This window comes from Osmerus eperlanus, chromosome 4 (assembly GCF_963692335.1).
Source record: "Osmerus eperlanus chromosome 4, fOsmEpe2.1, whole genome shotgun sequence".
Taxonomy (NCBI): Eukaryota; Metazoa; Chordata; class Actinopteri; order Osmeriformes; family Osmeridae; genus Osmerus; species Osmerus eperlanus.
The window spans coordinates 23,362,215-23,487,214 of NC_085021.1; the positions used below are offsets into that span (position 1 = coordinate 23,362,215).

Consider the following 125,000-nt stretch of genomic DNA (forward strand, 5'->3'; position numbering starts at 1 on the left):
TGGACTTTCAGGTACGATCCTCCACACCAGGGGGAATATGGGGGGAGAGAAAGGAGGAGGTGAAGAGAGAAAGAGGGGGATAGGGGAGAGAGGAGAGACCTCACCAACTCCTTTCTCTCCTCTCTATTCCCAATCCCCCTCTCTCTCCTCACCTCCCCCTTTCTCTCCTCTCTCTCTCCTCACCTCCCCCTTTCTCTCCTCTCTCTCTCCTCACCTCCCCCTTTCTCTCCTCTCTCTCTCCTCACCTCCCCCTCTCTCTCCTCTCTCTCCCCTATCCCCCTCTCTCTCTCCTCACCTCCCCCTTTCTCTCCTCTCTCCCCTATCCCCCTCTCTCTCCTCACCTCCTTTCTCTCCTCTCTCTCCCCTATTTCTCTCTCCTCACCTCCTCCTTTCTCTCCTCTCTCTCCCCTATCTCTCCTCACCTCCTCCGTTCACTCCTCTCTCTCCCCTATCCCCCTCTCTCCCATCTCCCATACTCCCCTCACATCTATGATGTCACTCCCTCACATCTGTGATGTCACTTCCTCCAGGGCCTGCTCATGCTGCTCCAGAACCTACCCACGATACACTGGGGCAACGAGGAAGTTGGCCTCCTCCTGGCTGAGGCGTACAGACTCAAGTACATGTTCGCCGACGCTCCCAGCCACTACCGGAGATAGGAGAGAGGAGGCTGTGAGAGGGGAGGCTGTGAGAGGGGAGGCTGTGAGAGGGGAGGCTGGGAGAGAGGAGGCTGGGAGAGGGGAGGCTGGGAGAGGGGAGGCTGGGAGAGGGGAGGCTGGGAGAGAGGAGGCTGGGAGAGGGGAGGCTGGGAGAGAGGAGGCTGGGAGAGAGGAGGCTGAGAGAGAGGAGGCTGGGAGAGAGGAGGCTGTGAGAGAGGAGGCTGTGAGAGAGGAGGCTGTGAGAGAGGAGGCTGTGAGAGAGGAGGCTGTGAGAGAGGAGGCTGTGAGAGGGGAGGCTGTGAGAGGGGAGGCTGGGAGAGGGGAGGCTGGGAGAGGGGAGGCTGGGAGAGGGGAGGCTGGGAGAGGGGAGGCTGGGAGAGGGGAGGCTGGGAGAGGGGAGGCTGGGAGAGGGGAGGCTGGGAGAGGGGAGGCGAGGCTGGGAGAGAGGAGGCTGTGAGAGAGGAGGCTGTGAGAGAGGAGGCTGGGAGAGGGGAGGCTGGGAGAGGGGAGGCTGGGAGAGGGGAGGCTGGGAGAGAGGAGGCTGGGAGAGAGGAGGCTGTGAGAGAGGAGGCTGTGAGAGAGGAGGCTGTGAGAGAGGAGGCTGTGAGAGAGGAGGCTGTGAGAGAGGAGGCTGTGAGAGAGGAGGCTGGGAGAGGGGAGGCTGTGAGAGAGGAGGCTGGGAGAGGGGAGGCTGGGAGAGGGGAGGCTGGGAGAGGGGAGGCTGTGAGAGGGGAGGCTGGGAGAGAGGAGGCTGTGAGAGAGGAGGCTGTGAGAGAGGAGGCTGGGAGAGAGGAGGCTGGGAGAGAGGAGGCTGGGAGAGAGGAGGCTGGGAGAGAGGAGGCTGTGAGAGAGGAGGCTGGGAGAGAGGAGGCTGTGAGAGAGGAGGCTGTGAGAGAGGAGGCTGTGAGAGAGGAGGCTGTGAGAGAGGAGGCTGTGAGAGAGGAGGCTGGGAGAGGGGAGGCTGTGAGAGAGGAGGCTGGGAGAGGGGAGGCTGGGAGAGGGGAGGCTGGGAGAGGGGAGGCTGTGAGAGGGGAGGCTGGGAGAGAGGAGGCTGTGAGAGAGGAGGCTGTGAGAGAGGAGGCTGGGAGAGAGGAGGCTGGGAGAGAGGAGGCTGGGAGAGAGGAGGCTGTGAGAGAGGAGGCTGGGAGAGAGGAGGCTGGGAGAGAGGAGGCTGGGAGAGAGGAGGCTGGGAGGCTGGCAGCTGCGGAGGACAGAGAACGGACGACTCCCAACATGGCAGATCTCCTCCTCCAGGGGCAACCTTGGTTTGCATGTTCTCCTGTAACATTCCAACCTTCTATGAGGTCCTGAACCCAACACTGCCTCATACAGACTGCTGGGACATGGTACACCTGGTCTGTAAATAGACCTGGTCTGTAGATACACCTGGTCTACAGATACACCTGGTCATGTGACTGTACAGGATGACGTTTCAATCCATTGAACATGCAGGGAGTTTCAGGCTCCTACAACTCTGTCTGTTAGACCTGCTAGCAAGCCTATCATGTCCTGCTGGGAAACTGTCTCTGTTAGACCTGCTAGCTAGCCTAGCATGTCCTGCTGGGAAACTGTCTCTACTGTGAAACCCTCTGCTGGCAATCTGGCTTCACTGCAGACTGGGGAACTGGAACCCTCTGAACTAGCTACGGGATTGGCTAGTCTCCACACTGCTTTGGATGGATGAACTATGTGATTGGCTATTCTCCTGACTGCTCTGGACAGATGAGCTACGGGATTGGCTATTCTCTGCACTGTGCTGGACAGATGAGCTATGTGATTGGTTGTCAGATTATGGCCTTCTTAAGCAGTGATGCCTCTTATTCACGTAAAAAGTACTTCAGTGAGAGGATTGTGGACGATTGTAAAACGTCTTCTGTTTAGGGCATTATTATTTGGGCATTTTGGACAGATTTATGTATTATTTGTGTTTGTATCCATGGGTCAAGCAAACATACAATAGGTTTGTTATTTTCCTCATGCAAGTGTATAACTCTATAATTTCTACCTGTCTGTCTGCATATCTCTCTCCTACCTGTATGTCTGCATATCCCTCTATCCTACCTGTCTGTCTGCATCTCTCTCTCCTACCTGTCTGTCTGCATCTCTCTCTCTCCTATCTGTCTGTCTGCATTTCTCTCTCTCCTACCTGTCTGTCTGCATTTATCTCTCTCCTACCTGTCTGTCTGCATTTATCTCTCTCCTACCTGTCTGTCTGCATTTATCTCTCTCCTACCTGTCTGGCTGCCCCAGTCAGAGCATCACCTCCTCCTCCCTGGCGACCTATTTGTGCTGCCCCTACTTCCTACCACCTGACCCAACAATCAACCAATCAGGGCCTTCTGCCCTCAATCAGTGGAGTTGATCAGGTGTGTTCGGGTTGAACAAACCCCTGCTCTGACAGTATCTCTGCTAGGACAGGACTGGGAACCAGGGTCTAGGACAGGGACTAGAACAGGACAGACTAGGACAGGGACTAGGACTAGAGCCTGAGGTACCTGTACTGACCCTAACCTGACCAGTATAGAGGGGAGGGTTGACTGAACTGGTGCTGTGCTGAACCCCAGGTCTGGTCTCCACTGTAGTAACGACATAAGAATCCCACTGCCTCCATGTGAACACAGTTACCATGGCTACCTTGCGTTGTGTTATGGTGTGTCCAGATTGGGCACACGTGCACTAGATGTAACTTACTGGTTGAGCTAGGTCAAGGTTATGAATGTCATGTCTGAAATACTTATTTGAAATCTTGATTGGATATTATATTATTATGATAATAAATATGAATATTATGTTAAGATTGGGGTTTTGTGTTGGTGGACCTATAATTTTTGCCAAATTTAAAACAGGCACAAAAAATCTTCAAAGTAATGAAGTTGATGTTTTCAGCTGATGCAACGTTGTCAGACTTTGTGTGTTTCTAGTCAAACAGAGAGTGGCTTTCTATCTCTGCTTGATAAATCACCAAAATCACTCAAATAACTTAACCAGTAAACACACACAGGCAGACACGCACAAGAAAACACACACATGCTAACAAATACAGTTCTTAAGAGGACTAACCCTAATACAGTTCTTAAGATGACTTCATGATTGTTGTAATTTCCTGCCTGTTTTAAAAGGAGATATTTTTACTTGTCATGTTTATTTAAGCTCAGCTGTGTTCAACTGTTTAGTCATTATGGGGTTAGGGTTAGTGTGCGTATGTGTCTGTGAAGAAGGTGCCTTTGTCAACAAGCCTTTATGAACTCTTGACATTTTCACTTGAGAAACTGGAATATGTTAAGTTGTTTAATTTCATTTTTGGGGGATTCGGAGCCTACAGTTCCTGTGGTTGATGCAAATCAGTAGACTTGTTGTATGTGAGGACAGTGACATCCTATGTTGGGATGTGATGGTGTTCTTCTACATCTCTGTGGTCCCCTGAGTGTGCCAGTGACATCCTATGTTGGGATGTGATGGTGTTCTTCTACATCTCTGTGGTCCCCTGAGTGTGCACCTCTTCACAACCTGTACACCTGACACTTCAATATGGAGTGACATGATATGTCAACACTAGTTGAAGGACCAAGGTGACAGGTTAGTACAGGGGTGGGCACTCCTGGGTTAGTAGGTGTTTTAGAGCCATGCTGGTTGCCTTGTCAGTCTTACCTGGTCAACATTTCAGCAGTAACATTGTTCAAGCTAAAGCACAGGGAGGCGTGGTCCTCTTCATCCCCTGTGTTAGTCGCTGGAGAGGTTTGTTACAACCTTATGATCCCAACATACATTAATGTTATGTATGAATATTTAGTATTGGCCTCTCTGCCTTAAAGTAGTGTTAAGTTGCAGACAACAGTGATAATATGTAAAACGTAATTCTATGATTGTATTATTCACTCCGTATAGTTAATAGTCCATTTGAAATGGGAGTCAGGTGGCTGAGCGGTGAGGGTATTGGGCTAGTAGGTTGCCAGTTCGATTCCCGGCCGTGCCAAATGACGTTGTGTCCTTGGGCAAGGCACTTCACCCTACTTGCCTCAGGGGGAATGTCCCTGTACTTACTGTAAGTCGCTCTGGATAAGAGCTCTGCTAAAATGACTAAATGTAACATGTTGGTCTTTTATGAAATCTTCATCAATTTGTTTTTGGTTTCTTTGCCAAACTCTTGGACAAAAATGTTTTCTCTCCAATACCAATACCAATGCTTCTGTAGTAAATTCTGATTTTAGCCTTAAAATAATTGATATTACAGTAACATGCTGTATGTCGACGTTTTGTTTATATTAAACGATTGTTACTCCTTGTTTTGGCTTGCCGTGCAGTGCTTGAGCGAGACAGCAGGTGTGTTCGACCAGAAAATGTCTAATAGTGATGTGTCGTTTGTGACACTGACTGTCTCCCCACCTTCAAGAAAAGGCTCAAGACGCACTTGTTCCGGGAGTACAACGGCACTTAGGAATGCTTGGCTGGACCTGATGTTAGTTTCCTCCAGGATCACAATGACTCGTATTGAGGGACTTTTTGCTCTTGTTGGTTAGTTGTAACGGTTTCAAATTCTTGTACTCGCTGTGAAATATTTTTACTGTTGATTGTTTTTTCTACAGGTACACTCTTGCACTCTTGTGGGGAGTTTCATGTTGTTCAATTGTAACTTGTTTAAATGCATGCTCTTATGGTTCTTCCTTTTGGCACTTATTTGGTTTTCCACAATGTATGCTTCATGTTTTGGCAGCTCGCAATGTTTGGGGCTATCTCGTTGTTATGATCAGTGACCTATGCTCTTTTGTAAAGCTCTCTCTTGGAAGTCGCTTTGAATAAAAGCGTCTGCTAAATGCATAAATGTAAAATGTTAGAATATTTGTCCGACTTGAGACGGCGCCAACAAGCCTGGCTCTGCCCTCCTACGTACTTCCGCTCAATTTTCATTTTGCTTCTATACTAGGTCTGGCCATGAGGTACGTAAGTCAGATTTTTCAGGTTGATTTTTGTACCGGCGAATCAGCAAACAGAGGGAGTGGCTGAGAACGATGACGTTGATGTTGTGCGCTAGTTTGTGTTGTAGTTCCGTAATGGCGGCGGAGAAAGATGCGAGCAAAGCCATTCGGTCCGTTGTGGCAACGCTGCCGAATATCCAACAGCTAAAGCCGGAGCAAGAACAAGTTTTTCTGAGCTTTGTTGGTGGCCATTATGTTGTGGCCCTCCTCCCCACGGGGTTCGGGAACAGTTTGATTTTCCAGCTACGGCAGCTAGCTCTGTTACAGTTGTGGTGAAGGAATTGGCTAAGGCGAACGCTAGCCATTGGTTATGGCAGATCTGAGTGGCTCTGGGCAGATCCAATAGTTTTAAACTTCAACAGAGTACCCGCCTACAAGGAAGTTAACGCTTATCAATGGAGCGATCCCAGACCCTCTGTACAAATGAATGTAGTGAAGAGGCGGACTAAAACCCTTTCTTCAACACATTTTTCAATGTTGTCGTGTGTGAGTCTGGCCAATCATGAAATAGCTGTGTCATCATTAGAACCCTTGCAGTTGCTCTTGAGAAAATGCGCTCGGCTACACAGCCGGCAGTTCTCGAATCAATCTCACGGTACTTTGATGGCTACGTCTCAGTGACCTAGCCTCGGTGCCGTCTCAAATCGGACAAAAAGTTTAACCAGAATTCACTGTTTCAAGTCAGCCGGCTGCAGCGCTGCATAAAGTCAGTTCATGTCGAACGCACCTATAGATATATATAAAGACTAGATGTCTTACGGCGGAGTCTAGAACGTCCGCACATCGGCCATCTTGCTACAGTCAACTCGCTCACCCATAACATTGTGTTGATGCTACATGTACTTTTTAAATGACCATAACTTGCTCAATTTTCAACCAATTTTGAAACGGTTTGTTATCAACGTGTCCAGCTTCTTCATCAGCAGAGGGATGGCCTCTCCCAGCATCCCCACTGAACACACACCAGGAAGGGGTGGACATCTCTGACGTTGATAACAAACCAAACCGTTTCAAAATCGGTTGAAAATTGAGCAAGTTATGGTCATTTAAAAATGACCATAACCTTTATCTATGATACCAGCCCCTTATCCCGACTCGCTAGGAATTCTGGGGCTTGTAGTCGTCAAAGTACTACACACACTGGCTTTACTTTGCCAAACGCTGGTCACGTTACGGGAGTATGAAACCAAACTTTCCGTAACCAGGTACGGTGTCGCTGGATTTTTGCCGTGCACGTTTCCGTCGTGTGTGATTGAGTGTTAAGGTAGGCTGCGATGCAAGACTACGTAGCAGTAAACGTGTAGCAATGATGTACAGTAGGTTAGTGCTACAACTAATATCAATATAGCCTAGCCAGCTAACATGCGCTAACTAGACTAGACCCAATGCCCATCACGACGAGACTGTGAACGATAAACAAGGAAATGTACTGACTAACATGGACTTGATCGCAAGCAGACGTCAAACATATCTGGTGTGATGCTAGCTAGAGCGTAATTTAGCGTCGACCTTTCTAAGCAAGCTAGCCAAACTTTAAGCTGTCATATTTAGTTTGGATTCGGAAGTAAATTGATGTTCAGGCATCTGCTTTATCAACAACTAAATCAGTTGGTAACTATGGCTAGCTACTGTATTGTAGCCTAGCTACAAGGCTCTGACGGTTAGCAGAACTTGGCTAGCGCTAGCTATCATATCTGGTTGCATGAAGAAGGTACGTCACTACTATCCTAGTGATACATGCTAACTGACGTAACCGACAAACTATATAGCAGTAGCAAAGTGAATTAGCCTAGCTGAATACAACTATCTAGCAGCGGGGTAGGAAACTGAGTTAGCTGACTAAAGCCCAGGGTAAGAGCGCTAGCAGATAGCTCTTTCAACTGTTGTTTAAACCTTGTCCCGGTGTGATAATGCATAGGACGTTGACTAGCAACACTACAAGCTAGCTTTCCCCAGTCACATTTTAATAATTTTCAACTCGAGATGAGAGGAAGTAGGGCTGCCAAGTTTCACCAGAGTGAGATTATGTGGTTTCATTATGTATCTGTATGTACATACTGTAGTACACTAATTTAGTATCCCTCTTCCCTGTGTCAGAGTGGGGTAGTATGGATGCAGTTCCCTACAGCTGGACCAGAACCAGGGCCCAGGAATCGTTCCGTGGCTCTCTGCCCACGGGGGGGACTCTGACCAGGCTTGCCCAGCTGGTGGCCCAGGCGGAGCACGACAGCTCCCTCTCCGCCTCCCGCACCAGTGCCGAATGCAGCCAGGGCTTCCCTGACATGGCAGAGCTGTGCCAGCACCAGCAGGAGGGCCACCCCCTGCCCAAGCCCCACCAGTGTGTGTCCTGCGGCAGGGGCTTTTCTCTGCTGTCGTCCCTACAGCTCCACATCTGCCTGGAGGAACAGACAGGTCTCCCTCACTCCCCTCCCCCTAGCTCTGCTCTCCCTCACTCCCCTCCCCCTCTCCCCATCTCCTCTCTCCTACAGTCTCCTGCCCCTGCCTCCGCCCCTGACTCCAATACAGGTCCCCCTGACTCTCCTGACCCTGACTCCGATGCAGGGCCCCCTGACTCTCCTGACCCTGACTCTCCTGACCCTGACTCTCCTGACCCTGACTCTCCTGACCCTGACTCTCCTGACCCTGACTCTCCTGCCTCGGTCCAGTGCCCCCACTGTGAAAGGAGTATCCGCTCCTCGGCAGGCCTGTCTTCCCACCTGAGGAGCAACCATGCCAGCGAGTGGATCCTGGAGAAGAAGAGGAAGAGCAGGGGCCCTGGCGGGCGGGGGGGGCGAGGAGGCAGGAGGGGGAGGGGGAGGGGGGCAGGGAGGGGGGGCGGTAGGCTGCCAGGAGTCTCTCTGGACAGACAGAAGGTGCTGTCGTGCCGGTCGTGTGACATGGTGTTTGTGAGCACAGCCAAGCTGTACCTGCACAGAAAGGAGAAGCACAGCCGGGAGCCAGCCCTACGCTGGGACGCACGGCCGCTGGCCAGCAAGCGCAGGAAGGGGGAGACCTACGCCTGTTCCACCTGTGGGAAGGTCTTCCTGCACCACCTCTCTCTTCGGGCTCATGCCAAGCAGCACAGCAGCCAGGCCCATGACAGCCCCAGGCTGGCAGAGAGGAAACCCGGCCCTTGTAGAGACCCCCCGCTGGGGGAGGGGAGGCGGAGGGGCCGAAGGCCAAGGGGCCGGAGGCCGGGCGGGAGCGGGGCAGGGAGGCCCAAGAGAGAGCAGGTCCGGGAGGAGGAAGAGGAGGAAGGAGAGTTCCCCTGCCCGTCGTGTGCGGAGGTGTTCTCCCAGAGGGCGTTGCTGCGGGAGCACGCGGAGCTCCACCAGGCGTCTGTGCGGCGCAGGTGCTGCTGTGTGTGCAGCCAGGACATGGAGGTGTGCAGGGGCCCCGGGGCCCGCAGGCAAAGGCTGTACCACTGCATGCCCTGTCAGCAGCCCTTCTGCTCCCTGGATGCCTTCCTGCTGCACTGCCAGGTCCACCTGCTGGCCAGGGTGGAGGAGGAGGAGCACGCCACACCCACACACACACACCTCAACAAGGCCTGACTGGACACACACACACACCTCTACAAGGCCTGACTGGACACACACACACACACACCTCTACAAGGCCTGACCGGACACACACACCTCTACAAGGCTTGACTGGACACACCTCCACAAGGCCTGACTGGACACACACCTCCACAAGGCCTGACTGGACACACACACCTCTACAAGGCCTGACTGGACACACACACCTCTACAAGGCCTGACTGGACACACACACACACCTCTACAAGGCCTGACTGGACACACACACACACCTCTACAAGGCCTGACTGGACACACACACACACCTCTACAAGGCCTGACTGGACACACACACACCTCTACAAGGCCTGACTGGACACACACACACACCTCCACAAGGCCTGACAAGTCTGTCATATCTTCACTCTGATTGCCTTATTCCAGAACAGAGATGAGGGTAGCTTTGGGGGGAGGTTTGGGGGGGAGGAGGGTGTCAAGGATCATGTTCTGGTTTGTTACTTCTTATAGTTCCCTACCCAGACTACTCCCTCTCCCCATAGGTGCAGTTTGAATGTAGTGTATCTCTATATGGTTAGAGACATGGCAGTATCTCTATGGTTGGAGACATGCAGGGATGCAGATGAAGCTGCTGATTGTAGTGTTGCTCTAGTTCAGCTGTCTCCTTCCTGCTGTTGTGGTGCTGTTGAATATAACTTAGATTCAGCAACACTGCCTCTCATTCCGCTCTAGATAGACCCTGGAATCCCATCTAGCTATGCAATAACAAGCAGGAGTTGCTTGATAATCCTTTTAGATCCTTCTCCATGGTTTCCTGCTATGGTCTCTTACTATTACCGTGAAAATGTAGTGAGGATTGAGTAGAAAATCTAATGAACAATTTCCACTTTGGAAGGCGCTTTTGTATATGAGTTTTGTGGTGGTGGTGTTTTTTTTAAATTTTGTTTGTTTTTTTAAGAATATACCTCAATAAAACATTCTCTCAGTAAATATACTTTTGTTTACTTTCATGTGACAATTCAGTAGGCCGACACTCCACACATCAACTGTGTTTCCTCCGGCTTAAGACGGTTTTATACAGAGATACCATAATACCAGCAGAGATGGGAAGTAACCCGTAATACCAGCAGAGATGGGAAGTAACCAAGTTCAAATACGTGGTTACTGTACTTAAGTAGATTTTTCTGGTATCAGTACTTTACTATTTATTTTTCAGACAACTTTTTACTTTAACTCCTTAAATTCTTTACACATCTGTACTTTCTATTTCTCACATTTTAAAGCCAGGCTCGGTTCTTTAGTTTTACATTTATGCATTTAGCAGATGCTTTTATCCAAAGCTACTTCCAAGAGAGAGCTTTACAAAAGAGCATAGGTCACTGATCATAACAACGAGATAGCCCCAAACATTGCGAGCAGCCAAAACATGAAGCATACATTCTGAAAAACCAAATAATCTGTATTTGGTGGCATGATCAATATTATTATATAGTGAAATATAAAGTTTAACAAAAAAGTTTTAAAAGATTTTACAAATATTTTTCAAGAACGTTTTGAAAAAGAATTGAAAAAATCTATACGTTTTTTTTTTAAGGTTGCATAATTAATGAGTAGTGGAAGAGGAATACTCTACTGTACTCTAATGTACTCTGATCTGCTCTACTTTACTCTGTTTTGGGCTTTTCTGTTTTCATCTCCTCTCCTTTCACTGTATGTGAAAAAAGTTTTGAAAAGTAAAAAAAACATTTTCGAAAAAAACGTAAACTTTTTGGTGTCGTGTTGTGTGTGGAAAAAAAGTTTAAAAAGGTTGAACAAATATTTTCAAAAAACGTTTTAGGAAAAAAAGGTTTTGACAGGTTGAAAAAAAAGGTTTTGGGATTATTTCTTTTGAAAGGTTTCGTAGATATTTTCGACCAGCCTGTTAGATCTGATCTGAGACTGGCCTGTTAGATCTGACCTGAGACCAGCCTGTTTGTCCAGTCTGTTAGATCTGATCTTAGACCAGCCTGTTAGATCTGGAGCAGGCAGAGACTGAGAGGATACTAACAGGACCACTACTGCAGGACACTATTTGGCCTGACACAGCCTCTCAGTACTGCTCACTCGAAGAAAAACGCACAAAAGGTTTGGACAAGTTGAAAAAAGATTTTCGAAAAAACAAGTTTGCATCATTGATGAGTACTTGATCACAGGCTTCTCTGTTCTCCTACTCTCCTCTCCTTTTACAAAACACGTTTTGAAAGGTTGATTTGTTTTACTTTTTACTGAAGTATATATGTCAGAGCCCGTACTTCGTTACTTTAACTTGAGTGAAAAAGTGTAGTCAGCACTAACCCTAACCATTTTACCAGTCTTTTTAAACATGAGTATCTGTACTTCTACTGAGTGAAAGATGTGTGTACTTTTGCCATCTCTGAATGCCAGTTGGTCAAATTTGGACCGAGCCGCTGCTTGGACATCGGTCTCCTATGACGGACCACGCAGAGTTCCCGGTCCATCTACCAGGACGCCCTGGGACGCTTCTCTTTTACAAAGACGTCGATTCAGCTCTACCTCCGCTGACAACAATGACCCCCCGTTCGGTGTCCGAACTGCGAGGCGGCATAAAGCAGCAACCTTTAACTGTATAAGCTTTTACAGGCTGTCTTAAAGGAACCAATTTCGTTTGTCGTTTTATATTTGGTATGAATTAGGTTTTATTGAACTGTAATTTGCTACATGTTTGATCAAAGGATCAATGAACGTTTGATTGTATTGCATTCTATTTTGTAGAGTTGGGAGAACAGCTGGTCTCGCTATTTTAATATTATCTTCTTCGTCCACACAGTGGCGATCTACCGGAAACTGCAGGAAAGTCATTCTAGCTAACTTCCGGTGGTGCACAAACGCATGCTTTCCGCCGCGTCTTTCTCAAACGTAAACCATACGAAGAGACGTTGCTGTCGTCGTTATTAAGCTGAATTAAAGGAATAAATCATGAGCAAAGCACATCCACCAGAGCTTAAAAAGTAAGATGCCGTTTTGTGTTGTGGTTTTAGTAGAAAACGCTGCTTTAAATATAGCTCAGAACTTCATATATCAGATACGCTAGCTAACTCTAGCTACCAAAATGAGTAAACTAGGCTAGCTGTAACAGATATTATGACATGTTTGATATACTGGCTCAATGGTGGTGGGTAGGTCCAAATGCAAACTAAAGTTTGATTACTGTAGCAAACAAAACCGAGATGTGGCATAGTTGGCTTGGAACTAAGAAAGCTAGGTAGCTAACTAGTTAGCAATTCGATGATGGCCAGGTTTTGCTAGCCGACGTAGCTAACGTTAGGCAACAAGACATCTATTTTGATATAATGTCTTACTATCCGTTTGTTCATTCCAGGTTCATGGACAAGAAGCTTTCATGTGAGTATACTAAAGGTCATCTAGATTCTAGAAGATCGACTGGATTTTAGTGTAATGCTTACATCCTAAGGTCACGTGTTTATATTCACTTCACTAGCTACATCTGTTTAGAGTGAGAGTACCTATGGTTAATACTCAAACATGGCTCAACTCATCATTCCTTGTCTTGATTGCCACGAATCCAAAATTCTTAGATGTGGTAAATCCTCCTGTCTCATTTTGCCACTCTTGGTAAAAATAATAATAATTCAAGAACCCTAAAGAGCTTCGTGATGTATTAGTGCTTTTTTGCGGTGCAGTAGCTTGTCACGAGTGTTTTGGGTAGTGTATATGCTCCTGGTAGCGGGTCATCAGGTGTTTGTGGTCGTGTATATGCTCCTGGTAGCATGTGGTCTCACCCTCCTCCCCTCTGCAGTGAAGCTGAATGGGGGCAGACATGTGCAGGGTATCCTGAGAGGGTTCGACCCCTTCATGAACTTGGTCATGGACGACTGCCTGGAGATGGCACCCGGGGGACAGCAGAACGGCATCGGCATGGTGGTCAGTACTTCTTCCCCTGCTACCTCCACAACCCCATAACACCTAGTTTAGTTGAGGCAATAGGCACAAAAAATTGTGCCTGTTGTAACTTTACAACTTGTCTTTGTTAGTGTGATAAGTCTTCAGTGCGATCTGTGTACGTCTCTCTGCAGGTGATCAGTAAACTTAAATTAAAACATTGTTGTTGTTCCTGCAGGTGATCAGAGGCAACAGCATCATCATGCTTGAGGCCCTGGAGAGGGTTTGAGGACGACCCAGATGCCCCGCCCCAGACGCCCCACCTGCTGACCTGCAGCTTTACTCCTCCTCTCCCCCTCCCCCTCCTCTCCCCATCCCCTCCTGTCCCCCTCCTCCCTTTTTCATTCTTAGGAAGGTTGTTTAGTTATCTGATGGTAGTTGTTTTTTTTTTGTTTTTTTTATAAGAATCTTACTTTTTGAAAGCTTGGAATTTGTGATATCTCTTGTGAATAAAGTTGAAGGTTGGTTTTTCTCACTTTGTTGCTCATTGACCATCAGTGCTTGAATGTGCTGTGTGTGATCCGCACACACACTGGAACCACTCACCTAGGCATGTATTGTAAATTGTATTCATTTAGTATGTACTTTTAGCTGAAGTGTGATACAAGTAGTGCATGCTGAAAGTACATAAGAAGCTCGTGGTCAGATTCAAGGAGGTCTGAGGCCTATTTACCAGATACGGTCTGAGGCCTATTTACCAGTGAACAACATTTACTACAGTAACATTTACAATACTACAGTGCTGCAATAGCGACGTCCTGTCAATGGTCACGGTAGAAATGGTCACCTGAGTAAACAGGCCACATGTCAGTTCTCGTGGACTATTGGGCATCTGTAGTCTTGCTAATTATTGTCAGGTACAATATGCAGAGGTCCTGATCTTAAAAGTTTATTGTTGTGTAAAATCCAATGGTTATAATGATGGTAATAAACACAAGTTGTGAACAGAATACTAAAAGTTATTCACTCGCCTTACCGTCTTTTTGAGGACTTTTATTTTGACAGGGTCTGCTGGTGGCTCTCACGTCCCGCAGCTACGTATAGTCGGTTGCTACCATTGGTTTGACGGTATGTGGAAAGTAGGAATGTCGGAGGAGGTTGGAAAGGCGTTACAAGCGGTGGTGGACAGGGTCAACCAGGCAGCGGCACGTCGCCCCAAGGTAACTGGGTTAGCTCACACTAGGGCGAATTCGTGCTTTGCTGTAGATCAGTGAAAATATCTCCTTTTCAGAAGTCGTGCCTCTTGCACGCGGCCGAGGATCAGTTATGTAAGGCAAGCGCCTCAACCTTTGCATGTAGACGGAGCCCAACATGATACGATGCACGTTATATCAGCACCCTTACTCAAGTTGGAACTGAAAGGTTTGCACCCCATTTGTTCACGTGAGCTGTTTTGTTAACAAGTGGAAGCTGGTGATCTACATCCGGTCATCAGAGTATTGTTTTGATAGTTGCTGATAACACGTTGGAGGTGGCTTTACGCCGGACTAGTCAGCGTCCATGTATTAGTGTCCACAGAAACACCACGATGTTCCTCTGCGCTCGATATCGTCTTGATTGTCTGATAATATCGTTTTCTAGGTCCATGGTAAGCAACTCTGAATGATAGGTCAACAAAACATGACCTTTCATAGACCTACCTGCGATCCGCTGTGGAAGGACGCAGCAGGCGGTGGTTAGGATGTTCGCGCAGATAGAAATGTGTGACCTAGATGTGCTCCTATAACAAGTTGTTCATCTCCCATCTATGCCTCCATTATTGGACTAAGATCTTATTTCTGATACCCCTGCCCCGTGTGTGTGTGCCTGTTTGTGTCTGTATGCGCTACGTGTGTCTATGCACTGTGTGTGTATGCGGTGTGTGTGTGTCCAGACGCTGCCGGCTGTGGCTCCACGCCTGGTGGCCGTCAGTAAGACCAAGCCTCCAGAGATGGTGATTGAGGCGTACCGACAGGGACAGCGCAACTTCGGGGAAAACTATGTGAGTCCCACTTCCTTGTCTGTGCAAACTTTCATGGCGATTAAAACCCTTTCTTCTGCTTCTCTTCTTCTTCCTGTCCTGAGCAAACAGGCTCGAGGGTACAGTAGTGGCAGACGAGTGTGTTGTGTGTGACTGTGTGTGTTGGTGTGTTGTGTGTGACTGTGTGTGTGTATTAAACTGTGATCTCTGTCCACCAGGTAAATGAGCTGGTGGATAAAGCTTCCAATGCTCAGGTTTGTTCTTCAGTGTGATGAGTAGCGATCAGGGTGCAGATCAAGGGTATATTGTGTATATGTTGATGTGGTGTTCTGGAGTGAGATAACATGCACTTCTCTCATTTTTAGATATTAGAGTCGTGCCCAGAAATTAAGTGGCATTTTATCGGACATTTACAGAAGAATAATGTCAACAAACTTCTGGGTGAGTTGCAGCCACAGTGGGTTTGTAGTCTGTAGTTAGTGTTCCCAACCTGCCACCCCCCCCACCCCACCCCAGGTTTTCCTAACCTACCCCACCCCCCTCCTACCCCAGGTGTTCCTAACCTGCCCCCTCCCCCAGATGTTCCTAACCTGCCCCACCCCCCTCCTACCCCAGGTGTTCCTAACCTGCCCCCTCCCCCAGATGTTCCTAACCTGCCCCACCCCCCTCCTACCCCAGGTGTTCCTAACCTGCCCCACCCCCCTCCTACCCCAGGTGTTCCTAACCTGCCCCACCCCCCTCCTACCCCAGGTGTTACTAACCTGCCCCACCCCCCTCCTACCCCAGGTGTTCCTAACCTGCCCCACCCCCCTCCTACCCCAGGTGTTACTAACCTGCCCCCTCCTACCCCAGGTGTTACTAACCTGCCCCCTCCTACCCCAGGTGTTCCTAACCTGCCCCACCCCCCTCCTACCCCAGGTGTTACTAACCTGCCCCCTCCTACCCCAGGTGTTACTAACCTGCCCCCTCCTACCCCAGGTGTTCCTAACCTGTTCATGGTGGAGACGGTGGACTCGGCCCGGTTAGCAGACAGGGTGAACAGCTCGTGGCTGCGGCTCAGAGCAGGAGGCAGCACACTCAACATCATGGTGCAGATCAACACCAGCGGGGAGGACAGTGAGTGCTGCCTCTCTCACATACACACACATACCAGATTACGCCATCCTGACCAGCACTCTCCCCAGGTAAGCACGGGTTACCCCAAGAGCAGACCCCCGACACAGTGAGACACGTCCTGACCCGCTGCTCTGGCTTGCACTTTTCTGGCCTCATGACCATCGGTCGCTACGGATATGACCTCACAGAGGGGCCCAACCCAGACTTCCAGGTAGGAGGTCACGTGACCCCGCCCCCCGTCCAGGTGAACTATAATGTAGGACTACGAAATAGTACGTGGTACAGGACTATAATGTAGTATGTGGTACAGGACTATAATGTAGTATGTGGTACAGGACTATGATATAGTACAGGACTGTTATATAGTACATGGTACTGGACTATAGTACATGGTACTGGACAGTAATATAGTACGGAGTACAGGGGTGTAATATAGTAATACAGGACAATCATGTAGTGCATAGTACAGGACTATAATGAAACCACATCCTGTCTGTTAATGTAGATGCTGTTGAGTCGGCGACAGGAAGTGTGCGACAGTCTAAAGCTTCCCCTGGAGGAGGTGGAGCTCAGCATGGGCATGTCCACAGACTTTGAGCATGCGGTGAGTTTCCTCAGAATCTGCTCTGCCTGAGTTACAGGGTTAGGCTGTACTGCAAGATTAGGGAGTCAGGTGGCTGAGCGGTGAGGGAAGCGGGCTAGTAATCTGAAGGTTGCCAGTTCGATTCCCGGCCGTGCAAAATGACGTTGTGTCCTTGGGCAAGGCACTTCACCCTACTTGCCTCGGGGAGAATGTCCCTGTACTTACTGTAAGTCGCTCTGGATAAGAGCGTCTGCTAAATGACTAAATGTAAATGTAAGATTAGCTACGTTTTGGAGGATTGATGTCTATATAGTTGTTTGTCGTCCTGTATAATTTACTATATTAAAAATATGTTATTATGAACTGTGTGATAATTTTGTTTTAGGAGTGACAGTTAGCAACTGTTAACTTTTAGCTAATTCAGGGTTTGTAGCTTTAAGTGACGAGTCACAGCTGATCCAATGAAATCCCTGATTTTGCGTTGTGTCTTTGTTGTCCTATCAAGCTTGATATATTTAATCTATAACTCAATCAGGAAGTGTCTGTCTAAACCAGGAAGTGTCTGTCTAAACCAGGAAGTCTCTGGCTGTGTCTACTACCGAGCACTTGTGCACTTCGAGCACTGACTTTCAGTGCTTAGAGCGCTTACATTGACAGAACCAGCAGAATTCAGGGCACTGAAAGTACCCGGATGGCGCACTGCAAACGGTCAAAAAATGCAGTGTACAACGATGGACACTACTCGCCCTAAACGGGCGCCATATTGGCTACGTAGCGGAAGAGGAGGATCCCTTTCGGCAGCTTTTCATTTAATTTCTAAAATAATGGCGGACGAAATGACTCTGACTCTGATTTGAGTCCGTCACTTCCGCCTTAGATTCGCGGGTGCCACGAGCAGATTTGCGCCCGTCACTTCTGCCAAGTGGTTAACGTAAGTGTTCCATTTGAGACAGCACTAATCATCGACGGAGTGCACTACAGATGTAAGTGCACTGTATTGCAGTGCACTGTATTGCAGTGTACTTCGTAAAGTGTTCGGTGATAGACACACCCTCTGTCTGAACCAGGAAGTGCTGTCAGGTGTATTGACCCATGCTCCTGTGCTGCAGATCGAGGTGGGGGCCACCAACGTGCGTGTGGGCAGCACCATCTTTGGTAACCGGGAGTACCCCAGCACGCCCAGCCCTGAAAGGAGGCCCAAGCCTCTGACGGAGGAGGCCGCTCGGAGACTGGAGAGTCTGACAGTGACCGGGAAGTGACCCTCCCCCGGCTCTCCTCCCCCTCTCCCTGCCTTCCCCCCCTCCCTTCTCTTGTCGCCCCCCCCCATCCTCCACCACCTCCCCCCCACCCTCTCTCCCCCCCTCCCTCCCATACAGAAACACCCACACAGCGACTGGGCCAGAGTAGTACATAATGACTATGACTAATGTTATAATAACAGGGGGTTTTGGACAGCAAATCTATAATTTATGTCTTAAAATATTTTTTTTCTTCCAAATTGATTTATTTCTAGATTTCCCCTTCTTAAACTTAGATTAGACAGTCAGTATACAGATGTGTCCTCCTTTTAAAGCAGTATCTCTAACAATGATCACATCACTAACATGCCAACGCTTTAGCTACTTGGGACAGACTTATTTGCAACTGAATAGGTTTGGTTAGAAGTCTGACTTATTCTGTGCCAACAGCTCCCTCAACTCATGATGTTATTTAGGGATGTTGACAGATTGAGTGAAATTTGCGAATGAGATTTCATTTTAGATGTGATATTTTGTATCTCAACTCCTCCTTTGCAACCTTGTTCTGTCAGACAAGAAGGGTTCTGCCTCCTGAGAGGGAATTCTACCTGGTTAGATGTCACCAGATGTCACTTAATTTCTGGTCAAATTTAATTGAATAAAAACCTGTTTCTCCCTTTACTATGATGTACAATACTGTGAAATTGTTTTGTATGGTGCAAGATTTTATTCTTGATACGTGTATATATATGATCACAAAAGATCAGCGTGAAGAGATCAGCATTGTTTTTCCATCGTTATTTTGTTGTGTTGTTTTGATGTGACCTCTTGAGATGGTGATGAGGACAGGTGTACAGGTGCACGTTTTAGATGGTAACATACGATTCATCCATCTAATGTGCAGTAGCCACTGTAACGCACAAAGGAAAGGTTCATAACTGCATCTAGACATGCTGGATAAGTCCTACATAGGGTTAGGGTTAACCCTACATCATCAGGTGTTCCACACAGCCACTAACCACTGTCTAATTCTGAGAATAAAGGAGGCCAGGCAATAAAGTGTTTCCAGCAGCTGTTGTTTTCTTTGGTCCTTAAGGTGTTTACGGTTAGGGTTAGCTCTTCACAGCTGGGTTAGGGTGAGGCCAAGGGTCATGGTGAGGTCAGGGTCGTGGTGGGCTGGGGTTAGGGTGAGGCCAAGGGTCATGGTGAGGTCAGGGTCGTGGTGGGCTGGGGTTAGGGTGAGGCCAAGGGTCATGGTGAGGTCAGGGTCGTGGTGGGCTGGGGTTAGGGTGAGGCCAAGGGTCATGGTGAGGTCAGGGTCGTGGTGGGCTGGGGTTAGGTTTGAAGTCAGGGTAGGGTTGAGGTTTGGGGCAGGAACAGAAAGCATCAAGATGATTTTCAGTGTTTTACTGAGGACATGGAAATCCGACACAATTTAAAACTGTCAAAGAAACAAATCACACCTTACATGGTCTAAAATTCACAGTAAAACAAAATGATAATAAATAGCTCAGGTTTGTCCAATCATAGCACAGAACCCACTTGTGGTCCGACGGGAGTGTCCACCTGCATCTAACTCTACCTGGTGCTAACTAGCGTCCAACACTAACTCGCATCTAACTCTACCTGGTGCTAACTAGCATCTAACTGTACTTCATGCTAACTAGAATCTAACTCAACTTTATGCTAATTGGCAGCTATCCCTACCGAATGCTACCATGCTAACTAGCATCTAATCCTACCTCCTGCTAACTAGCATCTAACCCTACTTCATGCTAGCTAGCATCCACCCTCCTCCGTGCTATGTGACCTGTGTAAGTTGCTTCTGTGCTAGAAGGTTCTGCAGCAAGATGAAGGTTTGAGACAGAGCTCGGTGACTGGGATGAGTAACAACAGGACTGTTAGCCACACACCAGTAGCAGGTAATAGAACAGTCACAGGTGATGTAAAAGCATTTAATATGCATCATCAAATTATACTGCTATGCCGATGGAATGAAGCTGGTTATGTGGCACTTGTACTCCATCTATTCAGTCATTGTAACGTCTCTTTAGCAGTACACACACAGGAAACCATTAAAATGACCAAACGTGAAAAATGATGATAGACAATACACATATTGGTGATTATCTATAAATAGTCAGAAGGTTACCAAGGTTCCCTCTGCATTCCTGACAGCCAAGGCAGGTTCTCCATCTGCTCTCCATGTGTCTGGGGTGGGCTGGGGTTAAGGTGTGTCTGGGGTGTGTCTCCAGGTTTGGCTTTTCTTCTCAGGGCTACACCAGCTTCTTGGCTTCGAAGAAGCTCTTGAGGTGTTTGAGCTGCCAGATGCCGGTGATGATGAGGATGAGCGTCTGGGCGATGGACCACCACAGCACACGCTGGTTGGTGCTCTCGCTGGTCATGCGGAAGCGCTCTTCACGGTACTGCAGGGCACAGACAGACTTGTTACAACACAGCCCTCGTTACAACATTCCTTGTTAGAACACACCCCTCGTTACAACATCCTTCATTAGAACACGCCCCTCGTTACAAAAACCCTCATTAGAACACGCCCCTCGTTACAAAAACCCTTGTTAGAACACGCCCCTCGTTACAAAAACCCTTGTTAGAACACGCCCCTCGTTACAACATCCCTCGTTAGAACACGCCCCTTGTTACAACATCCCTCGTTAGAACACGACCCACCCGCTGGTAGTTCTGCTCTTTCTGGATCTGCTCCGCCTGGTCCAGCAGCTGTCTGGCCCGGAGCTGCAGCTCCGTCAGCTTGTCCTTGGCAGCGATCTCTGGGTAGTTGTTAGTGTGCTCACCCACCTGCACCTCCAGGTGCACCCTCTACAACACACACACACACATGTTACACAACAACCCTCTACAACACACACACACACGTTACACAACAACCCTCTACAACACACACACACACGTTACACAACAACCCTCTACAACACACACACACACGTTACACAACAACCCTCTACAACACACACACGTTACACAACAACCCTCTACAACACACACACACACGTTACACAACAACCCTCTACAACACACACACACACGTTACACAACAACCCTCTACAACACACACACACACGTTACACAACAACCCTCTACAACACACACACGTTACACAACAACCCTCTACAACACACACACACACGTTACACAACAACCCTCTACAACACACACACACACACGTTACACAACAACCCTCTACAACACACACACACACGTTACACAACAACCCTCTACAACACACACACACACACACGTTACACAACAACCCTCTACAACACACACACACACACACGTTACACAACAACCCTCTACAACACACACACACACGTTACACAACAACCCTCTACAACACACACACACACGTTACACAACAACCCTCTACAACACACACACACACGTTACACAACAACCCTCTACAACACACACACGTTACACAACAACCCTCTACAACACACACACACACGTTACACAACAACCCTCTACAACACACACACACACGTTACACAACAACCCTCTACAACACACACACACACGTTACACAACAACCCTCTACAACACACACACACACACACGTTACACAACAACCCTCTACAACACACACACACACACACGTTACACAACAACCCTCTACAACACACACACACACGTTACACAACAACCCTCTACAACACACACACACACGTTACACAACAACCCTCTACAACACACACACACACGTTACACAACAACCCTCTACAACACACACACACGTTACACAACAACCCTCTACAACACACACGTTACACAACAACCCTCTACAACACACACACGTTACACAACAACCCTCTACAACACACACACACACACACACGTTACACAACAACCCTCTACAACACACACACGTTATGAACCAACAACAACCCTCTACAACACACACACACGTTACACAACAATAACCCACTAGAACACAGACACACGTTATACAACAACAACCCACTAGAACACACACACACGTGTTACACAACAACAACCCACTAGAACACACACACACACACATTATACAACAACCCTATGGGACACACACAATGTTATACAACAACAACCTTCTGGAACAAACATTACATAATCAAACATCTACGGTGTAGAGACAGGAACACAGAGAGACAGGCAGACAGAGAGACAGGTACCAGTTTGCCACCAGCAAAGAGAGCCATCTTGGTGGAGTTGGAGTGCAGACAGATCTGGTGCTCCCCTGGGGTGTGGGAGGTGAAGGTGAAGCGACCATCAGAACCATACTGACGGGACAGGATGATCTGGGAGGGGGGGAGAGAGAGTGGAGGGGGGAGAGAGAGTGTGGAGGGGGGAGGGAGAGTGGAGGGGGGAGAGAGAGTGTGGAGGGGGGAGGGAGAGTGGAGGGGGGAGAGAGGGGGGAGGGGAGAGTGTGGAGGGGGGAGAGAGTGTGGAGGGGGGAGAGAGTGTGGAGGGGGGAGAGAGAGTGTGGAGGGGGGAGAGAGTGTGGAGGGGGGAGAGAGAGTGGAGGGGGGAGAGAGTGTGGAGGGGGGAGGGAGAGTGGAGGGGGGAGAGAGAGTGGAGGGGGGAGAGAGTGTGGAGGGGGGAGGGAGAGTGGAGGGGAGAGAGAGTGTGGAGGGGGGAGGGAGAGTGGAGGGGGGAGAGAGGGGGGAGGGGAGAGTGTGGAGGGGGGAGAGAGTGTGGAGGGGGGAGGGAGAGTGGAGGGGGGAGAGAGGGGGGAGGGGAGAGTGTGGAGGGGGGAGAGAGTGTGGAGGGGGGAGAGAGAGTGGAGGGGGGAGAGAGAGTGGAGGGGGGAGAGAGAGTGGAGGGGGGAGAGAGTGTGGAGGGGGGAGAGAGAGTGGAGGGGGGAGAGAGAGTGTGGAGGGGGGAGGGAGAGTGGAGGGGGGAGAGAGTGTGGAGGGGGGAGGGAGAGTGGAGGGGGGAGAGAGTGTGGAGGGGGGAGGGAGAGTGGAGGGGGGAGAGAGTGTGGAGGGGGGAGGGAGAGTGGAGGGGGGAGAGAGAGTGGAGGGGGGAGAGAGTGTGGAGGGGGGAGGGAGAGTGGAGGGGAGAGAGAGTGTGGAGGGGGGAGGGAGAGTGGAGGGGGGAGAGAGGGGGGAGGGGAGAGTGTGGAGGGGGGAGAGAGTGTGGAGGGGGGAGAGAGTGTGGAGGGGCGAGAGAGTGTGGAGGGGGGAGGGAGAGTGGAGGGGGGAGAGAGTGTGGAGGGGGGAGAGAGAGTGGAGGGGGGAGAGAGAGTGGAGGAAGGAGAGGGGGAGGGGGGAGAGAGAGTGGAGGGGGGAGAGAGAGTGGAAGGAGGAAGGAGAGGAGGAGGGGTGTAACACATTAACGTTAAAGCATTCTACAAAAGCCGTTCATGCTTGGCATGATCTGGTAGATGAGAAAACATACAGTAGAGGAGGGACCCCTACGTGCTTGTTGTTTAACCCTCGTGCTGCCTTCGGGTCACATGACCCAAAGGTTCATAACGAACCATCGTTGTGTTTACCCAATTTTACCCAATACAAAAACAAATTAAAATAATTTTCTTTTAACCTTTGCAATGTGGGGGGTCTGAGACAGCCCAACGGTTAAAAGAAAATGCTTCACTTTGTCTTTGTATGCGGTAAATCTGTCGCAATACGACGGTGGGTCACAATGACTGATGGGTCAGAATGACCCGAAGATAACACAAGGGTTAAACCGTTTTCTCTCGTGTAAGTCATCTTACCTTAGTGTCCGGATCCTTGATCTCCACGTGCATCCCGAGACCCGGGGTGGCGGGTAGAAAGGACCCGGTCTGCTTATCCCACAACTGAGTCCGGTACTTTCCTAGAAACAATTGAGGACCCCACCCCAGAACATTATAGGCGAGAACTAATTTTTGAAGGAAGGGTTCAGAGCGTTTATAGGTTATAGATTTGCCAGCACACATTCTAGGAGAATAGCGGCATAAAGCTTCTCATTGTATCATTATTATTCGGATCTAATCCAAGAAACATATTCAAGGAAGTTGCAGGGCTGCACCTGCGGGGCACAACAAGATGAGGGCAGCGTCACGGGCGAGCTGGAGACAGCTGGTTAGCTTAGCCTAGCATTACAGTATGACACAATAAACGTACCTATAACCATTGTTTCATCTGGAATTTCTTCTATGAAACATTTCTTTTCTGTCTCCCCTATGTGAAAATAGAGAGCGTAACCTGGGGGAACCCACGCCATTAGCGTGATAACTGCAGCGGCACACGTAGAGAGCATCATGTTGAATCTCCTGGCTGGTCAGATTTCCCCTTCAGTCACCTAAGCTTCGCTTTAACTGCTTCTGAACGCGTCACAACATTTAAAGAGAAGGATCCGTAGGAGGGAGAGCTACTCAAAACAATCAGTTATTAGTGTCAGCAAAACCTTTATTTTGAAAGTGAGTTACACAGGAAGTGGCTTTGAAAAAGACCCATAATGCTTTTCACTGATGCCATTTTCGTGGCGTTGTGATGCGATCTCTGGCCCTCCGTCCACAATAATAACATCACTTCAGAGTTAGTTTACCTGCGGGCCACACGGAGTGTTTGTACGACACATTCTGTTGTATTGTGATATTGGTGTGTTGCCCCACAAGCCTCCAACATGGCGCAGTACAAAGGTGCCGCTAGCGAGGCTGGAAGAGCCATGCAGCTGATGAAAAAGCGTGAGCAGCAGCGAGAACAACTAGAACAGCTCAAACAGAAAATCGCCGAGGTACGTTGAATATATTTTTATCCAGTAACGTACAAATGTCCCCACGCCTACTAAGCCATCCCAGGGTATGCAGGTAACCTCTCCTGTTGACTAATGCGATGCGATCCGTGTCTCCAGGACAACATGGTGAAGTCCAACATCGACAAGAAGTTCTCAGCCCACTACGATGCCGTAGAGGCCGAACTGAAGTCCAGCACCGTGGGTGAGTAACTCAGATATACCCCGCATCTATGGGATGGGTATAGCTCAGTGGTAGAGCATGGGGATGGATGTAGCTCAGTGGTAGAGCATGGGGATGGGTGTAGCTCAGTGGTAGAGCATGGGGATGGGTGTAGCTCAGTGGTAGAGCATAGGGATGGATGTAGCTCAGTGGTAGAGCATGGGGATGTGTGTAGCTCAGTGGTAGAGCATGGGGATGGGTGTAGCTCAGTGGTAGAACATGGGGATGGGTGTAGCTCAGTGGTAGAGCATGGGAATGGGTGTAGCTCAGTGGTAGAACATGGGGATGGGTGTAGCTCAGTGGTAGAGCATGGGAATGGGTGTAGCTCAGTGGTAGAACATGGGGATGGGTGTAGCTCAGTGGTAGAGCATGGGGATGGGTGTAGCTCAGTGGTAGAACATGGGGATGGGTATAGCTCAGTGGTAGAGCATGGGGATGGGTATAGCTCAGTGGTAGAGCATGGGGATGGGTATAGCTCAGTGCTAGAGCATGGGGATGGGTGTAGCTCAGTGGTAGAGCATGGGGATGGGTGTAGCTCAGTGGTAGAACATGGGGATGGGTGTAGCTCAGTGGTAGAACATGGGGATGGGTGTAGCTCAGTGGTAGAACATGGGGATGGGTGTAGCTCAGTGGTAGAACATGGGGATGGGTGTAGCTCAGTGGTAGAACATGGGGATGGGTGTAGCTCAGTGGTAGAACATGGGGATGGGTGTAGCTCAGTGGTAGAACATGGGGATGGGTGTAGCTCAGTGGTAGAACATGGGGATGGGTGTAGCTCAGTGGTAGAACATGGGGATGGGTGTAGCTCAGTGGTAGAACATGGGGATGGGTGTAGCTCAGTGGTAGAACATGGGGATGGGTGTAGCTCAGTGGTAGAACATGGGGATGGGTGTAGCTCAGTGGTGGAGGTTGGATGGGTGTAGCTCACTGTTGGAGGTTGGATGGGTGTAGCTCAGTGGTAGAACATGGGGATGGGTGTAGCTCAGTGGTAGAACATGGGGATGGGTGTAGCTCAGTGGTAGAACATGGGGATGGGTGTAGCTCAGTGGTAGAACATGGGGATGGGTGTAGCTCAGTGTTGGAGGTTGGATGGGTGTAGCTCAGTGGTGGAGGGTTAGTGTTGGAGAACAGACATGTGACCCGTGTGTCCTCAGGTCTGGTCACCCTGAACGACATGAAGGCCAAGCAGGAAGCCCTGGTGAAGGAGAGGGAGAAACAGCTGGCGAAGAAGGAGCAGTCTAAAGAGCTGCAGCTGTGAGTCGCACTGCTCTGCTGGTCATGAGTCTGTCTGTCTGTCTCACTGCTCTGCTGGTCATGTCTCTGTCTGTCTGTCTCACTGCTCTGCTGGTCATGAGTCTGTCTGTCTCACTGCTCTGCTGGTCATGTCTCCTTCTCACTGCTCTGCTGGTCATGTCTCTGTCTGTCTGTCTGTCTCACTGCTCTGCTGGTCATGAGTCTGTCTGTCTGTCTCACTGCTCTGCTGGTCATGTCTCTGTCTGTCTGTCTCACTGCTCTGCTGGTCATGTCTCTGTCTGTCCCACTGTTCTGCTGGTCATGTCTCTGTCTGTCCCACTGCTCTGCTAGTCATGTCTCTGTCTGTCTGTCTGTTTGTCTCACTGCTCTGCTGGTCATGTCTCTGTGTGTCTGTCTCACTGCTCTGCTGGTCATGTTTGTGTGTAAGGGTGTACCTTAATGCCTGTCTCCCCCCCCCCCCGTGTGTGTGTGATGTCTTTCTCCTATGTGTGTGTGTGTGTGTGTGTGTGTGTGTGTGTGTGTGTAGGAAGCTTGAGAAGCAGAAGGAGAGGAAGAGGAAGGAGGAGCAGAAGAGGAAGATTGCCAGTTTATCCTTCAATCCTGATGAGGAGGAAGATGATAATGAAGACGCAGAGGAGGAGGAGGAGGAAGAGGAGGAGGAGGAAGAGGAAGAGGAGTTCTGTGAGTTTCCCAGTTATTATGTTATCAATAGGATGTTATCAATGTGATGTTATGTAGCTTCCCTTCTGTCAACATGGGCCAGCCACCAAATACATAGATGTATAATTTAACACATTATACCTGTCTTCCATAGATGTATAACAGATTATACCATTCCTCCATAGATATATGGTATAACAGATTATACCTGTTCTCTATAGATGTATGGTATAACAGATTACAGTACCCCATGTCTGTTTCTAGATTTCCCAGTAAAGAAGAGGAAGTTGGGGAAGAACCCAGATGTGGACACCAGCTTCCTGCCTGACCGGGACCGAGAGGTGAGGACGAGGATAACCCTCAGGGTTAGGGTTATCACTGATGATAACCCTAACAGATCTAACCCATACAGTGTGTAGAACACAAGGTGAGGACGTCAGTAAGGGTTACTGGACAGATCTAACCAATAGTGTGTAGAACGCACTCACACAACCACAACAGAGTTAGTTAACAGAGTTAGTTTTAAAGATTGAGTAAAGAGACACAATGCTTGGTACCTGAATGTTGGTCTCCCTCTCCTCCTCCTCTCTCCCTCCCCCTCTCCTCCTCCTCTCTCCCTCCCCCTCCCCTCTCCTCCCCCTCTCTCCCTCCCTCTCCTCCCCCTCTCTCCCTCCCTCTCCTCCCCCTCCCCTCTCTCCCTCCCTCTCCTCCCCCTCCCCTCTCTCCCTCCCTCTCCTCCCCCTCCTCCCTCTCCTCCCCCTCCCCTCTCTCCCTCCCTCTCCTCCCCCTCCCCTCTCTCCCTCCCTCTCCTCCCCCTCCCCTCTCTCCCTCCCTCTCCTCCCCCTCCCCTCCCCCCAGGAGGAAGAGAACCGGCTGAGAGAGGAGCTGAGGCAGGAGTGGGAGAGGAAGCAGGAGAAGATCAAAGGTGAGTCTGCCAGCAACACACACTCAGATACACACTCATACACACTCTCTCACACACACACATTGAGTCTCTGGAGTCAGGTGGCTGAGCGGTGGAGTCAGGTGGCTGAGCGGTGAGGGAATCGGGCTAGTAATCCGAAGGTTGCCAGTTCGATTCCCGGTCATGCCAACTGACGTTGTGTCCTTGGGCAAGGCACTTCACCCTACTTGCCTCGGGGGAATGTCCCTGTACTTACTGTAAGTCGCTCTGGATAAGAGCGTCTGCTAAATGTAAATGTAAAATGTAAATGTCTCTGTCAGGATGTATTGTTCAGGTGTGTGTGTCGTCCAGGTGAGGAGATTGAGATCACGTTCAGCTACTGGGATGGATCTGGACATCGGAAGACAGTCAAGGTAGGCTGGCCCTCCTGGTGCTGGGGAGGATGGTGGTGCTGGGGGAGGATGGTGCTGGGGAGGATGGTGGTGCTGGGGGAGGATGGTGCTGGGGAGGATGGTGGTGCTGGGGGAGCTAGCTCATGTTCATGATATTTCTGCGTGTGTGTCGCTACAGATGAAGAAAGGCAACACCATCCAACAGTTCCTGCAGAAAGCTCTGGAAGTTCTTAGGAAGGACTTCAGTGAACTCAGGTGAGGAGGAGAAGGGGGACAGAGGGAGGTGAGGAGAGGAGGTGGGAAGGGGCAGGATGAGGGGAAGGAGAGGGTAGAGGAAAACATTTGAATGCTTCTTGATTTTGCCTCAGCTGACTCGAACCCTTGACTCTGACTCGAACCTCTGACCTCTAACCCCTGACTGCTCTCTGCAGGGCAGCTGGTGTTGAGCAGCTGATGTACATCAAAGAGGATTTGATCATTCCTCATGTGAGTTCTGACACACAGACACACACACAACCTCCAAGTAGACTGAACTTAACATATTATACTATCTAACAAAGAGGAAACTGTTTATATAGTATCTACTATAGAGGATTGTATTTCTATAATATTACTGGTGTTCTCTTCCAGCACCACAGCTTCTATGACTTCATCGTAACTAAAGCCAGAGGCAAATCAGGTGAGTCTCACCTGGACCACCCAGGCAGGCCAGGTGGGCGTAACCATGCCAAAGGCCCTGCAGCCCTCAACCTGAAAGGAGGAAAACTCCCTGATTGGCTCCCTACTCTTCTAGAAAATCTATAATTTGCTCCCAAATATGTGGAAAACATAAATAAATACCAAACGAATAATTAAGTTATTGTTGAAAAGGAATGGTTCCTGAAGGGTGTGTGTGGTTCCTGAAGGATGTGTGTGGTTCCTGAAGGGTGTGTGTGGTTCCTGAAGGGTGTGTGTGGTTTCTGAAGGGTGTGTGTGGTTGTTGCCCCCTGCTGATTGTGTCCTGCTCTGGTCCAGGTCCTCTCTTCAGCTTTGACGTCCACGATGACATACGCCTGGTGAACGACGCCACTGTGGAGAAAGATGAGGTGGGGTTTACTGCTTGACCTTTAACCCACATCCACACATGTAACACACCCACGCCTGTAACACACCCACGCCTGTAACACACACCCACACCTGTAACACACACCCACACCTGTAACACACACCCACACCTGTAACACACCCACACCTGTAACACACCCACGCCTGTAACACACCCACACCTGTAACACACCCACACACATATGTAACACACCCACACCTGTAACACACCCACACACACATGTAACACACCCACACCTGTAACACACACCCACACCTGTAACACACCCACACCTGTAACACACACCCACACAAACAAAAAACAAAAAACGTACAAACATTTTCCCGATCTGACTCAATGGCTGCTGGACATTGCAGATTCAGCCGCTAATAGCCTAATAATAATAAGACTCGTATCACCAGTCCTGTTGTAACCGAATGCCGATGGTATTTAGTATCTCTTACAATGTACTACAAATTAAAAATATTGTTTGTTTAACATGCAAATCATCAGAGCGCGCTTATCACTGCCTTAAAACTTGCAGCATGCGAACTTACGTAGAAGCTGAGTGGGGAACGGTGCAACAGAGAAAGATTTTGTTGTCTTGGCCAGAGAAGATAATGGCCGGGTTTCCCAGATTCGTTAAGAAGCTCTTAACGCTAAGAGCTTCTTAAGAGCGTTCTAAGAACGCTCTAGAACGCTCTTAGAACGCTCCTAAGAAGCTCTTAGCGTTAAGAGCTTCTTAACGAATCTGGGAAACCCGGCCAATGTCATTCGATTTGGATGTGATTCTTATAATAGGCATATACATTTTTCAAACCAGCGCGTTAGCATCAGCGAAGTAGGGCTAGGCCAACTTACGTTTTTCAGGTGGTAGGCTACATCATATTCGACGTCGAACTATGAAAAATAAACCGTTGTTGGCAGAGTTTGCATTCAACGTTTTTCGAGTCACCCGGTACTTTGTAAATGTACTTTAATGAAATGCTGCCATACCACAGATTTCTTTGCCATTTTGACTAATAACACCGACAAAGTAGGCTATGACAGAGTTTGTAGTTCGGCAGCCAATTGTGCTCGTGCCGTGTGCAAAATACCAAAACAAAACAAAGCGCAGATTAACGAAAGGGAAAACAGTAACACCTTTTCTTTTAAATTATATATTTTTAGAGTTGCTTTATTTGTCTTAAATAATATAATCTACAATTTCTGTAGAACATTTGTTAATTCAGCAATGATGACACAAGCAGGAATCAGATCTCCCACTGCCATACGGCAGCTCGACTAAAAAAATCTTAGTCGACCAAGAGCATATCGACCAGAAAATCGACTAGGCGACTGAGTGGGGACAGCCGTAGTGCAGAGCCAGTCTGACCAGGCCTCTGTCCCAGTCTCACGCAGGCAAGGTGGTTCTGAGGAGCTGGTACGAGAAGAACAAGCACATCTTCCCTGCCAGTCGCTGGGAGCCGTATGACCCCGAGAAGAAATGGGACAAGTACACGGTGAGTAGTCCACAACCACAAACTCTATGGTTAGTATCCTACTATGTCATGTTGTTTAATTGTAACTTGTTTAACTACATGCTCTTATGGTTCTTGCCTTTGGCACTTATTTGGTTTTTCACAATGTATGCTTCATGTTTTGGCTACCCGCAATGTTTGGGGCTATCTCGTTGTTATGATCAGTAACCTAGGCACTTTTGTAAAGCTCTCTCTTGGAAGTCGCTTTGGATACAAGCGTCTGCTAAATGAATAAATGTAAATGTACTCGAACCACAACCACACCCTCTATGATTAGTATCCTACCAGAACTAGAATCACACCCTCTATGATTAGTATCCTACCAGAACCAGAATCACACCCTCTATGATTAGTATCCTACCAGAACCACAACCACACCCTCTATGATTAGTATCCTACCAGAACCACAACCACACCCTCTATGATTAGTATCCTACCAGAACCACAACCACACCCTCTATGGTTAGTATCCTACCAGAACCACAACCACACCCTCTATGATTAGTATCCTACCAGAACCACAACCACACCCTCTATGGTTAGTATCCTACCAGCATGCTGTGCTCCCAGCATGCTGGGACACATTCTCTCTCCTGAGTGTTATGCTGCATTTTTATATGGTGACAACATGCAGCCTTGGAGAATGGATTTCTGCCAGATTATGAAACTGGGTCTTGGGGGGGTTAGGGGGGTAGAAGGTGTGATGTGGCAGTGGAACCAGGAAGGAGTGTGGTGTGGCAGTGGAACCAGGAAGGAGTGTGGTGTGGCAGTGGAACCAGGAAGGAGTGTGATGTGGCAGTGGAACCAGGAAGGAGTGTGGTGTGGCAGTGGAACCAGGAAGGAGTGTGGTGTGGCAGTGGAACCAGGAAGGAGTGTGGTGTGGCAGTGGAACCAGGAAGGAGTGTGATGTGGCAGTGGAACCAGGAAGGAGTGTTCACTGTTGGTTTTGTTTTTCAGATTCGGTGAAACGTCCGCAGTGGTCTGGGCCTCTGCTGTCTGGGCCTGTGCTTGTTTCTCTGATTTAGTGTCCTGTTTACTTTGTAATTAATAAACTATTCACTCACAACCATCTAGCTCTGGCCTCTCTCATGCCATAGAAATCTTTCTTTGTTTACACATTCAGAGATTTTGTTGTTCTCAGAAATGTTTTTAATAGCTTCTTGGAAGAACTGGAAAACCACTGTTATGCAACCGAGGGCCACTGAATAAGGACAGCTTTTTACATGGACGTTTAATCATTAGTTGTTTTATGAAATCAACGATTTGCTTGGAAATAAAAATGACTATTGAAATTAGTGTCACCAGTGGCGGCTGCTGAAAATTATTCTAGGTGGGGCTGTGAAATATTCAGTCAATTCAGTAACCATCCTAATACAATTCAACACAAACTGCATGATAAAAGTTCTCTGTTTAATTAATGCACACAGTTATAGGCAAATGTCCACATTTGTGGACTATAAATATCATTACACTCAGATCAGAAATATTGAAAACCAGACATCTGGGCACTTGAGCCACTCCCTGGTATTATTAGGAAACATAACTATTACTGTAAGACTAAATATTAAGGATTTATAGATGAATTTAACACAATCAATTAACTTTGATAGAACGTGCCTGTCCTTATCCACTTCTTCGTTGTGTGACATTCGTCCCGTTGCGTAGCGATAGTCTCTGCCTAGCATGGCAAGCTTGATTGTATTGTAGCGCCGGCTAGAGTTCAAGAATTGAGAAGGAATGTTGCTCATCACTCTTTATTATCACCCCCCTTTTACATCGGACAGTTCGAATAGCCCTCAAACTAGGCAACATTCACAAACGGTGAACACTCAACCTATCCCAAAACACAGATCATCACATTATACACATCAAAACAGAACGAACACAACAATAGAACTGTAAACAATGCTTATGTAACTACGCTACAACCTTATAATTCTTAGCGTTTCTGCCTGCCGCGGTGCATTCTGGGCGCCAAGAGCATGGTCGCTACATGGCCCCCTCTAGCGTGTTGCCTGTCCACAGCAACTAAACGCTAACTTAGAACAAAGTCAGTAAAGCGACGGGGAAGCTGTGCCCTCCATCTTGGTGCCCGTGGAGTCACAGTCTGTTGGCCACCACCAACAATTGCCAAGTCAGGTAGGATGGGCAGGGTGTTAGGTGGTGGTGAAGCTGCGTCGGGTGAGCAGGGCTGGTCCCCAACAGTATGTTGTTCAGTCAGGGGGCGGTAAGGTGCCAACCGATCCCGATGCAACACCACTATCCGCTTCCTGTGTTGAAGTGCCGAGACCACCGCCAGAAGTTCTCTCCGGGTAACACAGTAGTTACGTTCAGGGCGGCTCAACGTTCGACTGTAGTAAGCCACGGCTCTCTCTCCACCATCTCCCTCCTGGGACAGCACTGCCCCAATCCCCACATCACTTGCGTCGGTATCGACGATGAATCGACGTTTGGGATCTGGCAGCGCTAAGACAGGGGCCTCCGTCAAGGCGGCGCGAAGTTGAGCGAATGCCAGCGCACAATCATCGTCCCAGATGAATTCCCGCCTCTTGTCGGTGAGGCGGTGGAGGGGACTGGCGATGGATGCGAACCCCTGGACAAAGCGTCTGTAGTACGAGGCGAGCCCCAGGAAGCTGCGCACCTCTCCGACGTGTCGAGGTACCGGCCAGTTTCTCACTGTTTCCACCTTTGCTGGGTTGGTGGCCACACCCTCCTCCTTGACTACATGGCCCAAAAACTTGACCTCCCGCTGCAAGAGGTCACATTTCTTTGGGCTGAGGCGCAGTCCGGCTCTCCGGATGTCATTGAAGACTTGAATTGACATTGACATGAATTGAGAAGGAATGTTGCTCATCACTCTTTATTATCACCTCCCTTTTACATTGGACAGTTCGAATAGCCCTCAAACTAGGCAACATTCACAAACAGGGTGAACACTCAACCCAAGACACAGATCATCACATTATACACATCAAAACAGAACGAACACAACAATAGAACTGTAAACAATGCTTATGTAACTACGCTATAACCTTATAATTCTTAGCGTTTCTGCCTGCCGCGGTGCATTCTGGGCGCCAAGAGCATACACTCATGTTTTTTTTTTTTTCTTAGATAAATGTTTAATGTCCTTAACTCCTGTAACAGTCCATGCTGTATCTGTTACGAATGTTTTAACCCTTGTGTTATCTTCGGGTCGTTCGGACCCATCAGCCGTGTGACCCACCGTCGTATTGCGACAACTTTACCGCATACAAAAACAAAGTGAAGCATTTTCTTTTAACCGTTGGGCTGTCTCAGACCCCCCACATTGCGAAGGTTAAAAGAAAATTATTTTTATTTGTTTTTGTATTGGGTAAAATTGGGTAAACACAACGATGGTTCGTTATGAACCTTTGGGTCATGTGACCCGAAGGCAGCACGAGGGTTAAAAAGCAAGCACGGGGAGCAAAATAAGGCATTGACATGACTGCATCCAGCTAGCCAGGCCTTTCTGTTGGCACTTCACCCTACTTGCTCACTACCCGTAAGCAAGTAGGGTGAAGTGCCTTGCCCAAGGACACAACATCATTTGGCACGGCTGGGAATCGAACTGGCAACCTTCAGATTACAAGCCCGACTCCCTCACCACTCAGGCATCTGACTCCCACACGTTCTTGTGTCAGATGCAGTGGCTCAGAGCCAAAAATCTGTGGATTAGGATGGAGAAACAAATGCGCAAGGGCAAGGGGGTGCGGAGAAGTTGGGGACCAAAAAAAGTACAAGTCTAGAGGTTGATGCCTCAACATGTTTAGTGCTGTAGCTTCAGTTTCTAAGCCTACAGTACCTGACATTTTGCAAAAACAGGTGAACATAGAACATGGAGGAGAGGTGACTGGCCATGACACTTACTACTCAGCTTTGTAGGGGTTTTGGGGAATGAAACAGTAGGTCTGCATATTTACAGGGACCGCAAAGATGGTGTACTGGTGGGTGGTGTCCGACCGATTGTGTTGGGCCGGTCTGAGCAAAAATGCCAGGGGCATTCCAGTCCTGCTGAGGAACATTATGTTATCATTCATGTTATCATTCATGTTATCAAAACAGTCGATATGGGAGCAGCAAAGATCGGACAAAGCTGTATTGAAATGTATGTTTGTAAATGTCTTAAAAAGCAATATACTGCACGTTTTCAGCTGGATACGCCCTCTGTGGAGAGGGGGATGCAGAGCTGAAGAAGAGTATGGAGGGGAGCAGAAGGGGGAGTGATGAGGGGGGATGCTGGGGTATTTAATATGGGAGAAAGTCTATGTATATTTAAATGATTAAGCTCATGACTGGTGAGTGATACCTGTGTCATCATGTGACTGTTAAGTGTGTATCTGTCTGTTTTAGACCCAAGACTTGGGTTTATACTTCCGGTTATTCTCTGGTTGTAACAATAACTTTTGATGAACATCACATGACTCGTGATGTTGCGCCCGCAAGAACACACAAGACACTCGATGAACACAACGTTTTCTACCAGGCATTTGCAGTATTGTGACAAGCCTTGTAGACAAGCCTAAACTGTCGAACGTCTGTTGAATGACAACTGCGTCACACCAGGTATATCCTACCATCCATAAGGAATATTTTGTAATGTTAGAAAGTTTTATACGTTTCATACTTATTGGGAATAATAACGAGCAAGAACAGTCCCTCTTTGCCGGAGGCTGAACGGCGTTCCGTTGAACTTAATATTTACCGCTGCTGGAAGCACCAGGATACACATTTATTGCAGTTGCAGTTCAAGACTAGCTGGACAGTGACAACATTTTATTAATTTAGCAGACACCTTTATCCAAACATACAAGAGTTATACTGTAGATATAGGGCCTATAGGCTACCAAAAATCAAGGATCAGAAGTGCATAGTTGTAATAGTATTTCGGCGACATTATTAACAAGTTTTAAATGCTAATCAAGCCAAGCTTCTACCTTCTGACCAGTGTTTTGTAGGTGTTTTCCTTTGTCGGCTTTAAAGGGGTGATTGACTGTTTTTGGGGGTATTTCACACTGTTCCTTAAGGTCTCCGAATAGGGTATGTAACATTGGTTGGGCTGAAAATGGCCCGGGTGCAGTTGTATGCCCCCTTATACATCAAGTGAAATTTTCCCGGGAAAAAACGCTAGGTTTTCTCCTTTTATGGTATGCTCATGAATATATACATGAGCTGCGCACTGATTGGTTGGTTTACAACGAATGAAGCTGCGGAGCAAAGAGCAACACTACCAACACTGCGCTAATACAGCTAGTCTAGCTAGAGTCATTTGCTAAGTAAGGTATGTTGATGTGTTTAGAAACGTATTTAGCATTCTACCTATGCTTGATACAGGAGACGTTAGCATTGCTAACTGTTATCGACAAAATCATACTTACAGCTTGCGTTTGTGATGAGCATACGGTTGGAGCACACGGTTCAGCAACAGCGGCTTAGCAAATCCTTTAAAGATCCTGTAAAGTGGAATTAAAAACGAGTTTCAAGTTCACCACACCACAGAATAATGTGTTCGAATGAAAAAAAACACAGACAAGTATGTTAAATTAGGCTTTGAAATTGTAAGAAAATCAGCAGTCTTCTCTGTTTGAGACTGGGGGGGCGTGTCGCCTGAAGGAGCTGAAGCTCGGCCCCCTCGCTGGAAGGCGCCGCCTCTCTCAAGTAAGCTACCTACGACCCAGATAATGGACGCTACGTCAAGAAAACAGTATAGAATTAGAATGTATTTGTTCAATGAGTGAAACATACAGATGCATATAAATGAAATATTCCCCTGAGCTGTAACACAGGAGTAAACATTTACAGCAGAGACAGCAGACAGTGAGCTCTCCAACTAGGCCTACTTCTAGCACATTAGCTACCATTTCACCAAAATACATTCTACACCGAGTAGCCTAATATCAAGTTAGCGGTTTGCACTAATTATAGCAGAGATACCTCTGGAAAAGTTATCTAGTATAATTATAACAAGCACACAGAACTGAGTGATGAACTGCTGGTGGCGGTGGATGGTCCAGGTGCGACCGGAGGATGAACGGCCGGGGGGGCGATGCTCGGTACGGCTCCGCGCTACAAGAGAAGCCGTGTGTTGGTGAACCCCGTCTGTCTCTGGTCCATGTTAAAACTGTCCGCCGTGAAATGGTCAGTGGCGCAGAGGCGGCTATTGGAGTTTATCCGAAGCTTTCCATGAGCGTGGCTCTTCACAAAATCTATCCACCTATTTTTCCTTTCATTATCAACAGGGAACTTAAATGGCGTTGCAGCGCAGCCGGAGTTCTTGCATCCAGGGAAGATGCAGTTGCGGGTGGTGGGAGACATCCTGAAGCTAGCTAGCTAGCTGATGTAAGCTACAATAACAGTACAGCAGGAGGAGCCATTCAGTGATCTGACGTAGATGGGGCGAAATGACGTAGATAGGGCATTTTTTGGCTCTGCCCATTAAAACCTGATCTGAAAACGGAAGAGAAACTGTTCTTCGATATAACCAGTGGTGGAACTAGAGTTTTATACATGGGGTGACCAAAGGGTGGCCAAGGCTACTTCAGGGGGTCCAGAGTCTTGGGTCACTGTTTTCATTAATATATACAGTATAATCTGGGTCTATAAGTGCTGGAACATCCAAAATATTTTTCGGAAAAAAAGCTCAAGCACCAGAGACTTAGAATAACATTTCTGTGTTACAGAAATAACACAGTGCATAGTTTATTTACATAATAAAGTGAAATTACACACCCAAATAAACCCACTGCAATTTGACTTGACAGGTAGCAGAAATCAAGCAGAAATGGACTTGAAAAATATAAATAACTTGGTGCCCAACCACATTACAAATTTACAGTATAATATTTATGTTCATACAGCAAAATAAATGCTTCTTTCAACAAGAGGTCAAATGAGATGTCAATCAGCATCAAATTTCCAGTAGCAAATTAAATTTTGGGGTGGCACCCGGGGTGGCCAATCAGATGTCAGGGGTGTCCAGTGCCACCCCGGACACCCCTGTGGCTCCGCTACTGGATCTAACTCCACATTTCAATGCTACAAAGTTTTAGCGCTTTGCACATGCTTTCAGGAACTCATTTCACACGTATATAATGTACTTAGAAGTAAAACATGGAATTTACTTTACAGGATCTTTAAATTGTCCAAGGTTTTCATTCAAAACTGTCCTCGGTGAAATGGTTTGAGCAAATGTGTAATTGAGGGTCGAACTGCACAGGGATCTTCTCATAGACAAACATCACAGCCCGCCCCGTCGAGTGTTTGGTTCCTTAGGAAGACTCTGAAAAGTGTCAGCATTCCCTGTCCAGCCTGGAACACTGCATTTACCACCGTAGTCCATTTTCAATATGCTAGAAAAACGTTCTTCTGTAATTCTGTGGAAGTACACAGAGCAGCGCAAATCACATTTTGGGGCCTGACCAAGGTAAAGACCAGAGCAAAAAAAGGTGGAGCCACCAAACTCGGTGGCTTTTCTAAACCTACCGTTTTACAGCTACATTTTTTAATTGTGAGATTTACATAGGAAAGAGGTGTCAATGGACTTTGAGGTTCACTGTTTGTCCATTTTACCCACTGAACTGTCGTTATTCAACTGTGACCAGGTAAATTCGGTTCTGCAATCAATGACCCCTTTAATGCTGAACGTCATCACGAGCCTTCGCCGTGACAGTTCTACCGGATGGCCATTGCTGTTAACTGGCAGGTTTAACTGCCTCAGTGGAGTGCTCATTTAGCCTGGAGTCACCACTCCCTCACCTCCCCTCTGCTATTTCTCCTGATCTCCCTCCCTCCTCCTCCCTCTTGCTCTCACGCACCCCCTGAGCAGTGAATCGTCTGAATTCTGAATAGTATCAGCTGTCAGATCCCGAGCTCTTACCTCCCGGGTCAGGAGCGGAAGCGTCCAGCGCAGTGAGGATCGGTACAAGTTCACTTTCTGAGCAATGTCATGTTGACTCGGCCAGCATGTGGAGAACCACGATAATCTACTGCCACGTTCTCACTCTCACGAGCCAGCTAGTGCGGCCACAGGTGAACATGCCTGCGCTCGCACCGGGAAACTGCAGCTTGGAGTGCGTTCGGCAGGTACGTCCTTGTGAACCCTTCTTGGTCTGACGTTTATTATAAATATTCCTTGGCGTATCTGTAACGCCTCTGTCATTGGGTATTATAGAATGTAAGATAGTATTTCTTATCCTTAATCTCCTGCTGTACTTTCTCGATGGACTATTAATGCTTTGCTTGGGATAAAAACGCTTGCTAAATGATGAAATATAAAATATAGTAGAATGATATGACATAGACTTGGCTATAATACCTCTACAGCTGTGGTTGCAAGTTTAGTTCCCAGAACTACTTTTCAAAGAACTAGAACGAATGTAAATGAGTGGCTGAAGTGATCAGTGACTTGTTTTCCTACCCGAGGATCGGTAAGTGGCCTGTTTTCTCTTAACGTTCTACCAGAGTGGGAGCACGTGATTTTTGAGCTCTCCTGTTCTGCAGGCTCAGAAGCACGTTTATAGACGGGTTCCGCACTGGAGACAATGAGAGAGTAGACAACAGAAACAGCCCAAGGCTGAGAGAGAGAGGGGGGGGGGTGGAAAGTGAGAGAGTGAGGGAAGAAAGATTAAACAGCTGGATAATGTCCTTCAGGCATGTGTTGTGCGTTGATGTGTGTGTTGATGTGTGTGTTGGTTCTGCAGGGGTCCCCAGGGTGTGAGTACTGTGTTGGTGTGTGTGTTGATGTGTGTGTTGGTTCTGCAGGGGTCCCCAGGGTGTGAGTACTGTGTTGGTGTGTGTGTTGATGTGAGTGTTGGTTCTGCAGGGGTCCCCAGGGTGTGAGTACTGTGTTGGTGTGTGTGTTGATGTGAGTGTTGGTTCTGCAGGGGTCCCCAGGGTGTGAGTACTGTGTTGGTGTGTGTGTTGATGTGTGTGTTGGTTCTGCAGGGGTCCCCAGGGTGTGAGTACTGCAGGATCAGCAGACAAGATGTGGAGACGAGTCTGGGGATGAGGTCTCTGGAGCAGTTAGGGAGTAAGTCTGGTCTCCTTGACACCATGGTTACACCATCACCATGGTTACATCATGGTTTAGTCATTACACAATCTAATCACATTTAATTTCTGTAGCTCTGGTTACAAGCAATGTGCTTCATATGATCTATTACCAGACCTATAACCAACCGAAACCCTAACCCTAAACCCTCAGATCAGCCCCTAGAACCAACCTAGACCCTCAGATCAGCAGCTAGAACCAACCTAAACCCTCAGATCAGCACCTAGAACCAACCTAAACCCTCAGATCCGCACCTAGAATCAACCTAAACCCTCAGATCAGCACCTAGAACTGACCTAAACCCTCAGATCAGCACCTAGAACCAACCTAAACCGTCTGATCAGTCCCTAAAACCTGGGGCGTCGCTAGACCCTTTAAAAATAAGTTTTTGTTTTAAAAATGTACTTTATTAGTCAGTGCCTTCATTTATATTGATAATCCCGGAAAAAGAAATGCAGAATCCCAATTAAGGCTTGTTAAATCAACGCAGTTGAAAACACAAACTGATGCTTGCAAACTGATGCTTGCAAACTGATGCTTGCAAACTGATGCTGCAAACTGATGCTTGCAAACTGATGCTGCAAACTGATGCTGCAAATGTCCGCGTGCTCCTCTGTACTTGATAATAGCCAATGCAGCGCGTCCTGTTGTTATAACTGCTGAGGTCTGTGTTGTTATAACTACTGAGGTCTGTGTTGTTATAACTACTGAGGTCTGTGTTGTTATAACTACTGAGGTCTGTGTTGTTATAACTACTGAGGTCTGTGTTGTTATAACTGCTGAGGTCTGTGTTGTTATAACTACTGAGGTCTCTGTTGTTATAACTACTGAGGTCTGTGTTTTGTTGTTATAACTACTGAGGTCTGTGTTGTTATAACTACTGAGGTCTGTGTTGTTGTTGTTATAACTACTGAGGCCTGTTGTCAGATAAGTCCTCATTTTTCCCAGCATGCATCACTGCATCTCATGACCCCGCTTTCCAGGTTGTGTCCCGTGGCCATGCAAGTCGTTGCTAGGTGACGAGGATGACGCGTGTCAGCATTACGTTGAGGCCCCGCGTGACTTGACGGTCGACTTCCTTCCCGACCAGGACCCCAAACACGACACCATCATGGTCTCCTGGAGACCCAGCCCCTATGGTGAGTACCTCACCCTCTCTCTCTCTCACCCTCTTATGGTGAGTACCTCACCCTCTCTCTCTCACCCTCACCTTCTCAGACCTTCATTCCTTCACCCCTCTCATCCTCTCCCTCACACAGCCATGTTGTGTGGCTGTGTGGAGAGTGTCAGTCATGTTGTGTGGCTGTGTGGAGAGTGTCAGTCATGTTGTGTGGCTGTGTGGAGAGTGTCAGTCATGTTGTGTGGCTGTGTGGAGAGTGTCAGTCATGTTGTGTGGCTGTGTGGAGAGTGTCAGTCATGTTGTGTGGCTGTGTGGAGAGTGTCAGTCATGTTGTGTGGCTGTGTGGAGAGTGTCAGTCATGTTGTGTGGCTGTGTGGAGAGTGTCAGTCATGTTGTGTGGCTGTGTGGAGAGTGTCAGCCATGTTGTGTGGCTGTGTGGAGAGTGTCAGTCATGTTGTGTGGCTGTGTGGAGAGTGTCAGTCATGTTGTGTGGCTGTGTGGAGAGTGTCAGTCATGTTGTGTGGCTGTGTGGAGAGTGTCAGTCATGTTGTGTGGCTGTGTGGAGAGTGTCAGCCATGTTGTGTGGCTGTGTGGAGAGTGTCAGTCATGTTGTGTGGCTGTGTGGAGAGTGTCAGCCATGTTGTGTGGCTGTGTGGAGAGTGTCAGTCATGTTGTGTGGCTGTGTGGAGAGTGTCAGTCATGTTGTGTGGCTGTGTGGAGAGTGTCAGCCATGTTGTGTGGCTGTGTGGAGAGTGTCAGTGTGTCACTGTGTTGTTGTCCTGCAGGCATCTCCTTCCTGAGGGGCTTCCAGGTGCTGCTGCAGGTCCTGGGAGGAACCCGCTCCTCCTGCCAGCTGCTGCTGCTTTCTAGCCGCACCTCCCTCTCCCCCTCCCATGCACACAGGGTACGCCCTCTTCCTCTCCTGCTCTCTCCCCCTCCCTCCCCCTTCCCTCCCTCTCTCTCCCCCTCCCATGCACACAGGGTACGCCCTCTTCCTCTCCTGCTCTCTCCCCCTCCCTCCCCCTTCCTTCCCTCTCTCTCCCCCTCCCATGCACACATTGTACAGCCTCACCTGCTCTCTCCCCCTTCCCTCCCCCTCTCTCCCCCTCCCATGCACACAGTGTACAGCCTCACCTGCTCTCTCCCCCTTCCCTCCCCCTCTCTCCCCCTCCCATGCACACAGTGTACAGCCTCACCTGCTCTCTCCCCCTTCCCTCCCCCTCTCTCCCCCTCCCATGCACACAGTGTACAGCCTCTCCTGCTCTCTCCCCCTCCCTCCCCCTTCCCTCCCCCTCCCATGCACACAGGGTGCACCCTCTCCTGCTCCCCCTCTCTCCCCTTCCCTCCCCCTTCCCATGCACACAGGGTACGATCTCCCCCTCCCTCCCCCTATCTCCCCCTTCCACACACACAGGGTACCCTCTCTTTCACAATGTAATGGACTGGCTGGTTGGTGTGCAGGTGTTCAGGTGTAACCAGTTGTGTTGTGATGGCTGGTGTGCAGGTGTAACCATGTGTGTGTGTGCAGGTGTACAGGTCTGACCCCTTCCCAGGGCTGGTTCTGGGGGCTCAGTATGTGGTGACAGTCCTGGCCCTGCCTGTGCCTGAACAGTGGGACCGATTCTACCAGAGCAAGACCTTCTCTACACGCTGTGAGGCCACCTACACTCACACACACTCACACATATATATACACACTCACACACACAACCTTCTAGAACACACAACCTTCTCATAGAATACATTTACAATGACTGCTGAATTCTCATGATTAATCAAAAAGAAAATGAGAGGACAAATTACTACAGACTTACAGTGTACTTAGCTGAACATTCACTGGATGCAAAGCTGTCTAACAACAGACTGGTTGTTCTACAGCGTGCCCAGAGAAGATGGGTCTGGACCAGTGCAGGAGAGGTGAGGAACACGGCTAGCGTCACAGCTGTTCTACTGGTGGTCTAGCATGTTGTACTGGTGGTCTAGCATGTTGAACTGGGTAATTTTCTCCTAATGTTCTTGTTCCAGACTGGTACCCCAGACACATTGAGGTGCTGCAACAGGGGTGTGATGTCACCGTGACCTTTAACCTCGCCCCTCCCAACCTGGACATCCACCACTACTTCTCCCTGTGCTACGGAGAAGGCCTGAACAGATACACAGCCATCATCCCTGTGAGATGATGCTCTGTGTGTGTGTCTGTGTGTGTCTGTTTGTCTGTGTGTGTGATGTGTGTATGTGTGTGTGTGGAATGTGTGTGTGTGTGGAATGTGTGTGTGTGTGTACCTGGTCAAAGTATACAGTTCATCTGGAAAGTATTCACAGCGCTTCGCTTTTTCCACATTTTGTTATGTTACAGCCTTATTCCAAGTCGTTATGTTACAGCCTTATTCCAAGTTGGAATTAATTTATTTTTTTCTCAACATTCTACACACATTACCCCATAAGGCCAAAATGAAAAAAGTTTGATTAATATTTTTGATAGATTTGTAAAAAAAATAACTGAACTGGTTGCAGCTCCACTTGAGGGCACTAACAGAATGCTGCCTCCTGGAAATGAGTCTCTGCAGGTTGCAATGTCTGCGTGGCACTAACAGAATGCTGCCTCCTGGAAATGAGTCTCTGCAGGTTGCAATGTCTGCGTACATTGCTTGGTATCATTGTTCCTGTATCAAGTGCGGCATATATTTCAGTGCGGGTTAAAATCCAATTTACAAACACAAAGCTCCCATTCTGGTGGGGTGCTGGTTATAGAAAATGCGGCTTGTTTTCCGAAAAATACGGTAGCTGCTTGATGAGACCAGGTGGGTTTGGGGCAGCTGGTGGTGCTTGATGAGACCAGGTGGGTTTGGGGCAGCTGGTGGTGCTTGATGAGACCAGGTGGGTTTGGGGCAGCTGGTGGTGCTTGATGAGACCAGGTGGGTTTGGGGCAGCTGGTGGTGCTTGATGAGACCAGGTGGGTTTGGGGCAGCTGGTGGTGCTTGATGAGACCAGGTGGGTTTGGGGCAGCTGGTGGTGCTTGATGAGACCAGGTGGGTTTGGGGCAGCTGGTGTTGCACCTGTCACTCTCCAGGAACAGGCTTTGTGAGCACTGTCTACAGGAGGTTCACTGTCTGATGTTGTTGTTGTGGCAGAGCCCCGGGAACAGGACTCACCACAGCTACCTGATCCAGGGCCTGCAGGGGGGACACAACTACACCTGTGAGGTCAGGGCGTGTTCTGCATGCTCGTGTGTACTTAGCATGTGTGTGTACCTGTGTGTACACTGTGTGTGTTCAGCATGTGTGTGTGTGTCATCTTCCACCTTCTCTGCCCACAGATAGCAGCAGATGAAGTGGACTCGGTCAGAAAGGCCTTCAGCATTGAGGTGCTGCACATTCAGACAGGTAGGGCACTGGCTGCTGGGACAGACTGTATCAGTGACGAAAGAGGACTTATGATCATAGAGGAGCTTAAGCAGTATTCACCTGTTTTAATAGTATATCTTCTGACATGCAGTTGAACCTCTCCTCTTCCTCCTCACCCTCCTTCCTCCCTCCTCCTCCTAACCCTCCCTCCTTCTCACCCTCCTTCCTCCTCCTCACCCTCCTTCCTCCCTCCTCCTCCTAACCCTCCTTCCTCACCCTCCTTCCTCCTCCTCACCCTCCTTCCTCCCTCCTCCTCCTCCTCCTAACCCTCCCTCCTCCTCACCCTCCTTCCTCCCTCCTCCTCCTCACCCTCCCTCCTTCTCACCCTCCTTCGTCCTCCTCACCCTCCTTCCTCCCTCCTCCTCCTCCTAACCCTCCCTCCTTCTCACCCTCCTTCCTCCCTCCTCCTCCTAACCCTCCCTCCTCCTCACCCTCCTTCCTCCCTCCTCCTCCTCCTAACCCTCCCTCCTCCTAAACCTCCCCCCTCTCCTCACCCTCCTTCCTCCATCCTCCTCCTCCTAACCCTCCCTCCTCCTCACCCTCCTTCCTCCCTCCTCCTCCTCCTAACCCTCCCTCATCCTCACCCTCCTTCCTCCCTCCTCCCTCCTCCTAACCCTCCCTCCTCCTCACCCTCCTTTCTCCCTCCTCCTCCTCCTAACCATCCCTCCTCCTCACCCTACTTCCTCCCTCCTCCTCCTCCTCCTCCTCCTAACCCTCCCTCCTCCTCACCCTCCTTCCTCCCTCCTCCTCCTAACCCTCCCTCCTCCTAACCCTCCCTCCTTCTCACCCTCCTTCCTCCCTCCTCCTCCTCCTCCTCCTCCTAACCCTCCCTCCTCCTCACCCTCCTTCCTCCCTCCTCCTCCTCCTCCTCCTCCTAACCCTCCCTCCTCCTCACCCTCCTTCCTCCCTCCTCCTCCTAACCCTCCCTCCTCCTCCTCCTAACCCTCCCTCCTTCTCACCCTCCTTCCTCCCTCCTCCTCCTCCTCCTCCTCCTAACCCTCCCTCCTCCTCACCCTCCTTCCTCCCTCCTTCTCCTCCTTCTCCTCCTAACCCTTCCTCCTCCTCACCCTCCTTCCTCCCTCCTCCTCCTAACCCTCCCTCCTCCTCCTCCTAACCCTCCCTCCTTCTCACCCTCCTTCCTCCTCCTCACCCTCCTTCCTCCCTCCTCTTCCTAACCCTCCTTCCTCACCCTCCTTCCTCCTCCTCACCCTCCTTCCTCCCTCCTCCTCCTAACCCTCCTTCCTCACCCTCCTTCCTCCTCCTCACCCTCCTTCCTCCCTCCTCCTCCTCCTCCTAACCCTCCCTCCTCCTCACCCTCCTTCCTCCCTCCTCCTCCTCACCCTCCCTCCTTCTCACCCTCCTTCGTCCTCCTCACCCTCCTTCCTCCCTCCTCCTCCTCCTAACCCTCCCTCCTTCTCACCCTCCTTCCTCCCTCCTCCTCCTAACCCTCCCTCCTCCTCACCCTCCTTCCTCCCTCCTCCTCCTCCTAACCCTCCCTCCTCCTAAACCTCCCCCCTCTCCTCACCCTCCTTCCTCCATCCTCCTCCTCCTAACCCTCCCTCCTCCTCACCCTCCTTCCTCCCTCCTCCTCCTCCTAACCCTCCCTCATCCTCACCCTCCTTCCTCCCTCCTCCCTCCTCCTAACCCTCCCTCCTCCTCACCCTCCTTTCTCCCTCCTCCTCCTCCTAACCATCCCTCCTCCTCACCCTCCTTCCTCCCTCCTCCTCCTCCTCCTCCTCCTAACCCTCCCTCCTCCTCACCCTCCTTCCTCCCTCCTCCTCCTAACCTTCCCTCCTCCTAACCCTCCCTCCTTCTCACCCTCCTTCCTCCCTCCTCCTCCTCCTCCTCCTCCTCCTCCTAACCCTCCCTCCTCCTCACCCTCCTTCCTCCCTCCTCCTCTTCCTCCTCCTCCTCCTAACCCTCCCTCCTCCTCACCCTCCTTCCTCCCTCCTCCTCCTAACCCTCCCTCCTCCTCCTCCTAACCCTCCCTCCTTCTCACCCTCCTTCCTCCCTCCTCCTCCTCCTCCTCCTCCTAACCCTCCCTCCTCCTCACCCTCCTTCCTCCCTCCTCCTCCTCCTCCTCCTTCTAACCCTCCCTCCTCCTCCTCCTAACCCTCCCTCCTTCTCACCCTCCTTCCTTCTCTTCACCCTCCCTCCTCAGACCCCTCCTCCCTGGCAACGGGTTCAGGGTCTCCGGCCCTGCTGCTTCCTGTAGGCCTGGCTCTGTCCGCCATATTTGTAGTCCTGCTGTCGGTGCTGATCAGGAGACGATCTCGTCTGTGGATGAAGGCTCTGGACATGGCGAGGCCAGGTGTGTGTTTCACCACAGCTTCTCACAGCAGGTTTGGTGTTTTGTACAGATACGCTACTGTGCATGAGAAATGTCTGCTCTGATTGGTCTCACATATCTGTCCACATTCAAAAGCTAAGCTTGGTGTGTACCAAGATGCAATTTTGAAGATGGAGTCAATCGCCTTTATAAGGTTGCATTGTAAACTGAAAACCAACATTGCCATGGTTACTTGTTCTGTTTTGCTTGTTGTTCAAGAGGTTCACCTGAACGTCTTCCTGTCATGTGACCCCAGACACCACACAGCAGCATCCTGACCAGAGTGGCTCACCAGAGGAAATTATATCACCAGAGGAAGTGACATCATTGACCAGCAGCAGGTCGACGCCTCCTCGGCTTCTGATTTGCTACAGCAGTCGGGATGGCCCCGCCCACGTCAGGGCTGTCATGCACCTGGGAGCCTTCCTTCAGCAACACATGGCCACTCAGGTACCAGAGTCTGGGAGAGGGTGTGTGTGTGTGTGTGTGTGTGCACCTGGGAGCCTTCCTTCAGCAACACATGGCCACTCAGGTACAGGAGTCTGGGAGAGGGTGTGTGTGTGTGTGTGTGTGTGAGTATTTTTTGGAGTGAGTGAGAGAGTGTGTGTGTGTGTTTGTTGGAGTGAGTGAGAGAGTGTGTGTGTGTGTTTGTAACAAGGAGAAAATGTTTCCAAAAGATTTTTGTTCTGATTGGTCATATGCATCCTAATGGACCCAAATGTTGTGTATGTGTATGGTGTGTGTGTATATGGTGTGTCTGTGTGTTTATGTATGTATGGTATGTGTGTGTATGTATGGTGTGTGTGTGTGTGTGTATGTATGTATGGTGTGTGTGTGCGTGCAGGTGTGTCTGGACCTGTGGGACTCTCTGAGCGTGGCGGAGGAGGGCAGGGTGGGATGGCTCAGCCGGCGGCTGCAGGAGAGCGACTACGTCCTGGTGCTGTGCTCCCGAGGGATGAAGACACACACCCCCCCGTGGGAGGAGGGGGAGGAGAGCAGCTCCTCCTTAGCCGTGGCCCTGATTGCAGAGGAGCTGGGTCGCACCAGGGCCAAAGGTCATGACCTCTCCAAGTACATGACGGCCATGTTTGAGTACAGTGCTGAGCGTGACGTCCCGGGAGCTCTGGGGCTGCTGAGTGCGTACCGGCTGCCCCGCGACCTGCCGCTGCTCTTCTCCCGCCTGCACCGCCTCGCCCTGCACCGGCCCGGAGCCGCCCTGATGCTGCCCGGCCTGTCAGAAGAGGGCTATGCCTTGCTGCCTGCAGGGGCCGCCCTGAGGAACACCATCCTGGAGGCGGGGCTAGAAAGTAACGACTTCCTGGAGGTGGGGCTAGAGCAGTGGGCTGACAGAGGGGGCGGAGCTACAGCACCACATACAGAGACTGTGTGATTAACTAGCAACATACAGATATACACTAGAGATGCTAGGCCTATTTCACTTCCAGTCTCTACTCCAACAATGGCCCCAACTGCAGTGACAATTACAGTCATTCTACCAGGTAGTGTTTGGAGAAACATAACTACCAAGGACTCTGGGATACATAACACAGTCTAATCAACCTAAATGTGAAAGTGATTGTATGTACATAATATATACAGTGTATATATATGAACCACATTTACAGTTCATCCCAAATATTGTACTCATACTTAGCTCTGAAATAAAATCTTACACTGTGACTTTATATACATGCATAATTTAATATATGAAACAGATCAGGCACTTGGAGACTGATCAATATAAGCTCTGCAGATTCAGATCTCTGTGATGTGTAGGGTGATCGCAGAGCTGTTTTTTAGCATGTATAACAACTGATCTGTTACATGTTAAAAAGTATATTTGTGTTTATATTTGGGAAACACATACTTCAATAATGTGGTGGGTGTGTTGGATAGGTGACCATGCCTTATCTTTAATCAAGTAAAATAATAAAGCTACTAATTTAGAGGCACATTGTGTCTTGATATGTCTTGTTACCAGTGACTAGACAACCTCTCTCGGCTGTCGTCTCAGATTAAATTATAAATAGTGCAGTGCTTGTGATGTTTGTGCTTGTGATGTTTGTGCCTGTGATGTTTGTGCCTGTGATGCAGTGTCTGTGATGCAGTGCCTGTGATGCAGTGTCTGTGATGCAGTGCCTGTGATGCAGTGTCTGTGATGCAGTGCCTGTGATGCAGTGCCTGTGATGCAGTGCTTGTGATGCAGTGCCTGTGATGCAGTGTCTGTGATGCAGTGCCTGTGATGCAGTGCTTGTGATGCAGTGCCTGTGATGCAGTGTCTGTGATGCAGTGCCTGTGATGCAGTGCTTGTGTTGCAGTGCTTGTGCTGCAGTGCTTGTGCTGCAGCTGCAGTGTTTCTCGGTTGGTGTTGGTCTACATTTCACAATTTACATAATAATAATAATAAGACTTATTTATATAGCACATGTCATACAAGAATTGCAGCTCAATGTGCTTTACATAAAATCAATAAAAACAATAATACAAGTGATAAATGTAATACAAATATATAAAAAATAAGAATAAAAATGTAACTCAACAAAATACAAGCCGTAGTCTTTGCGGGAATCAAAACACATAAGCCGCAGTCTTTGCGGTATCTCGAATCCGTCTTAGACTCCCTCAAACTACTTGTTCATCCTCCACATCATCTAGTCATTTATGCATTTCATTAAAGCAATTAGGCCTACTCATGAACAAATTGCCGATGCTTTTGAACATGCATCCAACTGTCTGCTGTTTCCCAAATTATCAATTGACATGGAACTGAATACATGGCTTTCGTCCTCTTCCAATCAGTATCCTTCTTTGTCTCATCATCCAATCAATATCCTTATTTTGCATGAAGTAGGCCTACATTTCATTAAAGCAATTAGGCCTACTCATGAACAAATTGCCGATGCTTTTGAACATGCATCCAACTGTCTGCTGTTTCCCAAATTATCAATTGACATGGAACTGAATACATGGCTTTCGTCCTCTTCCAATCAGTATCCTTCTTTGTCTCATCATCCAATCAATATCCTTATTTTGCATGAAGTAGGCCTACTCATGGTGCAACATGGTAATCTTTTAACCATATTTATTTTTCGGAAACGCAAAGCGCTCCTCCAAACAACTTCAACCGCACGTCCTTGGGTTCTGGACAACTGCAAAATTCCAACTTTGCACAGAGCCCGGTTCTCAAGCTAATAGTAACACTAAAAACCCACACTGTACTTTCATACCAACAGCCACACACTCACAAACAGCGATTCCTTGCATTATAGTATAGATTATACAGTTTATATATATATTTAAAAAAATACTTGTAAAGAAAGAGTCTTCCGCCGGCACTAAAGCAGCCTTTCTGAACAAGTGTTTATTATAAAATCCTGTCTGTAGTAGTAGGCAACCCGAAAATAAAATTCCGTAAGTCAAGACAAAACATTTTGATTGGCTTGCCAGAAGGACTACGTTTCTCACCGGCTCCTCTCTTTCCGCTCTCGGTTCTCTCGTGAGCAGACGCACCAGCGTGCAATCATGGTGCTCGACTTGGACCTGTTTCGGACCGACAAAGGCGGCGATCCTGAAGTGGTCAGAGAGACGCAAAGAAAGAGATTCAAAGATGTGACGCTTGTGGATAAACTTATTGAAGCAGATACAGAATGGAGAAAATGTAAGTTCCACCATCAAGCTGGCTAACGTTCGGTGTAGGTAGCGTGTTAGCTAGCTAACAAACCACCATTCATTGAATATGAGTCCGCATGGCATGGAAGTTGTATCTGCCTAGCGACGCTAGTTTATGATGGCCACATGTGATGTGCCTAAAAATGAGAACAACGTTATATCCTGATCGTATACCGGGGTGTTTCTGCAATTGGCCGTGAGCTTGGTAGTGACTTAGCCAACTAGCTAACCATCTAGCTACTATGGTCGGTGTGTGAACAACCATACGGTACGTCATCCAATTCACAATCTGATGCAATCCCTTCCTGCCTTGTCGCTGTCAAACCTCGCCCCGTAGCGCCGTGGAGCCGTCTAACAACGGCAATATTGTCATCAAGTACACGACACTATAGTTAATCTACACCTGTATTTGTTTATGAAGCTAGCATGGTGTCCGTTTCCCATCATTAGTATGAAGCTAAATTAATGAGAACGCATTGGGCTGTTTTCAAGATGCTGAGTGATCACTTCCCCCCCACCCCTTCCATCTGCTCCCACCCCCCACCCCCAGGTCGCTTCACTGCAGACAACCTGAACAAGGCAAAAAACCTGTGCAGCAAAAGCATCGGAGAGAAGATGAAGGTAGGGCCTCACCTCCCCTTAGTTTAACATGCTGGCTCTTGGAACCCATCATCTCCCCACTGCGAGGGGAGCAGGAGTGTGTGTTAATACTGTGTATGTGTGTGTCTGTGCGTGTGTGTATCTATGTGTGTGTGTGTGTGTGTGTGTGTAGAAGAAGGAGCCAGTGGGGGAGGATGATGATTCTGTTCCTGAAGATGCCCAAAACCTGGAGGCCCTGAATGCTGAAACACTCTCAGTATGTACACACACATATATATGAATACATATACGCATATACACACATAGAAACATACACACTTACCCCCCCCCCCCCCCCAAGGCCCTGACTGTGTCTCAGATCAAGCGTGTTCGTGCGCTGGTGGACGAGGCTGTGCAGCGCAGTGACAGCGAGCGGTTGAGGCTGGAGGCCGAGCGCTTTGAGTACCTGAGAGAGATCGGTAACCTGCTGCACCCCTCCGTACCCATCAGCAATGACGAGGTCTGACTCTGCTGCCTTACAAACTCCCCTCACCCTCCTCCATCTCCTCTTCCTTCCCCTCTCTCCTCTTCTCTTCCTCACCCTCCTCACCCTCCCTCCTCCATCTCCTCTTCCTCACCCTCCCTCCTCCATCTCCTCTTCCTCACCCTCTCTCCTCCATCTCCTCTTCCTTCCCCTCTCTCCTCTTCTCTTCCTCCCCCTCCTCACCCTCCCTCCTCCATCTCCTCTTCCTTCCCCTCTCTCCTCTTCTCTTCCTCCCCCTCCTCACCCTCCCTCCTCCATCTCCTCTTCCTCACCCTCCCTCCTCCATCTCCTCTTCCTTCCCCTCTCTCCTCTTCTCTTCCTCCCCCCCTCCTCCATCTCCTCTTCCTCCCCCTCCCTCCCTTCTCTTTTCTTCCTCCCCCTCCCTCCTCTTCTCTTCCTCCCCCTGCGCCTCCTCCATCTCCTCCCCCTCACCCTCCCTCATCTCCTCTTCCTCCCCCTCTCATGTCCTTTTCTCTTCCTCCCCCTCCCTCCCTCCTCTTCTCTTCCTCCCCTCACCCTCCTCCATCTCCTCTTCCTCCCCCTCCCTCCTCCATCTCCTCCCCCTCACCCTCCCTCCCTCATCTCCTCTTCCTCCCCCTCTCATCTCCTTTTCTCTTCCTCCCCCTCCCTCCTCTTCTCTTCCTTCCCTCCCCCTCTTCCATCTCCTCCTCCTCCCCCTCCGTCCCTCATCTCCTCTTCCTCCCCCTCTCTCATCTCCTTTTCTCTTCCTCTCCCTCCCTCCTCTTCTCTTCCTCCCCTCACCCTCCTCCATCTCCTCCCCCTCCTCTTCCTCCATCTCCTCCCCCTCCCCCTCCTCCATCTCCTCCCCCTCACCCCCCTCCCTCCTCCATCTCCTCCCCCTCACCCCCCTCCCTCCTCCATCTCCTCCCCCTCACCCCCCTCCCTCCTCCATCTCCTCCCCCTCACCCCCCTCCCTCCTCCATCTCCTCCCTCACCCCCCTCCCTCCATCTCCTCTTCCTCCCCCTCACCGTCCCTCCTCCATCTCCTCTTCCTCCCCCTCCCTCCTCCATCTCCTCTTCCTCCCCCTCCCTCCTCCATTTCCTCCCCCTCCCTTATCTCCTCTTCCTCACCCTCCCTCCTCCATCTTCTCTTCCTCCCCCTCCCTCCTCCATCTTCTCTTCCTCCCCCTCCCTCCATCTCCTCTTCCTCCCCCTCCCTCCTCCATCTCCTCTTCCTCCCCCTCCCTTATCTCCTCTTCCTCACCCTCCCTCCTCCATCTTCTCTTCCTCCCCCTCCCTCCTCCATCTTCTCTTCCTCCCTCCTCCATCTTCTCTTCCTCCCCCTCCCTCCTCCATCTCCTCTTCCTCCTCCTCCATCTCCTCTTCCTCCTCCTCCATCTCCTCTTCCTCCTCCTCCATCTCCTCTTCCTCCCCCTCCCTCCTCCATCTCCTCTTCCTCCCCCTCCCTTATCTCCTCTTCCTCACCCTCCCTCCTCCATCTTCTCTTCCTCCCCCTCCCTCCTCCATCTTCTTTTCCTCCCCCTCCCTCCTCCATCTCCTCTTCCTCCTCCTCCATCTCTTCTTCCTCCCCCTCCCTCCTCCATCTCCTCTTCCTCCCCCTCCCTCCTCCATCTCCTCTTCCTCCCCCTCCCTCCTCCATCTTCTCTTCCTCCCCCTCCCTCCTCCATCTCCTCTTCCTCCCCCTCCCTCCTCCATCTCCTCTTCCTCCCCCTCCCTCCTCCATCTTCTCTTCCTCCCCCTCCCTCCTCCATCTCCTCTTCCTCCCCCTCCCTCCTCCATCTTCTCTTCCTCCCCCTCCATCTTCTCTTCCTCCCCCTCCCTCCTCCATCTCCTCTTCCTCCCCCTCCCTTATCTCCTCTTCCTCACCCTCCCTCCTCCATCTTCTCTTCCTCCCTCCTCCATCTCCTCTTCCTCCTCCTCTATCTCCTCTTCCTCCAACTCCCTCCTCCATCTCCTCTTCCTCCCCCTCCCTCCATCTCCTCTTCCTCCCCCTCCCTCCTCCATCTCCTCTTCCTCCCCCTCCCTTATCTCCTCTTCCTCCCCCTCCCTCCTCCATCTTCTCTTCCTCCCCCTCCCTCCTCCATCTCCTCTTCCTCCCCCTCCCTCCTCCATCTTCTCTTCCTCCCCCTCCCTCCATCTCCTCTTCCTCCCCCTCCCTCCATCTTCTCTTCCTCCCCCTCTCTCATCTCCTCTTCCTCCCCCTCCCTCATCTTCTGTTCCCCCCCCCTCATCTTCTGTTCCTCCCCAATCTCCTCTTCTCTTCTTGGTGGTACAGTACACACATCCTTCACTCAAATAGAAGTACAGATACTCATGTTTAAAAAGACTCTGGTAAAAGTTGAAGTACTGACTACACTTTATCACTGTGTGTGGGCTCTGACATATACTTAAGTAAAAAGTAGCCATTATAACTACTTGTTTTGGTGTCATGCTGGTAACTGCTGTTCAAATCGTATTAATTCAGAAAGAAACTATAGACACGCAGCACATTCGCCAGGAATCCTTTTTGACGCAGATCATTTCAAACATCTCCCTCATATGGCCATGGGTGATCAGTAATGTCTTTATTCTCAGTCATGTCGACATCACTAACTCTGTCTGCCTCATCCATAAAGTACCCTCTTTTTCTCCAAAAAATTAATAAATCAACCTTTCAAATGTTTTTTTCCAAAAGTGTTTTCCCACAAACAGTGAAAAAAATCTACTTAAATACAGTATTTCTTCCCATCTCTGGTGCTGGTGTGTGTAGCTGTGTGTGTGTGTGTGTATATATATTAAAGTGTGTGTGTTGGCAGGATGCAGATAACCGCGTGGAGAGGACGTGGGGGGATTGCTCCGTGCAGAAGAAGTACTCCCACGTGGACCTGGTGGTGATGATCGACGGGTACGAGGGAGAGAAGGGGGCCGTGGTGGCTGGCAGCAGGGGCTACTTCCTCAAGGTACACACACACACACTCACACACACACACACACACACACACACAATGGATACACTCACACACTCATACCCCCCCCCCCCTGCAGGGCCCGCTGGTGTTCTTGGAGCAAGCTCTGATCAGCTACGCTCTGCGGGTGCTCTACAGTAAGCAGTACACGCCCCTCTACACACCCTTCTTCATGAGGAAGGAGGTCATGCAGGAGGTCGCCCAGCTCAGCCAGTTTGACGACGAACTCTACAAGGTAGGAGCCCTGACGACCTCCTAACTAACCCAGTAACTAGCCCCGTAACTAGCCCCGTAACTAGCCCCGTAACTAACCCAGTACCTAGCCCCGTAACTAGCCCCGTAACTAGCCCCCGTAACTCTACAAGGTAGGAGCCCTGACGACCTCCTAACTAACCCAGTACCTAGCCCCGTAACTAGCCCCGTAACTAACCCAGTACTTAGCCCCGTAACTAGCCCCGTAACTAGCCCCGTAACTAACCCAGTACCTATCCCCGTAACTAGCCCCGTAACTAGCCCCGTAACTAGCCCCGTAACTAACCCAGTACCTAGCCCCGTAACTAGCCCCGTAACTAGCCCCGTACCTAGCCCAGTACCTAGCCCCGTAACTAGCCCCGTAACTAGCCCCGTAACTAGCCCCGTAACTAGCCCCGTAACTAACCCAGTACCTAGCCCCGTAACTATCCCCCGTAACTCTACAAGGTAGGAGTCCTGACGACCATGTAACTAATCATGTCTCTACGACTGCTGACTAGTATACCTAACCTCTCTTCCTCCCCCCAGGTGATAGTCCTGACTGCTGACTAGTATACATTTAGACATTTAGTCATTTAGCAGACGCTCTTATCCAGAGCGACTTACAGTAAGTACAGGGACATTCCCCCCGAGGCAAGTAGGGTGAAGTGCCTTGCCCAAGGACACAACGTCATTTGACATGGCCAGGAATCGAACTGGCAACCTTCAGATTACTAGCCCGATTCCCTAACCACTCAGCCACCTGACTCCCTATACCTAACCTCTCCTCCCCCTCCTCCCCCCAGGTGATAGGGAAGGGCAGTGAGAAGTCGGAGGACAGCAGCATTGATGAGAAGTACCTGATCGCCACCTCGGAGCAGCCAATCGCAGCCTTCCTGCGAGATGAGTGGCTGAAGCCTGAGGATCTGCCAATCAGATATGCCGGCTTCTCCACCTGCTTCAGACAGGAAGTGGGCTCGCATGGGCGTGACACCCGGGGCATCTTCAGAGTCCACCAGTTTGAGAAGGTGAGGAGGCTGTTATTAGTCATGGTTCACACTGGTGATTAGAGGCCTTTGTACAAAAAATACAAAATTGTGAACATGTAACATTTACATACTGAACCTCTCCTTCCCCTCCCCAGATCGAGCAGTTTGTCTATGCGTCTCCTCATGATAACAAGTCGTGGGAAATGTTTGATGAGATGATCGGCACAGCAGAGGAGTTCTACCAGTCGCTGGGTATTCCCTACCGTATTGTCAACATCGTCTCTGGTACGTACACACACTCACCCAACACTCACCCACACACACACCCAATACACACACCCAATGTTCCCTAGTATGTAGTTTCTGTGTAGAGCGCGTACCTGAGGCTGGAACACTGGGGCTCCAGCCCAGGGCGTCACTGGGGCTCCAGCCCAGGGCGTCACTGGGGCTCCAGCCCAGGGCGTCACTGGGGCTCCAGCCCAGGGCGTCACTGGGGCTCCAGCCCAGGGCGTCACTGGGGCTCCAGCCCAGGGCGTCACTGGGGCTCCAGCCCAGGGCGTCACTGGGGCTCCAGCCCAGGGCGTCACTGGGGCTCCAGCCCAGGGCGTCACTGGGGCTCCAGCCCAGGGCGTCACACACGCATCAACACGTGTGGTGCGCACACACAACATACTCCCTCCAACACACACAGACACACATCAAACACCAGCATTATAACACATAATATAAACAGTACCGTAATTTTCGGACTATAAGGCGCACCTGAATATAAGCCGCAGCAGCTAAATTGAATGATGTGTACATATATAAGCCGCACTGGGCTATAAGCCGCAGGTGTTTTAATGTTTAATTACCATATGTAAGGGTTCGTGCACAGAGGGGATTGTCGGGAAAGAGATGGCTGCTTGAGGAAGCTCCCATTTATTAACATTTCAACAAACAAGTTGCATATTTGCATAACTTATTCGAGTGTTACCATTTAGTGCAATAGTAGCTACAGAACATACTGTGCTGTGTAAACTGTACTGTATCACATAGCGTTTCAGACACAAACTTTTCAACCTTCAAACTTAAACGGTGCGCTCCCAGCGCACATACCGGCAGTGATCTACAGCAGTGGTTTTCAACCAGTGGTCCTTGAGGGAGTGCTAGGGGTTCCTCAGTAAATTAGTTAATAGCGTCACAATCATTTAACCACTTAACTTTGGCTATTTTTGAAAAACCTTGAAAAAGTGTGCACATCTTTGAATATTTATATTTTTTTAAAGCGAAAATTTACTGATATCTTAGAGGCCATTAGCTGTAAAAATCCATATATTAGCCGCACCGTTATATAAGCCGCAGGGTCGAAAAATTGGAAAAAAGGCACGGCTTATAGTCTGAAAATTACGGTAGATACTATACTTTTTTTTTTAAACCATGTTTTTATTCAAGAAAGATAAGACAATACAGATCCATTAATTTAGGTACAGTGTCTTGATTTCTGTTTTCTTATTTGAGAATCAATCCCATCCCACACACACCCCCCACATACTGCCAATACCAACAAGGCAAAAGCAAAAAAAAAATAAAATAAAAAAGATAGGAGGAGGAGGGGGTTGAGAGAGGGAGCAATTCCCACTCTGCGTAAAGCTCACATCAGGTACACAGCTGTGCATACTGGGCAAAGCTGTTAGGGCCTTTTATTAGGGTTAGATGGCTGAGCGGTTAGGGAATCGGGCTATTAATCAGAAGGTTGCCGGTTTGATTCCCAGCCGTGAAAAATGATCTTGTGTCCTTGGGCAAGGCACTTCACCCTACTTGCCTCGGGGGGAATGTCCCTGTACTTACTGTAAGTTGCTCTGGATAAGAGCATCTGCTAAATGACTAAATGTAAATGTAATAAACCCCGGAAACTTTATTTCTGTCGAATATTCCTCCCCTTCAATAATACCAATTGGTATTGTATTTTATATCGTTGGAAAGCCTGATTAGTCACCTTTACAACAAGAATGTGCCAAAATCCCCTGCAATATTCTTCTGTTGGTATTCACTTTCGTTTTGAGCTTCAAGTGGGATCAGCTTGGGCGTGCTGTACGTGCCAAGAGTGACCAACGCAAACATGTTGGCTGACTTGCGACAAACCCTGGTTGAGGAATGGGATGCCATCCCACAGCAGTGTGTGACCAGGCTGTTGACCAGCATGAGGAGGAGGTGCCAAGCTGTTGTGGCTGCATATGGATCTTCCACACGCTACTGAGGTCCCTGACAGTGTAAAATGAATAAAGTGTAAAAATGGCCAATATGTGTTGTTTTTTCCTTATTACAGTGGGAGAGTGCAATCATCCAATCCACCAAGCAACTCAAAACGAGAGTGAATACCAACAGAAGAATATTGAAGGGGATTTTGGCAATTTTGGGGGGGGCGCTACCCACATGGTTAGCTGTGTCGCTCATTCCACGAATGCACAATACTTACAAGTTGTACCGCGTTGTAAATGTGACTAATCAGGCTTTCCAACGATATAAAATACAATACAAATTGGTATTATTGAAGGGGAGGAATAATCGACCGAAATAACGTTTCCGATTTTTTTTTTAGGAGTTTATTATCTGGGGGGTTAGGGTAAGGTGTTAAGCCTCTTAAAGTGAATTCAAATGAATGGTCATTACCCAGCTTCCACAGAGCTTGATAACAACCCATTCATTTGAATCAGGTGTGCTGGAGCAGGGAAACATCTAAAACATGCAGGACAGCAGCCCTCGAAGACCAGGATTGGAGAACCCTGTTCTAGAAGAATACTTAATTTTTCCTAATTTCAGGAATAGCATCAGGTCATTAAGCCAGACTGACGCATTCGGTGGTTGAGATTTCCACTCCAGTACTATCCTTCTACAAGCCACCAGAGAGACAAAAGCAAATGCGTTTTTCTTATTAGTGGACATTAAGACCCTAACCCTCACTTACTTATACACCAAAAATTGCAATTTTTGCATTCGGCCTCACAATTGTGTCAAATGCTTCATTTAAAATTTTGCAAACAGTTGACCAGAAGTCACTTAACTTTGGACAAAACATGTGAGCCATGTCTGCTGAAGTACTGCAGTCACACCTGGCATCCATGTATGGATATATTTTGGACAGTTTTGATTTGGTGTAATAAATTCGACAGTAGGTACTATACTGTATGTCATATTGTATATTAGTATATATCAGTCATATTATTTCTCAGTACATATTGTGAGTATGTGTTGTGTAACAGTGTGTTGTCCGTGTTGCAGGAGCGTTGAACCACGCTGCCAGTAAGAAGCTGGACCTGGAGGCCTGGTTCCCCGGCTCAGTGGCCTTCAGGGAGCTCGTCTCCTGCTCCAACTGCACCGACTACCAGGCACGCCGCCTTCGCATCCGCTACGGCCAGACCAAGAAGATGATGGACAAGGTGGGGGGTAGGGGGTTTGGTGTGGGTATTCACCTGTGTGTGTGTTTGTATACACCTGTGTGTGTGTGTGTGGTTGTGTTTATTCACCTGTATGTGTATTCACCTGTGTGTGTGTATACACCTGTGGTTGTGTTTATTCACCTGTGTGTGTGTGCATGTATACACCTGTGTGTGTGTATACACCTGTGTGTGTATTCAGCTGTATGTGTATTCAGCTGTGTGTGTGTATACACCTGTATGTGTATTCAGCTGTGTGTGTGTATACACCTGTATGTGTATTCAGCTGTGTGTGTGTATACACCTGTATGTGTATTCAGCTGTGTGTGTGTATACACCTGTATGTGTATTCAGCTGTGTGTGTGTATACACCTGTATGTGTATTCAGCTGTGTGTGTGTATACACCTGTATGTGTATTCAGCTGTGTGTGTGTATACACCTGTATGTGTATTCAGCTGTGTGTGTGTATACACCTGTATGTGTATTCAGCTGTGTGTGTGTATTCACCTGTGTGTGTATTCACCTGTGTGTGTATTCACCTGTGTGTGTATTCACCTGTGTGTGTATTCACCTGTGTGTGTATTCAGCTGTGTGTGTATTCACCTGTGTGTGTGTGTGTGCAGGTAGACTTTGTGCACATGCTGAATGCCACCATGTGTGCGACCACGCGTGTGATGTGTGCCATTCTGGAGAACTACCAGACAGACGAGGGAGTCACCGTACCAGAGACACTCAGGGACTACATGCCCCCTGGTGAGACACTCATCTACACACACACACACACACACACACACACACACACACACACACACACACACACACACACACTCATATACATGTAGAAACACTCACACACACACTCATATACATGTAGACACACTCACACTTGTAAACAGGATGAGGTTATTAATACTACTCCCTCCTCTCCTCTTCCCCATCTCTTTTCTCGTCTCCACCCCTCCCTCTCCTCCTCTCGTCTCCACCCCTTCTCCTCCTCTCTTCTCCTCCTCCTCTCGTCTCCACCCCTCCTCTCCTCCTCCTCCTCGTCTACACCACTCCTCCTCTCGTCTCCACCCCTTCTCTCCTCCTCTCGTCGCCACCCCTCCTCCTCTCGTCTCCACCCCTTCTCTTCTCCTCTCGTCACCACCCCTCCTCCTCTCCTCCTCCTCTCGTCACCACCCCTCCTCCTCTCCTCCTCCTCTCGTCTCCACCCCTCCTTTCCTCCTCTCGTCTCCTCCTCTCCTCCAGGTCTGAAAGAGATGATTCCCTTCGTGAAGCCGGCTCCCATCGACCAGGAAGTGTCCCGGAAGCAGAAGAAGCAGCAGGAATCTGGAGGCAAGAAGAAGAAACAGGGGGGCGGGGCCCAGGGCCTGAGCTCACAGGTGGAGAACATGTCCGTCAGCAGCTCCTAAGCTGCTGATTGGTCCGTTCACTGAAGTTAAGATGACAAATAATCTCTCCCTCTCCTTTTATCATCTCCTATCTCTCCTCTCCCTATCTCTCCTCCCCCTATCTCTCCTCCCCCTATCTCTGCTCAACATCTGAAGAGTGACCCTCTCCCCAGCACCCCCCTCCCTCCATCGTGAAGGAACACACTTATGTTATTACCTTCATCATCATCATGTTGCTAGACGTCCTTGTAGAGAGGATGTCAGGACCATGTATGTACAACCTGTATGATCTCACTGTGTCAACAACAATGATAAATAAACACAAACATCAGTAAACAATATTCTGAGTGTTATTTCCCCATTGTGAGATCTTTATCAGCTAGGAGTAATAAGGAAGTGTCTCCTGGTTAAACATTACCTCTTCCAGACTTTACCCAGTTGCCACATCCCCAGATCTCTTCCAGTCACACAGGTACGTTCACACTTATGGTTCGGTTGTTTTGAACTGTGTTTGGAAATACACTCTTACCACTAAAATACTGTTACTACTATGATCTGTACTTTCTTTATGAGCTATTTATGTGTAGTTTCGGATTAAAGCGTTTGCTAAATGAAGACTATGCAAGTTGATTTATCAACAGCTACCGAGTGACGAACAGGAAGGACAATCCTACCAGCTGGAACCGACAGGTGGGTGAGAGAGAGAGTGAGGAGGGGAGAGTGAGAGAGAGTGAGGAGGGGAGAGTGAGAGAGAGTGAGGAGGGGTGGGAGAGAGAGAGAGTGAGGAGGGGAGAGTGAGAGAGAGTGAGGAGGGGAGAGAGTGAGAGAGAGTGAGGAGGGGAGAGAGTGAGAGAGAGTGAGGAGGGGAGAGAGTGAGAGAGAGTGAGGAGGGGAGAGTGAGAGAGAGTGAGGAGGGGTGAGAGTGAGAGAGAGTGAGGAGGGGAGAGTGAGAGAGAGGGTGGGTGTGTGTATGTGTGAGAGTGTATGAGTGAGTTTGTGTATGTGTGAGAGAGAGGGGGGTGTTTGTTATGTGTTATTCAATTGTCTCCAACACCCCCAGGAACCTGGAAACAATCACTTATCTTTGCTGAATGTGTTACATTGATGAACAGATTCAAAAATGAAAAATAGGTTTTTATGTGGTGAAGTAGGGTTAGTGAAAAGTCTCAAAAGAAAGGCAATTGCAATGACCTCTAAACTCTTATCGATGCATTAACACACGGTATTCCAGTACACAGCTGCTAAACCTGTTAGCACTAGCGATTGTAGGCATGGACCGGTTACCGCAGTTTGAAAAAGTCACGGTTTCAAGGAGTCGGCTGGCTGGACTTACCCTGCTGAGATCTTGCTGTAGTGCATGTAGGCAGCCATGATCACTCCTGTTTTACCCTTGTTACCCTGACAGAGGGAGGGGGAGGGGGAGGGGGATAGAGGGAGAGCGGGATAGAGGGAGAGAGAGATATGAATACACAGAAGTGTGCCAGGGCAGGTCTCCCCTGAGGGAAGTGATGTATAAACCATCTGTTGTTCCAGTCTTTCTGTTTACCTCTGCTTTCCCTCCCTTCCTCCTCCGCCTCCACCTCCTCCTCTCCCTTCCGCCTCTCCTCCTCTTCCTCTCCTCTCTCCTCCTTAGGCATGGGCCGGTTTCAAGGTATACCGCGGTTTGAAAAAGTCAGGGTTTCAATACCTCTCTAATTTTCTCCTTATAACGTTGCTGCGGTGTGAGCTGTTTACAATGTCTCGTCAAAGACGGAAAGTGCAGGAATCCAGAGAGGCAGTTAGAACCGAAACTGTACTGTACTGTAGCTAGTGGTACGTGCCAATGGAGCGAGTGGTACGTGACAGTAGCTAGTGGTACATGCCAGTGCCTCCGCTGGTACATGACAGTAGCTAGTGGTACGTGACAGCGCCTCCACTGGTACATGACAGTTACTGTTCTGTTGATAGTGGTACGCAAGTGTCTTGTGGCAGTTGCATTGGGTGACTTGCAGCTTTTGTTTACTGTCATTTTTTTTTCCACAGGTACACTTGCACTTATAGCAGTTCATGTTGTTTAATTGTAACTTGTTTAACTACATGCTCTTATGGTTCTTCCCTTTGGCACTTACTTTGGTTGTTCACAATGTGTGCTTCATGTTTTGGCTACTCGCAATGTTTTGTGGCTATCTCGTTGTTATGATCAGTGACCTATGCACTTTGTAAAGCTCTCTCTTGGAAGTCGCTTTGGATAAAAGCGTCTGCTAAATGAATAAATGTAAATGTAGCCTAACTGCCCCGCGGCCATTTTAGAATAGAATTGTTTAAGTATGTGTGGCGGCCTGCGGAAACCCGTGGATGTCGCGGCCGCTCATTGTTGGCTATAAGCCATAAAAGATCGAAAATCGTTTTCTGTCAAATTGAGATTTTTGATGTTTTGTATAGTTAACACCCTAAACTTAATTGTAATGTACTCAAAGTATATGATTACTTATGAAAAACTATTAATTTCAACGGTTTTTGGACATGTCAGCTAGCAAGATTTTCAAGCCATGTCAAATCAAATGCTTAGTTTGCCTGCTCTTTTTAGTGCTGCAGCAGCCCATAACAACTGATCAATGAAATAACTTGCTGAGAAGTTATTAATGTAGCCTATACTTAAACTGACATTTACATTCACAACGTCATTACGAACAAAAGGATTTTCTCCCATATCACTTTTTGACACAGGTCGACTTTAAAATGATGTAACTTCAGTTGTGATAAAGATATCGGGGTGATTTAAACAGATTTGTATCCAAGAGAGTTTTTAGTTGGGTGTGCTCAAGCCTTCGGCGAGAGCACAACCTTTGTTCTCTCACATATATATTTTTATTTTTGCCCCCCTAAAACTCAGTCAATATTTGGCCTACATAGTCTTCGTCTTGGTAGCGATTGAGTTGCTTCTATTGGAATTTACGTTCCGTTGCATGGTTTAGGTTCAAGTTAAGTTTTTGTGGCGAAAAGTGAAGCTAACTGTGGCTAATTTGCTAGCCACAGTCACTGACGTTACTTACGTCACTAACGTCACGAAAACACGCGTGACTACCTTTGGCAGAACATTCGTTTCGCATCTGTTAACTTGGGGGATAGCTAGGCTAACTATAGCTTTACTGCAAGGCAGCTACAGAAACGCCACAAGCAAAGAGGCCAGGGTGATAACTATTTACTCATTTTACTTTGTGATATGACACACAATTGTGATGTGTAATGTACAATATAAGATGATATTATTAAGGAAGTACATCTACTTTCGGAAACAGTAGTCTACTATTTCACTGAAGCATTAGCAAATGCGTGACCACAATTCAAATTCATTTTCAGAAATGCAAAATGAACGAAAAAGCATTCTGAGCGGCGCAGCAGAGTGACGTCAGTAGCCGCTCTTCTTCAGCTCCCTGCTGACCGAGCTACCCATCTTGTTCGGTAGGGGGCGGTGTGCACATCTGCATTGCATTACATTGCAAATGTGCCGGAAAATTGATTGAATTGCCGGGTCTTTAGAGCAGCGTACCCCAACCGGTGCCCACCGGTCCGCGGACCGATACCGGTCCGTGGGTCATTTCGTACCGGGCCGCACAAAAAAGAATTAATAACATTATTTCCTTTTAATTGATTATCAGAGTCTGAAAGACGTTTTATTCTGAAAAATGACCTGATTCTCTCCTTCTCCGCGGGCCTTTTCCCCTGAGCAAAAAAGCTCTGCAAAGACGTGTTTATTCATTTTTTAGCAAGTTTGTGGGCTTTATTGAGCGGTATCATGCGCGTCTCTTCCTCTTGACACATGACAAGTGATAGTTACCACTCAATGGAGCCTGTTTGAGACAACAACTCTATCTGTGTTTTGGATGAAGGCTATCCTGAGATCGCCACTAAAGCACTGAAAACCCTGCTTCCATTTCCAACATCAAGCGGGATTTTCTGCCGTGACAGCAATCAAACAAAATTATGGAATAGGCCTAAACTGGATATAAGGAACGCACTTCGGGTGTCACTGTCGTAGCTTATAGTCACACACAACAGTGGGACTGACATCGAAAGCTAGCTAGTAACAATATAACGGCTAAGAAACTTAAAGATGGGACTGAAAAATTGAGACAAAAATACATCATATTCACTAGACATGGTTTTGTCAATTGAATTGAAAAAACGGCTGTTTATTTTACATAAAACTCCCAAAACTATTTTTCGCTCAAATCAGCTAAACTATTTTTCTCCGCGCGCTCCGCACGCTCGCATTAGGTGTGGAAGTCACTAACTAGGATCACATCAAACCCAGAATGTACATGCATTAGCAGCGCAGCTGTCCAGGGCTTCTTTCCTCCCAGTCCGTCCCTGCCGGTCCGTGAAAATAAGTCTTACATGAAAGCGGTCCGTGGCGCAAAAAAGGTTGGGGACCGCTGCTTTAGAGGACGCATCACAGACCATGGTGCTCCCTCAAATTGTGCAAACACTGTTAGAATTAGCTGAACAGGTAGAATCTAATAATATATCTGAGTCTGATGCCCGTGACCGAGTAGAACAAGTCATAGAGAGCTTGGCTGCATACTCTCCCGTCACAGATTTACACATTAATAGTAGCTCTGCCACTGTTTTAGTCATTGTTTGACATCAAGTTGCTCAGTCTGTGATGCGTCCTCTAAAGACCCGGCAATTCAATCAATTTCCCGGCACATTTGCAATGTAATGCAATGCAGATGTGCACACCGCCCCCTACCGAACAAGATGGGTAGCTCGGTCAGCAGGGAGCTGAAGAAGAGCGGCTACTGACGTCACTCTGCTGCGCCGCTCAGAATGCTTTTTCGTTCATTTTGCATTTCTGAAAATGAATTGTGGTCACGATTTTGCAGCCACGTTCTTAAAATGAAAATGCATTTCTGGAAATGCATTTGAATTTGAATTGTGGTCACGATTTTGCAGCCACGTTCTTAAAATGAATACCAAATAGATACCAAAATTCAATTTGAAATACATTTCAAATTGAATTTTGGTATCTATTTGTTGGTGCATATTTTGAAAATTAAATCTCAAATGTCTATTTCTTTTTCATTTTAATTAAGTGAAAGATTGAGCACTCTTGAAGAAGAAAATTAAAATGCAAATAGGATGATTGATTACTAATTTCATTTGAGTCAAATAATGCAGCCACATTCTTAAAATGCAAATGCATTTCTGGAAATGCATTTGCATTTTGGTAACGATTTTCTTCCATAGCGCTGTCAGGTACCACTAGCTACTGTCATGTACCACTAGCTCCACTGGCACGTACCACTAGGTGCCAGTAGAGGCACTGGCATGTACCACTAGCTACTGTCACGTACCAGTGGAGGCACTGGCACGTACCACTAGCCACTGTCACGTCACGTGCCAGCGGAGGCACTGGCATGTACCACTAGCTACTGTCACGTACCACTCGCTCCACTGTCACGTACCACTCGCTACAGTACAGTACAGTTTCGGTTCTAACCGCTACTGGGAATCCATCAGGTTTTTCACAACGGAGAAAAGTAACCCTCCGGTTGCAACAAGTTAAGAGAGTTGGCGTGTTTAGCACTGGTGAAATAAACTTGAAACAGTAGGCTACTTTTAGAATGCTACCGACTAAGGCAAATAACACGGCTAATTAACTAGCTTAGCTAGCATCAGCTAGTTTCACGTTAGCCTACGTTACACCAGAGCCATAGAAAAATATTTTTCTGGGGAAGAGCAGATTAGCCTACTACAGGTCTCTACAATCTCACGCTTTTGCTGTGAAACTCACACATTTCAACCATTTCTCACGCTAAGAAACCTACATTTCTGCGGAGTTGATAGTTGTCTCCAGTTATACAGTGTTAAAAAACAGACAATAAGAAACATAGTAGCCTATGGTAATCGCACGCCAAACTTGATAAAATTTGAGAGCCCTGCTACTACATTTCTGTGATGTAGTACAAAAATTAGGGCCTACATTTAGCTGGTTTCACGTAGCCTATATACTTTTATTTAAGTCTTCCATCGTCTGTGTGTATAAGTTAACTTAAAACAAGAATTATGTATTGTTCTTTTTACAAAAAACAAATCAACCAAGAATTGAACTATTTAACTTGACATGTTGACTGCTGTTCAAATTGTTTATATGTTGCTTAAAAATAAACTATATTGTGTAAAAAATATTTTTGATCTGTAATATGCAATATCGCGATAACATGAAACCGTGGTATTTTTTCTCAAGGTTATACCGTCAAAATCTGATACCGGCCCATGCCTACTCTGTTGGTCTGCTGTTCGAGACATCACTAAACACCATTGGTAGAGTTAGGGTTGTGGTGGTCATTTGAATTAGTTTTTCTTTCAAAATGACCATAATTCACCAGGTAAAACATTATTTTTAGTTTTGTACTAATTACTGATGAGGCTGTGCTGGTTATAATAGCTGTTGTGCTGGTCTGGTCCAGGCTCCTCTGAAGAGAGAAGATGAGCGACGTGTCTGATGAGGATAATGAGATCTCGTTCTCTGTGAAGGTGAGAACATCATGAGTCACTCTACTCACAAGGAAACATTAGTAGAGATTCTGAGTAAATCCAAGCAGCTGTTTATTAGTGTGTGTGTGTAGTTCCTAGGGCGTGTGGAGGTGTTCCGACCGGATGGAATGCAGATCCTGACTGAGGCGTGGCACAGCCTGACGGTGCCCTCTGTTTACACACACATATATATATACACACACACAACTAAACATACATACACACACACACAACTATACATACACACCAGTGGCGGATGCTGGTCTTTCAAAGAGGGGAAGCTCATTTTCGGCCTACATCATAAAATGTTTCCATTTATTTGGCTAGTTCACCCCTACGACACTAGCATAGCCTACTGTATGAAGAAATGAACGAACGATCTAACGAAACAATATTAAACTCGAAGGAGGAAATGTGGGAATTAGGTTAAACTGAAACAAGGAATGTGGTGTATAATTGTATGAAATGTATGATGAAAATTGGATAGCAATTTTGCCAAGCAAATACCAAGAAATAGGTTGCAGCAGTTTGTCTTTCGACTACACTTGCAAAATCCGCGAAGGGACTGAGCTGGAATAGCTTCGGCGACTATTTATAGTACTAAATCGCTGTCAATCAAAAGGAGATGCAGTCTTTCGACAGACCCTCCAATGCCCCACGCAGAAGCCCAGTGTCCAGGCCAGCCCACTCCTCCATTCACCCCCAGAGACGCCGAGCGTCCGTGGGCGGGACATAATCGCAGCGTTTATCCAATGACCGTATAGTTTCGAAGCACTGAAAAAAACTGTTCAAAGCAGACCCATTGAAGTCCTTGGACCCCAGGCGACAACAGGGACATGCACTGTGACGCTACGAGAAAATAGGAAATCGAGTCAGTCGACCTGCTATATGTAGCTGAACAAACTCGTCTTCGAGATGAACATGTTCTAACGCATTTAAAATGTTAACACAATAGTTAATATTTGACCATTAATTTGTTGACATTTTAGGGGAAGCCGAGTTTCCCTTGCAGTCTTAAAGAAATCGCCACTGATACACACACACAACTATACATACATATACACACACACACACACACACATACATACATATACACACACATACATACATAAAACACACACATGTCGCCGAACCTGACGAGCGAACCAGGACACACGACAACAGAGACAGGGTTTTTTTTGTTTAGAAAAATAATTACACTTTTATTTCAATTCATAAAACACCCCTGGATTACCAATCAGGTTTAGCGGAGGGCTAAAGGTGGTCACACAGAAAGGCTAGGTCTTTACAACTAGGGTGAAATATGGCACACCAAAACGTCACACAGCAAAGGTTTCACCGGGCATTTAAGTCTAACCCGCACACAGGATTGATGGAATCGTATAGGCACTCAATAATGCAGATAGCTACACACAAATAGCACGCAGCATTTCAAGCTTCACACGTGCACATAAGGACCAACAAGCCTCTACCTGCAACTCCCATAAAGCCCACCCCCAATGCTGTCACCTGTCTAGCCCACCCCCAATGCTGTCACCTGTCTAGCCCACCCCCAATGCTGTCACCTGTCTAGGCCCCACCCCCAATGCTGTCACCTGTCTAGGCCCCACCCCCAATGCTGTCACCTGTCTAGCCCACCCCCAATGCTGTCACCTGTCTAGCCCACCCCCAATGCTGTCACCTGTCTAGGCCCCACCCCCAATGCTGTCACCTGTCTAGCCCACCCCCAATGCTGTCACCTGTCTAGCCCACCCCCAATGCTGTCACCTGTCTAGCCCACCCCCAATGCTGTCACCTGTCTAGCCCACCCCCAATGCTGTCACCTGTCTAGCCCACCCCCAATGCTGTCACCTGTCTAGCCCACCCCCAATGCTGTCACCTGTCTAGCCCACCCCCAATGCTGTCACCTGTCTAGGCCCCACCCCCAATGCTGTCACCTGTCTAGCCCACCCCCAATGCTGTCACCTGTCTAGGCCCCACCCCCAATGCTGTCACCTGTCTAGGCCCCACCCCCAATGCTGTCACCTGTCTAGGCCCCACCCCCAATGCTGTCACCTGTCTAGGCCACCCCCAATGCTGTCACCTGTCTAGCCCACCCCCAATGCTGTCACCTGTCTAGCCCACCCCCAATGCTGTCACCTGTCTAGGCCCCACCCCCAATGCTGTCACCTGTCTAGGCCCCACCCCCAATGCTGTCACCTGTCTAGGCCCCACCCCCAATGCTGTCACCTGTCTAGGCCCCACCCCCAATGCTGTCACCTGTCTAGCCCACCCCCAATGCTGTCACCTGTCTAGCCCACCCCCAATGCTGTCACCTGTCTAGCCCACCCCCAATGCTGTCACCTGTCTAGGCCCCACCCCCAATGCTGTCACCTGTCTAGCCCACCCCCAATGCTGTCACCTGTCTAGGCCCCACCCCCAATGCTGTCACCTGTCTAGCCCACCCCCAATGCTGTCACCTGTCTAGCCCACCCCCAATGCTGTCACCTGTCTAGCCCACCCCCAATGCTGTCACCTGTCTAGGCCCCACCCCCAATGCTGTCACCTGTCTAGGCCCCACCCCCAATGCTGTCACCTGTCTAGCCCACCCCCAATGCTGTCACCTGTCTAGCCCACCCCCAATGCTGTCACCTGTCTAGGCCCCACCCCCAATGCTGTCACCTGTCTAGCCCACCCCCAATGCTGTCACCTGTCTAGCCCACCCCCAATGCTGTCACCTGTCTAGCCCACCCCCAATGCTGTCACCTGTCTAGCCCACCCCCAATGCTGTCACCTGTCTAGGCCCCACCCCCACATGCCCAATGCTGTCACCTGTCTAGGCCCCACCCCCCAATGCTGTCACCTGTCTAGGCCCCACCCCCAATGCTGTCACCTGTCTAGCCCACCCCAATGCTGTCACCTGTCTAGGCCCACACCACCAATGCTGTCACCTGTCTAGGCCCCACCCCCAATGCTGTCACCTGTCTAGCCCACCCCCAATGCTGTCACCTGTCTAGGCCCCACCCCCAATGCTGTCACCTGTCTTGCCCACCCCCAATGCTGTCACCTGTCTAGCCCACCCCCAATGCTGTCACCTGTCTAGCCCACCCCCAATGCTGTCACCTGTCTAGGCCCCACCCCCAATGCTGTCACCTGTCTAGCCCCACCCCCAATGCTGTCACCTGTCTAGCCCACCCCCAATGCTGTCACCTGTCTAGGCCCCACCCCCAATGCTGTCACCTGTCTAGGCCCACCCCCAATGCTGTCACCTGTCTAGGCCCCACCCCCAATGCTGTCACCTGTCTAGGCCCCACCCCCAATGCTGTCACCTGTCTAGGCCCCACCCCCAATGCTGTCACCTGTCTAGCCCACCCCCAATGCTGTCACCTGTCTAGCCCACCCCCAATGCTGTCACCTGTCTAGGCCCACCCCCAATGCTGTCACCTGTCTAGGCCCACCCCCAATGCTGTCACCTGTCTAGCCCACCCCCAATGCTGTCACCTGTCTAGCCCACCCCCAATGCTGTCACCTGTCTAGGCCCCACCCCCAATGCTGTCACCTGTCTAGGCCCACCCCCAATGCTGTCACCTGTCTAGGCCCCACCCCCAATGCTGTCACCTGTCTAGGCCCCACCCCCAATGCTGTCACCTGTCTAGGCCCCACCCCCAATGCTGTCACCTGTCTAGGCCCACCCCCAATGCTGTCACCTGTCTAGGCCCACCCCCAATGCTGTCACCTGTCTAGGCCCCACCCCCAATGCTGTCACCTGTCTAGGCCCCACCCCCAATGCTGTCACCTGTCTAGCCCACCCCCAATGCTGTCACCTGTCTAGGCCCACCCCCAATGCTGTCACCTGTCTAGGCCCACCCCCAATGCTGTCACCTGTCTAGCCCACCCCCAATGCTGTCACCTGTCTAGCCCACCCCCAATGCTGTCACCTGTCTAGGCCCCACCCCCAATGCTGTCACCTGTCTAGGCCCCACCCCAATGCTGTCACCTGTCTAGGCCCACCCCCAATGCTGTCACCTGTCTAGGCCCCACCCCCAATGCTGTCACCTGTCTAGGCCCCACCCCCAATGCTGTCACCTGTCTAGGCCCCACCCCCAATGCTGTCACCTGTCTAGCCCACCCCCAATGCTGTCACCTGTCTAGCCCACCCCCAATGCTGTCACCTGTCTAGGCCCCACCCCCAATGCTGTCACCTGTCTAGGCCACCCCCAATGCTGTCACCTGTCTAGGCCCCACCCCCAATGCTGTCACCTGTCTAGCCCACCCCCAATGCTGTCACCTGTCTAGCCCCACCCCCAATGCTGTCACCTGTCTAGGCCCCACCCCCAATGCTGTCACCTGTCTAGGCCCCAACCCCAATGCTGTCACCTGTCTAGGCCCCACCCCCAATGCTGTCACCTGTCTAGCCCACCCCCAATGCTGTCACCTGTCTAGCCCACCCCCAATGCTGTCACCTGTCTAGCCCACCCCCAATGCTGTCACCTGTCTAGGCCCCACCCCCAATGCTGTCACCTGTCTAGCCCACCCCCAATGCTGTCACCTGTCTAGCCCACCCCCAATGCTGTCACCTGTCTAGCCCACCCCCAATGCTGTCACCTGTCTAGCCCACCCCCAATGCTGTCACCTGTCTAGCCCACCCCCAATGCTGTCACCTGTCTAGCCCACCCCCAATGCTGTCACCTGTCTAGCCCACCCCCAATGCTGTCACCTGTCTAGGCCCCACCCCCAATGCTGTCACCTGTCTAGCCCCACCCCCAATGCTGTCACCTGTCTAGGCCCCACCCCCAATGCTGTCACCTGTCTAGCCCACCCCCAATGCTGTCACCTGTCTAGGCCCCACCCCCAATGCTGTCACCTGTCTAGGCCCCACCCCCAATGCTGTCACCTGTCTAGCCCACCCCCAATGCTGTCACCTGTCTAGCCCACCCCCAATGCTGTCACCTGTCTAGGCCCCACCCCCAATGCTGTCACCTGTCTAGGCCCCACCCCCAATGCTGTCACCTGTCTAGGCCCCACCCCCAATGCTGTCACCTGTCTAGGCCCACCCCCAATGCTGTCACCTGTCTAGGCCCCACCCCCAATGCTGTCACCTGTCTAGCCCACCCCCAATGCTGTCACCTGTCTAGGCCCCACCCCCAATGCTGTCACCTGTCTAGGCCCCACCCCCAATGCTGTCACCTGTCTAGGCCCCACCCCCAATGCTGTCACCTGTCTAGGCCCCACCCCCAATGCTGTCACCTGTCTAGGCCCCACCCCCAATGCTGTCACCTGTCTAGGCCCCACCCCCAATGCTGTCACCTGTCTAGGCCCCACCCCCAATGCTGTCACCTGTCTAGGCCCACCCCCAATGCTGTCACCTGTCTAGGCCCCACCCCCAATGCTGTCACCTGTCTAGGCCCCACCCCCAATGCTGTCACCTGTCTAGGCCCCACCCCCAATGCTGTCACCTGTCTAGGCCCCACCCCCAATGCTGTCACCTGTCTAGGCCCCACCCCCAATGCTGTCACCTGTCTAGGCCCCACCCCCAATGCTGTCACCTGTCTAGGCCCCACCCCCAATGCTGTCACCTGTCTAGGCCCCACCCCCAATGCTGTCACCTGTCTAGGCCCCACCCCCAATGCTGTCACCTGTCTAGGCCCCACCCCCAATGCTGTCACCTGTCTAGGCCCCACCCCCAATGCTGTCACCTGTCTAGGCCCCACCCCCAATGCTGTCACCTGTCTAGGCCCCACCCCCAATGCTGTCACCTGTCTAGGCCCCACCCCCAATGCTGTCACCTGTCTAGGCCCCACCCCCAATGCTGTCACCTGTCTAGCCCACCCCCAATGCTGTCACCTGTCTAGGCCCACCCCCAATGCTGTCACCTGTCTAGGCCCCACCCCCAATGCTGTCACCTGTCTAGGCCCCACCCCCAATGCTGTCACCTGTCTAGGCCCCACCCCCAATGCTGTCACCTGTCTAGGCCCCACCCCCAATGCTGTCACCTGTCTAGGCCCACCCCCAATGCTGTCACCTGTCTAGGCCCCACCCCCAATGCTGTCACCTGTCTAGGCCCCACCCCCAATGCTGTCACCTGTCTAGGCCCACCCCCAATGCTGTCACCTGTCTAGCCCACCCCCAATGCTGTCACCTGTCTAGGCCCCACCCCCAATGCTGTCACCTGTCTAGGCCCCACCCCCAATGCTGTCACCTGTCTAGGCCCACCCCCAATGCTGTCACCTGTCTAGGCCCCACCCCCAATGCTGTCACCTGTCTAGGCCCCACCCCCAATGCTGTCACCTGTCTAGGCCCCACCCCCAATGCTGTCACCTGTCTAGGCCCACCCCCAATGCTGTCACCTGTCTAGCCCACCCCCAATGCTGTCACCTGTCTAGGCCCACCCCCAATGCTGTCACCTGTCTAGCCCACCCCCAATGCTGTCACCTGTCTAGGCCCCACCCCCAATGCTGTCACCTGTCTAGCCCACCCCCAATGCTGTCACCTGTCTAGGCCCCACCCCCAATGCTGTCACCTGTCTAGGCCCCACCCCCAATGCTGTCACCTGTCTAGGCCACCCCCAATGCTGTCACCTGTCTAGGCCCCACCCCCAATGCTGTCACCTGTCTAGGCCCCACCCCCAATGCTGTCACCTGTCTAGGCCACCCCCAATGCTGTCACCTGTCTAGCCCACCCCCAATGCTGTCACCTGTCTAGGCCCACCCCCAATGCTGTCACCTGTCTAGCCCACCCCCAATGCTGTCACCTGTCTAGGCCCCACCCCCAATGCTGTCACCTGTCTAGCCCACCCCCAATGCTGTCACCTGTCTAGCCCACCCCCAATGCTGTCACCTGTCTAGGCCCCACCCCCAATGCTGTCACCTGTCTAGCCCACCCCCAATGCTGTCACCTGTCTAGGCCCCACCCCCAATGCTGTCACCTGTCTAGGCCCCACCCCCAATGCTGTCACCTGTCTAGGCCCCACCCCCAATGCTGTCACCTGTCTAGGCCCCACCCCCAATGCTGTCACCTGTCTAGGCCCCACCCCCAATGCTGTCACCTGTCTAGGCCCCACCCCCAATGCTGTCACCTGTCTAGGCCCCACCCCCAATGCTGTCACCTGTCTAGGCCCCACCCCCAATGCTGTCACCTGTCTAGCCCACCCCCAATGCTGTCACCTGTCTAGCCCACCCCCAATGCTGTCACCTGTCTAGGCCCCACCCCCAATGCTGTCACCTGTCTAGGCCCCACCCCCAATGCTGTCACCTGTCTAGCCCACCCCCAATGCTGTCACCTGTCTAGCCCACCCCCAATGCTGTCACCTGTCTAGGCCCCACCCCCAATGCTGTCACCTGTCTAGGCCCCACCCCCAATGCTGTCACCTGTCTAGGCCCCACCCCCAATGCTGTCACCTGTCTAGGCCCCACCCCCAATGCTGTCACCTGTCTAGGCCCCACCCCCAATGCTGTCACCTGTCTAGGCCCCACCCCCAATGCTGTCACCTGTCTAGGCCCCACCCCCAATGCTGTCACCTGTCTAGGCCCCACCCCCAATGCTGTCACCTGTCTAGGCCCCACCCCCAATGCTGTCACCTGTCTAGGCCCCACCCCCAATGCTGTCACCTGTCTAGGCCCCACCCCCAATGCTGTCACCTGTCTAGGCCCACCCCCAATGCTGTCACCTGTCTAGGCCCCACCCCCAATGCTGTCACCTGTCTAGGCCCCACCCCCAATGCTGTCACCTGTCTAGGCCCCACCCCCAATGCTGTCACCTGTCTAGGCCCCACCCCCAATGCTGTCACCTGTCTAGGCCCACCCCCAATGCTGTCACCTGTCTAGCCCCACCCCCAATGCTGTCACCTGTCTAGGCCCCACCCCCAATGCTGTCACCTGTCTAGGCCCCACCCCCAATGCTGTCACCTGTCTAGGCCCCACCCCCAATGCTGTCACCTGTCTAGGCCCCACCCCCAATGCTGTCACCTGTCTAGGCCCCACCCCCAATGCTGTCACCTGTCTAGGCCCACCCCCAATGCTGTCACCTGTCTAGCCCACCCCCAATGCTGTCACCTGTCTAGCCCACCCCCAATGCTGTCACCTGTCTAGGCCCCACCCCCAATGCTGTCACCTGTCTAGGCCCCACCCCCAATGCTGTCACCTGTCTAGGCCCCACCCCCAATGCTGTCACCTGTCTAGGCCCCACCCCCAATGCTGTCACCTGTCTAGCCCACCCCCAATGCTGTCACCTGTCTAGGCCCCACCCCCAATGCTGTCACCTGTCTAGGCCCCACCCCCAATGCTGTCACCTGTCTAGGCCCCACCCCCAATGCTGTCACCTGTCTAGGCCCCACCCCCAATGCTGTCACCTGTCTAGGCCCCACCCCCAATGCTGTCACCTGTCTAGGCCCCACCCCCAATGCTGTCACCTGTCTAGCCCACCCCCAATGCTGTCACCTGTCTAGCCCACCCCCAATGCTGTCACCTGTCTAGCCCACCCCCAATGCTGTCACCTGTCTAGGCCCCACCCCCAATGCTGTCACCTGTCTAGCCCACCCCCAATGCTGTCACCTGTCTAGCCCACCCCCAATGCTGTCACCTGTCTAGCCCACCCCCAATGCTGTCACCTGTCTAGGCCCCACCCCCAATGCTGTCACCTGTCTAGGCCCCACCCCCAATGCTGTCACCTGTCTAGCCCACCCCCAATGCTGTCACCTGTCTAGCCCACCCCCAATGCTGTCACCTGTCTAGGCCCCACCCCCAATGCTGTCACCTGTCTAGCCCACCCCCAATGCTGTCACCTGTCTAGGCCCCACCCCCAATGCTGTCACCTGTCTAGCCCACCCCCAATGCTGTCACCTGTCTAGGCCCCACCCCCAATGCTGTCACCTGTCTAGCCCACCCCCAATGCTGTCACCTGTCTAGCCCACCCCCAATGCTGTCACCTGTCTAGGCCCCACCCCCAATGCTGTCACCTGTCTAGCCCACCCCCAATGCTGTCACCTGTCTAGGCCCCACCCCCAATGCTGTCACCTGTCTAGCCCACCCCCAATGCTGTCACCTGTCTAGCCCACCCCCAATGCTGTCACCTGTCTAGGCCCCACCCCCAATGCTGTCACCTGTCTAGCCCACCCCCAATGCTGTCACCTGTCTAGGCCACCCCCAATGCTGTCACCTGTCTAGGCCCCACCCCCAATGCTGTCACCTGTCTAGGCCCCACCCCCAATGCTGTCACCTGTCTAGCCCACCCCCAATGCTGTCACCTGTCTAGGCCCCACCCCCAATGCTGTCACCTGTCTAGGCCCCACCCCCAATGCTGTCACCTGTCTAGGCCCCACCCCCAATGCTGTCACCTGTCTAGGCCCCACCCCCAATGCTGTCACCTGTCTAGCCCACCCCCAATGCTGTCACCTGTCTAGGCCCCACCCCCAATGCTGTCACCTGTCTAGGCCCCACCCCCAATGCTGTCACCTGTCTAGGCCCCACCCCCAATGCTGTCACCTGTCTAGCCCACCCCCAATGCTGTCACCTGTCTAGGCCCCACCCCCAATGCTGTCACCTGTCTAGGCCCCACCCCCAATGCTGTCACCTGTCTAGCCCACCCCCAATGCTGTCACCTGTCTAGCCCACCCCCAATGCTGTCACCTGTCTAGGCCCCACCCCCAATGCTGTCACCTGTCTAGGCCCCACCCCCAATGCTGTCACCTGTCTAGGCCCCACCCCCAATGCTGTCACCTGTCTAGGCCCCACCCCCAATGCTGTCACCTGTCTAGGCCCCACCCCCAATGCTGTCACCTGTCTAGGCCCCACCCCCAATGCTGTCACCTGTCTAGCCCACCCCCAATGCTGTCACCTGTCTAGGCCCCACCCCCAATGCTGTCACCTGTCTAGCCCACCCCCAATGCTGTCACCTGTCTAGGCCCCACCCCCAATGCTGTCACCTGTCTAGCCCACCCCCAATGCTGTCACCTGTCTAGGCCCCACCCCCAATGCTGTCACCTGTCTAGGCCCCACCCCCAATGCTGTCACCTGTCTAGGCCCCACCCCCAATGCTGTCACCTGTCTAGGCCACCCCCAATGCTGTCACCTGTCTAGCCCACCCCCAATGCTGTCACCTGTCTAGGCCCCACCCCCAATGCTGTCACCTGTCTAGGCCCCACCCCCAATGCTGTCACCTGTCTAGGCCCCACCCCCAATGCTGTCACCTGTCTAGGCCCCACCCCCAATGCTGTCACCTGTCTAGCCCACCCCCAATGCTGTCACCTGTCTAGGCCCCACCCCCAATGCTGTCACCTGTCTAGCCCACCCCCAATGCTGTCACCTGTCTAGCCCACCCCCAATGCTGTCACCTGTCTAGCCCACCCCCAATGCTGTCACCTGTCTAGCCCACCCCCAATGCTGTCACCTGTCTAGCCCACCCCCAATGCTGTCACCTGTCTAGCCCACCCCCAATGCTGTCACCTGTCTAGCCCACCCCCAATGCTGTCACCTGTCTAGCCCACCCCCAATGCTGTCACCTGTCTAGGCCACCCCCAATGCTGTCACCTGTCTAGCCCACCCCCAATGCTGTCACCTGTCTAGGCCCCACCCCCAATGCTGTCACCTGTCTAGCCCACCCCCAATGCTGTCACCTGTCTAGCCCACCCCCAATGCTGTCACCTGTCTAGCCCACCCCCAATGCTGTCACCTGTCTAGCCCACCCCCAATGCTGTCACCTGTCTAGCCCACCCCCAATGCTGTCACCTGTCTAGGCCCCACCCCCAATGCTGTCACCTGTCTAGCCCACCCCCAATGCTGTCACCTGTCTAGGCCACCCCCAATGCTGTCACCTGTCTAGCCCACCCCCAATGCTGTCACCTGTCTAGGCCCCACCCCCAATGCTGTCACCTGTCTAGCCCACCCCCAATGCTGTCACCTGTCTAGCCCACCCCCAATGCTGTCACCTGTCTAGCCCACCCCCAATGCTGTCACCTGTCTAGGCCCCACCCCCAATGCTGTCACCTGTCTAGGCCCCACCCCCAATGCTGTCACCTGTCTAGCCCACCCCCAATGCTGTCACCTGTCTAGGCCCCACCCCCAATGCTGTCACCTGTCTAGCCCACCCCCAATGCTGTCACCTGTCTAGCCCACCCCCAATGCTGTCACCTGTCTAGGCCCCACCCCCAATGCTGTCACCTGTCTAGGCCCCACCCCCAATGCTGTCACCTGTCTAGCCCACCCCCAATGCTGTCACCTGTCTAGGCCCCACCCCCAATGCTGTCACCTGTCTAGGCCCCACCCCCAATGCTGTCACCTGTCTAGCCCACCCCCAATGCTGTCACCTGTCTAGCCCACCCCCAATGCTGTCACCTGTCTAGCCCACCCCCAATGCTGTCACCTGTCTAGCCCACCCCCAATGCTGTCACCTGTCTAGCCCACCCCCAATGCTGTCACCTGTCTAGGCAAGCAGGCTGGCACACAGACAAACAGAAAATAAAAGCGTCAGAACAAAAGTAAAGAAATCTGGACCTGACCAAACTACGGACTGGATCGGTCAGGCTGCACCACCAGTCCACCCAGGTGTAGGGATGGAGGAAAGTTCTCTTGTCCCAGCCGGACTTTGAACTTGACGCACGGCCAGTGTCTTTAGGTTCACCCACGGGTGGCTGGAACTGTTAGCTTGATGCGGCTTCCCAGGGCCGGGGCCTTAACCCTAACCCTTATGCCTTGATGCGGCTTCCCAGGGCCGGGGCCTTAACCCTAACCCTTATGCCTTGATGCGGCTTCCCAGGGCCGGGGCCTTAACCCTAACCCTTATGCCTTGATGCGGCTTCCCAGGGCCGGGGCCTTAACCCTAACCCTTATGCCTTGGGCCGGCCCTGCGGCTTCCCCAACGCTAGATGACGTCACTCCTCGGGATCCCCCGAAAACTCCAGGAGTTGGATTCCGTGCTGCTTCGGAACCTGTCAACAGCAAACAAGCGGTGATCCCTCAATGGCTAACAATCTCGGCAACCCATTCACACTGCTATGGATTGTGGAAATCACCGTTCCTTTTTAATGTTTGAGAGCGCAGAACAATATAACTCAGGGAACACACAACTATACATACATACATATACACACACAAACACACAACTATACATACACACATATACATACGCACACACAAACATGATGGGAATATGCAAACCCTCTCCTTTTTAGACTCCAGAGAGAGATTCCACTGAGAAACTGCAGAAGAAGAGTAAGGTGTGTCTGTTCCTGTCTGGGAGCAGCATCGACATCCTGGAGCACAAATCCAAGGTGAGGGGTGTGGCTAGACAGAAAATAGGTGTGGTTAGATGGTTAGGTGGTCTTCTGTCTGAAGGGTGTGGCCAGCTGTGTGAAACCAGAAATAAAGTCCAGAAATACTGATTATAACTTTCTTTCTCTGTCTTTCACCTTCTTGTCCTCTGGTCTCTTCTTTACCCTCTTCCCTCCCTCCATCATTCCTCCTCCTCCTGCTCCCTCCATCACTACTCCCTACCTCCATCCCTCCCTACCTCTCTCCCTCCTCCTTCCCCCCAGTTCATGCTGTATACATGCCCCCTCCCCTCTGTCTCCTTCTGTGGCGTCCTCCCCTCCTCCCCCAAAGTGTTGGGTTTCGTGGCCAGACACCCAGCAGCACACTCCTACCACTGCTACCTTCTCCAGAGCAGCAAGTTTGTGAGTGTTGATCGCCAGCACTGTTCCACCAGCTATAACACCTGCCCGCCGAGCTGGCTAACAGCTACAGTGTACAGGGAGCATTCTGCCCGCGGATAGATTCAGTCTTGTGATGACCTCCCCATGACCTCCCCCCCAGACCCCCCTGCTGGTGTCCGTCATAGGAGATGCCTTCCTGGCCTCCCGGAGGAGGCAGAGCATACCGGGGGGGCGGGACCTGGTTGTGGAGGCCCTAAGACACAAGGTGGGTCAAACCCTAACCCACCCTAACCTTCTCTAATCCACCCTAACCTTCTCTAACCCTCCCTAACCTTCTCTAATCCACCCTAACCTAACCCTCTCTAACCTAACCTTCTCTGACCTAACCTTCTCTAATCCACCCTAACCTTCTCTGACCTAACCTTCTCTAATCCACCCTAACCTTCTCTAACCCTCCCTAACCTAACCTTCTCTAACCCTCCCTAACCTAACCTTCTCTGACCCACCCTAACCTAACCTTCTCTGACCCACCCTAACCTAACCTTCTCTGACCCTAACCTTCTCTAACCCACCTAACCTTCTCTGACCCTAACCCACCCTAACCTTCTCTAACCCTCCCCACCCTAACCTTCTCTAACCCTCTCCACCCTAACCTTCTCTAACCCTCTCCACCCTAACCTTCTCTAACCCTCTCCACCCTAACCTTCTCTAACCCTCTCCACCCTAACCTTCTCTAACCCTCTCCACCCTAACCTTCTCTAACCCTCTCCACCCTAACCTTCTCTAACCCTCCCCACCTAACCTTCTCTGACCCTCCCCACCTAACCTTCTCTGACCCTAACCCACCCTAACCTTCTCTGACCCTAACCTAACCTTCTCTAACCCTAACCCACCGTACCTTCTCTAACCCTCCCCACCCTAACCTTCTCTGACCTAACCTTCTCTAACCCTAACCCACCCTAACCTTCTCTGACCCACCCTAACCTTCTCTGACCCACCCTAACCTTCTCTGACCGTTCCTAACCTAACTTCCTCTGACCTTAACCCACCCTAATCTTCTCTGACCCTAACCCACCCTAACCCTCCCTAACCTAACCTTCTCTAAGGTTCCAGAACCAGAACCCAAGGCTGGTCCTAGAACCAGAGTGTGTGGTTCTAGAAGCAAAATGTGTGGTTCTAGAAGCAGAGCATGTGGTTCTACAAGCAGAACGTGTGGTTTTAGAAGCAGAGCATGTGGTTCTAGAAGCAGAACGTGTCATTCTAGAAGCAGAAGAGAGCAGAGGGAGCCTGGCATTGTGATCTGGTCAGCTCTACAGGAGAGAGGACGAAGGCTGGTCAGGGAGGACAGCTTATGGCAGGGTTAGGAGAGGGTTGTGGCAGGGTTAGAAGAGGGATGTGGCAGGGTTATGGCAGGGTGAGGAGAGGGTTGTGGCAGGGTGAGGAGAGGGTTGTGGCAGGGTTATGGCAGGGTGAGGAGAGGGTTGTGGCAGGGTGAGGAGAGGGTTGTGGCAGGGTTAGGAGAGGGTTGTGGCAGGGTTATGGCAGGGTTAGGAGAGGGTTATGGCAGGGTTAGGAGAGGGTTGTGGCAGGGTTATGGCAAGGTTAGGAGAGGGTTTTGGCAGGGTTAGGAGAGGGTTATGGCAGGGTTAGGAGAGGGTTGTGGCAGGGTTAGGAGAGGGTTGTGGCAGGGTTATGGCAGGGTTAGGAGAGGGTTATGGCAGGGTTAGGAGAGGGTTGTGGCAGGGTTAAAAGAGGGTTGTGGCAGGCTTATGGCAGGGTTAAAAGAGGGTTGTGGCAGGGTTAGAAGAGGGTTGTGGCAGGGTTATGGCAGGGTGAGGAGAGGGTTGTGGCAGGGTGAGGAGAGGGTTGTGGCAGGGTTAGAAGAGGGTTGTGGCAGGGTTATGGCAGGGTGAGGAGAGGGTTGTGGCAGGGTGAGGAGAGGGTTGTGGCAGGGTTATGGCAGGGTGAGGAGAGGGTTGTGGCAGGGTTATGGCAGGGTGAGGAGAGGGTTGTGGCAGGGTGAGGAGAGGGTTGTGGCAGGGTTGTGGCAGGGTGAGGAGAGGGTTGTGGCAGGGTGAGGAGAGGGTTGTGGCAGGGTGAGGAGAGGGTTGTGGCAGGGTTAAGGCAGGGTGAGGAGAGGGTTGTGGCAGGGTGAGGAGAGGGTTGTGGCAGGGTTATGGCAGGGTGAGGAGAGGGTTGTGGCAGGGTTAAGGCAGGGTGAGGAGAGGGTTGTGGCAGGGTTAAGGCAGTGTGATCCTCTTCTCCAGAACAAGGTCCTCCAGAGGGAGAACGCTGAGCTGAAGAAGAGACTGGCAGCACAAACAGGAGAGGTGAGTCACACACTCACACGCACACACTCATACACACACACAGAAACACATACAATTGATGTTGATCCCATCTTCATGCACAGGCCCAATGAGGAAGATGATGATTCAAGGCAGAAGAAGATATAGTCATGTGACTGAATAAATAAAGCGAATGTCATGAATAAAGAGAATGTCATGAAAGATAAATCTTGGTATCTTTTATTTACACTGACCGTGTTAAACTGTCTGCCATGTGTTACTGATTACTAGAGAATGCCCATCCATGAACAGATGTTGTATTATACATTGTTCAATACAATATACTAGCATAGAATATAAAAGCAGAGATGGGAAGTAATGAAGTACATATACTTCATTACTGTATTTAAGTAGATTTTTCTGGTATCAGTACTTTACTTCACTATTTATTTTTCTTACTTAACTTTTTACTTGAACACCTTACATTTTTTTGCACAAATATCTGTAGTTTCTACTTCTTACATTTTCAAGCCAGGCTTGTTACTTTGGTATTAATCTGTATTTGGTGGTTTTTCATTTCCTGGCTATCACACACAACAAACGTAAGATAGTCTACGAAGCTACCATGGAGCAAGGCAGAAGGCAACAAGAAGTTTCTCAAATGTTGTTTGCATCATTGATGATGACTCTATTGTACTCTGCTCTGCTTTAAGGCCTTTGCACACCGAGTCCGAAATTTGTGTCCGAAATGTTCGCACGTAAAAAAATAAATACGACCTCACGTTATGTCAATCGCGCTTACACACTGCCTCCGAAACTTTCGGCCGTCAAATAAAAGTTTGGATCTGCGTTATTCGCATCCATAGCCAGCATTTTAAGAGGTTTTTTTTACAATTCAGAGCCACCAAATTTTTAGGCTAACGATTACGAAAAAACTCATATGAAAATTTCGGACTCATTTAGTCATTTTTTACATTTAGTCATTTTAGGACTCCGTGTGCAAGGGTCTTTACTCTGTTTAGGGTTCTCTGTCCTCCTCTCCTCATCTCCCTTCACTGTGTGTGAAAATAAAGTTTCAAAGGTTGAAAAAAAATATTTGCTAAAAGGTTTCTGGAAAAAAAAGGTTTCGAAAGGTTGAAAGAATTTTTTTTTAAAAATGCCCAAACTTCGGGCTTTATACGATGATGGACAGATGATCAACAGTAACGTAATCAACCACATCACCAAAGAGCGCTTGGGTTGAATTCGTTTTCAACAAACAACATACTACGTTGCTCTGATTGGTTGTAGGTCTATCAAATTGAGTGAAGAGGCATTTTTTTCCGGGTTCGGTTGAAACAAGCCATACTCACAGCCCAACGGCGCGGTATCAGACTCATAATCTGACTAGAATTATGAGTATGACAACGTCAGGCTAGATGAGTTCATGATGACTACTATACTCTATTGTACTAGTACTATTGTGCTCTGCTTTCACCTACTCTGTTTGAGGCATCTCTGTTCTTCTCCTTTCACTGTCTGTGAACCAAAAAGTTTTTAAATGTTGAATACAAATAGTTTGACAATGTTTCAACAACTTTGTTACAAAGAATTAATACATATTTTAGAAAGAAAAGGTTGAATTTTTTTTTAAAGGTTGAAAAAAATCTCCTTTCACTGTGTGTGTGGAAAAAAGGTTTGAAATGTAAAATGTACATTGTGGATGAGACAGAGGGAGTTAGCGATGTCTACATGGCTGAGAATGGAGACATTCCTGATTGCCCATGGCCATATATGGGGGAGATGTTCGAAATAGTCCACTTTAGACACAAAATAGTGTATTTTTGTATGTATGAATGTATTAATATTGTGTGAGGTCCAGTTACCAGCTAAAACATGTAGTAGTGGCTACTTTTTACTCAAAAAAATATATATATATATATTTCTCATTTATTTCAGGGACAAGGCACACTAATCAACAGCAAAACTGTAAGTGCGCCAGAGTTAGCCAGAGAGGCTAATTTTCATCTGCTGTCCCCAGCCAGATGTTTAAAGGCAGCCTAAAATGACAAAATATCAAATAACATACTAAGGTTAAAATAAGTCAATAAACATACAGTAACGTAGACACACCCAGTTCACATATAAGCAACAGAAAAGTGTACTTGCAGTACAAGCGCATATATAGCACTGAGGCACATAACATACATCAACACGGCAAACACACATATAAGCAGACAGTACATCAGTGCTTGCATACCTGATTGGCAACAAGCCATTCCTTAAGGCTATGTTTAAATGTTTTGTATGTGTCTTTTGTGCGTATGTGTGATGGCAGAGCATTCCAAGTGTGTGCTGACTTTACAGAAAATGCTGATTTGCCAAAAGAGCTAGACCTGTGTGAAATAATACAATCACCTCTTGAAGCAGATCTAGTGTGTCTGCCATTCTGAGTGCGCTGTTTAATAAAATCACTAAGGGGAGGTGGAGCCATACGATTTAAAATGTTAAAAACCAAACACACATCAGCGAATTTAACAAGGTTCTCCCACCTCAAGATATTATGTTTGATGAGGATATTGCAGTGATGGTGATTTTTTTTAATTTTTTTTTATCAAGTGTTTTTAAAACTTGTTTATGGAGAATATGAATAGATTTTGATGTTGTGCTGCTGGCTTGTGACCAGCTGGTTAAACAGTAGGTCAGATGGGGGATAATCATTGCATTATAATACAGTTGTGCAGCCTGCATGGTTAGACCGTTTCTTATTTATCTAAAATTCACGAGGTTAAATTTTAAGACATTTGTCACGTGTTACCTGTTTTTTAAAGGAGAGATTAGAATCAATAAAGATTCCTATATATTTAAAATCGGATACTACCTGTAGCCTTTACCAGCAACATAAACATCTGGTTCCAGTGACACCTTGCAAGCCCTTTTTGTGAAGAACATACAAACAGTCTTCTTAACATTCAGATGAAGACAGGAATCTGCAAGCCATTTAGATACATTGGTCATTGTGGATGTGAGCTTTAGTGCAGCTTGTTCTTTGTTTTTTGCATGCACATAAATCACTGTGTCTTCAGCGTACATTTGAATATCACATCCATAGCAGACACCAGGCAAATCATCGATGTACAAGCTGAACAATAAAGGTCCTAAAACAACCCTGGGGGACCCACACTTTGGATCTCAGAGTAGATGATGAAACATTACCCACTCTGACACACTAGGTTCTTCCTTCAAGATACGATTTCAAGAAGGTAAGAGATTCTTGGCAAAAGTTAAAATTTGACAGATTATTAATCAGGACATAGTGATAAACCGTATCAAAAGCCTTCTTTAGGTCAAGGAAAACCGCTGCTACTACACCCCCTTTATCCATTTTAAGCTTCACATTCTCTAAGAAAAAGCAGTTGGCTGTTTCAGTCGAATGATTAGCTCTGTAATCAAACTGCATAGGATGTAGCTGATATGGAGAGCTGTTGAGGTGTTTTATAAGTTGCTCTGCAACACATTTCTCTGCAACTTTGGAAACAGCAGGGAGAATACTGATTGGCCGATAGTTAGAGACATCGGTTGAATCTCCTGACTTAAAAACAGGTATTATTCTGGCTGATTTCCACCCTTTTGGAAACACACTGCCTGAGAGATTTGTTGACAATGCCTGTTATAGGGTGAGCGAGTGTGCCTTTGTGTTTCTTCAGAAAAAAATATTATCAATTCCGTAAACATCTTTTGCCCTAGAATTCTTAAATGAGGCCAGAACTCTAGTGACAGTAGATTCCGAGACTTCCTGAATACAGAAGCATGGTTGACCTTCATCTACCGGTGTACAATGAAATTGATCAATACTGGAGAATTGGGTTAACTCTACCACTGAGTTGATAAAGTATGAATTGAAAGCTGTACAAATTACAGCTTCATCTTGTGTAAGGCACCCGTTCACATTCATTTTAAGTTGCTTCATTGGATTGCTGTCATGTTTGTCTGTTAACTTCTTTAAATTATCCCATATTAATTTAGAATTACCCCCTGCTTCATCAATGATCTTGATAAAAAAATTAGCTTTTGCCTTTCTAAGTTCTTTCGTTACCTGGTTTCTCAGCATTATGAATTTCTGCCTATCATTTCCTAATTTAGACATGATTGACCGTTTTAATGCATGTCCGTTTTTTTCATTAAATTCCAAATGTCACTATTTAGCCATGGAAATGTGTTCTTTTCATTCTGTTTCACTTTGGCTTTTTTATGGAAACTAATAATTGTGGTCTGTATTGTGGATAAGAAGATGTTGCTGTCTTCCTCCAAACTTGCACCCGTTAACCCTCGTGCTGCCTTCGGGTCACATGACCCAAAGGTTCATAACGAACCATCGTTGTGTTTACCCAATTTTACCCAATACAAAAACAAATTAAAATAATTTTCTTTTAACCTTTGCAATGTGGGGGGTCTGAGACAGCCTAGCTGTTAAAAGAAAATGCTTCACTTTGTCTTTGTATGCGGTAAATCTGTCGCAATACGACGGTGGGTCACAATGACTGATGGGTCAGAATGACCCGAAGATAACACAAGGGTTAAACAGTTCCTCCAATCAATTCCCTTTATAGCATCCTCAAATAAATGTCACCTTTCGGTATTCTCAATTGATAAGCCTTTCTGGTAGAACAGATTTTAAAGCGTTTCTTTGTAAGTTTTCTTGTTAAAAGAATTAAATTATGGTCAGACATACCAGTTACCATATTGTATGTTTTGATTATTCTTTCTGGTTTATTGCTAAAAATCAAATCGATCTGGGACTGAGAAGAGTGGGTTATCCTTGTGGGTTTGTTCACTAACTGAGTCATATTAAAACAATCAATTGTACGTTTTAAGGATTTTCTTCCAGATTTATCCTCCCAATTTACATTAAAATCACCCATTAATATAACCTCTTTGTCAAAGTCACATTCTTTTAACATGGAATCAAGCTGATCATAAAATTCACATTTGGACGATGGTGGTCTGTAGAGACAGATGAGTAAGAGACATTTGAGATATACTTCAGTATATGTCAGAGCCCACACTTCTTTAACTTGAGTGAAAAAGTGAAGTCAGTACTCAACTTTTACCATAGTCTTTTTAAACATGAGTATCTGTACTTCTACTTGAGTGAAGGAGGTGTGTACCTTTGCCATCTCTGAAAAGCAGTCAGGATCTGTGGTTTGGAACATTCTTGTAAACATGTTTGTCGAGGACGGAAGTACACACTGTAACACGTGACGTAGGAGCTCACCGGAAGTAGAGGAATAAAGCGGAACAACAACAGACAGCACGGGAGTGAGTTTTCACAATACAAATTTCACTGGTTAATATTATAGAACTGCTACATTACATGGATATGTATACGGCAAGGGTAAGATCCCCGCTTTGTTTGAAAATAACATGCGCTTGTTGAGTTACATTACGCTTTCTGACATTAGATAGCTAGCTTTACAAGTTACCGTGCTGCTAAATCTTAACAGATGGCTGACTAATTGTGCTTGCTCAGCTGGCTTGTATCAGTGACCCCGTGAAATTTACTTTAGCCGGTTTTGCCATTTTAATCAGCATGTTGCATTGGTCTTTCAGCATTCTGCGATTGAGCACGTGACAGTTTGTGTCCGCTCGACAGCAGGGCTAGATACCAGCTCGTGGAGAGCTGACTGATCACCCGCGAGACAGCGTGCAGACATGGGGACTCGCATGTCCCGTAGCGGCAGCGCGCTTCTGTTGCTACCGGAGAACGGGGTCACGGGCCGGGAGAGCGGGGACAAGGAAAATGACGACGACTCTCTAGACGGGCTGGACCGGCAAGAGGACATCGCACAGTTCCCTTATGTGGAATTTACCGGCAGAGACAGCATCACCTGCCCGACGTGCCAGGGCACCGGGCGCATCCCGTCAGGTAGCTCGCACTCATCCATGCGTTGATGCCGTGGTGGTTTACGGAGACTGTGAACATAACGGCGACGCGTGTTGGTTTTAACGTGCACATGTGGTTGTCCTTCAGAGCAAGTGAACGAGCTGGTGGCGCTGATCCCGTACAGCGACCAGAGACTGCAGCCCCAGAGAACGTGAGTCCTCAACACTTCTGATCCGTTTATTGATCCTAGGGGAAACAATTCTCTTATTGATTGTCATTATCACCATCTTGACAACCACTGTCTATGTTATTGTTCATTGATTGAGTTGTTGTTCCCCACTTTTCTTATGCATCCTGGCCCTCCAGCTAGTGTACAGTTCATCAGGCACGTGCAGTCCATACACTACTGCACTGCACTCACATGCTGTGGAACCTAGTGTACAGTCCATACACTACTGCACTACACTGCACTCACATGCTGTGGAACCTAGTGTACAGTCCATACACTACTGCACTACACTGCACTCACATGCTGTGGAACCTAGTGTACAGTCCATACACTACTGCACTACACTGCACTCACATGCTGTGGAACCTAGTGTACAGTCCATACACTACTGCACTGCACTCACATGCTGTGGAACCTAGTGTACAGTCCATACACTACTGCACTACACTGCACTCACATGCTGTGGAACCTAGTGTACAGTCCATACACTACTGCACTACACTGCACTCACATGCTGTGGAACCTAGTGTACAGTCCATACACTACTGCACTACACTGCACTCACATGCTGTGGAACCTAGTGTGCAGTCCATACACTACTGCACTGCACTCACATGCTGTGGAACCTAGTGTGCAGTCCATACACTACTGCACTACACTCACATGCTGTGGAACCTAGTGTACAGTCCATACACTACTGCACTACACTGCACTCACATGCTGTGGAACCTAGTGTACAGTCCATACACTACTGCACTGCACTCACATGCTGTGGAACCTAGTGTACAGTCCATACACTACTGCACTACACTGCACTCACATGCTGTGGAACCTAGTGTACAGTCCATACACTACTGCACTGCACTCACATGCTGTGGAACCTAGTGTACAGTCCATACACTACTGCACTACACTGCACTCACATGCTGTGGAACCTAGTGTACAGTCCATACACTACTGCACTACACTGCACTCACATGCTGTGGAACCTAGTGTACAGTCCATACACTACTGCACTACACTGCACTCACATGCTGTGGAACCTAGTGTGCAGTCCATACACTACTGCACTGCACTCACATGCTGTGGAACCTAGTGTGCAGTCCATACACTACTGCACTACACTCACATGCTGTGGAACCTAGTGTACAGTCCATACACTACTGCACTACACTGCACTCACATGCTGTGGAACCTAGTGTACAGTCCATACACTACTGCACTGCACTCACATGCTGTGGAACCTAGTGTACTGTCCATACACTACTGCACTACACTGCACTCGCATGCTGTGGAACCTAGTGTGCAGTCCATACACTACTGCACTACACTCACATGCTGTGGAACCTAGTGTACAGTCCATATACTACTGCACTACACTCACATGCTGTGGAACCTAGTGTACAGTCCATACACTACTGCACTGCACTCACATGCTGTGGAACCTAGTGTACAGTCCATACACTACTGCACTGCACTCACATGCTGTGGAACCTAGTGTGCAGTCCATATACTACTGCACTACACTCACATGCTGTGGAACCTAGTGTACAGTCCATACACTACTGCACTGCACTCACATGCTGTGGAACCTAGTGTACAGTCCATACACTACTGCACTACACTGCACTCACATGCTGTGGAACCTAGTGTACAGTCCATACACTACTGCACTACACTCACATGCTGTGGAACCTAGTGTACAGTCCATACACTACTGCACTGCACTCACATGCTGTTGAAACTAGTGTACAGTCCATACACTACTGCACTACACTCACATGCTGTGGAACCTAGTGTACAGTCCATACACTACTGCACTACACTGCACTCACATGCTGTGGAACCTAGTGTGCAGTCCATACACTACTGCACTACACTGCACTCACATGCTGTGGAACCTAGTGTGCAGTCCATACACTACTGCACTACACTGCACTCACATGCTGTGGAACCTAGTGTACAGTCCATACACTACTGCACTACACTGCACTCACATGCTGTGGAACCTAGTGTGCAGTCCATACACTACTGCACTACACTGCACTCACATGCTGTGGAACCTAGTATACAGTCCATACACTACTGCACTGCACTCACATGCTGTGGAACCTAGTGTGCAGTCCATACACTACTGCACTGCACTCACATGCTGTGGAACCTAGTGTACAGTCCATACACTACTGCACTGCACTCACATGCTGTGGAACCTAGTGTACAGTCCATACACTACTGCACTGCACTCACATGCTGTGGAACCTAGTGTACAGTCCATACACTACTGCACTACACTGCACTCACATGCTGTGGAACCTAGTGTGCAGTCCATACACTACTGCACTACACTGCACTCACATGCTGTGGAACCTAGTGTACAGTCCATACACTACTGCACTACTCTCACATGCTGTGGAACCTAGTGTGCAGTCCATACAATACTGCACTGCACTCACATGCTGTGGAACCTAGTGTACAGTCCATACACTACTGCACTACACTGCACTCACATGCTGTGGAACCGAGTGTGCAGTCCATACACTACTGCACTACACTGCACTCACATGCTGTAGAACCTAGTGTACAGTCCATACACTACTGCACTGCACTCACATGCTGTGGAACCGAGTGTGCAGTCCATACAATACTGCACTGCACTCACATGCTGTGGAACCTAGTGTACAGTCCATACACTACTGCACTGCACTCACATGCTGTGGAACCGAGTGTGCAGTCCATACAATACTGCACTGCACTCACATGCTGTGGAACCTAGTGTACAGTCCATACAATACTACACTACACTCACATGCTGTGGAACCTAGTGTGCAGTCCATACACTACTGCACTACACTGCACTCACATGCTGTGGAACCTAGTGTGCAGTCCATACACTACTGCACTACACTGCACTCACATGCTGTGGAACCTAGTGTGCAGTCCATACACTACTGCACTGCAGTCACATGCTGTGGAACCTAGTGTACAGTCCATACACTACTGCACTACACTGCACTCACATGCTGTGGAACCTAGTGTGCAGTCCATATACTTCTGCACTACACTCACATGCTGTGGAACCTAGTGTACAGTCCATACACTACTGCACTGCACTCACATGCTGTGGAACCTAGTGTACAGTCCATACACTACTGCACTGCACTCACATGCTGTGGAACCTAGTGTGCAGTCCATATACTACTGCACTACACTCACATGCTGTGGAACCTAGTGTACAGTCCATACACTACTGCACTGCACTCACATGCTGTGGAACCTAGTGTACAGTCCATACACTACTGCACTACACTGCACTCACATGCTGTGGAACCTAGTGTACAGTCCATACACTACTGCACTACACTCACATGCTGTGGAACCTAGTGTACAGTCCATACACTACTGCACTGCACTCACATGCTGTTGAAACTAGTGTACAGTCCATACACTACTGCACTACACTCACATGCTGTGGAACCTAGTGTACAGTCCATACACTACTGCACTACACTGCACTCACATGCTGTGGAACCTAGTGTGCAGTCCATACACTACTGCACTACACTGCACTCACATGCTGTGGAACCTAGTGTGCAGTCCATACACTACTGCACTACACTGCACTCACATGCTGTGGAACCTAGTGTACAGTCCATACACTACTGCACTACACTGCACTCACATGCTGTGGAACCTAGTGTGCAGTCCATACACTACTGCACTACACTGCACTCACATGCTGTGGAACCTAGTATACAGTCCATACACTACTGCACTGCACTCACATGCTGTGGAACCTAGTGTGCAGTCCATACACTACTGCACTGCACTCACATGCTGTGGAACCTAGTGTACAGTCCATACACTACTGCACTGCACTCACATGCTGTGGAACCTAGTGTACAGTCCATACACTACTGCACTGCACTCACATGCTGTGGAACCTAGTGTACAGTCCATACACTACTGCACTACACTGCACTCACATGCTGTGGAACCTAGTGTGCAGTCCATACACTACTGCACTGCACTCACATGCTGTGGAACCTAGTGTACAGTCCATACACTACTGCACTACACTGCACTCACATGCTGTGGAACCTAGTGTACAGTCCATACACTACTGCACTACACTCACATGCTGTGGAACCTAGTGTGCAGTCCATACAATACTGCACTGCACTCACATGCTGTGGAACCTAGTGTACAGTCCATACACTACTGCACTACACTGCACTCACATGTTGTGGAACCGAGTGTGCAGTCCATACACTACTGCACTACACTGCACTCACATGCTGTAGAACCTAGTGTACAGTCCATACACTACTGCACTGCACTGCACTCACATGCTGTGGAACCGAGTGTGCAGTCCATACAATACTGCACTGCACTCACATGCTGTGGAACCTAGTGTACAGTCCATACACTACTGCACTACACTGCACTCACATGCTGTGGAACCTAGTGTACAGTCCATACACTACTGCACTGCACTCACATGCTGTGGAACCGAGTGTGCAGTCCATACAATACTGCACTGCACTCACATGCTGTGGAACCTAGTGTACAGTCCATACAATACTACACTACACTCACATGCTGTGGAACCTAGTGTGCAGTCCATACACTACTGCACTACACTGCACTCACATGCTGTGGAACCTAGTGTACAGTCCATACACTACTGCACTACACTGCACTCACATGCTGTGGAACCTAGTGTGCAGTCCATACACTACTGCACTACACTGCACTCACATGCTGTGGAACCTAGTGTGCAGTCCATACACTACTGCACTACACTGCACTCACATGCTGTGGAACCTAGTGTACAGTCCATACACTACTGCACTACACTGCACTCACATGCTGTGGAACCTAGTGTGCAGTCCATACACTACTGCACTGCACTCACATGCTGTGGAACCGAGTGTGCAGTCCATACAATACTGCACTGCACTCACATGCTGTGGAACCTAGTGTGCAGTCCATACACTACTGCACTGCACTACATTCACATGCTGTGGAACCTAGTGTACAGTATCTGATGTTCAACTTCCTGGTCTGAAACAAGGAAGTTGAGAGGAAGTGATGTGTGCCTCTACAGGAAGTTGTACGTGGTGCTGTCAGCGGTGCTGTGCCTGCTAGCCTCCTTCCTGGTGGCATTCTTCCTCTTCCCTCGCTCCGTCCTGGTGGAGGATGATGGGATACGATCCGTTATCGTCAGGTTTGACCCTCCTAACATGAAGGTCATGATGAACATGACGGTGAGACTGTCCCAAAATAACAAGAATATTGCCACTATAATGTGTTCATTTATACAGGGGATGGGTGTCGCTCAGTGGTAGACCATGGGGATGGGTGTCGCTCAGTGGTAGACCATGGGGATGGGTATAGCTCAGTGGTAGAGCATGGGGATGGGTGTAGCTCAGTGGTAGACCATGGGGATGGGTGTAGCTCTGTGGTAGAGCATGGGGATGGGTGTAGCTCAGTGGTAGAGCATGGGGATGGGTGTAGCTCAGTGGTAGAGCATGGGGATGGGTGTAGCTCAGTGGTGGAGGTAGGATGGGGAGGTTGGATGGGTGTAGTAGTTCAGTGGTGGAGCATTTGACTGCTGATGAAGAGGTAGCAGGTTCAAGTGCCCCTTCCTGCCCTCCAGAGCTCGCTGAACTTCAGTAACCCCAACTTCTTCACCGTGCTGGTGGACAGTGTGAGCTGCCAGGTGCTCTACATGAAGACTGTCATCGGAACTCAGCAGACAGACAACATCCTGAGCATCCAGCCACTCAGCCAGAGACAGGTTACCCTCTCACCCCTACCTCCCCACCCCCCATCCAGCCACTCAGCCAGAGACAGGTAACCCTCTCACCCCTACCTCCCCAGCCCCCATCCAGCCACTCAGCCAGAGACAGGTTACCCTCTCACCCCTACCTCCCCAGCCCCCATCCAGCCACTCAGCCAGAGACAGGTTACCCTCTCACCCCTACCTCCCCACCCCCCATTCAGCCACTCAGCCAGAGACAGGTTACCCTCTCACCCCTACCTCCCCACCCCCCATCCAGCCACTCAGCCAGAGACAGGTTACCCTCTCACCCCTACCTCCCCACCCCCCATCCAGCCACTCAGCCAGAGACAGGTTACCCTCTCACCCCTACCTCCCCCACCCCCCATCCAGCCACTTAGCCAATGACAGGTTTCCCTCTCACCCCTACCTCCCCACCCCCCATCCAGCCACTCAGCCAATGACAGGTTACCCTCTCACCCCTCCTCCCCCTCAGGTAACCAGGTGTTTCTGTGCTTGCAGGTGAACTTCACTGTCAGTGTGGAGATCAGTGGCAGTGCCTCGTACGTCTAGTAAGTCTGCTGTCCTCTCCTTCACACTGACCTGTCTAGGAGCTATACATCTACACTTACCTGTCTAGGAGCTATACATCTACACTGACCTGTCAGGATCTAGACATCTACACTGACCTGTCTAGGAGCTATACATCTACACTGACCTGTCAGGAACTATACATCTACACTGACCTGTCTAGGAGCTATACATCTACACTGACCTGTCTAGGAGCTATACATCTACACTGACCTGTCTAGGAGCTATACATCTACACTGACCTGTCTAGGAGCTATACATCTACACTGACCTGTCTAGGAGCTATACATCTACACTGACCTGTCTAGGAGCTATACATCTACACTGACCTGTCTAGGAGCTATACATCTACACTGACCTGTCTAGGAGCTATACATCTACACTGACCTGTCTAGGAGCTATACATCTACACTGACCTGTCTAGGAGCTATACATCTACACTGACCTGTCTAGGAGCTATACATCTACACTGACCTGTCTAGGAGCTATACATCTACACTGACCTGTCTAGGAGCTATACATCTACACTGACCTGTCTAGGAGCTATACATCTACACTGACCTGTCTAGGAGCTATACATCTACACTGACCTGTCTAGGAGCTATACATCTACACTGACCTGTCTAGGAGCTATACATCTACACTGACCTGTCTAGGAGCTATACATCTACACTGACCTGTCTAGGAGCTATACATCTATGCTAACATTTCTCCTCCCTCTCCAGTGCGTTTTGTACCATGGCCAGCATCAAGGTTCACAACATAGTGGTGTTCATGCAGTGAGTATCTCACCCTCCTCTTGCTCCTGCTGTCTTGTTCCAGATATCAGATATCCTGTAAATATGTGTGTGTGTGTCTCCAGGACCACTGTGAAGACCTCTTACATGGTGAGGACATCCCAGAACACTCTGGAAGCGTACCGCTACATCGACTGTGGCTCCAACACCACCATACATCAGCTTTGACACACACCACCACACACCAGGCTGCCTGGGATGGCTCGGACGCAGACACACACACCAAAGACTACACTCAAACACTACACACACTCTGCATCTGACTGTAACCGAGGGCAACCCATTGCTTGACGATTCAGTAGACAGGAACAGTGTTCTGCTGTTGATCCTGAGCCCTGCTGCCCGCGAGGCTAACTCAGGTACAGATGGGCTGTTGCTGCTTGATCTGCACCTTAATACTTATAGTTGAAACATTTAAATGTGTTATTTATACAGCGTGAGGGGGGCTGTGGGGCCTCTTGACTCTCCTCAGGAGCACCTAGTATTGAAGCTGTCAGAGGGAGTACACACAACTACTGGTGGGGTGAGGGAGCTAGGAGGTGAGAGAGGCAGGGGTTGAGGGAGGCAGGGGGTAAGGGAGCTAGGAGGTGAGGGAGGCAGTGGATGAAGGGGCTAGGTGCTAAGGGAGCTAGGTGGTAAGGGAGCTAGGAGGTGAGGGAGGCAGGATGCTATGAGTCAAGGGGTTTGTGTCTGAACAGCTTCCAGTTCTGCTGCTTGTTTTGCCGCTTAATTCCTCCAGCCTCTCTCCTGCATGGCCACGGTTAGGCTGACTTGAACTTAAACAGTTGTTGTTGCAAGTTTTGAGAATTGAAGTGATTTCATTGGCCTTTGTTGAGTGAGGCAGGTATGTTACTGCCTGGATCTGGTCAGACAGGTCCTTCATGTTTAGGACTGCTTAAAGAAGCAGTGACACTGGTCTGAGGTCAGATCCTACAGAGGTCAGGAGGGCGTGTTCTTCACAGGAAGAGGAAAGTGTTAATTCAAAGTGATGATTTTCAAAATCTTCTTTTAAAAAGGGCTTTGATTTGTATTTGATATTGTTAGACTGCATCTTGCTTTTTTGAATAAGATTTTGGAAAGAAAATTGTGCTTGACTATAAAATAAGGGACTTGTTAATTAATAAACATATTTAATACTTATAACCAATTGTTGTTTTCATGTTGATGAGGATAATTTAAATAAAACAGCCATTTGATATTTGGTACCACAACTTTTATGTTATAATCATATTCTTCATTTGGGCATACAAAGCTTTCTTTAAAAAATAACGTTTTACATATTCCTTTACAAACGTTTAACTCTTTGTTTTGTACACTTTCATAGCTGCATGTACGAAAAAAATATATTACTACAAGTATTGACCAATAACATAAAACACACTTATACAAATAATATAAATGCAGATATATGTAGCAAAATACAAAAATATAACTGATTAAAGCTTATTAATACAGGAATGCTCTGTCTGGTTCAGTGGGCCTTAACAGGTGGGCAGTGTTAACCTTGTACGTGATTAACCTGGTACGTGGTTAACATGGTACGTGGTTAACCTGGTACGTGGTTAACCTGGTACGTGGTTAACCTGGTACGTGGTTAACATGGTACGTGGTTAACCTGGTACGTGGTTAACCTGGTACGTGGTTAACCTGGTATGTGGTTATTTTGGTTCTTGGTTGACAGGGTAACAACGTGTTGCGTGAGAAATGGCTGAAATGCGTGAGTCTCGCAGTCTGCGATGTGTGATCTGTTATAATCACTGCGATGTGTGATCTGTTATAATCACTGCGATGTGTGATCTGTTATAATCACTGCGATGTGTGATCTGTTATAATCACTGCGATGTGTGATCTGTTATAATCACTGTGATGTGTGATCTGTTATAATGTTGGAGCTCTGGTGGATACTAGACTTTGTGAAACAGACTTGGATAGGATGCTATACACCTGGAAATTATATACTGTCATAAAGGGTAAGAGATACCATCATTCAGTTTTAGTGATACAGGGTTTAAAGATACTGGGTTTTGAGTCTTACTGTGTCCTGGAGAATGCCGGGTACAATCATCAAAACTGAAACCACCTGACCATCAAAACCCCCAGCATACCTTTCAACAGGCACCTAACCCTCTGTCATCACACACACCTAACCCTCTGTCATCACACACACACACACACACCTAACCCTCTGTCATCACACACACACACCTAACCCTCTGTCATCACACACACACACACCTAACCCTCTGTCATCACACACACACACATAACCCTCTGTCATCACACACACCTAACCCTCTGTCATCACACACACACATAACCCTCTGTCATCACACACACACACACACCTAACCCTCTGTCATCACACACACACACACACATAACCCTCTGTCATCACACACACACACACACACCTAACCCTCTGTCATCACACACACACACACACACATAACCCTCTGTCATCACACACACACACATAACCCTCTGTCATCACACACACACACACATAACCCTCTGTCATCACACACACCTAACCCTCTGTCATCACACACACACACATAACCCTCTGTCATCACACACACACACATAACCCTCTGTCATCACACACACACACATAACCCTCTGTCATCACACACACACACACCTAACCCTCTGTCATCACACACACACACATAACCCTCTGTCATCACACACACATAACCCTCTGTCATCACACACACACACACATAACCCTCTGTCATCACACACACACACACATAACCCTCTGTCATCACACACACCTAACCCTCTGTCATCACACACACACACACACACATAACCCTCTGTCATCACACACACACACCTAACCCTCTGTCATCACACACACCTAACCCTCTGTCATCACACACACACACACACATAACCCTCTGTCATCACACACACACACACACATACATAACCCTCTGTCATCACACACACACACTACGTACACTTCCTGTCATACACACTCTACGTGACGTTGCTCGGCACATCCACTCAGACATCTGCCTGGACCCTACTGGACAGTTCTGTGTCCATGACAATAGGACAGCTGCCACTAAGGCCACAATGCAGAGGCTCAGGTTCAATTCTGGCCTGGGTCATTATCTGTACATCCTCCCCTCTCTATATCCCCGTTTCACTGTCTCTACAACTATGTCTGTATAAATAAACACCTAACCCTAATCCTACAAATACAAGCTGTTAGAGCTCAACTGAGAGTCAAGAACAACATCTGGTTAAATTATCTCTGAATGCTGTCGTGTCATACTGGCAGTATCAGAGATAGTAACTCCTGCTGCTCCAGGTGAGCTAGGCTAGTAACTCCTGCTGCTCCAGGTGAGCTAGGCTAGTAACTCCTGCTGCTCCAGGTGAGCTAGGCTAGTAACTCCTGTTGCTCCAGGTGAGCTAGGCTAGTAACTCCTGCTGCTCCAGGTGAGCTAGGCTAGTAACTCCTGTTGCTCCAGGTGAGCTAGGAGCTGGTCCAGGTGAGCTAGGTGTGAAGGTGTGATGCAACTACAGGATGTCAAAGCTACAGCCACTGAGGCACTTGAAATGTTACGACAACGACGGCATCAGTATAAACACATTACACAGGTGAGTCTTTGTGTGAGTATATACAGCTGGTGAGTGTGTGTAAAGATTGAGGAAGGAACGGTTGTGGTGGACAGAATGACAGGATGGATGGTTTGTGGTCTCTGGTGATCTCAAGGGGGTGTGGTCTCCATGGTGATCCCGGTGGTCTATCGGCGTTGCTGGGAACCCAACAGGACCTTGTTGATGAAGTTGACGATGGCACCGGCCGGCTGCTCAGGGTCCAGCTCTGCAAACAGGTGACACACGTTCTCCGCTAGGCTGCCCGGCTTCCTGGCCACAAAGCCAAACACCCTGTACCGGGAAAGCACGTCAGAATGTGGGGTCTTTGTCAGGATGTTGCTATGGCTGGATGGTCTTAACTATGGCTGGATGGTCTTAACTATGGCTGGACGTAACTATGGTGATGTAACTATGGCAATGTCTCTGAGCTGCCTGGAGTCACCATGAGAGGATGAGAGAGAGATCTACTGGGAGGATGAGGTGAGTAGAGGGAGATCTACTGGGAGGATGAGGTGAGTAGAGGGAGATCTACTGGGAGGATGAGGTGAGTAGAGAGAGATCTACTGGGAGGATGAGGTGAGTAGAGGGAGATCTACTGGGAGGATGAGGTGAGTAGAGGGAGATCTACTGGGAGGATGAGGTGAGTAGAGGGAGATCTACTGGGAGAGATCTATTTGGGAAGATTGTGCCTAGTTAAGCTAAATGTTGCCGTGCATGGAATCTTTCAGCCACATAAGCATACACACAAACACACAGATTTGAACACTTACTTAGAGGTGGTACTGTCAGAGTTATTCCATCTAAAGCAAAGAGAGAGAGTCTCAGACCACAAACACAGACAGACAGAACATCCATGCGCTGAAGAACACACAAACACACAGACAGACAGAACACACAAACACACAGACAGACAGAACACACAAACACACAGACAGACAGAACACACAAACACACAGACAGACAGAACACACAAACACACATGCCTGAGCAGTTGAACAGCCAGCAATTAAGATAACAGATGATGGTGATGATAAGGATGCTTTACAACTAAGCTGTGTGACTGAGGTGTGTTACTAAGATGTCACTAAGGTGTGTTACTAAGATGTCACTAAGGTGTGTAACTAAGATGTAACTAAGATGTGTTACTAAGATGTCACTAAGGTGTGTTACTAAGATGTCGCTAAGGTGTGTTACTAAGATGACACTAAGGTGTGTTACTAAGATGTTACTAAGGTGTGTTACTAAGATGTAACTAAGGTGTGTTACTAAGATGTCGCTAAGGTGTGTAACTAAGGTGTGTTACTAAGATGTCACTAAGGTGTGTTACTAAGATGTAACTAAGGTGTGTTACTAAGATGTAACTAAGGTGTGTTACTAAGATGTTGCTAAGGTGTGTAACTAAGGTGTGTTACTAAGATGTCACTAAGGTGTGTTACTAAGATGTCACTAAAGTGTGTTACTAAGATGTAACTAAGGTGTGTTACTAAGATCAGTGGTGGTCCTAGCACATTTGGCACCTCGGGCAAGGGTTTTCCCCTCCCCACCCACCTCCCCCCGACAAAGTTCACCCATGACGCTCCCCCCCGCCCCCCGCCTCCCCAAACAAGCGAACGGCACGACAATGGTTGTGCAATACCGCAAACGCACTACCTTTTTTATGCCAGCAGAGTGCACCAAACACAAAAATGGCGGAAAATGCCGCCCCTCTCTTCATGGCCTGGTCTGCCCGTGCCAAAAACCGGCCCTGACTAAGATGTAACTAAGGTGTGTTACTAAGATGTAACTAAGGTGTGTAACTAAGATGTAACTAAGGTGTGTAACTAAGGTGTGCTACTAAGATGTAACTAAGGTGTGTTACTAAGATGTAACTAAGGTGTGCTACTAAGATGTAACTAAGGTGTGTAACTAAGGTGTGCTACTAAGATGTCACAAAGGTGTGTTACTAAGATGTAACTAAGGTGTGTAACTAAGGTGTGTAACTAAGGTGTGTTACTAAGATGTAACTAAGGTGTGTAACTAAGGTGTGCTACTAAGATGTCACTAAGGTGTGTTACTAAGATGTCACTAAGGTGTGTAACTAAGGTGTGCTACTAAGATGTCACTAAGGTGTGTTACTAAGATGTAACTAAGGTGTGTAACTAAGGTGTGCTACTAAGATGTAACTAAGGTGTGTAACTAAGGTGTGCTACTAAGATGTCACAAAGGTGTGTTACTAAGATGTAACTAAGGTGTGTAACTAAGGTGTGTAACTAAGGTGTGTTACTAAGATGTAACTAAGGTGTGTAACTAAGGTGTGCTACTAAGATGTCACTAAGGTGTGTTACTAAGATGTCACTAAGGTGTGTAACTAAGGTGTGCTACTAAGATGTCACTAAGGTGTGTTACTAAGATGTCACTAAGGTGTGTAACTAAGGTGTGCTACTAAGATGTAACTAAGGTGTGTTACTAAGATGTCACTAAGGTGTGTAACTAAGGTGTGCTACTAAGATGTCACTAAGGTGTGTTACTAAGATGTCACTAAGGTGTGTTACTAAGATGTCACTAAGGTGTGTAACTAAGGTGTGTTACTAAGATGTCACTAAGGTGTGTAACTAAGGTGTGCTACTAAGATGTCACTAAGGTGTGTTACTAAGATGTCACTAAGGTGTGTTACTAAGGTGTGTTACTAAGGTGTTTTACTAAGGTGTGTTACTAAGATGTCGCTAAGGTGTGTTACTAAGATGTCGCTAAGGTGTGTAACTAAGGTGTGTTACTAAGGTGTCACTAAGGTGTGTTACTAAGGTGTGTTACTAAGGTGTGTTACTAAGATGTCACTAAGGTGTGTTACTAAGATGTCGCTAAGGTGTGTTACTAAGATGTCGCTAAGGTGTGTAACTAAGATGTGTTACTAAGATGTCACTAAGGTGTGTAACTAAGATGTCACTAAGGTGTGTTACTAAGATGTCACTAAGGTGTGTTACTAAGATGTCGCTAAGGTGTGTTACTAAGATGTCGCTAAGGTGTGTAACTAAGATGTGTTACTAAGATGTCACTAAGGTGTGTAACTAAGATGTCACTAAGATGTGTTACTAAGATGTCACTAAGGTGTGTTACTAAGATGTCGCTAAGGTGTGTTACTAAGATGACACTAAGGTGTGTTACTAAGATGTTACTAAGGTGTGTTACTAAGATGTAACTAAGGTGTGTTACTAAGATGTCGCTAAGGTGTGTAACTAAGGTGTGTTACTAAGATGTCACTAAGGTGTGTTACTAAGATGTAACTAAGGTGTGTTACTAAGATGTAACTAAGGTGTGTTACTAAGATGTTGCTAAGGTGTGTAACTAAGGTGTGTTACTAAGATGTCACTAAGGTGTGTTACTAAGATGTCACTAAAGTGTGTTACTAAGATGTAACTAAGGTGTGTTACTAAGATCAGTGGTGGTCCTAGCACATTTGGCACCTCGGGCAAGGGTTTTCCCCTCCCCACCCACCTCCCCCCGACAAAGTTCACCCATGACGCTCCCCCCCGCCCCCCGCCTCCCCAAACAAGCGAACGGCACGACAATGGTTGTGCAATACCGCAAACGCACTACCTTTTTTATGCCAGCAGAGTGCACCAAACACAAAAATGGCGGAAAATGCCGCCCCTCTCTTCATGGCCTGGTCTGCCCGTGCCAAAAACCGGCCCTGACTAAGATGTAACTAAGGTGTGTTACTAAGATGTAACTAAGGTGTGTAACTAAGATGTAACTAAGGTGTGTAACTAAGGTGTGCTACTAAGATGTAACTAAGGTGTGTTACTAAGATGTAACTAAGGTGTGCTACTAAGATGTAACTAAGGTGTGTAACTAAGGTGTGCTACTAAGATGTCACAAAGGTGTGTTACTAAGATGTAACTAAGGTGTGTAACTAAGGTGTGTAACTAAGGTGTGTTACTAAGATGTAACTAAGGTGTGTAACTAAGGTGTGCTACTAAGATGTCACTAAGGTGTGTTACTAAGATGTCACTAAGGTGTGTAACTAAGGTGTGCTACTAAGATGTCACTAAGGTGTGTTACTAAGATGTAACTAAGGTGTGTAACTAAGGTGTGCTACTAAGATGTAACTAAGGTGTGTAACTAAGGTGTGCTACTAAGATGTCACAAAGGTGTGTTACTAAGATGTAACTAAGGTGTGTAACTAAGGTGTGTAACTAAGGTGTGTTACTAAGATGTAACTAAGGTGTGTAACTAAGGTGTGCTACTAAGATGTCACTAAGATGTGTTACTAAGATGTCACTAAGGTGTGTAACTAAGGTGTGCTACTAAGATGTCACTAAGGTGTGTTACTAAGATGTCACTAAGGTGTGTAACTAAGGTGTGCTACTAAGATGTAACTAAGGTGTGTTACTAAGATGTCACTAAGGTGTGTAACTAAGGTGTGCTACTAAGATGTCACTAAGGTGTGTTACTAAGATGTCACTAAGGTGTGTTACTAAGATGTCACTAAGGTGTGTAACTAAGGTGTGTTACTAAGATGTCACTAAGGTGTGTAACTAAGGTGTGCTACTAAGATGTCACTAAGGTGTGTTACTAAGATGTCACTAAGGTGTGTTACTAAGGTGTGTTACTAAGGTGTTTTACTAAGGTGTGTTACTAAGATGTCGCTAAGGTGTGTTACTAAGATGTCGCTAAGGTGTGTAACTAAGGTGTGTTACTAAGGTGTCACTAAGGTGTGTTACTAAGGTGTGTTACTAAGGTGTGTTACTAAGATGTCACTAAGGTGTGTTACTAAGATGTCGCTAAGGTGTGTTACTAAGATGTCGCTAAGGTGTGTAACTAAGATGTGTTACTAAGATGTCACTAAGGTGTGTAACTAAGATGTCACTAAGGTGTGTTACTAAGATGTCACTAAGGTGTGTTACTAAGATGTCGCTAAGGTGTGTTACTAAGATGTCGCTAAGGTGTGTAACTAAGATGTGTTACTAAGATGTCACTAAGGTGTGTAACTAAGATGTCACTAAGATGTGTTACTAAGATGTCACTAAGGTGTGTTACTAAGATGTCGCTAAGGTGTGTTACTAAGATGACACTAAGGTGTGTTACTAAGATGTAACAAAGGTGTGTGCTGCACATGCTCAGCTCTCACCTCCTGTCCTGTGGATCAACGCTGCTGAAGGTCACACTGCCGACAGGATAGTGTCTCCTGAAGAATACCCTACACATACACACACACACACGGTACATCAGGACAGCATAAACATTGCATGTTGTACGGTGTGTATGGTAGGGTGTGTAGGTTAGGATAAATATGTACAAATGTGTGTCTTACGATGTGCAAGGTAGGATGTACAGGTGTAGGGTAGGGTGGGATAGGTATGTTGAAGTATTTAGTGTGCATGTGTATATGTACAGGTGTGTATGTACAGGTGTGTACAGGTGTGTATGTGCTGTTGTATATGGTGTACAGGTGTGTATAATGAACAGGTGTGTATAATGTACAAGTGTGTATGATGTACAGCTGTGTATGTACAGCTGTCTAGGGTAGGTACCTGCGCTGGCTGTCTGTCAAAGTGATGCCTTGGGATGACACCTTGAAGTTGACGACTGTTGCCGCAGGACTCCGCCCCAGTGTGGCACCGGTTGCCTTGGCGATGGCCTGGGGGCCGGTCAGGGACTCCGTCTCCACGGAACTCAAGTAGAGGACATTACAGGCTGGAAGGCAGGGGGCGGGGCCAGGAGCAACCAATCAGGTAAGAGAAGAAGAGCAGGAGGAACAGTGACAGACAGACAGACAGACAGATAGTAGGCCAGAGAGACAGACAGGCAGTAGGACAGAAAGGCAGACAAACTCACCAGCTCCCTGTCTGAGCAGGTCTGCAGCTGTGCTCATGTTGCTGGGGGGCTGCTCCACCTGCTCCCCCAGAGAGTCTGCAGCCACACACATAGGGGGGGATGAGAAAACATGGCAACGCACTATGATATACCAGGAAGCAAGTCGTGTGACATGCAGTGCAGTGCCATGTTGAATAAGTCTGAGACAATAATGTCCTCACACGCGTGACGTTCTCACCACTTTTGGCAACAGACCATAAATGAGCTAATAGCTAACGCAAAATATTTGCTCCTTAAAACAAACAAAATATATCGTAAAACCATAAACAGATGAGCTTTATGACCTTTATGAACTGTGAACCTACATGTGATTGAGTTTGTGTGAACGTGTGTGTGTGAGCATGCGTGTGTGTGTGAGCGTCTCCATGGTGACACCAGACTGCCTACCTTGGTCAGGGATGGTCAGGCAGCAGGGCAGAGAAATGGGGGTGATGGAGTGTTGGTACACCAGAGCTGACAGACTCCCTGGAGAGACAGACAGGTAGACATGCAGACAGACACACAGGCAGACAGAAAGACATTCATTTAATCATTATTAATTTGTCTTTTTATGACTTAATAGCTCAGAATGCGGTGAGGGTACAGGTACAAGTGTTCGTGTCAGCGGGGTAGTTGGGGTACAGACTTTCAGGGTGAGGGTTAAGAGTTTGGGGTTGGGGTTAAGGGTCAGGGTTGGGTCAGGGGTTGGTGTTTGGGGGTCTCACCAAAGTGAGGCTCGTTCTGACAGCCTTTGATCTTGACTCCTCTTGGCCCCGTCTCAACCAGGAAGTGCCTCACCAGCTGCTCCAGTGGGTCTGGCACCACGAGGGTGTGTGCGTGTGTGTGTGTAAACACAAAGAAACAGTAAGCAAAAGTTCAGAGGTGTGTGTGTTTGTGTGTGTGTGTATATGTGTATGTATGTGTGATTGTGCTTGTGTGTGTGTGCTTGTGTGTGTGTACCCTTGCTGCTGTGGTTGAAGCCTGCTGGGGGCGTGGCCACCCTGAGGGCGAGGCCGTAGGCTCCCTGGAAGGAGCTGCTGTCTCTGATCAGGAACGAACCTGGCTCTCGCTCCTTCAGCACCGCAATGGCTGGAGAGGGAGAGAGGAGGTGAGGAGATGAGGCGTTTGTCTCCTGACCTCACATCCTGTGTGGGGTACAGAAGATATTGTTGTGTACGGCAGAGTGCTGACCCACCTTGGTCTCTGGAGATTCCAGGCTTGTACCAGAAGCGGGAACTGTCCTGGACGACCTTCACCCCTCCCCTGCTGAACACCTCCCCCTCTGGAGGAATCTCAAGGGCGACCACACCACCCCCCACACCGCCCCCTACATCGCCCCCCACCGTGGGGCAAAAGGTCACATGGTGCTGCATGGGGGCGTGTCCGGAGCCGGGCTGGGACGGCAGACGACGCTTCTCTGGGAGAGGGGGCTGGGAGCCGGCGGGCTGGAGGCCGGCGGGCTGGGGGCCGGCGGGCTGGGGGCCGGCGGGCTGGGGGCCGGCGGGCTGGGGACCGGCGGGCTGGGGGCCGGCGGGCTGGGGGCCGGCGGGCTTGGGGACGAGGACGCCAGCGTAGCCAGAGGAGCCATCAGGAGGGGGGCAGTAGGGTTCAGGGTGAGGAGGGGGGCAGTAGGGTTCAGGGCTGGCCAGCATTAGCCTTCGGCCCTGGGTAGCAAAGCCTGGAATGGGGGTGTTGGAGGAGGGAGGCAGGGGGGAGGAGGAGGTCTCTGGGGTCAGCTCTCTGTGAGGGGGAGGAGAGGCTCCATTGGGCTGGGCAGGACTGGGCATGGTTGGGGAAGGGGGCTGGGTCAGGGGCTGGATCTGGGGTTGGGGTTGCGGCTGGGTCAGGGGCTGGATCTGGGGTTGCGGCTGGGTCAGGGGCTGGATCTGGGGTTGGGGTTGCGGCTGGGTCTGGGGCTGGATCTGGGGCTGGGTCTGGATTTGGGGTTGCGGCTGGGGATGGATTTTGAGGTGGCTGGACAGGTTGGGGGTGGTGTGAGTAGGGTCAGAGGTCAGGGTCAGGGTCTGAGCAGGAGTAGACCAGTGGTTCCCAGCATGAGGGGGGGCTGGGGGTGTGTGTGAGGAGGGGGTGGGTGAGTGTGTGTGTGAAGGGGTGGGGGTTCTGGAGTGTGTGTCTGACCCATTGGGGTAAGCTCTGTCCTGTGATTGGCCAGACTCGTAGTCGCTGTTGATGTTGGTGATTCTGAGGCTGAAAAACAGAGAGATAATGATGTCGCACTCAGTAGACAGGAAGTAAGAAGGCTAGCCGGTTAGTTGGTTAGCTGGGTTGAATGGGAAGGATGAGACTGATTAGCCATGGTGTATTTTTTTTTGTATCACAAGTAAGCTGATCCTGGACACCAACATGAGAACAGCTACGGCTAACTGAATGCATAATGGTGAATGGGATGATCAGAGGTGGCTTTTGGTTGTTGTTTGGTTTCGTTAGATAAAACGATAACCCGTTAGAATTGTTAGCATTTTTTTTCTTTTAAAGAGCGACAGTTAGCTAGTGTTAGCCAAGTTAGGGTGATGAGCAAGCCCAAAATAAATTCGCTAGCGCAGAATTCTGACGAAAACCAGCAGAATTTCAATAGAATGCACTGGTCTGACGCAAAATTAAAATGACTAAACTTAAATCTAAACTTGTCAACTCATTCAATGTCTCTATTATATGTGATAACAAGCAAAAGAAGTCTGTCAACTCTGAAACTGATACAGTAACGTTCACTTTAGACTAGCTACTGTAGCTAAGATTAAAATGAAAATGCAGAGATTTAGCCCAGAAGAATTGAGACGGAGACACTTTCAAATTTACCAAAATTACAGCAAGAGACAGGGCCTAGGAGGACAGGGCCTAGGAGGACAGGGCCTAGGAGGACAGGGCCAGGAAGGACAGGGCCTAGGAGGACAGGGCCTAGGAGGAAAGGGCCTAGGAGGACAGGGCCAGGGAGGACAGGGCCTAGGAGGACAGGGCCAGAGAGGACAGGGCCAGGAAGGACAGGGCCTAGGAGGACAGGGCCTAGGAGGACAGGGCCTAGGAGGACAGGGCCAGGGAGGACAGGGCCTAGGAGGACAGGGCCAGGGAGGACAGGGCCAGGGAGGACAGGGCCTAGGAGGACAGGGCCAGAGAGGACAGGGCCTAGGAGGACAGGGCCAGGGAGGACAGGGCGAGGAAGGACAGGGCCTAGGGGGACAGGGCCTAGGAGGACAGGGCCTAGGAGGACAGGGCCAGGGAGGACAGGGCCTAGGAGGACAGGGCCTAGGAGGACAGGGCGAGGAAGGACAGGGCCTAGGGGGACAGGGCCTAGGAGGACAGGGCCTAGGAGGACAGGGCCAGGGAGGACAGGGCCAGGGAGGACAGGGCCTAGGAGGACAGGGCCTAGGAGGACAGGGCCTAGGAGGACAGGGCCAGGGAGGACAGGGCCAGGGAGGACAGGGCCAGGGAGGACAGGGCCTAGGAGGACAGGGCCTAGGAGGACAGGGCCTAGGAGGACAGGGCCAGGGAGGACAGGGCCTAGGAGGACAGGGCCTAGGAGGACAGGGCGAGGAAGGACAGGGCCTAGGGGGACAGGGCCTAGGAGGACAGGGCCTAGGAGGACAGGGCCAGGGAGGACAGGGCCAGGGAGGACAGGGCCTAGGAGGACAGGGCCTAGGAGGACAGGGCCAGGGAGGACAGGGCCAGGGAGGACAGGGCCAGGGAGGACAGGGCCTAGGAGGACAGGGCCAGAGAGGACAGGGCCTAGGAGGACAGGGCCAGGGAGGACAGGGCCTAGGAGGACAGGGCCTAGGGGGACAGGGCCTAGGAGGACAGGGCCTAGGAGGACAGGGCCAGGGAGGACAGGGCCTAGGAGGACAGGGCCTAGGAGGACAGGGCGAGGAAGGACAGGGCCTAGGGGGACAGGGCCTAGGAGGACAGGGCCTAGGAGGACAGGGCCAGGGAGGACAGGGCGAGGAAGGACAGGGCCTAGGGGGACAGGGCCTAGGAGGACAGGGCCTAGGAGGACAGGGCCAGGGAGGACAGGGCCAGGGAGGACAGGGCCTAGGAGGACAGGGCCAGGGAGGACAGGGCCTAGGAGGACAGGGCCTAGGGGGACAGGGCCTAGGAGGACAGGGCCTAGGAGGACAGGGCCTAGGAGGACAGGGCCAGGGAGGACAGGGCCTAGGAGGACAGGGCCAGGGAGGACAGGGCCTAGGAGGACAGGGCCAGGGAGGACAGGGCCAGGGAGGACAGGGCCTAGGAGGACAGGGCCAGAGAGGACAGGGCCTAGGAGGACAGGGCCAGGGAGGACAGGGCCAGGGAGGACAGGGCCTAGGAGGACAGGGCCTAGGAGGACAGGGCCAGGGAGGACAGGGCCAGGGAGGACAGGGCCTAGGAGGACAGGGCCAGGGAGGACAGGGCCAGGGAGAACAGGGCCAGGGAGGACAGGGCCTAGGAGGACAGGGCCTAGGAGGACAGGGCCTAGGAGTTTTCGGGCAATCTTTATGAGGATGGAGGAATCTTGCAATAGAATTATCCAAAAGGTTGAATCTCTTTAAAGCTATATTAACTTCATCCACAGATTTTCAGTCTGAAAAATTGCAGAAAATGTAAGAAGATTCCGTTTGGGTTTGGTGATGAGTTACTGCTGGTCCCATGAAATCTAAATTTACACGTTGTGATTACATTGTTGCTTTATCCATGATATGTTAAACCTAGACACAAACCCTTCCCCCTCCTCACATAACCCCTTCCTGTGGTGAGGTCCCACCTCTCCAGTGTGCGTTGTGGGCTGCTGGTGTGGACAGGAGTGGGCGGGCCGGTGAGGTCAGAGGGCGTGGAGCATGGCGGCTGGTGGGCGTCTCTCTGCAGCTGCCGCATGGAATTCTGGGAGATGTGGTCCCGCCAGCCCACACTGTCTCCTGAACTACACACCTCTGAGAGGGAGGAGAGAGGGCAATGGAAGAGGAGAGTTTGTGTCTTGTATTTAGTGTGTGTGTGTGCGTGTCTCACCAGTGTGTGCGTGTCTCACCAGTGTGTGCGTGTCTCACCAGTGTGTGCGTGTCTCACCAGTGTGTGTGTGCGTCTCACCAGTGTGTGTGCGTCTCACCAGTGTGTGTGCGTCTCACCAGTGTGTGCGCGTCTCACCAGTGTGTGCGTGTCTCACCAGTGTGTGCGTGTCTCACCAGTGTGTGCGTGTCTCACCAGTGTGTGTGTGTGTCTCACCAGTGTGTGCGCGTCTCACCAGTGTGTGCGCGTCTCACCAGTGTGTGCGCGTCTCACCAGTGTGTGTGCGTCTCACCAGTGTGTGCGCGTCTCACCAGTGTGTGCGTGTCTCACCAGTGTGTGCGCGTCTCACCAGTGTGTGTGCGTGTCTCACCAGTGTGTGCGTGTCTCACCAGTGTGTGCGTGTCTCACCAGTGTGTGCGTGTCTCACCAGTGTGTGCGTGTCTCACCAGTGTGTGCGCGTCTCACCAGTGTGTGTGCGTCTCACCAGTGTGTGCGCGTCTCACCAGTGTGTGCGTGTCTCACCAGTGTGTGCGTGTCTCACCAGTGTGTGCGCGTCTCACCAGTGTGTGCGCGTCTCACCAGTGTGTGCGCGTCTCACCAGTGTGTGTGCGTCTCACCAGTGTGTGTGCGTCTCACCAGTGTGTGTGCGTGTCTCACCAGTGTGTGCGCGTCTCACCAGTGTGTGCGCGTCTCACCAGTGTGTGCGCGTCTCACCAGTGTGTGTGTGTCTCACCAGTGTGTGCGTGTCTCACCAGTGTGTGTGTGTCTCAGTGTGTGTGTGTCTCAGTGTGTGTGTGTCTCACCAGTGTGTGTGTGTCTCACCAGTGTGTGTGTGTCTCGGTGTGTGTGTGTCTCAGTGTGTGCGTGTCTCACCAGTGTGTGTGTGTCTCAGTGTGTGTGTGTCTCAGTGTGTGTGTGTCTCACCAGTGTGTGTGTGTCTCACCAGTGTGTGTGTGTCTCACCAGTGTGTGTGTGTCTCAGTGTGTGTGTGTCTCAGTGTGTGCGTGTCTCACCAGTGTGTGTGTGTCTCAGTGTGTGTGTGTCTCAGTGTGTGTGTGTCTCACCAGTGTGTGTGTGTCTCACCAGTGTGTGTGTGTCTCACCAGTGTGTGTGCAGGCTCCGGGAGGTGGCAGAGGGGAGGGGGTCTCTGACTGGCAGCCAGACCCATAACCCCGGCTCTCAGAGGGAGATGGCTGATAGGCCGAGCAGGAGCAGGGGGGGCGGGGCTGGTACCTCCCCTCCAGGGGGGCATGGCCGTGGGAACGACTGCCTTCCGGATAGGCTGGGTGTCCCAAGGGCAGAGGGTCAAAGGTGAAGGCTGGGAGGTCATGAACTTGGGGCGTGTAGGAAGAGAGGGTGGCCCTACGGTGCCAGAAATCTGCCTCCCTTTCCCACTGTAGCTCCGCCTCTCTCTCCCATTGGAGGGTCATGTCCCGGCCCCGCCTCTCCCAGTGTAGCTCCCCCCCCCGGCCCCGGCGCAGACCTCCATCACGCTGCTGGAGCTCCGATGCCCGGTCCCAATGGAACCCCTCCCCCCGGTCCAGACGCAGGCCGTGATAGGCCGGATCTTCCCGCTGCAAGCTGAGATAGGCTGAATCTTCCCGCCGAAGGCCGTGATAGGTTGAATCTTCCCGCCGAAGGCCGTGATAGGCCGAATCTTCCCGCTGCAAACCGTGACAAGCTGAATCTTCGCGCCGAAGGCCATGATAGGCTGAATCTTCCCGCCGAAGGCCGTGATAGGCTGAATCTTCCCGCCGAAGGCCGTGATAGGCGGATTCTTCCCGCCGAAGGTCGTGATAGGCGGAATCTTCCCACCGCAAACCGTGATAGGCTGAATCTTGATGTCGCAGGCTGCAATCCCGGCAGATGCAGCCAGAGGGCGGGCCGTCCAGCAGCAGCTCTGGGTAGGGGCCGGGGGGAGGCTGGGGGGGGCAGTCCTGAGGGCTGGCCTCCTGAGGGGGGGCAAGTGGGCGAGGGGGCGTGGACAAGGGGCATGGCAGGAATTGATGCGGGGTCTGGCGTCCCCACAGCAGGTCAGGGGGGGGAAGGACCTGGGCGGGGGGGTAGTGTTGACACAGGTCCAGGTGTGAGGGGGCGGGGCTGGTGGGGCCAGGTGGCAGGACTCCATTGAGTGTGAGCCGGGTGTGGTCACAGCGCTGGGAGCGGTAGTCGTGGCGACAGGAGCAGGACCGGCCCAACCCCCCGCCACCCCTCTCCAGCTCGGAGGGGGAGGAGTCACCGTCGTCCAAGATGGCTGTCTCCCTCTCCCCGCCCTGCCCCTCCATGCCCCCCAGCAGACGGTCTAGCTCCTCCCTCTCCTGACGCGTGGGAGGCGGAGGACCAATCGGCTCATCCCGACGCTCGGACAGGCCACATGGTTGGCTGGAGTGAGCAGAGTGGGTGGAGTCAGAGCTGGTAGGGAGGAAGCGACTTGGCCGTTCGTTGCCGAAGCCTTCTGGGCTGCCATTGGTGGAGGCTTGGCCACGCCTCTTCTTGATCTGGGCATAGAGACTCCCATCTACAGGACCCCTGGTGTGGGCGATGTCTGAAGGACGAGGAAGGGTATCAGTTCAATGCGGCTTCTGATGTGTGTGTGTGTTACCCTCCAGGCTGTCCTGGTAGTGTTGTGTGTCTGTGTTACCCTCCAGGCTGTCCTGGTAGTGTTGTGTGTGTGTGTGTTACCCTCCAGGCTGTCCTGGTAGTGTTGTGTGTCTGTGTTACCCTCCAGGCTGTCCTGGTAGCGTTGGTTGAAGTTCTCGTAGGAGTCCCAGCGAACGACAGGGTCTGCAGTGTTGTAGTCCACTGTCACAGCTGGGTCATTCCTCATATACTCCCGACCTGATGGAGGGGGACAGGGGAAGAGAAATAGATCTGATTGGATGGAAAGTTCTCTCCAAAAGGAGTTCTGTAGATAAAACAGGAAGTAGAAGCATAAGGAAACCTTTGATCTTCTCTGGCCCAGACGAGAAGACAAACTCTACGGTGGCGTCAGACGGAAATCGCTCATCTGAGGAGAGGAGGAGAGGAGGAGAGGAGGAGAGGAGGAGAGGGGAGGAGGGGAAAAGGAGAGGGGAGGAGGGGAGAAGGAGAGGGGAGGGAGAGTTTCATATTTGATAGTGATGATACTGTAACAGTGTAATAAAATGTGACTGCAGTGTGTAGAGCAGGTGTGTAGAGCAGGTGTGTACAGCAGGTGTGTACAGCAGGTGTGTACAGGAAGGGGTGTAGAGCAGGTGTGTACAGCCGGTGTGTACAGCAGGTGTGTAGAGAAGGTGTGTACAGCAGGTGTGTAGAGGAGGTGTGTACAGCAGGTGTGTACAGCAGGTGTGTACAGCAGGTGTGAAGAGCAGGTGTGTACAGCAGGTGTGTACAGCAGGTGTGTAGAGAAGGTGTGTACAGCAGGTGTGTTCAGCAGGTGTGTACAGCAGGTGTGTACAGCAGGTGTGTACAGCAGGTGTGCAGGTACCTGAGCAGGCTAGGTCCAGCTCCCCCTTGCCAAACCACAGCTGGGCTCCGTGGATGGTGCAGGTGTGGAACTGCAGCCGGAACACCGGCTCCCTCTCGGCACGCTGGGGCACACGCTGGTAACACTTCACCTGCAGGGGGCGCCACAGGGAACAGGGGTCAGAGGTTAACAAGGAGCAGTGGCTAACAAGGAGCAGGGGTCAGGGGTTAACAGGGGTCAGGGGTTAACAGGGATCTGGGGTCAGGGGTTGACAGGGGTCAGGGGTTAACAAGGAGCAGGGGTCAAGGGTTGTCAGGGGTTAACAGGGATCTGGGGTCAGGGGTTGACAAGGGTCAGGGGTTAACAAGGAGCAGGGGTCAGGGGTCAGAAAGCAGGGGTCAGGGGTTAACAGGGGTCACTCACCATGATGTCACCCTTCAACAGCAGAGCTGGCTCAATGGTCACACACAACCTCCTTCCTCCCGAACCCTGTAGATCACTGGACACACACACACATAAGAGTGAGTGTGTGTGTGTGTGTATGTGAGTGAATGAGTGAGTATGTGAGTGTGTGTGTATGTATCTGAGTGTGTGTCTACTGACTAGATGCCAGAGGTGTAGACCAGCTGCATGGCCTGGTATATCTTCATGAAAGGGAAGAATCCTGCAGAAAGGAGACAAGCATGAGGACTAGGATTCCTGAACCTCTCTCTCTCTCTCCTTGTCTCCCTCTCTCTCCTGGTCTCTCTCTCTCTCTCCTTGTCTCTCTCTCTCCTTGTCTCTCCTTGTCTCTGTCTCTCTCCTTGTCTCTCTCTCTGTCTCTCTCCTTGTCTCTTTCTGTCTGTCTCTCTCTCTCCTTGTCCCTCTCCTTGTCTCTCTCTCTGTCTGTCTCTCTCTCTCTCCTTGTCTCTCTCTCTCCTTGTCTCTCTCTCTCTGTCTCTCTCTCTCCTTGTATATCTCTGTCTGTCTGTCTGTCTCTCTCTCTCTCTCTCTCTCCTTGTCTATCTCTCTCTCTCTCTATTTATCAATTCAATTCAAAATGCTTTATTGGCATGAATGTTCAGGTTAAACAATGTTGCCAAAGCGGTCCACAGTGAAGGTACAACATATGTAATTATAAACATATCATCAAACCTAATAGGGTGTGCTTTGCCTTAGGCAAGGGCACAACCTTTGTTCTCTCACATATATATTTATTCTTAATGTTTCTTTTCCCACCCCTAAGCCTTCGTCAATATTTGGACTACATAGACAAAAGTTTCGTCTTAGTAGGGATTGAGTTGCTTGTATTTTTATTTACGTTCCGTTGCATGGTTTAAATACAAATTAAGTTTTTGTGGCGAAAAGTGAAGCTAACGGTGGCTAACTTGCTAGCCACAGTCAATGACGCTACTTACGTCACTAACGTCACGAAAACTCGCGTGACTACCTCTAGCAGAGCCTTCCGGTTTGTCCGCCATTGTAGTAAGCAGACATGGCTATTAGGTATCCTATGGCCGTGGGCCTTAACAAAGGCAACCCGGTAACCAAGAACGTCACAGCGCTAAAACACGGTCGGAGACGAGGGCGCCTGACCAAGCACAGCAAGCTTGTGCGTGACATGATCCGAGAGGTGTGCGGCTTCGCCCCCTACGAGATGCGTGCCATGGAGTTGCTGAAGATGTCCAAGGATAAGCGTGCCCTCAAGTTCATCAAGAAGAGGATTGGAACTCACATCCGCGCCAAGAGAAAGAGGGAAGAGCTGGAAGAGCTGGAAGAGCTGGAAGAGCTGGAAGAGCTGGAAGAGCTGGAAGAGCTGGAAGAGCTGAGCAACGTTCTGTCCGCCATGAGGAAGGCCGCCGCCAAGAAGGATTAAACTATCGTTGGGGCAAATACCTATTTGTATTTCACCAAAAAAAAAAAAAAAGACTACCTCTAGCAGAACATTAGTTTAGCAGCTCGTTAACTTCTGGGAGATAACGCTAGCTAGGCTAAAGGCTTATATATGCTTCTGCGTTTTTCGAAAAACGGACACATGGGGACGCCCTCTTCTCCGAGGAACGCCCTCTACGAGCTCTCCGTCAGCCCTCGGAGTATGGCGTGAAATTAGTGCCAGGAGAGCGAGCTCTGTAAAAACGATTTGTAACTTGCAAAAAAGATTTGTGTCTCTGTAGAAAATGATTCGTGTACTTGCAAAAAAAAGTTTTGTGTCTCCGTAGAAGAAGGCAAGATTTGTGTACTTGCAAAAAAGATTTGTAACTTGCAAAAAAGATTTGTGTACTTGTAAAAAAAAGTTTTGTGTCTCCGTAGAAGAAAAAGATTTGTGTACTTGTAAATAAAAGTTTTGTGTCTCCGTAGAAGAAAAATATTCGTGTACTTGTAAAAAAAAGTTTTGTGTCTCCGTAGAAGAAGGCGGGAACAATGCTCCCAAAACCATCTAAGCCAATCAAATATAGCCATTTCTGTGTCTAGTATCATTGGACATTTTCGTCTGTCTATCACACAAAGAACGTCAGCGAATAAGAACAAAACTAGAATGCTGATGATTTCAATGGCGAGTCATTTGGTAAGTAGTTCAAAATATCCATTTACATTTAGTCGACGCTCTTATCCAGAGCGACTTACAGTAAGTACAGGGACATTCCCCCGAAGCAAGTAGGGTGAAGTGCCTTGCCCAAGGACACACCGTCAGTTGGCATGACCGGGAATCGAACTGGCAACCTTCGGATTACTAGCCCGATTCCCTCACCGCTCAGCCACCTGACTTCCGGGCATGCATCCATGGGCATGTATCTTTAATGCAACATTTAAAGATTATTCGGTTAGCACACTGTTAACAGTATAAATTAATGGATAAGAGTCGTAGTAAGTTGAATAGTTTTTTAATGTATGTATGTATTCGGATATTTAATTAGACGACCAGTCATTAAACCTAGCCTTAGTTGGGCAATGTGCAGCTAAATGGCAGGGAACTGCCGCGAAATCACTCAATATAGTTAGTGGTTTTCATTCGAAATGAAAGCTGGCAGTAAATAATACACTCTAGAGTGAAAGATCCATATCTTTTTAATTTATGCGCTTAACTTTCCCAGCCAACATTTGAGATCTATCCAGTGTGTTCAGCTCATGTTTAGTTTAGCATGGCGAATACACCAACATTAAAAAACATGTAAAGTTGTGAACGCTTAGTATGATGCTTACCGGCTGCAATTTAGCTGCACATTGTCCAACTAATGCTAGCTTTAATGACTGGTCGTCTAATTAAATATCCGTATACATATTTACATTAAAAAACTATTCAACTTACTACGACTCTTATCCATTAATTTATACTGTTAAGAGTGTGCTAACCGAATAATCTTTAAATGTTGCATTAAAGGTACATGCCCATGGATATTTTGAACTACTTACCAAATGACTCGTCATTGAAATCATCAGCACTCTAGTTTTGTTCTTATTCGCTGACGTTCTTTGTGTGATAGACAGACGAAAATGTCCAATGATACTAGACACAGAAATGGCTATATTTGATTGGCTTAGATGGTTTTGGGAGCATTGTTCCCGCCTTCTACGGAGACACAAAACATTTTTTTACAAGTACACAAATCTTTTTCTTCTACGGAGACACAAAACTTTTTTTTACAAGTACACAAATCTTTTTCTTCTACGGAGACACAAAACCTTTTTTTACAAGTACACAAATCTTTTTTGCAAGTTACAAATCTTTTATGCAAGTACACAAATCTTGCCTTCTTCTACGGAGACACAAAACTTTTTTTTTGCAAGTACACGAATCATTTTCTACAGAGACACAAATCTTTTTTGCAAGTTACAAATCGTTTTTACAGAGCTCGCTCTCCTGGCACTAATTTCACGCCATAACTATCCGTCGTGAGCGACGGAGAGCTACGGAGACCACCTTGGCTGTGATTGGTCAGTATTAAGAATCGCTTGCGTCAGGGGCAGGGGGGGGGGGTTGCCGGGATAAACAGGACGAACAGAATCCTTTGACCGCCATTGCTGTAAGTTTTCACAATTCATATTTCAGCTAAACAGTACATGTAAATCAGCATCTGAATTAAAATGTGACGAGAAATGGGCAGTGTAGTTGCTGAAAATGTGCGTATTTTATTGATGAAACGGCTAATTTGTAAATTTTCTCCGACTTCTCGATAACCTAGGTAAATAAACACTCCACGACGATTTACAAAAAAACGTTGCGCCACCTACTCTTCTGGCGGTGAATTGTTTTCAGCACCCACAGCCTACGGAGAACCATAAACGCAGTCTATCCGTCCGTATCCGTGCGCCCGCCCATCCGTAAACGGAGACGCAGAAGCATATTGCGGCCTTAACTGCTTTACTGCAAGGCAGCTGCAGAAATGCCACATGCAAAGAGGCCAGGGTGATAACTATTTACTCACTTTACTTTGTGATATGACACACAATTGTGATGTGTAATGTACAATATAAGCTGATATTATTAAGGAAGTACATCTACTTTCGGGAAACAGTAGTCTACTATTTCACTTTTGCCTGGGCAACACATACTACAGTGGTCTATGATGCATCTGTTTTTAATCGTTAAAATAAACATTCCTCACAAATACATTTTTGTTGTAGGATTTATTATTACATTACAAGTAAACGATTTGTTGGTGAAATTATCACTACCTGTGGTTTCAAACCAGTGTTGCTTACTGCAACACTGTAGCCTACGCGAGACACTACAAAAACATCTACACAGCTGTTTAGGAAGTCAAACGGCGACAGAACATGTTCGGCACTCCCCTTACTTAAATCAAAAGTCTATCTGACTACTAACCTGAACTTTATTGCCACAGCCTAAACTTTGTCAATCTGTTCATGAAAATAATTAATTTCAGCCTAAACCGTACAACGGAACGTTAAATCCAATTCAACCAATGCAATCGCTACCAAGACGAACACAGCAGTAGTCTAGTAGCCTACTGTAGTAGTACAATTTACCGGGGCAGCTTCTCCACACAGGGCTATATCGCATTTTGCGTTGTTACTGACTGATCGCTACCAGTGAGCTTTTTATGAATGAGCGATTTTCCACTAAATAAATGTCAAACTTATTTACGTTTTTGGGGGCATATTTTCAGTTAGCAGATGGTGAATCGCGATTCCATCTTCTACTGCCGGTAACGTAGTAGAATAATCTTCAAAGGGGGTTCTTTATTAATGAATGAATGCAATATGAGTAGGCTTAATGCCTGAAAATATCACGAGAAGGGAAAAACTTAAAAGGACGTTTAAGTCATAGAGATTAGGTCAATTTTTACACCGGTCTGACAAATGTATTCGTTTTTATTCAACTATGAGGCTGCTACTGTATATAGCCGATCACCATTCCCTCTTGCAGGGGAAATGAGAAAACATTTCACTCGTATTTTGAGTTGTAAATGAGCAGCAAAAAAAATATGCTTTTAAATCTATGTAATCTTTATAAATAATAAGTATGCATTTTTATATAAAATATACAGAAATATCAGTTGTAAAAATGTAATTAAAAAACGGACCCCTGTGCAACCGACGCAAGCAAGCACACCCTACAATTTCCCCAGAAATTGTACCCTCTCTAGTTCATATCATAAATCACAAAAAACATATATAACAATATAATAAGTTAAATATGAAAAAATAAATGGCAAGGGTATTATTATTATTATTGGTATATTTCAAATGTACCAAAGCAACAAAGTATACTGTGTAGCATGCATACATACTGTGCAGCATACATACATACTGTGTAGCATGCATACATACTGTGTAGCACGCATACATACTGTGAAGCACGCATACATCCTGTGTAGCACGCATACATACTGTGCAGCATACATACATACTGTGTAGCATGCATACATACTGTGTAGCATGCATAAATACTGTGTAGCATGCATACATACCGTGTAGCACGCATACATACTGTGTAGCACGCATACATACCGTGCAGCGCGCATACATACTGTGTAGCATGCATAAATACTGTGTAGCATGCATACATACTGTGCAGCACGCATACATACTGTGCAGCACACATACATGCTGTGCAGCACACATACATACTGTGCAGCACGCATACATACTGTGCAGCACGCATACATACTGTGCAGCATGCATACATACTGTGCAGCATGCATACATACTGTGTAGCATGCATACATACTGACACACTGTACATCTACATCTAATGCTACATCTACATGCAAATGCTGTTGTCTATCTCTGTCTCTCTCTGTCTCTCTGTGTTTGTCTCTCTGTCTATCTCTGTCTCTCTGTGTTTGTATCTCTGTCTCTGTCTCTGTGTCTCTCTGTGTTTGTCTCTCTGTCTATCTCTGTCTCTGTGTCTCTCTGTGTTTGTCTCTCTGTCTATCTCTGTCTCTCTCTGTCTCTGTGTCTCTCTGTGTTTGTCTCTCTGTCTCTGTGTCTCTCTGTGTTTGTCTCTCTGTCTATCTCTGTCTCTGTGTCTCTCTGTGTTTGTCTCTCTGTCTATCTCTGTCTCTCTCTGTCTCTGTGTCTCTCTGTGTTTGTCTCTCTGTCTATCTCTGTCTCTGTGTCTCTCTGTGTTTGTCTCTGTGTCTCTCTGTGTTTGTCTCTCTGTCTATCTCTGTCTCTGTCTCTCTGTCTATCTCTGTCTCTGTGTCTCTCTGTGTTTGTCTCTCTGTCTGTCTCTGTGTCTCTCTGTGTTTGTCTCTCTGTCTATTTCTGTCTCTGTGTCTCTCTGTGTTTGTCTCTCTGTCTGTCTCTGGATGTGGTTCGGAGAGTACATGCAGACACACCTCTGTGTGCTTGGTAGCTGGGCAGGGTGGGGATGAGGACCTGGTGCAGGAACAGAGGACTGCTGTTCATCTTAATGGCTCCTGACAGCAGCCCCCCAAAGTAGTAGATATACCTGGAGGAGGATATACTGTAGTAGATATACTGTATGTAGGGTATATCTACTATACTGAGGGGAGGTTCAACAAGAGGGTGTGTTTATTTGCTTTTCACCTATCCATATGAAATTAGGATTTGAAATACGTGTTGCCATTGGTCAGTGTAGTTGGTGTGTTCTGATTGGTCAGTGTAGTCTCACCTGTTCTGGGAGGGCTGGAGGGATGAAGAAATCTTGTCTTCACAGAACTTTCTCATGGCTAGAGTACTGAGGGCCTGGTCTGCACTGTTCACACACACACACACACACACACACACACACACACACACACACACACACACACTATTTATAGATATATAAAGGCATAGGACTGCACAGCCCTACATTTACTGAGATTTACATCTACACATCTCTATTTCTTCAGTATATGCTGGATCCTGATCTGTATGTCTGTCTGTCATCCCAGGTAGGGTTAGTAGACCTCTTTAGACCTAGAGGCTGGTCTTCTAGACAGAACCAGTACTAGTTTCCACATTCCCACAGCCGGAGCCATTGACAGGGTGGAAACTGTGGAGCCATGATGGGGTCAGAGGAGTCGGCTGGCTGGACTTACCCTGCTGAGATCTTGCTGTAGTGCATGTAGGCAGCCATGATCACTCCTGTTTTACCCTTGTTACCCTGACAGAGGGAGGGGGAGGGAGAGGGGGATAGAGGGAGAGAGGGATAGAGGGAGAGAGGGATAGAGGGAGAGAGAGATATGAATACACAGAAGTGTGCCAGGGCAGGTCTCCCCTGAGGGAAGTGATGTATAAACCATCTGTTGTTCCAGTCTTCCTGTTTACCTCTGCTTTCCCTCTCCTCCTCCTTCTCCCTTCTTCCTCCGCCTCCATCTCCTCCCCTCCTCTCCCTTCCACCTCTCCTCCCCTCTTCTCCTCCTACCATCCTCCGCTCCTCCTCATCTTTTCTTCTCCTCCTCTCCTTCTCCCCTCCTCTCCCTTCCTCCTCTGTCCTCCTCCTCTTCCCCTCCTCTCCTCTCTCTCCTCCTTAGGCATGGGCCGGTTTCAAGGTATACCGCGGTTTGAAAAAGTCAGGGTTTCAATACCTCTCTAATTTTCCCCTTATAACGTTGCTGCGGTGTGAGCTGTTTTTAACGTCACGTCAAAGACGGAAAGTGCAGGAATCCCTCAGGTTTTACGCTACGTTACACCAGAACCAGGGGAAGAGCAGTAGTTCTCTCCAACTACAGACCCATTTCCAATCTTCCTTTCCTATCAAAGGTTTTGGAAAAAACTGTTGCAGCACAACTCTATTATCACCTCAAACAAAATAACTTGTTTGAAAAGTTTCAGTCTGGTTTCCGCCCTGGCCATAGTACAGAAACAGCCTTGGTCAGGGTCACCAACGTCCTCCTGATGGCAGCAGACACTGGTTCCTCATCTCTACTCATCCTCCTGGACCTAACAGCTGCTTTTGATACAGTAGATCACAACATCCTCCTCCATCGCCTGCAATACACCATTGGACTCTCAGAAAATGTTCACAACTGGTTTATCTCATACCTGACTGGCAGAACCGAGCACGTCGCCCGGGGCAACGCCAAATCACACACCCACAAAGTCACCTGCGGTGTCCCTCAGGGCTCTGTGCTGGGCCCCAGCCTCCTCAGGGCTCTGTGCTGGGCCCCAGCCTCCTCAGGGCTCTGTGCTGGGCCCCAGCCTCCTCAGGGCTCTGTGCTGGGCCCCAGCCTCCTCAGGGCTCTGTGCTGGGCCCCAGCCTCCTCAGGGCTCTGTGCTGGGCCCCAGCCTCCTCAGGGCTCTGTGCTGGGCCCCAGCCTCCTCAGGGCTCTGTGCTGGGCCCCAGCCTCCTCAGGGCTCTGTGCTGGGCCCCAGCCTCCTCAGTGCTCTGTGCTGGGCCCCAGCCTCCTCAGTGCTCTGTGCTGGGCCCCAGCCTCCTCAGGGCTCTGGGCTGGGCCCCAGCCTCCTCAGGTCTCTGGGCTGGGCCCCAGCCTCCTCAGGGCTCTGGGCTGGGCCCCAGCCTCCTCAGTGCTCTGTGCTGGGCCCCAGCCTCCTCAGGGCTCTGTGCTGGGCCCCAGCCTCCTCAGTGCTCTGTGCTGGGCCCCAGCCTCCTCAGTGCTCTGTGCTGGGCCCCAGCCTCCTCAGGGCTCTGTGCTGGGCCCCAGCCTCCTCAGGGCTCTGGGCTGGGCCCCAGCCTCCTCAGGTCTCTGGGCTGGGCCCCAGCCTCCTCAGGGCTCTGTGCTGGGCCCCAGCCTCCTCAGGGCTCTGTGCTGGGCCCCAGCCTCCTCAGTGCTCTGTGCTGGGCCCCAGCCTCCTCAGTGCTCTGTGCTGGGCCCCAGCCTCCTCAGGGCTCTGTGCTGGGCCCCAGCCTCCTCAGGGCTCTGTGCTGGGCCCCAGCCTCTTCTCCATCTACATGCTCCCCCTTGGCGAAGTCATTAGCAGACATGGTATATCGTTCCATTGTTATGCTGATGACACACAGCTTTACCTCAGGACAACCCCCACTTCTTCTGCTCCCCTGCCAACATCCACACTGACCACCTGCCTGGAGGAGATAGAGGCGTGGATGAAGCTCAACTTCCTTCAATAGTTCCAAAACGGAAGCCATCTTAGTTGGCACACCACATCAGCTCCGCCTTTCCACCATCACCAGTATCACCTTCTCTGGCCAAAACATCCCCCTTTCTGCTTCTGTCACCAATCTGGGTGTTAAAATGGACCCTCAGCTCACCTTTAACACACACATCAAACACCTCTGTAAGACATCATTCTACCACCTCAAGAACATCCCCAAACTCCGTCCTACACTCACCCTGGCAGATGCAGAGAAGCTTGTCCACGCCTTTGTCTCCTCCAGGCTGGACTATTGTAATGCACTCCTCATCGTTATCTCTGGCAAGAGCATCCAGAGACTGCAATACATCCATAACAGCGCTGCCAGGATCCTGATGAGGGTGTGCAAGTACGATCATATCACCCCCATCCTGAAATCTCTTCACTGGCTCCCTGTCCCATTCAGAATTCATTATAAGGTCTCCCTCCTCACCCACCAGTGCCTTCACGGACATGCCCCCATTTACCTACAGGAACTCCTCACCCCCCAGACCTCCTCACGCACCCTCCGATCTGCAACCTTGACGCACTTGTTCCGGGAGTACAACGGCACATAGGAATGCTTGGCTGGACCTGATGTTAGTTTCCTCCGGGATCACAATGACTCGTATTGAGAGACTTGTTGCTTTTGTTGGTTAGTTGTAACGGTTTTTAAATTCTCGTACTCGCTGTGAAATGTTTTACTGTTTATTGTTTTTCTACAAGTACACTCTTGCACTTTTTGGAGTTTCATGTTGTTTAATTGTAACTTGTTTAACTGCATGCTCTTGTGGTTCTTCCCTTTGGCACTTATTTGTTTTTTCACAATGCATGCTTCATGTTTTGGCTGCTCGCAATGTTTGGGGCTATCTCGTTGTTATGATCAGTGACCTATGCTCTTTTGTAAAGCTCTCTCTTGGAAGTCGCTTTGGATAAAAGCGTCTGCTAAATGCATAAATGTAAATGTAACCCTACACACCCTTAAAGCCCCTAGAACCAAGCTATCCAGCATGGGTGATAGGGCCTTTGCGTCAGCTGCGCCTAGGCTGTGGAACGCCCTCCCTGACCATCTTAGGGCCCCTCAGACGACAGATGTTTTTAAAGGAAACCTGAAAGCATATATAAAAAAAAAAGCTTTTCACTAAATGTGTTTTATAGGTTTTGCTTTCAATTATTTATTTACATTTAGTCATTTAGCAGACGCTCTTATCCAGAGCGACTTACAGTAAGTGCAGGGACATTCCCCCCGAGGCAAGTAGGGTGAAGTGCCTTGCCCAAGGACACAACGTCATTTTGCACGGCCGGGAATCAAACTGGCAACCTTCAGATTACTAGCCAGATTCCCTGACCGCTCAGCCACCTGACTCCTATTTACCTTGATCTTTTATTTTATTTTAATTATTCAACTTTGATTCTTTTTCATTCGTATTACTATATGCTTTGTAGCACTCGGGAGATTGCTTTGAATATAGAGTGCAATACAAATACAATTTATTATTATTATTATCAGAGCAGATTAGCCTACTTCTGCGGAGTTGATAGTTGTTTCCAGTAATACAGGGTTAAAAACCAGACAATAAAAAATATGGTAGCTTATGGTAATCTCACGCCAAACTTTTGATAAAACTTTAGAGCCCTACTCAGGGTTCGAAGTACGGGGGGGCCTGGGGGGGTTTGACCCCCCTAATTGGGTGTGCTTTGCCTTCGGCAAGGGCACAACCTTTGTTCTCTCACATATATCTTATTATTATTATTTTCCCACCCCTAAGGATCAGTCAATATTTGGACTACATAGAAAACGGCGGTGTCAAAATGTTCGTCTTGGTCTCGATTGCGCTGCTTCTATTGGGATTTACGTTCCGTTGCACGGTTTAGGCTGAACTTAAGTTTTTGCGGCAAAAAGTGCCTTTTGTCAACAAAGGGTATCAGTGATCAGTGCTAGCCTACGTCACAGCGTCAGCACACGTTAGCAACGACGCATGGATACAACGTGCATAGATGTTGCACGATACAGCGAGTATCGTGCCGTGGTGTACTAACAGCATCATACATGTACATTTAAGCAAATCAAGACTTGCATGTACAGTAAGTAATGTAACATTAAATAATGTATTAAACTCAAGCTTGTGTGGTGCGTCGCTGGCTTCAGGGCCACAGCCTAAACTTTATGTCAAAAGAAACATTCTCATTTCCGGCGCTTTCAAACAATCCCCTCACAGTTTGGCTAGCCACCACAACTAGCTTGCTCGTAGCAAACCTCTTTTGAAATAGCCTATTCTCCCTAAATAGATGTCAAACTTATTTACGTTTTTGGGGGCATATTTTCAGTAGGCAGATGGTACTGTTTGAATCGCGATTCCATCTGAAATACTGCCGGTGACAGCGTTGTTACAGTCGTTTGTTTCAAAGTTTTTTTTTATGAATTACGCAATATGAGTAGGCTAAATGCTTGAAAAATTTCACTAGAAGAGAAAA

At 49.4% G+C, this 125,000-nt stretch overlaps 13 protein-coding genes and 1 long non-coding RNA gene across 37 annotated transcripts in view; 10 read left to right on the forward strand and 4 right to left on the reverse strand.

Moving 5' to 3' along the window:
• tbc1d22b (TBC1 domain family, member 22B) overlaps positions 1–744 on the forward strand; it is a 21,336-nt gene extending 20,592 nt beyond the window's left edge. For 2 of the 3 annotated variants that reach the window (XM_062460417.1, XM_062460418.1), the window contains exons 13-14: positions 1–11; positions 531–744. The exon at positions 1–11 is cut by the window's left edge and continues 85 nt beyond it. In XM_062460417.1, coding sequence (XP_062316401.1) covers positions 1–11; positions 531–659 — 140 coding nt within the window. In that variant the 3' untranslated portion in view covers positions 660–744. The remainder of the gene's footprint in view (positions 12–530) is intronic. The other variant, XM_062460419.1, reaches the window with a different exon arrangement.
• A 5,961-nt stretch (positions 745–6,705) lies between these two features.
• On the forward strand, positions 6,706–9,510 carry si:ch211-148l7.4 (uncharacterized protein LOC563603 homolog). 11 transcript variants are annotated; one of them, XM_062460430.1, is made up of 5 exons: positions 6,712–6,896; positions 7,730–9,171; positions 9,242–9,270; positions 9,323–9,351; positions 9,447–9,510. In XM_062460430.1, the coding sequence occupies exons 2-3, from the start codon at positions 7,741–7,743 to the stop codon at positions 9,254–9,256; spliced, it is 1,446 nt and encodes a 481-aa protein (XP_062316414.1). In that variant the 5' UTR covers positions 6,712–6,896; positions 7,730–7,740; the 3' UTR covers positions 9,257–9,270; positions 9,323–9,351; positions 9,447–9,510. The 11 variants fall into 11 exon arrangements, 10 of the variants coding, with proteins under 10 accessions (XP_062316408.1, XP_062316414.1, XP_062316413.1 ...); XM_062460429.1 differs by lacking the exon at positions 9,323–9,351 and having other exon boundaries at positions 7,730–9,204; positions 9,352–9,510; XM_062460422.1 differs by having other exon boundaries at positions 9,323–9,510.
• A 2,510-nt stretch (positions 9,511–12,020) lies between these two features.
• snrpg (small nuclear ribonucleoprotein polypeptide G) lies at positions 12,021–13,603 on the forward strand. Its single transcript, XM_062460437.1, has 4 exons — positions 12,021–12,179; positions 12,551–12,573; positions 12,989–13,113; positions 13,310–13,603. The coding sequence occupies exons 1-4, from the start codon at positions 12,148–12,150 to the stop codon at positions 13,358–13,360; spliced, it is 231 nt and encodes a 76-aa protein (XP_062316421.1). The 5' UTR covers positions 12,021–12,147; the 3' UTR covers positions 13,361–13,603.
• Positions 13,604–14,104: 501 nt separating this feature from the next.
• plpbp (pyridoxal phosphate binding protein) lies at positions 14,105–18,709 on the forward strand. Of its 3 annotated transcripts, XM_062460434.1 has the most exons (9): positions 14,105–14,291; positions 15,005–15,112; positions 15,310–15,345; positions 15,457–15,532; positions 16,070–16,207; positions 16,276–16,418; positions 16,713–16,811; positions 17,900–18,090; positions 18,125–18,709. In XM_062460434.1, exons 1-8 carry the CDS (start codon positions 14,202–14,204, stop codon positions 18,047–18,049), a joined length of 840 nt encoding a protein of 279 aa, XP_062316418.1. In that variant the 5' UTR covers positions 14,105–14,201; the 3' UTR covers positions 18,050–18,090; positions 18,125–18,709. The 3 variants fall into 3 exon arrangements, with proteins under 3 accessions (XP_062316418.1, XP_062316417.1, XP_062316419.1); XM_062460433.1 differs by having other exon boundaries at positions 14,106–14,291; positions 17,900–18,709; XM_062460435.1 differs by lacking the exon at positions 14,105–14,291 and adding an exon at positions 14,345–14,719 and having other exon boundaries at positions 17,900–18,709.
• Positions 18,710–19,420: 711 nt separating this feature from the next.
• tmed4 (transmembrane p24 trafficking protein 4) lies at positions 19,421–24,382 on the reverse strand. Of its 2 annotated transcripts, XR_009930021.1 has the most exons (6): positions 24,154–24,382; positions 23,763–23,863; positions 22,216–22,341; positions 20,717–20,863; positions 19,677–20,454; positions 19,421–19,644 (listed from the first exon to the last, which is right to left on the reverse strand). XR_009930021.1 is itself a non-coding variant. In XM_062460436.1 (5 exons), exons 1-5 carry the CDS (start codon positions 24,290–24,292, stop codon positions 20,305–20,307), a joined length of 663 nt encoding a protein of 220 aa, XP_062316420.1. In that variant the 5' UTR covers positions 24,293–24,382; the 3' UTR covers positions 19,421–20,304. The 2 variants fall into 2 exon arrangements, 1 of the variants encoding a protein (XP_062316420.1); XM_062460436.1 differs by having other exon boundaries at positions 19,421–20,454.
• Positions 24,383–24,491: 109 nt separating this feature from the next.
• Positions 24,492–31,866, forward strand: fam50a (family with sequence similarity 50 member A). The gene is made up of 13 exons (XM_062460432.1): positions 24,492–24,766; positions 24,884–24,968; positions 26,141–26,240; positions 26,767–26,921; positions 27,165–27,241; positions 27,759–27,825; positions 28,156–28,217; positions 28,375–28,451; positions 28,628–28,682; positions 28,827–28,875; positions 29,211–29,281; positions 30,672–30,782; positions 31,758–31,866. The coding sequence occupies exons 1-13, from the start codon at positions 24,656–24,658 to the stop codon at positions 31,764–31,766; spliced, it is 1,029 nt and encodes a 342-aa protein (XP_062316416.1). The 5' UTR covers positions 24,492–24,655; the 3' UTR covers positions 31,767–31,866.
• Positions 31,867–32,629: 763 nt separating this feature from the next.
• On the reverse strand, positions 32,630–33,624 carry LOC134019600 (uncharacterized). The gene is made up of 2 exons (XM_062460565.1): positions 33,222–33,624; positions 32,630–32,634 (listed from the first exon to the last, which is right to left on the reverse strand). Exons 1-2 carry the CDS (start codon positions 33,622–33,624, stop codon positions 32,630–32,632), a joined length of 408 nt encoding a protein of 135 aa, XP_062316549.1.
• A 4,992-nt stretch (positions 33,625–38,616) lies between these two features.
• Positions 38,617–48,675, forward strand: si:ch211-207e14.4 (interleukin-17 receptor D). The gene is made up of 12 exons (XM_062460438.1): positions 38,617–38,903; positions 39,765–39,849; positions 40,854–41,009; positions 41,776–41,894; positions 42,519–42,642; positions 42,869–42,907; positions 43,016–43,161; positions 44,122–44,193; positions 44,307–44,373; positions 46,556–46,705; positions 46,980–47,173; positions 47,568–48,675. Exons 1-12 carry the CDS (start codon positions 38,784–38,786, stop codon positions 48,111–48,113), a joined length of 1,818 nt encoding a protein of 605 aa, XP_062316422.1. The 5' UTR covers positions 38,617–38,783; the 3' UTR covers positions 48,114–48,675.
• A 1,510-nt stretch (positions 48,676–50,185) lies between these two features.
• sars1 (seryl-tRNA synthetase 1) lies at positions 50,186–60,809 on the forward strand. 3 transcript variants are annotated; one of them, XR_009930022.1, is made up of 12 exons: positions 50,186–50,381; positions 50,943–51,013; positions 51,165–51,248; positions 51,333–51,491; positions 54,293–54,436; positions 54,522–54,677; positions 55,480–55,701; positions 55,818–55,947; positions 58,924–59,081; positions 59,703–59,832; positions 60,328–60,588; positions 60,619–60,809. XR_009930022.1 is itself a non-coding variant. In XM_062460439.1 (11 exons), exons 1-11 carry the CDS (start codon positions 50,246–50,248, stop codon positions 60,489–60,491), a joined length of 1,554 nt encoding a protein of 517 aa, XP_062316423.1. In that variant the 5' UTR covers positions 50,186–50,245; the 3' UTR covers positions 60,492–60,809. The 3 variants fall into 3 exon arrangements, 1 of the variants encoding a protein (XP_062316423.1); XR_009930023.1 differs by having other exon boundaries at positions 60,328–60,557; positions 60,588–60,809; XM_062460439.1 differs by having other exon boundaries at positions 60,328–60,809.
• A 162-nt stretch (positions 60,810–60,971) lies between these two features.
• LOC134019494 (PTB domain-containing engulfment adapter protein 1-like) lies at positions 60,972–82,082 on the forward strand. Of its 2 annotated transcripts, none has more exons than XM_062460440.1 (8): positions 60,972–61,160; positions 66,923–66,989; positions 67,082–67,153; positions 79,132–79,230; positions 79,495–79,632; positions 79,772–79,876; positions 81,879–81,941; positions 82,025–82,082. In XM_062460440.1, the coding sequence occupies exons 2-8, from the start codon at positions 66,942–66,944 to the stop codon at positions 82,031–82,033; spliced, it is 534 nt and encodes a 177-aa protein (XP_062316424.1). In that variant the 5' UTR covers positions 60,972–61,160; positions 66,923–66,941; the 3' UTR covers positions 82,034–82,082. The 2 variants fall into 2 exon arrangements, with proteins under 2 accessions (XP_062316424.1, XP_062316425.1); XM_062460441.1 differs by lacking the exon at positions 60,972–61,160 and adding an exon at positions 66,707–66,841.
• LOC134019495 (uncharacterized) lies at positions 68,219–79,415 on the reverse strand. The gene is made up of 3 exons (XR_009930024.1): positions 78,779–79,415; positions 78,380–78,631; positions 68,219–68,498 (listed from the first exon to the last, which is right to left on the reverse strand). It is a non-coding gene; the product is annotated as an uncharacterized LOC134019495 (long non-coding RNA).
• A 5,053-nt stretch (positions 82,083–87,135) lies between the features above and the next one.
• Positions 87,136–96,372, forward strand: tmem106c (transmembrane protein 106C). 5 transcript variants are annotated; one of them, XM_062460445.1, is made up of 8 exons: positions 87,136–87,197; positions 87,532–87,804; positions 87,910–87,973; positions 93,099–93,258; positions 93,651–93,791; positions 94,296–94,345; positions 95,090–95,143; positions 95,227–96,372. In XM_062460445.1, exons 2-8 carry the CDS (start codon positions 87,591–87,593, stop codon positions 95,327–95,329), a joined length of 786 nt encoding a protein of 261 aa, XP_062316429.1. In that variant the 5' UTR covers positions 87,136–87,197; positions 87,532–87,590; the 3' UTR covers positions 95,330–96,372. The 5 variants fall into 5 exon arrangements, with proteins under 5 accessions (XP_062316429.1, XP_062316432.1, XP_062316430.1 ...); XM_062460448.1 differs by having other exon boundaries at positions 87,535–87,804; XM_062460446.1 differs by having other exon boundaries at positions 87,166–87,273; positions 87,535–87,804.
• A 530-nt stretch (positions 96,373–96,902) lies between these two features.
• The window catches only part of tns2a (tensin 2a), a 46,753-nt gene continuing 18,655 nt past the window's right edge, over positions 96,903–125,000 (reverse strand). The window contains exons 10-30 of one of the 2 annotated variants that reach the window (XM_062460443.1): positions 120,533–120,597; positions 120,121–120,204; positions 119,825–119,937; positions 113,643–113,703; positions 113,463–113,538; positions 113,061–113,190; positions 112,536–112,601; positions 112,316–112,432; positions 110,697–112,139; positions 109,356–109,521; positions 105,801–106,807; positions 105,566–105,694; positions 105,331–105,420; positions 105,014–105,091; positions 104,588–104,662; positions 104,284–104,446; positions 103,881–103,949; positions 99,544–99,573; positions 98,113–99,064; positions 97,425–97,448; positions 96,903–97,280 (exon numbers count right to left, since the gene is read on the reverse strand). In XM_062460443.1, coding sequence (XP_062316427.1) covers positions 98,920–99,064; positions 99,544–99,573; positions 103,881–103,949; positions 104,284–104,446; positions 104,588–104,662; positions 105,014–105,091; positions 105,331–105,420; positions 105,566–105,694; positions 105,801–106,807; positions 109,356–109,521; positions 110,697–112,139; positions 112,316–112,432; positions 112,536–112,601; positions 113,061–113,190; positions 113,463–113,538; positions 113,643–113,703; positions 119,825–119,937; positions 120,121–120,204; positions 120,533–120,597 — 4,107 coding nt within the window. In that variant the 3' untranslated portion in view covers positions 96,903–97,280; positions 97,425–97,448; positions 98,113–98,919. Of the gene's footprint in view, positions 97,281–97,424; positions 97,449–97,474; positions 97,507–98,112; positions 99,065–99,543; positions 99,574–103,880; positions 103,950–104,283; positions 104,447–104,587; positions 104,663–105,013; positions 105,092–105,330; positions 105,421–105,565; positions 105,695–105,800; positions 106,814–109,355; positions 109,522–110,696; positions 112,140–112,315; positions 112,433–112,535; positions 112,602–113,060; positions 113,191–113,462; positions 113,539–113,642; positions 113,704–119,824; positions 119,938–120,120; positions 120,205–120,532; positions 120,598–125,000 lie in introns of both variants that reach the window. The other variant, XM_062460442.1, reaches the window with a different exon arrangement.
• On the forward strand, positions 114,485–114,945 carry LOC134019498 (large ribosomal subunit protein eL36-like). The gene is made up of 2 exons (XM_062460449.1): positions 114,485–114,789; positions 114,853–114,945. The coding sequence occupies exons 1-2, from the start codon at positions 114,514–114,516 to the stop codon at positions 114,892–114,894; spliced, it is 318 nt and encodes a 105-aa protein (XP_062316433.1). The 5' UTR covers positions 114,485–114,513; the 3' UTR covers positions 114,895–114,945.

What these genes read in the sequence shown, in the direction of transcription:
- si:ch211-148l7.4 (XM_062460424.1), top strand. Translation starts at nt 7,741, where the DNA reads ATGGATGCAGTTCCCTACAGCTGGACCAGAACCAGGGCCCAGGAATCG.
- snrpg (XM_062460437.1), top strand. Translation starts at nt 12,148, where the DNA reads ATGAGCAAAGCACATCCACCAGAGCTTAAAAA. An exon ending in CATCCACCAGAGCTTAAAAA is followed by an intron (nt 12,180 to 12,550) that starts GTAAGATGCCGT and finishes TGTTCATTCCAG; the next exon opens with GTTCATGGACAAGAAGCTTT. An exon ending in AGAACGGCATCGGCATGGTG is followed by an intron (nt 13,114 to 13,309) that starts GTCAGTACTTCT and finishes TTGTTCCTGCAG; the next exon opens with GTGATCAGAGGCAACAGCAT.
- plpbp (XM_062460434.1), top strand. Translation starts at nt 14,202, where the DNA reads ATGTGGAAAGTAGGAATGTCGGAGGAGGTTGGAAAGGCGTTACAAGCG. An exon ending in GGCCCAACCCAGACTTCCAG is followed by an intron (nt 16,419 to 16,712) that starts GTAGGAGGTCAC and finishes CTGTTAATGTAG; the next exon opens with ATGCTGTTGAGTCGGCGACA. An exon ending in CCACAGACTTTGAGCATGCG is followed by an intron (nt 16,812 to 17,899) that starts GTGAGTTTCCTC and finishes CCTGTGCTGCAG; the next exon opens with ATCGAGGTGGGGGCCACCAA.
- tmed4 (XM_062460436.1), bottom strand. Translation starts at nt 24,292, where the DNA reads ATGATGCTCTCTACGTGTGCCGCTGCAGTTATCACGCTAATGGCGTGG. An exon ending in TCAAGGATCCGGACACTAAG is followed by an intron (nt 22,342 to 23,762) that starts GTAAGATGACTT and finishes CCCCCCTCCCAG; the next exon opens with ATCATCCTGTCCCGTCAGTA. An exon ending in TCTTTGCTGGTGGCAAACTG is followed by an intron (nt 20,864 to 22,215) that starts GTACCTGTCTCT and finishes TGTGTGTTGTAG; the next exon opens with AGGGTGCACCTGGAGGTGCA.
- fam50a (XM_062460432.1), top strand. Translation starts at nt 24,656, where the DNA reads ATGGCGCAGTACAAAGGTGCCGCTAGCGAGGCTGGAAGAGCCATGCAG. An exon ending in TGCCTGACCGGGACCGAGAG is followed by an intron (nt 27,242 to 27,758) that starts GTGAGGACGAGG and finishes CCCTCCCCCCAG; the next exon opens with GAGGAAGAGAACCGGCTGAG. An exon ending in GACATCGGAAGACAGTCAAG is followed by an intron (nt 28,218 to 28,374) that starts GTAGGCTGGCCC and finishes GTGTCGCTACAG; the next exon opens with ATGAAGAAAGGCAACACCAT.
- LOC134019600 (XM_062460565.1), bottom strand. Translation starts at nt 33,624, where the DNA reads ATGTCAATTCAAGTCTTCAATGACATCCGGAGAGCCGGACTGCGCCTC.
- si:ch211-207e14.4 (XM_062460438.1), top strand. Translation starts at nt 38,784, where the DNA reads ATGTGGAGAACCACGATAATCTACTGCCACGTTCTCACTCTCACGAGC. An exon ending in TCTGGACATGGCGAGGCCAG is followed by an intron (nt 46,706 to 46,979) that starts GTGTGTGTTTCA and finishes ATGTGACCCCAG; the next exon opens with ACACCACACAGCAGCATCCT. An exon ending in AGCAACACATGGCCACTCAG is followed by an intron (nt 47,174 to 47,567) that starts GTACCAGAGTCT and finishes GTGTGCGTGCAG; the next exon opens with GTGTGTCTGGACCTGTGGGA.
- sars1 (XM_062460439.1), top strand. Translation starts at nt 50,246, where the DNA reads ATGGTGCTCGACTTGGACCTGTTTCGGACCGACAAAGGCGGCGATCCT. An exon ending in GCATCGGAGAGAAGATGAAG is followed by an intron (nt 51,014 to 51,164) that starts GTAGGGCCTCAC and finishes GTGTGTGTGTAG; the next exon opens with AAGAAGGAGCCAGTGGGGGA. An exon ending in GCAGGGGCTACTTCCTCAAG is followed by an intron (nt 54,437 to 54,521) that starts GTACACACACAC and finishes CCCCCCCTGCAG; the next exon opens with GGCCCGCTGGTGTTCTTGGA.
- LOC134019494 (XM_062460440.1), top strand. Translation starts at nt 66,942, where the DNA reads ATGAGCGACGTGTCTGATGAGGATAATGAGATCTCGTTCTCTGTGAAG. An exon ending in TCCTGGAGCACAAATCCAAG is followed by an intron (nt 79,231 to 79,494) that starts GTGAGGGGTGTG and finishes CCTTCCCCCCAG; the next exon opens with TTCATGCTGTATACATGCCC. An exon ending in TTCTCCAGAGCAGCAAGTTT is followed by an intron (nt 79,633 to 79,771) that starts GTGAGTGTTGAT and finishes CCTCCCCCCCAG; the next exon opens with ACCCCCCTGCTGGTGTCCGT.
- tmem106c (XM_062460445.1), top strand. Translation starts at nt 87,591, where the DNA reads ATGGGGACTCGCATGTCCCGTAGCGGCAGCGCGCTTCTGTTGCTACCG. An exon ending in CACCGGGCGCATCCCGTCAG is followed by an intron (nt 87,805 to 87,909) that starts GTAGCTCGCACT and finishes GTTGTCCTTCAG; the next exon opens with AGCAAGTGAACGAGCTGGTG. An exon ending in AGGTCATGATGAACATGACG is followed by an intron (nt 93,259 to 93,650) that starts GTGAGACTGTCC and finishes CCTGCCCTCCAG; the next exon opens with AGCTCGCTGAACTTCAGTAA.
- LOC134019498 (XM_062460449.1), top strand. Translation starts at nt 114,514, where the DNA reads ATGGCTATTAGGTATCCTATGGCCGTGGGCCTTAACAAAGGCAACCCG. An exon ending in AGAGGGAAGAGCTGGAAGAG is followed by an intron (nt 114,790 to 114,852) that starts CTGGAAGAGCTG and finishes GAGCTGAGCAAC; the next exon opens with GTTCTGTCCGCCATGAGGAA.